This window comes from Callorhinchus milii, unplaced genomic scaffold, assembly GCF_018977255.1.
Source record: "Callorhinchus milii isolate IMCB2004 unplaced genomic scaffold, IMCB_Cmil_1.0 Scaffold2, whole genome shotgun sequence".
Classification (NCBI taxonomy): Eukaryota; Metazoa; Chordata; class Chondrichthyes; order Chimaeriformes; family Callorhinchidae; genus Callorhinchus; species Callorhinchus milii.
In genome coordinates, this window is record NW_024704743.1 from 48,782,411 (window position 1) to 48,926,589 (window position 144,179).

General features: G+C 39.8%; 1 non-coding gene across 1 annotated transcript; it reads right to left on the minus strand.

Annotated features, from left to right (window-relative positions):
• Positions 1–25,028: 25,028 nt before the first annotated feature.
• trnav-uac lies at positions 25,029–25,101 on the minus strand. The gene has a single exon. It is a non-coding gene; the product is annotated as a tRNA-Val (tRNA).
• Between the last annotated feature and the right edge of the window lie 119,078 nt (positions 25,102–144,179).

Below are 144,179 nucleotides of genomic sequence, written 5' to 3' on the forward strand. Positions count from 1 at the left end.
ATAATTCTTATTATTCTTATAGTATTATTATTATTATTATTATTATTATTATTGCTATTATGATGAGAGGTGCACAGAACTTCAGGAAAACGAAAAAAAAAAAACCAGCCAGTTTGAAGATTGCCAGAAAATAAAGAAGTGGTTTTAAACTTCTTTAATTGGCAAAGAAAGTAATTGCAACTCCCACAGTGTCGCTTCACCAGCTGCTGACCGGGTGGATCCAAGTGGCTTTGGAAACGTGTTAAAAACGTTGAGAACAGTTGAGAATTTTTTAGTGGTTTTTTTGTTTGGGGGGGGGGGGGGGGGGGTAAAACGTGCGAGATTTGGGAGTCGTGAACGTGGCATTTTTTTTTCTCTCTGGCAAGTTAAATCAGTGATCCAATTCTTTATTTTGCAGCAGAAAATCACACACGTTTTTCGGGCTCTGCAAAAAAAGAAAGCATTGCCCCACTCGTTACATTTAACGCAGGAGTTTTCTGAGGATGTCGATTTCTGCAGCAATCGTCCACTCCGCATCACATTTGCTGCAGTTTTGTAACACGAGTTGAAATAAATGAATCGAACTGAATTTGATGTTATTTTTCCACCTCCCCTTCTAATCCCATTTCCTTTTCTAATCCACAACGGATTTATTATTATTTTAAAAAAAGAAACCCCAACAAAACAGCGCACACACGTCTGTTTCGACTCTCTACGGTTTTCAGAAGATGCTCTTTTTTTTGCAAAGTTACAGCTTTTATTGTAGTGTCATTTTCTCGACAGCCGACACGCAGCTGATCGTTTCTTCTGCAATACAGTGCTGGAAAATCATGCCAGGGATTACGTCCTCTTAAATAAAATATCATATGCGTCAGGGATTTGTCACGACCGAGCTATGCAAAGCCCCTCCAAATCTGCGAGTGAAATTTCACTCAGTTTAGTCTGAATTTGAACGTCAGCCTTTGCTGTTTTTATTGGGGGGAAAAAAATGACCGACTTCCAAATAACCATTCTCCCGTTTGGATAGTTGCTCACAGTTAATGATAGCAATGTCTACGATGCTGTGGGGCTCTTACATTTCAGATAAACTGATCTGAGCAGCTCAAAGGCTAAATGGACTTTGTGGTCCCTTATTCTGATGTGTCAGAGTTTGCAAAGTCGCAGTTTGCAGTCAGGGGCTGTGCTCCCCGAGTGCTCCCCGGACCTGTTGTTGTTTTTTTTTCTGCAATTTTCAAACTCTCCAATTAATATATCTGTTCATCTCCTTCTGTGTTGTGGGACCGGTTTCGTGCTGCGTTGTGGCATTTCAATCGTCGCGGGGCCCGTCGCCAGACCCACCCCGGAGAGCCTACGTCCAGGGTTCGGTTCAGGCGCCCCGGGATTCAAGCCATACTATACTGTGCCCAAGAGTTTTAAGTATTTTGAATTAAACGCGGCCCCGTCGGCTGCATCGTTGGCAAAGATCAAAAAGGGACATCACGATGTGTGACGCTCCTCTGTGTTTTGAGTTGGGTTCTGCCCCGGTCCTGCGACATTACATTTCCATTTGCAAATAGACAAGAATTAAATCGCGATCGAACTCCTATCTGACAGCTCTCATTGCAAACGTTTTCGTATGTGGTGCATTTGATTGCTTCCCCCTCTTTGAGTGACCGGGTGACAGAATGCAAACAGGCGCTTTTTTTTGTGTGTGTGGCACCTGCTTTAACTTAGATGTGGCAGTCATTAGCAGAAAAGAGAAGCGAAGGGACCCCCACGTGCAACTTTTTAGTGTAAATTCGCTCAGAAATATCTTTGAAGTTTTTTGTTGCCAGACTGCAACTCGGTGCTGCAGCAGCATCAGGTTGAGTGGGTTTTGCTCAGTAGCTGCCGAGAGATGGAGAGCAGGTCTCCCAGTGACTGCTGATTGACACAGGGAGGGCAGGAAGGACAGTCTTTACCTACAGCACTGCAGGCTGAGAGCTTAGCGAACTCGAAATAATAACATGGGCTACTTACTGTACGTGGAAAATGACCACGAACGCAGCCCGAAACCCCCAGTCACAAGGCAATCACATTGCCAATATAACTGCTGCAAACAATTCTTGCCGAACGGTTCAAATCATTCAATCCCAGCCCTTCGTCAAGTGGCTTTGCAGAAACATTGAATAATAATACAACCAGAAATTAAACAAATAAACCGTGAAACGTGGCGGCTCACTCAATAAGCCTAAAAGTATCTTTCAAAGCCTAGACAGATGTTGAGATGAAGTTACAGACGCGTTACTAATATTCGTTTCTTTTATATACAATATATAATAAAACTAGTTTTATTCTCAGAAAACTCGTGTCCAATTGTACTTTTTTATTAGCTGAATGAAAGCTTTTGATGTGAGAACATTGTTCTGTGTGTATAAAGCTTGAATCTACAATCATACAACATTGCTGTATCATAAGCCTTGCATTTGCTTTCTACAATCATAAGCTTTGCATTTGCATTTGATGGTCCGATTCACAGGAGATAAAACACAACTCTCTTTTTTTATTCGGCCGACCAGTTCCATCAGGATCAGTTTCTCACATTAAAAAAAATGTAACCAAGGTTATTTTCTTCACTTCGCACGTATTTTTTTTTTTGCAGGTTTCTTTTGAAAAGGAAACAGAAATGAATTAAAATGACTCAACCACGTTCGAGTATAAGCTCAGCAAATGTGAAATGTGGAACTTTGCAAACATTTAATTCACAGATTTTCGTATTATTAAAAAAGTATGGTATTTCACACACACATACACACACACACACACACACACAGACATGACATGGTTGCATTAACTATTATCTCCACCAGAGGACGCCAGACACCAGGGTCTCAGCTTGGGATTTGAACTCAGAAGTATGAACACAGCAGCTAAAAAGTAACATGCACTTTTTACATTTTACTGTCGATTAAAGACATTTTAGAAGCAAAGATGCCGGCTGCAAATATAAAATGGCATGTGCAAAAAAAAAATCTAGAAAAGTACTTTTTAATAGCCTTTAATCTAAAATAGGAGGTGATAAGCATTGCAGACCCAACTCAAAACTTGTCATCGGTTGGGTTTGTGCCCCAATCTGCCTGAATTGTTTGCAATTCCTGTTTGAGGACTGAGCTCCACCTGACGCTTCCCAACTCGGAATAAACTGAGGAATAAGATACATCAGCGAGTGACCCTTTCTTTTGCAGCTGTGCCAATCCCTTAATAAACAACACATCCTCAGTCTTTAAACTGGTATTTGGAGCTTGGTCGTAAGAGACCAAGTAAAACACACAAAAACAGTAAAACTTGCAGTAAAACACACTGGTGCACAGGCTCCCGCAGTCTATCAGATAGATCAGCAATGTGATTCCTCACCTCCACGAGGTGAGAAGGGAAGAGATCAACTGCGAAGCCTTGACCCACAATTGATATTTTTGTGTGTGTGTGTGTGTGTGTGTGTGTGTGCGAATCTGTCACAATTACAGCTGTTTCACACAGTAACGAGAGCTGCAATCTGCAGACTCGGAAAGGGCTGCAGTTTCTGGGACGATTCGTCACGCAAGTTCTGTTTTTGCTTTTACCCCTTTAAATAATGTCAGCGAAGATATTCCAAAGCAAAACTGAAACTGGCTGGAGATCAAGGCTTGGAGAGAATTGCTGCACTTGTGAGAATCGCAGCTATAGATTAAACCCCCCCCCCCCCCCCCCCCCAAGAAATTCCAGCTTAAATGCCACAGAGCACAGCACTGTTTGCACTCCAGTGGGTGCCCAGTGATGTAACTCAACCATCGCAGTGGGTTGCATTTAAAACCAAACACACAGTATATTAAATAACACTGAATCAACAGGAACAAAAAAAAAGACGGCAGATCAACAAAATCAAGAAGTTTTCGGAGGCTGTAAATCTGTCCTTGAGGATTGCTTGGGTATCAGGAAACACACGACTCAAATGTACTGCAAAGAGTGAGAGTGATGTGCCTCTGGATGTGATTAATTACTGATCACTAAGCAATGACAGTCTGTGTCTGTGAGCAGCCTTTTACAACTGTCTCCTGCTGAACAACTATACTGTAGTTGTTAAGATGTGAGCAGTTGTGCCTGCAACTGCCCAAACTAACAGCATGGTCAGAAAGCCTGCTCACAGCATTGTGCTCCTGTTATACTTTACATTTCATCATAATAAATCGCAGTCTCGTGTGTTTTTTTTTAATGTGTAAAGTGAGAGGGAGAGAAAGCGAAGGTATTGAAAGCAATTAATTTTCTAAGACTGGCAATCCATGAATTTATTGCCTGTCGTAGAACCCCATTGTTCTCCTCATTAGGGGACACATCGTGACAGTGTGATATATTCACGGTGACGGGCCAAGTATTTCTGCAAAGGGAAAAAGTGCTCTTTCCATAAATGCCGAAAATATGAGGCCTTTTTTGGCAGGTGATTGATTTGTGGGTTAGATGCTAATACTCCATATGAGATGCCAAGGATGGAAAAGGTATCTTAGGCCAACGCTCGACTTTCTCTAAGCCTGTAGCGTTTGGCGTAAGATCAATTTTTCTCTCATTCCTGTCTACACACTTAGAATAGTCTGACTGCTTCTTGGCCAGCAGTCATCATGTGCTCTTAAAGGTGTCGACAGAATGTTTTTCAGCTGTGAGAAAAGCTACAGATTTTATGTCAGGCTTAAAAGATACATGTCTCGATAAACACGTCTGCCTCCAATAATTGGCAAGATTCTTTGTGGAAAAGCAAAAGCAAAAAAAAGTTATATAAGCAAGGAAAGTGGCATGAATGGCGTGAAATAGCATGGCTTTGAAGGTGTGCCTCTGAAAGTTCTATTTGGGGTGGAGATTTTTCAATTATGTTTAAAATTTCTTACAAATCTTTGTTTACTAAGAATCGTAGAGGCTATCCCGCCTCCTCCTTTCTTGTTGAAACTTGTGCCTTTTTGCCCTGTTGTCCTTGACTGACATTTCCGAGCCACAACTACAGCCGGTTCCTGCAACAGAGCAAGCATTACAATGATTGTTTTTGTGGCTCCAGTTATCCAAAAGGGAGCCAATCCAATTGGAACACAATTTACCACAAGTCCAACAGAAATTTGATTGCATTTGAAAACTGAGAGGTCAATACAAGGGCACTAAACCAATGTGTCCAATCCTTATTTTTAATGCATTTTATTTATATACTGTATATTGATAAACAAATGCAAATTCATATTAAGACAAAATCCACTTCTGAATACCAGTCTCCTGACTCTTTCAAGTGACTGGAAGAGAAATACAGATTACAAATTATACTATAATAGGAATAGAAATTTGGAGTCTGTAATGTGATATCATATTCAATACTGCAGATTTCTTCCCAATAAATGACTAGCTCTGAATTAGTAGCAGTTTGGTGTGGGAGCCCTTTAGATTAACCTACGGAATGCAGAGGCCCAAGTTCTTTCCTTTCTCCCTTCAGAAGTTTTCAGTTCACCAACTAACTATGTTGCTGAAATAGAGACTAAAATCAGTGTAATGAAGTTATTTGAACATCACGGGTAGCTTCATTGCAGGAGTGGTATCCCAAATAACTAACGGGCACAAAACACAATTTCTGTTAAAAGTAAAGACAAATCTATAATATTCTATTCATCCAATTGTCTTTTCCCCCATCATGTTACTTTCTCCTTTCCCATTCACTCTGCATCTTATTTTGTTGATTCCTCTATCTAATCAAATTCAGCCACTTTCTGTTCCAGTAATCAAACAGCCGAACAATAATGATTGACATCCTGCATTTATGTGACCAGGTCAATGTCTGTTACATTTTTACATGTCAGGATGAGAAAGAGATGTTGAATAATTGCTAATTGGTGGCCCACAGAGTACAAGTTAACCTATAAACAGTGTGTGAACACTTTATCTGAACAATTGTTGGCCAGGACACAAGTCTGTTTTCAATCAGAACTATGAGATCCACTGAAAAACAGGTAAAATAGGACCTCAGTTTAATGACTTGTCTGAAGATCGTCACCTCAGGCAATGGAGTGCTCCCCCCAATACTGCACTGGAGTATCAGCCTAGAATATAAACTATGAGTAGCAGCTTGTTTGGTTAATCTGAAAACCACTGGCAAGTGTGGTCTGGACCTCACTTTCCAAATCACCATCTTACAGCATGAGTGATTCTTTTCCCTTCCATCTGGAGCATATAGATGTTCCCAGCTACACCTTTTAGAATGTCATATCATTTATTCCGTGTAGATAACATGTACAATAAAGGGTATTGTTACAAGGCTGCAGATCAGGTAGAAGTTGAGGTGAAATCACAAATTGCTCGAGTGTTACCTCTCTTGACTTATGAAGATCAGATGAATCTCCAGACTGGATCCATCGGACCTCCGCAGTCTGTGTTATTTTATATAATTCAGAGATATACGACAAAGAGGCAGAGTTTATGAGGCAATTAATGGCTCCGGCACATTGACTAAACGTTGAGGTCACAGGCCTCATCATTTTATGAGCAGCTCAGCAGATATTGCATTACACAATCTAATCTTGTATCTGTCAGGCTTACAGTACGCTTTGGAACTTACTAAGAAGACAATATTTGCCTGACTGCTTTGACAATGTTTGTCATGTGGAGTTTTAATAGTGACAAACACAGTGACTGGTAAGTTAGTGAAGGGTGATGGGAAGAGTGACGAATAAATAATCATAAAGTGAAGTCACATAATAATGGGGGATAATGATTTCTGTTTAAAAGATTTTTTCAGAAAACAGCTGCAGAAATTCAGATCTTTGTGGCTTTGTGGAGTCCTGCAGTTCAGTGAGTTAGAGCACTCGCCTCGCAAGCGAGAGACCTGGGTTCGATTACCACCAGGGTGAAATGTTGGGCAAGTTTCTTTACCCCACACACCTCTGTTTACCTAGCAGTAAGTAGGAACCCGGTTTTAGTCGATTGGCGGATTGCTTTTCCGGGGATAATAATCCTTAAAAAAAAACAATAATAATTTGGTCACTCAATCCACGGCTGTTTGTGGGCATTGCTGTTTGCAATTGGCTGCTGCATTTTGCCCACAAATATACAGTTAATTCACTTTATAGTATATTCTGTGAAGTGCTTTGGGATGTCTCGAATACGTGAAAAGACCTATATCAAATGCAAGGATTATTATTATTTATTATGAGTTCTGCTGAAGCATTATATAAGAAACATTAACCTGTCTTTCAGTTTCCATTTCCAGCATTTTTTATACTTTTTGCAAATTGACAGCCAGTTGCAGTTTTTCCTTTTGTCTCTTGTAGGTGATATTGTCATGCCAGGTTGTCCTTTTGAGAGTTATCAGAGTGACACTAAAACTTTTGAGGTGGGCTGTGTTGTTGGACTGGTGAGTAGGTGTCAAGTCATGGATTTGCTTGGTTAGGTGTTCATTGTGTTCTGTTACCCTTAATAAAACTAAGAGAAAATGATTTATCGGTAAATTCAATTGGAGAACTGCATCAATACTGCCTACACTGGGTTACTCCGCACTGTAAGTGTGCTCAGTGAAAGAGTTTTTATTCAGATTGTTTAATTGTTTGATTCACATTCTTTTGGCCTGAGCTGGTGCAACTAACCGCCATTAAAAGCAACATGAAAGGCACTAAACAAATGTCATTTTGTATTGTATTGTATTATAAATTTGGTTTCTAAATCAAAAAGGTAGGATCTGGAATTAATTTATTGTCAAATTAAATGCTTTTATTGCATTATTTGTTTGCTATGTGAGTATCTACATGGATATTTTATTTCTGGTTCTCTACATACGAACCTATGTCCCACAGCAGAGTGGCCTAAAAGCAGAACAGATTGGAAGTTAATGTATTGTGTGCTGTTAATCCATACCCGGGATTGTTTTACCATTGTGGATCACCTTGTGTGTAACAATTATTGGTGTAATAACTAGTATGTTCTGTCCAGTTGGCTCCTGTTGGATTTACTATTTACAATAACTGATTGTGCACAATACAATAATAATAATCCTTGCATTTGATATATCACTGTGAACTTCAGACCCTCTCTCTTCGAATGCACATATGACCACTATGCCCGCCCCTCTCGGCTTGGCATCAGGGCGTCCAAACTCATCCCTGTAAAGCGCTCTGAGATGTTATTCTACATGAAGGATAACATCTCAGAGCACTTTACAGCTCTCTGAGATGCTATCCTATATAATATATCCTATATCCTACTATATAAATGTGTAGTTGTTGAGTCTGTAACCTATAGGTTTCTAGATATGCATCTCTTTTATTCTTTCTTTATTTTATCAATACTGTACTTTTATGTTCAATGTTCCTCTGATTTTTCCTCTTTGGTTCTGCCACATTCCAAATATGTCACCCAACACATGCTTCCTCCTCCTTGCACCCTCGCCTGTTTAGCTCGAACCTTATCAAATCATCTTCTGCTCTGACTAGTAACCTCTTCCCAATTCAAGCCATTCTCTCTCTCCTATTCTTTTCAGATTTGTTGATGTCCTGTGTTACAAACTGGTGATTTGAAAGGTGAGGCCCAGACGACACTAGTTCATATCCTGGGCAGCTACTCCAGTGCAGTACTGGTGGGAGCACTGTATGGCCAAAGGTGATGATCTTCAAGATATGACATTAAATAGCCTGTCATTAATTAAAAATAATAGTAAACCTTTCATTTGATATAGGGTCCTTCATGTCAGGAGGACGTCTCAAAGTGGATTTACTATGAAGTGCAGTGATGGTGTATTCTGCAGTCGATTGTCTTGAAATACTTGAATTGTCCAAGAAAGTTTAAGGGACATTAAGGAATGGAGTCTGCATTGAATCACTCCTGATGCGTTTCCACTGCAGTGGTGCAAATTGCTTTGCCGTCAAAACTGTCTTCTCAAGGGGGCCATAGCATTGGGGCTCCAGCACATTTTACTTCCAAATTTAACTGCTCAATCCTGATTTATACTGTACTTTTCACACCGAAAAGTGCAGTATAAACGCAGCATAAAAGAAGCAGATGATGTGATTGACAGGAGGCTGTGCTTTTTTAACAGCAGTTTACTGAGTAATTGTGTTAAAATATACTGTACAGAGGATGATGGATAGCTCTAAAGAAGCTAGTCTACCTAACTGGGGGTGGGGAGGTAGGGAGTTGTTGCCTGATAAAACTGTAAATTCTGTGTCATCTGAGCTCAGGGCCTGGATTACGTTTTACATTTGACTAGTTTCACCTGTTAACATTTACAGTATAAAAATGTGAATTTTACCTTTACATTTTTAAAACATGATTTTACACAGTCCAATAAACTGCTTGTTTGACATACAGTTTATCACAGCTATTTGGGGAAGTGCAGAATGGCGTGAAGCTATGTGATGATTTTGGCTTGGGGTGAGATCAGGAAACAGAGACTGATATTACCTGGTTGGTTATGGAGGTAGATTGCAGGAACATTCACCATCTTGTGACTTTTATGGTGTTTTTGTTTCTTCAACCTGATGTCATCATATGTAAATTATAATACACCTGATCATTTCTGATACCTGTACAAAACTGCCAACTGTTGTTCCTGTAATTGGTGATAGAGTATTGCATGGTTGTTGAATATGGTTATTTAGAATGTTTTGTAGGTATGTGGTTATTCAGTATATTGTGTATACTGTTCCTGTGGGATGGGGACAATGTTATTCAGTGTATTTTGTATACAGTGATCATACCACAGTTACGAATGTTATGTTTTTTGGAGCTCAGCAACCTTGATCATTCAGATATGCATAAAACGGACAACACAGCTAACATGAGTGTCCCAGTTACAATGCATGTTTGGCAGCAAAAGTGGCACAATATTTTATTTTTTACATAGCAAACAGTTTTAAAAATAATGGGCGGATTAATGAGCTGCCTTTAAATATCTTGGTGCAGTGTGCTGGGCGAGTGACACTTGGAAGGTAGTTATGCATGCAGCCATGCACTGATAGATTTTATACTGTTATGGTTCTGATTAGAAACTGACAACTAGAACAAACAAAAGAAACACTGAGTACCTTTGATGACAACATTTTGAAAGAAAAGTCCTTCACAAGATGTGGAGTCCTGTAGCTCAGTGGTTAGAGCACTCGCTTTGCAAGTGAGAGACCTGGGTTCAATTCCAGGCAGAGGGCGAAACCTTGGGCAAGTTTCCTTACTCCACACGCCTAATAATAATCCCTCCAAAAACCAAAAAAAATAATAAATTGGTCATTTTCAATCTACGACTGTTTGTGGGACATTGCTGTGCGCAATTGGCTGCCGCGTTCGCCCACAAATATACAGTCAATTCACTTTACAGTGTGTTCTGTGAAGCGCTTTGGGACGTCCTCCCGAAGTGAGAAGCGCTATATGAAATGCAAGGATATTATTATTATTATGTTGGAGCTTGAAGAAATGTTGAAACTGTCCCCATAAATCCTACTGCAAGTTAATTAACAATACAACTCAGAGCATTAAGGATGCTGAAAGATTATATTTTGTTGCAATTATTTATATATTCTCATAACTAAAACTTTCTTCTCTTTTTCTCTTTCTTTCTGTCTCTGTCTGTCTCTCGCTCTCGCTGTCTCTTTCTCTCTCTCTTTCTTTCTCTCGTTTTCTCTCTCTCTCTCTCCCTTTCTTTCTCCCTCTCTCTCTCTTTCTCTCTATCCCTCTCTCTGTTAAGTAGCAGCTCAGAATGATGGACGGGGATGTACTGTACATAGACTGGGATGTTATTGTGAGCACAGGCTGGAGTGCGACATGGACCTGTCACTTTGTCATCTGCGTGATGAGTGAATTACAGTGCTCAGCTGCTTGTTTGATGGGGAGGGACCCTAGTGTTAAACTAACAAAGATCACTTGGCAGCCAAAGAAAAGGGAATCCTCTCACTTCTGTCTGCCGAGCAGGCTGGAAGTATTCCCTGATGGCTGAGAGGCTGAATGCTCAAGGTGCTACTGCAGGCTGTGCTGCTCGCTGCATCTCCATCTGGAGGGCCACTGATCTGAAAGGTTGGATATCTTTAGTAATTCAGTCATCTGAGAGAGATCACTCCTGGAAGCAGGCTGGAGTGGCCCCCAGTCACAAACATATTCTCAACCAGAGATCAGTCTGGAATAAAGAACCTTTAAATTACAGTGCCCCACCATGAAATTGGATACTTTTAAAATTTAATATTAGACCACATTGGAGATTATTTACTTTTTTTGTGTGAATGTGATTGAGGCCCTGTAATGCAGTAATATGCACAGATGGTATTGAATCTCACACTGTGGTGCTCGCTTCTCACAAGATGTGATGGAGCTCCTTTTGGAAGCGTTACAGCATTTAGATTATCTTGAACAACAATTTAGAAATCTTCCAAAGATTGTGTTTAATGATAATAATAATAGTAATACTTGCATTTGATGTAGCTCCGTATCATGCCTTTGAGATGTTTTAAAGTGCTTCACGCAATATACTGTAAAGTCAATTGACTGTATATTTTGTGCATGAAACTCAACAGCAAATTATGTCCAGTTGTGACCCACAAACAGTCGTGGATTGTAATTTTTTTTATCAGTAACACAACATTTTTATGAAACACTTGTGTATCTTTGAAATAGTACTCAATAGTAAATACTGTAGCATAAAACACATACATTATGACTCATCGCGAAAATGGTCTTGAAATTGTGCACACTATTTATTTCAGTCTTTTGACTGACCATTTCAGTGCAGAGCAGTCAGTGGTTTCCTGGGAATCTTGTAGAATAAATAAAAGTTGTTTTCAAATGAGCCTGCTTTAGATAATTGGGCAAAAATCATAAAAGTTGTCCCCTTCCTCAACATTGGGTTCCCTTAAGCTTAATGATCACAATTTAAAACAAAATAAACAATATATGAATATTGTTGAATATCGCAAGCATATTGCAAGTCTGTCACCAAACTAACTGTATTACCATGAACAGAACATGTAAATTCACTCAGTTAGATGTAGGACAATGTGGCTTTGAGTATTTTTGAAATTCCACTTTTTTCTGAGGTTTTTAGATAGATCCGAAATGATTTTATTAAAATCCAATTTGAGCAAAAACTCATCAGAGGGTATCCTACACAACTCCAACTATTTCTCATGTCAACGAATCAACTTCATTGTCAAATATCTATGAGCTGTATTTCCATTTTTCTCTAGAATTTGCTGATACAATCTGCCTCCATTTTCTCCCTTATCATCTTCCCCACATGTCCAGACCAGCTTGCGACTGATCTCAAAACAAACTGCAAACGGTGATGTTGGAAAGTGTCCAAGTTCCAAGGGGGTCCTGTCACTAAATCACAGTTTCACTCAGCAAAGAGATTACTTGCAGGGATCTATGGAGGAGTTTATTGCTTCAAGACTGAATTTTTAAATATGCAGTAATCCGCAAAATATATTGGGGTTTCAGGCCAAACAATGGCAATGCATCCCAGAGTTGGGGAAAGGGAAGACATAGAAGCAGTTCTAATTTAACTGTTTTACACGGGGACTGGTGAATATGTGGAATGGACTATCCAGGCAGATGGCAAGGCCACCAAATTCCACAGAGAAATGGAAATAGATAGCAATTTGGTAAATAAATTGATTGAGGGGTATGAGAGATAGAGTTAGAATAGTGTAGGAGATATGTTTCCCTGCAGGACCAGCTTGATGGACTACAATGATCCCATGCAAGCTTATGTTCCCATGAACTTTCCTCTTCAAAAAAGTTAATGTGAATATAAAGCTTACCACTAGGAAGAGAGGATTATATTCTATAATATTCTATATTCATACAAAATAACAGCCAATTAAGGATGACATTTTAACTTGTTTTCCATCTTTGTCACAGATTTTTTTAGCCTCCAATGTAAAAAAAAGTGTTAATAATAATCCTTGCAATTGATATAGAACCTTACCACATTGATGAGATGCCTCAAAGCGTTCACAGAATACATTGTAAAGTAGATTGACCGCTTATTTTGTAGTCCAAACAACAACAACAACAACAACTTGCACTTATATAGTGCCCTCCACGCAGGGCAGCATCTCAGAGCGCTTAACAGCGGTGGAGCCTGACTCCGAGCCAGGGGGAGGTGGCCGTAAGCATGGTCGAACAGGAAAGTTTTCAGGTGAGATTTGAAAGAGGGGAGAGAGCGGGCAAGGTGGAGGGATTGAGAGTGAAGTTCCAGAATTTTGAGGCATAGTGGCTGAAAGCACGACCTCCGACGGTGGGGCGGAGGGTGCAAGGGATGGGCAAGAAGCCGGTGCCAGTCGAGAAGAGACGTCAGATGGTGGAGAGGGGAGTAAGGAGGTCAAAGAGGTAGGGAGGTTCCAGGGAGTGAATAGATTTGAACCCAAGAGTGAGGATCTTGAAGTCGAGCCAATTGCGCAGCCAATTGTGCACAGTAGAATTATTCTGTATCAAATGCAAGGATTATTATTACTAGGTGTGCCCATTGCAGCCCTGCTTGCAACCAAAGGAACCAATATGAAATGTAGATATAATAATAATAATCCTTGCATTTGATATAGCTTTTTTCATGTCTTCTAGACGTCTCAAGGTGCTTCACAGAATATACTGTAAAGTGAATTAACTGTATATTTGTGGGCAAAATGATATATGTCTATGTATATGCATAGAAAAAGATATAGTGATAGCACTCACAAACCATTTAACATGCGATAAACACTGTGTGTACACCTTAAGCAAAACTGCCATACATGTACAATGAGCTTGTTTGGGTCACAGCTCATGAACGATAGAAGATGTTATCAAAGCTATGCTAACCAAGGGGTTTATTGTGTGATCCAGCAGGTCTTCAAGTTATTGCAAGGCTTCTGTGGAGTAAGGAGGTCGGAGAGGTAGCTTTTCCTCCTTCGGCCATGATGTACAGGTTTTGAGATGAACCTACATGTGAGCATCCAACATAGAATTGTCCCTGGGAAAAGCAGGGTGTACTCAAGAAAAGGCCAGCAACCTTTAAGTTCTGCCCCTGGGCCTTGTTAATTGACACAGCAAAGCAAAGCACATTCAAACAGGGTATTGGAACCTTTTGAACTCAAACCGGCAGTCACTTGGGAGCAGTGGGATGCGAGGACTGAATACATCTTCCCCTTTGAACTGATCAGTTAGAATAGTTGCTTCTATAACATGTGGCATCAACTGCTTTACCACCAACCTTGTGCCATTGCATAGCTTCAGTGTATGTAACTTCCTCAGTAGCATGATTATGCATCCAACCTTTAGTATGAGTTTGTGTGGAGGCATAACGATCGGATGGTTCCAAAGAGTTTAAACACTCAGTTGGATAGTTGACAGCATTTTTGATGTCAGGAACAATATCTTTGGACGTGTACACAGTTTATTGTCCTTCTCTCTTTTGTCTGACATTTTTATTTGTCCTTGAAAGGCTTGACCTTCACTTCTTAGGCATCTTTATCCCTTAAGATTAAGAAAATGTGCTATTGCGAGGACTCCTGTTGGTAGGATCCTGTGGAAGGACTCTTGGTTGGGAGGACTCCTGTGGGAGGACTCTAGCTCCCATGACAACCCAAAACAATTGCCATACATTTGTTGCAGAATATATTGGTATAGATGTATCTTTCCAGAAGGAAGTGCGCTTTCCTCTGTCACTACTTTGTTGTAGAGTACCATGCATACCTCATATTTGGGGGCTTAATTAAAGCATTTTTTAAATATAGCTCATCAACGATAGGATATCCACAAATAAAAACATATATAGGGTCTTAAATTTAAATAAAGTCAACTTCGCAGGTATGAGAGAAGATTTGGCTAAAATAGAATGGGAAATTAGATTTAAAAATATGACGGTAGACCAGCAATGGCAAACGTTTAAAGATATAATACATAATTCCCAGCAATCACATATTTTCTTGAAAAATAAAAATACCATGGGAAAAATGGTTCAACTTTGGCTAACCAGAGAAGTTAGGGAAAGTATAAAATTAAAAGAAGAGGCCTATAATACTGTCGAAAAGAGCAGTAAACCTGAGTATAGGGAGGGCTTTAGAGATCAGCAAAAGGAAAACCAAGAAACTGTTTAAGAGGGAGAAAATGGAATATGAGGGTAAACTAGCTAGGAACATAAAGACAGATTGTAAGAGTATTTACAAGTACATAAAGAGGAAGAGACTATCAAAAGTGAATGTGGGTCCAGTGCAGGCAGAGACAGGAGAAATTATAATGGGGAATAAAGAAATGGCAGAGTCATTAAACAAATATTTCGCTTCTGTCTTTACGTTAGAGGTCACTGAAAACCTACTGAATATAGAGGGGAACCTGGAGGCTAATGTTAGTGAGGAACTTAAAGAAATGATACATCAGTAAAGCAACAGTACTAGAGAAATTCATGGATGATACGAAGCTAGGTGGAGTGTAAGCAGTGAGGATGACACAAGAAGAATGCAAAGGGAAATAGACAGGCTAGGTGAGTGGGCAAGAAGGTGGCAGATGGAGTATAACATGGGGAAGTGTGAAGTTATTCACCTAGATAATAAAAATAGAAAAGTGGATTATTTTCTAGAGGGGGAGAGACTAGGTAGTGTTAGTGTTCAGAGGCCTTTGGGTATCCTTGTACACCAGTCACAAAAAGTTAGCATGCAGGTACAGCAAGCAACTAGGAAGACTAATGCCATGTTGGCGTTCGTTGCAAAAGGGTTAGAGTACAAGAGTAGGGAAATCTTGCTGCAGTTGTATAAAGCCTTGGTGAGATCGCACCTGGAATATTGTGTGCAGTTTTGATCTCCTTATTTAAGAAAGGACATACTCGCCTTAGAGAGGGTGCACTGTAGATTCACTAGGTTGGTTCCTGGGATGAGGGGATTGACCTGTGAGGATAGGTTGAGCAAACTAGGCCTATATTCTCTAGAATATAGAAGAATTAGAGATGATCTTATAGAAACCTATACGATTCTTAAGGGTCTTGACAGGATAGATGCCGTGAGACTGTTTCCCCTGGTTGGAGAGTCTAAAACTAGGGGTCATAATCTCCAGATTAAGGATCAGCCTTTTTGAACTGAGTTGAGGAAACATTTCTTCACTCAGAAGGTAGTGAATTTGTGGAATTCTCTACCCCAGAAAGCTGTGGATGCTCAGTCCTTGAACATATTCAAGACTGAGGTTGATAGATTTCTAAAGGATAGAGGGATTAAGGGATATGGGGATAGGGTGGGTAAATGGAATTAGGTTAGAAGATCAGCCATGATCTTATTAAATGGCGGCACAGCCTCGAGGGGCTGAATTGCCTACTCCTGCTCCTACGTCTTATGGTCTTATGGTCTAGTGTAAGACCCAGATTTTTGATCAGAATGCGCTCTGTGTTCAAAAACTTGCATTTATATAGTACTCTTCACTTAGGGTAAATGTTTCAGAGGACTGTACAGAGATGGGGTCAGATTCCAAGCAAGGGAGAGTGGGGGAGGGGGAGTGGCCATAGGCACAGTCAAACAGGTTCGTTTTAGGTGGGGCTTAAAGCCAGGTGATGTCAGGCTGACTTGATAATCTGGAAGTTAGACAATTATTTACGCTTTGCTAGTTACATGGTGCTGAGATATTGGACCTGGACAACCACGTTATAACAAGCATTGTCCTGTTCTTGCTCTCTCTCTGGCAACTCATGTTTTTCTGCTGTGGTATTATTCCGAGTGTGCAGGTACTTTACTCAACTGGCCAGTATTGATGTGTGTGCCTTGACAGGCTATTTGACCACCTTCAGAGCCTTGCTTAATACAAAAACTTGCATTTATGTAGCACCCTTCACGTGAGGTAGCATCCCGGAGCGCTTGACAGTGGTGAAGTCTGACCCTGATACTCTCCTTAATCCTACTCCACACACTTTCTAGCAGGACATTGATTAGGAGCAGAGACCATGACTGATTTTTCCTGTTCCGAACCCAGCAACATTGATATTGTTGCTCCTAACCAATGCCCCTCTGAGATCAGTTAGCTCAAAAGAGAGAATGTGAATCTGTGTGCTCATGCCCTGTGTGCCTCAGTCACTTTTCTCACTTGACTTTGAGGGAGCTTCTGATAGTAATAGGATAAAGAAATGTGTCACAGGCTTTGGGCAGTTTTGTTGGAACCAGTTCTAGTAACTGCTCTGAAAGTTTCCATGTCGGTTGCAGTGCTGAAGTTATACATCAGAAGGCGTTATACCCGCACCTGCATTGTGCAGACTCTTCCTGGTATTGATGCACAGATTTGACCAGTAAAAAAGCCACAAAATGAGGCCACTAATGCTCCCATCAGTTGTACTTCTCTTTGCAAACCTAACAAGATATCTCCTCAGACAGCAACATACCTGAGAGCTGCAGCAAAGTCTGGCATAGATTGCACAGATGTTTATGAAGGAGTTTTGATAGTACAGTATAATCCTTAATAGGTCAAAATACTAAAAAAAAGTGAAGTACTTTTCTGTTGGAAATAAATCTCTCAGTTTGAAGTAGATGCTGCTAAGATCACGCTTCTCTCTCCTGTCGTCCAGCTTTGCTTCCCCTGAGGATCCTTACTGAACAGGAGTGCTCCAGATAATGGCGCTGTAGTGTGGCTTTTCACTGGCGTTTGATGCTTTTGCAAACTCAATAAATCCCCCCGAGAGCTGATTAAAATGTTTTGTTCCTGAGGCATTACCAGTGGTTTTCAGGAAGATTAATGTGGTGTTGATCTTCCCTACAGTAACCCTGTATAGAATCCAAACAGCAGGCTCACTTGCAAGCCTCGAAGTGGCTGCTGTTTCCCAATCAATGCAAGTTCACAGAGGCTAGCAGCTGATTAAGCACTATCACTATTCATGTTGTCTTTAGGTAGTGTAGTAGTGACAGCCAGTGAGTCTCGAACACTTGTTAATGTGTCTGCTATCGACAGCAAGCTTTTTTCACTGGATGATGCAGTATGAATGTACTATTGCCTGGATGCTGGTTGAGGAACCAGTGAAGTGTTGCAAAGTGAAGCAAGGTCATTGTAATTAACCTATTACTTAACTCAAGCAATACACAGTGCGGAATTTTCTTTCTCTTTAAAGGTTTTTGTATTATAGGAAATTATTGCAATCAGTACTTTTTCTAAACATTTTAAGATGCAAGAAAAATACTGTGCTAAGCATTTGCCTGTTTGTCTGTGTCTGTCAGGGGCCATTTGACAGTTGATATCACCATCATTGTAAGTGTGTTGGATCAAGAATTGGGGTGCATGGCTCATTCACTCATTCTGAGCCCATTTTAGTTATTCATCTGGCTTAGCTGTGCTTAGTTGAACAGGAGAGTTCTGAGACACTACAGTATTTCAAAAGCATTTCTTTGGCTTTCCCTTTCCTGGTGCACAAATAATCATCTGAATAGCACAGCATGGGCGAGAACTCTCAAAGCATTACAATATCTTTAACTTAATTTTAAAATTCCCCACTTGCTATTATTCTTCTTTTCTCATATCACAGGCCATTTGTTGGCTGAGACTGAGCCTATCCAGATCTCTGCCTTCCCCCTCTGTAACTACCTAATAATAATGCTTGCATTTGAGATTGCATTGTAACATTGAGAACACTTTTCACAGATTTGTCTGCAAAGTATGGTGTCTATGTTTTTTGTAGGTAAATGCGGCAGCTAATTTGAGAGATCAGTTGCCCTCCACCCTGTGGAAAATGCAGGAAATTTTCCATTCTCCAAAACTTAAAGATAATACAATATCTTCTTGTTTTAAATGGAAATGATCTACATTAGTAGTAATTGTGACCTTTTTGGTTTTGATCCTTTACTCTCCTCTTCTTCTATCTTAAAAGCTTTGGCTCATCCTGGTTATAGTACTATGTGACTAGGGATGGAAAATTGTTAGAGGGGTCAATCCAGTTGACCCTGAGCCGATTCTCACCCAAAATCCACCATTGCTCACTTTCTTGTATGGCTCATTTCATGAGCTGAGATCAGGTGTGTTCAATAATACATGTGATGTGAACTCTCTCTCAGGAGTTTGGAGAAGTGGGAATCTCACTACAAATAAGTAGTATTAAGATTACTGTTTAAGATTAATAATAATAAGATTACTGTTTTCAGTGATAGGTGCATAATAATAATATTATTATTAATATTATTATTAATTAATATTAATAATAATAAGATTACTGTTTTCAGTGATAGGTGCATGGAGACTCTTTTTATGCTATCAGCTCGATTCAAACACAGCTGTCTCTGCAACCTTGCTACCACCCCAAAAAGAAATATTTTAGTATGATATAAAAATATCTTAAAATCTATAGCATATGATTTAAATATATATATAGTGTTCAGTATTTCTAAATATGTTCCATTGCCATATTATCACCTGGCATAATTATGGAGTAAAATACAGTTAGAAATACCTATATATATTTTTATAGAATATAAGTAGCTGATCACACTATGGACTATAAACAAGGTTTGGCATTTGGGTGATGGTATAAACTGCTTGATCTTTACATGGTTTATAACTTCATTTGAACTCAAGTTGGGTTGTTCATTCTTATTCTGTGTGCAATCTGCTGATTTGGACATACACTTTAATTAGCCTGTGTTTTTAGTGCTTCTCAGTACTGTATGCTGAGTTCAAGTTTGAAAGCTCATTTATATGACCAGGGATTGTGAAGCTCAGAGTGACAAAGTTCCCACCAGAGTCTAACTTTAGCAGCATCTGCCAGCACGAGGGCTAAGGGACAGCAGATACCATGTTTCCACACTACCTGTGTAACTTCCCTTCCAGGTAGACAGGAGAATTAACATTTAACTCAGATTTCCTCCTTTACATATTTTTTTTTTCGACGTGATGTGAAATCTTTCCACCTTGGAGAACAGAATCACATTTCAGGAATCAGATTTGAAAAATCGAGACTCTGAACAGCTGTACTTTTGGGAATCCACGAGCCATGTGTGTATATATAGATATATACACACTGACAGCTCTGCACCATCAGATGATGGACCACAGAGGATCAGAAGATGTGGAGAAGCAGATACACACCACCAGGACTGCAGGGTTCACAGTGCTCAATGCCTTTCAGCCTCCATCTGTGGCAAAGGATGAGAGATTTGTGGCATTGGGATCCCGTTACTATGGCAACAACAGCTTATAATATTTTTTTCCGTTTGGCAGGCATATAAAAATTCAGCATTTAGAGCTTTGCATAGTGGATGATTTAAAATTCACATGCATTTAGCATAATGCCATGATTCAATTAATGGAATGGCATCAGATAAAATAGTTTTGCATTCCTTTCCTGTTACCTGTCGCCTTGCAGTTAATAACCCAGCGCTAGAAAGGTTATGCGCCCCATTGCTATGTCGTGTTAATGTTTGCACTGGGCCCACTTGTGACCTCCCTTTTGCTTTGGCATGTTTCAAAGCTGAACATCATAATGCCTGCTGCCAGTTAGACTGGGATAATTAATGAGATGAGTGCAGTCCAATGCTGAGGGCAGTGCTCCACTTCAGCCTTAGACTGAGCCACGGGACAGCTTGTTTCCTGAGTCAATACTGATACCCCAATGCTAACAACAGGCTTCTATTGATCAATGTCCTGTGCTAATTACTGGTGGTGCCTGTGTGAGATTGGCCCTCCAAGATTATAACTCTTAGCCTTGCGGGCAAACTCTGATAATCACACAACATTTTAAACAGGATAGAGGGGGCGGAGGGTAGAATGTACTTTAAACAGGCTACAAGCCTTATTTCAGGGGAGTTGGTGATTGTGGTGTCTGTGTGTATGGGGGGAACACACACAGATCACTATTCAGAAAGGAAAGGCAGACACTCCCGCGGTTCTCACTCACCACTTCTGCAGTCACAACAGTTTGCATTTATGTAGCGTCTTACCTCAGGAGAACATCTCAAAGTGTTTCACACAGCTGACTAGGAGCACGTGGGGTGAGGGTGTTGGTAAAGTGGCCGAAAGCGTGGTCACAAAGATCGGTTTTAAGATGACGAGAGGAGGGGCAAGGCGAAGGGATTCTGAGATGGAGTTCCAGGGATTGGGGGGAGGAGGGTTAGATGGCTGAAAGCTTGCCCATTGATGGTGTGTGGAATGGGCGGGCGACATGAAGCAGGCCTATCAAGGTCAATATAATTAGTAGGATGTCTATAAATACCCTCCAGGGTGGGGGACTCAAATCCCATTTTTGATGGTTGACCATTACGTCTGGCTCATCAGTAGGATTTAGAGGTGTAAACCTCGCCAGATTACGGCACTACCTCACCCCTCACGCCGCTGAAACCCTGGTTCACGCCTTTGTCACCTCAAGGCTGGACTATGGGAACTCTCTCCTCGCCGGCCTTCCCGCCACCTCCCTCCACAAGCTGCAGGTCATTCAGAACTCTGCAGCTCGTGTACTGTCCCGCACCAGGCTTCGGGACCACATCACTCCTACCCTCGCTCACCTCCACTGGCTCCCCATCCCCCAGAGGATTGATTTCAAGATCCTCATCCTCACCTATAAGGCCATTCACGGCCTTGCTCCCTCCTACCTCTCCAACCTACTATCCCCCTACCTACCTGCCCGTACCCTCCGTTCCTCTGGCTCCGGTCTGCTCCACGTCCCCCGCCCCAACCGCCCTACTATCGGTGGTCGGGCCTTCAGCCTCTCAGCCCCCAGGCTCTGGAACTCCATCCCCCAGTGCCTTGGCCTTGCTTCCTCCCTTTCCTCCTTCAAGGCCGGTCTCAAAACCTTTCTCTTTGACCGTGCCTTCAGCTCCCCTCTCGACTCTCTTCCTCCTCCTCGCTCCCTCCCTTCCCTCCCCTCACCCTGACCATTTCCCCCCTCCTCTCTCCCTCCCTTCCCTCCCCTCACCCTGACCATTTCCCCCCTGCTCGGGTCATGACCCAACTGTGCAGCGCCTTGGGACGTCCTCCTGACGTGAAAGGCGCTTTATAAATGGAATCTTGTTGTTGTTGTTGTTGTTGTAAACGTATGAATGACCTTGACAGTCAAAACAGCATAAGACTTTGGTTACCAGTAAACTGTGTACCTTGGCCTTTTGGTTAAGATCAAGTGTAGTATCTGTTTGTATCAATTACTCCTTGGGATATGCACCTGCCGGAAAGATTTCCTGTTGAAATTCACTTGTGTTTACATTGCCATGACTGATTCTCCCCATAATGTATTATGGGAGGATTGAGCTCCTGGCAGATAAAGTAACTATGCCTTTGGCCTGCTGTTGGCTGGATCGGTATTGCAGTATTTCTGATCTGAGGAGTTTGATCTGCCCTCACACAGTGGAAGTGGAGACACTAGCTTGAGTACTTGGGCCACTTAGGCTCAGGCTGGAGAGGCAATCGGGTTACCTGATTTGCTCAGGTGGTTATGAAGATGGTTATCAGGTCCACATTGTCCCTTGACAATTTGGGACATGGAGAGTTTGGGAGGTAAAAGGGTTGTCTGCGGGGATAATCCTCATTCCCCTGAGGAACACATTTTGGTCTAATTCAGCTTAAAGTGGGGTAAATGGGGCCTAATCTTGCTCACCAACAAAATTAGTATTGCCAAAGCAGTGACGGCAGAACCATTTGTGCAGCATCAGAGAGAGGTACAAATAATGTAGGGAGAGCAGAAAAGTCAATGTCCTGTTTACACTTTGGTGCCTTTCAAAAATAACACAATTGGCCATTTTGAGAAGATGACAAATTAAGCAGTGTGCGACATTTGCAATTAGCTCATCAAATACGGTTTGCAAATGTCACAAATTAGACATGATATTTCTTTAAATTAGTATCACAGATTAGGTTTCAAAACATTAATTCAAATTTCCATCTTCCAAATTTTCTGGCCAAGTTGCTGTTCCACCCGTTTTAAACAAAACATGCAATAGTTCAAATAACTGACATAAACCTTTTCCAAGAGGCTGAGTAAAAATAAACTTGTTCTCTAAATGTGTTGGACCATGGCCATTTTGATAATCATCGTCTTGGCCTTTAGTGCTGTAGAACTGGAACAGATTGTAAGCTGTAGTGCGTGTATATATGTGTGCGTGCGTGTATATGGGACATTCTCCTGACATAAAGGCACTTTACAAATGCAATTTTGTATTGTATATGTATTTTTGTATATACACTTCTCTACCTCTCTTTCTGTCTTTAAGTCCCGCTTTAAAACCTACGTCTTGAACCACAACCATAGTCATCTCCCCATCTGCTTTCCTCCCACCCCCCAACCCTATTCTATGTGAAGGGTGCTATATAAATGCAAGTTGATGTACTTGTGTGTGTCTATGTATGTGTATGCACAAGTCTAGGTTATGTATATGTGTATATTGTGTGGAAGTTAATAGGGTGAAAAATTTAATTTTCATAACAAATTCTATGTGATTGTTTGATTCAATTTGAATCTGTTTCGAACATTTTTCTATCTATTCATATTATTATATATTATTCATATAGACTGGTCACAAGTATGAAGCTCACTCCCTGCATCATTGTTTCATTGTATCTGTTATGAAACGTTGCATTTTTCACCTCATGGTTTCTTATTTAATAATAATAATTCTTTCATTTGGTATAGCGCCTTTCACATCGGGAGGACGTCCTAAGCTTCACGGGATATACTGTGAAGTGGATTGACTGTGTGCTTGTGGGTGAACGTGGCAGCCAATTAGTTTATGGCAATTTCAATCCCTGCCTGTTTTTTGTCTTGATTCCATTCACCACCAGTCAATGCTCAGTCATGCCCTCAAGTTAGAATTCCTGATGTTTGGATTTTTCATTGGAAACATGAAACAAACGATGGTGAGTGTGTGTGTGTATGGGCTGGGGTGGTGGGGAGAGGGGGGGTGTTGGAGAAGTGCCACCAAATTGACTGCCAGAAAGATCCAACACATTAATCTTTCCTCCCCCCACCCTCCACCAGACAACCATCACAAAAGAAGGACAAAACATTTCAAGAAAATTGGATACAAAGTGCACACTCCAGTGAGCCACAAGGGATAGAGCATATTTCTTCCCAAACCACCAGTAAGCTAAGGCTGCCACTTTGCAGATGCAGTTTTATATTTGCCCTTTCCCTCTCTTCTCCCTCCCCTACACTTCACCCTGCCCTGGACCTGTCTCTCAGTTCAGGTCAATGCAAGCTCAGTGCATTATAACTTTAGATATTGCTATCTAGACAGGAAAACATTTTCACTACATTTTATACACTAGCCTAGCTGATCAGAAATGCTTAATGATGCAGCAATTAAAACTTATGTGAGGTTTATAAGGAAGAAAAAGGAAGCTGCAGAATTGAATCTATTATTAGTAAGGAGTGGGTACCATCAGTAGCTGTGAATATTGATATTGGGTCTGATTTGCTGTAAATATCACAAGCAATGCATTAGGAAATGTTGCAAATGTCATCCCTCTATGGATCTATAACCTTCCATTTCTGAAATTCATAACAGTATTAGTGAACTGTCTGGCCAGCTGCTTGGTCTGCCTTGGTATCTGTGAATTTGATCTGTCTCCAAACATTCTTTCCTACATAACTTGGTATAATCTACAAATCTAGATATTCTCCCCTCACCTCAAACTTGGATCATTTGTAAGTACAGTATTCAATTGGCAAAAATTTCACTTAGTTTTAACCCTTAAGACATTTTGCTCTCAAATTTTAAAATTGTGCAAAATTGTGGTAGATTCTTAAATGCAGTCCTAATCTGGAAGTTGTTTTTTGCAGTTCTTTTCAAAAGAACCGGCTGGTTTACGAATTAGGATAGAGTTGTACAAACAGATTACAAAAATGATTCATCTGGGATTCTGCTAGTTAGGGGGCGTCCTATAACAATTACTACAGTTAATCATTATCCTTTACTGATCTAATAATAATAATCCGTGCATTTGATATAGCGCTTTTCACGTCTTCTAGACATCTCAAAGAGCTTCACAGATAGACTGTAAAGTGAATTGACTGTATATTTTGTGGGCAAAACGGGGCAGCCAATTGCACACAGCAGTGTTCCACAAACAGTTGTGGATGAATGACCAAATTATTATTGTTTTTTGAGGGATTATTATTAGGCATGTAGAGTAAGGAAACTTGTCCAAGGTTTCACCCTGCTAGGAATCGAACCCAGGTCTCTCGCTTGTAAGGCGAGTGCTCTAACCACTGAACTACAGGAATCCACCTAAAGGTCCACAACTGTAAAGATCTACCGTTTATTATTTAGCCAATTTTTTATTCAACTTGTAACATCCTCCTTCATTCTCAAGGGCATTAGCTTTAAGCTGGAAGCACCTTATTAAATAGATTCTCAAAGTCGAGAGACATAACATCCACCACATGAGTCTTGCCCACTAATTCTGTTACATCTTCAAAGAATTGCAATACATTTTATTAGCCACAACTTGCCTTTCATAAACCTGTTTTTGGTTTTCAATGATAATTAAAGTATACTTCAGCTATTTTATTCCCCTATCACAGACTCCAGTGTTCCTGCTGTGGATGTTAGGTTAACAGCATCATGTTTCTGATCATTTTAAAAGCTGCAGTAATAACGCAGTTACAGTGTGGTAGAATGCTTCAGTTTGAACTCTCAGCTCCTGATCTCAGTAGCTTTGCCGGTGAAGACAGTATTGGATGAAAGAGCATCCTCAATTTCCTATTCTTGCCCACTGTTGGGGGATGATATTGTTAGTAACCTTTTGGTGGGATACCTAACACTGGGGTAAAGGTAAGTTTGGAATTATTTGAATAGATTGATTTTGTTTTTGGTCCATCGGGTGTCTGACATATGCACAAGCCCAAATTCATGCTTAAGAGTCTCCAAACCAATTACTGAGAGCCATTTATGTATGGAAATTTCCCTTTTTAGTGCGCACTTTCTTCCAGGCAGGATGCACTCTACTCATCTAATACTAGAAAATATCGGGTGCAACTGGCAAGAGCGCAGGCTTGGGAGCCCAGAATGTGCATTGGGGGTACTGCTAGAGAATAACCAGCTAAAACAGTTTGTGAGTGCCAAGGCAATATTGGGTGGGAGCGATCCCTTGCGAGTCAGAGTGAGGGTGATGGGATGCCAATTATTTGACCTTCTTAAACAGATTTGTTTCAAAAATGTATTCAGCATCTTCATGATTATTGAAGTATTTTTTAAAAAAACTAAATCTAAGTTAAAGGCAGCCTTTGGTTTCATAAAGCGCTGATAAAATCAGTTATAAAATTGTGTTAAATGAGTTAACTAACATAAGACAATCAACAACATCAACTTGCATTCATATGGTGCCCTTCATGTGGGTAGCAACAACAACAACAATTTGCACTATATAGCGCCCTCTATGCAGGGTAGCGTCTCAGAGCTCCTAACAGTGGAGGAGCCTGACTCCAAACCGGGAAATGGGGGAAGTGGCCGTAAGCATGGTCGAAGAAGAAGGTTTTCAGGCGGGAATTGAAAAAGGAGAGAAAGCAGGCAAGGCAGAGGGATTGAGGGAAAATGTTTCAGAGTTTCGGGGAGTAGTGGCTGGAAGCGTGACTTCCGATGGTGGGGCGGAGGGTTCAAGGGACAAGCAGGAGGCCGGTGCCAGTCGAGCGGATGCACCAGGTGGTGGATTGGGGAGTGAGGAGGTCGGAGAGGTAGGGAGGTGCCAGAGAGTGAAGGGATTTGAACATGAATGTGAGGATCTTGAAGTCGATCCGTTCAGTGATGTGGAGCCAGTGGAGCCTGGCCAGAACTGGTGAGATGTGGGTACTGAGTTGGGTCCGGGTCAATATGTGGGTGGCAGCGTTCTGAATGAGCTGGATCTTTTGAATAGTGGAGCTGGGGAGACCAGCGAGGAGTGCGTTGACGTAATCCAGGCCGGAGATAACCAATGCATGCATAAGGTTTTCGGCTGCATTTAGGATAAGGTACGGTCGGAGGTAGGCATTGTGGTGGAGGTGGAAGAAGGCAGTCCTGGTCAGGGACTGGATGTTGGGAAGGAAGGACAGCTGGAGGTCAAACTGGATGCCTAAATTGGAGGGCTAGAGGGAGAGGAGGTCCGAGGAAGAGAAGGCATTTGTGAGGAACTCGGGGAAAGCTTTTTCCGGGGGTGGAAAAAAATGGTGGAGGGCTTAGAAGAGTGGAAGGGAATGTGGGAGGAGAGGGAGATGAGGAAGTGGTCCGAGATGGCCTTGTCCATGATAGACAGGTCGAAAATGTCAAGGCTGTGTGTGATGATGAGGTCAAGGGAGTGGCCATGGTTGTGGGTTAACTAGTTGATGTGGAGCGTGAGGTTTAGGGAGGAGAGCAGAATGTTTGGATTGCATAACAGCCGTGTGGTTTCATGCCAATCTAGAAAGTGAGAAAAGGTGACCGAAGACATAGTCAAAGAGGAAAGTCTTTAGTTATGATTTAAAGAGGCTTAAAGAGGGGACAACACAGAGGGATTGAGGCAAGGAATTCCAGAGATTTGAGGAAGTTGAAACCCATTTTATTGGTCTGGGAACTATTTGTTGGGAATGCTCCCTTTATTAAAGAGACATTCATGGATGTGCAGCTTGAAATTATTATATTTTGAGGAAGTAGGGGTGCGGCAGGCAGACTGTGTGTGTGTTTCCTCATGTCTGGTCTCGCTCACAGTGCAAGTCCTTCTGGAAGGCAGATGATAATTTGCGTGGTCAGAATGCTTTGGTGGAGGTTGTTTAGCTTTATTGTTTCACAAAGAAAGCCTGGGGAGGTACAGGTGCGAACGATTATATCTGAATCAGCAGTGTTACTTTGGGGTGGTCACACCAAGAAATGTCCAAACATTGAGACAGATGTAAGCAGCATAAATAAATCAATAAATAATCCCTTGAGGCAGAGGTAAAGTGGTTCAGCTTTTTGTAGCGGAGGCAGGAGGCAGCAGAGGAGAAATTAAATAAAGAGTATTTTGCTGCGTAATTGTTGAATTTCTCTTTTAAAGGCAGCATCTTCAAATTATATAATACAGCATGGAAACAGACCATTTAGCCCAATTAATCTGTGCCAGTGTTTGCACTCCACACAAGCTCTCTTATTCCCCTCTCCTATACCCCTCTATTTCCTTCTCTCTTGTGTTTGAATCCTACTATACTATAAAGTGCACAGTCACTACACTTTACAGTATATCCTATGAAGCACTTTGAGATATCCTCCCAACATGAGATGTTGTATCAAATGTAAGGATTATTATTATTACTTTTATTATTATTTATGCTTTTTGCTTGAACCATAGCTTCCATATTCCCGTCAGGGTGAAACCTTGGGCAAGTTTCCTTACTCCACACGACTGATAATAATCCCTCAAGAAAAAAATAAAAAAAATAATAATTTGGTCATTCAATCCACGACTGTTTGTGGGACACTGCTGTGTGCAATTGGCTGCTGTGTTTCGCCCACAAATATACAGTCAATTCACTTTACAGTATAGTCTGTGAAGCGCTTTGAGATGTCAAGAAGACGTGAAAAGCGCTATATCAAATGTAAGGATTATTATTATCTTCTCACCACTCTCTGTAGAAAGAGGTTCCTCCTAGACTTCCTTTTAGATCTGTTAATTGCTGCCTTATATTTAAGGCCCCTCAGTTTATTGCCCATATTTTTTCCTGATGAATTGATTTTAGTCTCTGGTTTATTTACAAACATGCAGCCAAGACACCACCAGGAGAAACTCCTTTCTTTTATTGAATAGTGCGATGAGATCTTTAACGTCCACCTATCAGACAGATGAGATTTCAGTTCATACAATTTTATCTGTTTCAGGACAGAACCTACAACATAGCAGTGCTCTTTCCTAAGCACTGGAACTCTTTCCCTCTATCCCTCCATCTCACCCCGTCTCTATCTGTCTTTAAATTCTGCCTAAAACCTACCTCTTTGACCACGTACGGTAAGAGTAAGCACGAACCCCATCTACGTCACGCCAACTCACAAGCAATGTGCAGTGTCCTGAGGTTTCCGTTATGTAATGTAATAGTCTTGCACTTCACCCTCATTCCCCGCTTCCCTGCCTTTCTCAGCATCCTTGAGAAACCGTGTGAAATGTTATCATATGTGAAGGGCACTACAGAAATGCAAGTTCTTGTTGCTTTGTTTTTTGTTTCAGCGCTTTGGGGGCGTCCTCCCGATGTGAAAGGCACTCTATAAATGTAATTTTGTTGTTGTTGTTGTTGCACTGCCAGCCTAGTCTAGGTGAGAAGACACCTTGTACTACAATGATATCAGCTGGCGTGTTTCTGCTGACTCTTTGATGACAGTAATTTACCTGTTCATCTCAGTGCTCAAGGCATTGAGCAGTCATTCACAGCTTTATATACAAAGTCAGCTAGCTTGGTATGCTTGACATCTGTGCGAGATGATCACGCTGATAAGGTTTGAGTTTTAATCAGCAAACAAAACCCAAAACCAGCTGGCAGACCTTTCCCCTACCTCCCCCACACCCCCGCCATCTCCCACTTTCCTCAGTCTTTCATTGTGAAAGCGTTCCAAATCAGCATTAGAAAAAAGACACAAAAAAGAAACAAAAATCTGCAAAGTTCAGTGCGCAAAACCTCCAGCAACAAAAGAGCTGTCACAGAATTGTGTCCTTTTCAGTTTGTCTCCAGCCTCCTCACTTCTCTCATGTTACTTTCTTAGCTGAGTTTAGCCCATAGCTTGAGGTGCAAGGCTTCTGTTGACGGACAGACCCCGGGGTGCTCGACAAGCAGAGCAGGAGGTGCAAACACCTGAGAGAAAGCGATGATGAAAGGAAAGGCTCAGGGCAATTCTGCAGGAAGGTAGAATCAGATTCAGGATTGTGTCTTTGACAGGTCTGAAATATGGAGTTGCTGAAAATAAACATTGGAATCTCTTTTGGCATTGAGTCAGGGGAAAAACAAAAGACACAGCTTCTCTGAAATGTGCCGCCGGTATCTGTCCACCAGACAAGGACCTTGGCTTGTAAACTGTGTCTCCAGCAAGGGACCCCAGGGTACAAATTCCACCTGGGTTAGATTTATTCGACTGATGTAGCGTTTCTGAGTGTCCAGAATTTTTCAAATGCTTAAATGTGCTCCTTAATTTTGAAACTGGTGCTTTCTCTAAGTTTCTTTTCAGAGCTACAGAAAACGGGCTTCAGAGCTGAAGCTGAATTCAACCATTTGCCAAATTCTGGACACTCTGAATCAAGTAACAAAGTGGCATTACAGAACCCCACCAATGCGCGTCTGGCCCACTTGTAGAGCCTCACTCAGCTCCGACCTGGGATCACCTCACCGTCAAGCCTCGCCAGTGGATGTGACACCCATGGGCTTCTTTGCACCACAAGACGCTTTTTTCCAGTGGTGAGGTCCCACATACAAGCACACTTCCTGAGGAGTGCTTCTTAAACAATACAAAACAGTTTACATCTATATAGAGGTTCGGCTGACCAAAACAAGATCCAGCCCTACGCATCAGGAGGACATCTCAAAGATTGTTACGATACTGGATCGGTACCTGAGATGGAAGTGGGAGCTGGGGGTGGGGGACGGTGGGGAGGGGTAAGATGACCAAAAGTGAGGTCAAAGAGGTATGTTTTGAGAGGTGCTTTGAACGAGAGGAGGGAAAGAGTGAGTCAGAGGAACTCTGAAATTGAGTTCTGGGGGCAGAATGGTTGAAACCCCGTTCCCAATATCCACAACTCACAGCATGATACGCACAAGTTGATAGATTCGATTGAAGAGACAAGAATGGGCTCTGCCAACCTTGTGGGTAAAGGCACCGGGTGATGGAACACAAGGCCATACACAGCAGGAGGTTCTAGGTTTGATTCCTAGTGTTAGCTAATCCCAGCTGGAGCCACAGTGAAAGAGCTACCAGTGGCCTCAGTGTTCCTCCTCGGCTAGAGAGAGGGAAAAATAAGCCAGGGTCCATGATTGCTGTCTAGAAGTCCCTGATAGAAAGTGCCTGTGTGTGAATGTCGGGGACAAGATCAGGCTTGGCTGTGGCTTCTCCTCATAGTGACCTAGTCGGCTGACTCTCACTGTCCAGGTCTTCATACTTGAAGATCGACCAACCACTTGCTGGCATTCAAGTAGATGTCCCGTCCAGCAAAAGGATGTATATTCAGGAGAGGAAGAGGGAAAAAGAGAAGGAAATTGGTAAAGATATTCACTGGGATTTAAATTGGGAGATTCGCAAAAGGACTTGTAGATCCTTCAATGTGTTTCTCGGGAACTCTGCTCAGGTGTCAATGATGTTAGCATTGTGACCTTAGATTGTGAGGACTCAGACCTCAGCAGGAGATCAGTGTCTGAGCAGAGGTCCAGAAAAACATAGACGTAGAGGGACACGATTCAATATTTTATTAATCCTTTGGTGAATCCTGTAATGGAGAATGCAGTATTGACATAACCCAGATAAATCAAGTAACTAAATCTCTTTCATTCACTGTCTTCATTCATTGCTGTAAAGATCTTGAAAAATGTCATACCATATATTTGTATTCCTCCCTTTCAAAAACTCTTCCGGCCAAATAACACTCCCTGTCTAGGCTCAGTCACAAAGATAATTCCAAGTGCAAAATATATCTTACAGAGCCTTTCAAGATTATTTATAAATGTACGATTATTCTGCTTTGCTTGCTCTGGGTTGCTGTGTAGTGACTCATTGAACATTTGAGAAGAGGGTTTTATTTAGATTTTTTATGGGAAATTTAGATTCAAATTGACAACTGTTTTCCCATTAATATGTCATCACCTACAAACATACAATCATTGCACATTTCAGAAAACCCTGTGAAGTGCTTTGAGAAATTTCAACATTCTAAGGCAACAACAACAATAAAATTACATTTGTAAAGCGCCTTTCACTTTGGGAGGACGTCCCACGGCACTGAGCAGTCAGAGATCAGGACTTGAGCGTAGGGGGCAGGGTTGGGATGAAGGAGGGCAGAATGGGTGGGAGGGCGGCTGAATAACAAATACAAGCAAACTTATTATCAGAGAGCGGTGCATTATGGCCAGAAATTAATGGCAGTTTTCAATAGGAATAGCAGGCTCAGAAAATCAGCAACAACAATTTATATTTATACACTGTCACATCTTTCAAGTCAAGAGGACATGTAAAAGCGATTCACGCAACTGACTGGGAACATGTGCTGGGAGGGACCTGAAGGGGGGGATGTGGAGGGTGGGGGGTGCGTCGTAGACATGATGAAGGCATGAATGAGGGTCTTGGCAGCCTAGGGAAGAGATAGCGGAGGATGCAGGCAATGTTGTTGAGGTAAGCGACAGCTAAGGGAAATCCTCCAGGTAAAATTAATCATTCACTGCTAATTGACTAATTGTTTGTGGGACATTGCTGTGTGCAAATTGGCTGCTGCATTCGCCTACAAATACAATCACTACATGTCACAGAAATTTCTGTGAAGAGCTTTGAAACATTTTGATATAATAAGGTGTTATATCAAATGCCAGAATTATTTTATTTTAGCCATGGTGAGAAGCTTGTCTAAAATGTTCCAGGTTCTAGCAGGAATAATAAAGTGTCTGAGTGGACACTCCTTTCGTTAACTCAGTATCAACCCATGAGAACTTCGCTCTGTAGATTGAATCCCTCCCCAACCCTTTCAACTCCTAGTGCCCAGCTTAGGTGCTCATCCAGCAGAGTCCATCCTCCCAATGTGAAAGGTGCTATATAATGGTATATTATTATTATTATAATATTGAATCAGAGTAGAGTTCTCACGAGTCTGTGCAACACATTTCCAGATTCCTTATTTACAATATTTCAACCCTCTAACACTATGAATCAATGAATCCTTGACAAAATAATCAGTACTGACAACTGTAATGAAATATTAAAAAAATCTCAGAACACTCAACAATTTTGAAGTTTACTATTTAATTATTTTTCAAGAGCTAGAACTATAACGAGTGTGGGATGACTTTGACTTTGATATATGGTGCCACAGAATGTTTTTCATTGTAAATAGAGGGTTTCCATTGGTGATATTGTCGTTATTTCATGACTGAACAAATGACAACTTCGTTTTTGCAAGTGATTGAACACCTAGAGCTTTCCACCCAGAGGCGAGACTTTTTATTTAATGCACCTCATTATCCACCACTTTAGGTCAATGACATATGGTGAATCCGTCTTTATAAAGTGAAATGTTTGCTCAAAATCTGCAAGTAGCAAAGCAAAGAAACTGCAAGATAATGGGAGCCAGGAAACAAAAACACATGCTTAAATGGACCTCCTCACCATCATGACACATACACCGCACAAATCAGGCATCAGCAGAGATGGGAACACCCTGTGGAATAAGAAGCAGCTCCAGAGAAATAAAGAAGGGAATAATTCCGCTGATACTAGGGCCCCTTTGCTCTTACTTCAAAGAACCCACTGATTGCAGCTGGGGGAGGGAATGATTTCATGTCCTCAGGGAGTACTATTCGGCAGGAAGGGTCCCTTAGATCAATGTTCTGAGCCCAGCATGCAGCTGCTGATAGTGGAATTGTGAGCTTGTTTCTGTAGCCCTTTTCTACTGGGGGCACCAGCAAAACTCAGGTGCATTAAACAATTAAGTTAACATTGGCAGTGGCCATGCAAGTGCACTGGTGTGAGGTGAGGAGGAAACAGGTGTTCTCAGTCTGTGCAGTGTTTCTGTTGGACTGGCTTTGGTGAAGCAGATTTGCCAGCACATATCAGGTAGCCAAGTCATGCATTGGTTCCTGGGTTCCTTGGCTGCTGTTGGCTGTTAATTGGAGCTTGCCCAGTGTTAACTCCAGCACTGAGATATCCAGTTGGTAGTCTCGCTGGGAGCAGAAGCACCAAACTGGTGTGATTTGGACGCTGGAATTTTGTGACAAATTCACAGCTTACTTTTGAACCTAATTTCATAATGTAGCAAAGGTGTTATTTACTACTTGAATCATTCACCCAATGGGCAGCCAAATTAGTGCCAGAATAAACGAAACAAGGAAACTGTAGTTCATTTCACTGCCTTTATTATTGAATGGTTTGGGCATGTACATCATCACCCCCCTACTGACTTTGGCACAATGATTTGGTCTGATGCTGGCAAAAGAAATACAGTCAGTCATGTCACTTTACAGTATATCAAGAGAAATGCTTTCAGAGGTCTCAACAATGTGTTAAGGCATTATATCAAACACAAAGATTATTATTATTATTACTTGTGGCAGCCACTGATCTTTCCACCCACGTGGAATGTGGTGTTTCAGTGACATTTCATGGGATACGGCCCAGCTTTAACTGATTTAAGCTCAGATCCCGTGGAGAAGCAATCAGCGAATTAGAAAATTCAGCGCTATGCTGCGTGAAAAAAATCTGAGAAAGAAGGCAGGCCTCAATACCAACGTTGTTGAAGATGTGGTATTTGCTACTAAGATTCACAAAGAGTGATTCCTGCTGGAAACTGGAAATGCTTTATGTCAACCCTCTGGAACCCTTCTGTGGAACTCAACTCCTGCGGGTCAGCATTACACACGTCCTGTTAACAGCAGCAGTCCCTATTTGGGTATCCAGGCCACAAACATTTATCTCTAAATCTAATTGCATTCGTGGCATTGTTATTTTGCCTGATGAATATTGCTGCAATAAGAAGCTGAGTGAAAAGTATTAGTTACGTTAAGTTCCTGGTAGCTTTATATTCCCAATGAGTGAATAAGCAGTTTGCAGAAGCCACATGTTGGTGCTGCAACCGAAGCATGCTGGATGTATTGAAGCTAATGCACGCTGGGCAGATTGGACATTCGCTGCTGAGAGTCAAAGGTGCTCATTCAGGGAAGTTACTGAAGATGACTTTTTTTTGTGGAAAAAGAAAACTGCAGCTTCTTTGAATTTCAGACAACAAAGATAAAAGTGTGTATGCGTGTGCTTTGGGGCTGGGGGGATGGGGGGGGGATGAGCACTTAAAGCAAACAGGTGGTTAAACAATTCTGTTAGTTCACGGTCTTAAAGGTTCAAGATCTGGAAACCTACAACAATCTTCTTATGGCCGGTTGTTTTTCTTGTAAAGAAAGCAATTGTTTTATTCCTGCATTTATTTTCTGTAGAACTGCAACAAAATTAAACTGTGTGGTAACTCTGCTATATCAAAGAAAGTAATTCTGGACCTTGAATAGATTTGCTGACGTTGGGCACAGCAGTACAGTAATGTTCAGGATGTGTCTGTTAAAGTCTATTATTGCCTTTGTTTAATTGGGCAGATTTTAAAGTGAAATAGTTTCTCCATGTAAAGTTTTTTTTAATGAAAATAGTATAGTTAACAAGGCTTTCTCAAATCTTTGTGTCATACAGAATATAATGTACACAGTATTTGCTCATACCAAATGATCATGCTCTGTTTGCTAACAATAACAATCTTTTTGTTATATTTTATAATGTAAAAATCCTACTACTGAGAAAGTGACAAAAATATTGTTGTTTTAGTGATTGGCATACAGTTGGCCCCTATTGAGGCTGTATATGGAAGGATGATGAATGATGTCTTTAAGTTTTTGCATACACGGTCTCACTGGGTGATGTGAATTGAACAGATAATGTGAAAAGCCTGGCTGAGATCCAGCCCCACAAGTAAACAGTAGGATACAGTGGTTCATTGAGAACAGAAGGAAGGTTACATATTTGACAATAAAAGTTAATGTTCGGGATTTTAAACCTCTGAGCATTGTAACTTTGTGAGGCATTCAATACTTGTCATAATCGAAAACATTAGCTGTTAGCGTTTGGGTTGGAGATTTATCTCTGTGCTCTGTGCTGAGATGACGTAAGTCTCAGGGAGTGGTGGCTAATATCAAAGCAAACCATGAGTAATACTGGGAAATATGCAGTCTACAAGTAGTTTTTGTGCTATGAACTAGTTTATTTTGGCATAAAACACCTATCACCAAGTATTTATTTGATTTACACTACATATTATGCTATGGGAAAGATCATTATAAGCGAATATTTATGAAAGACTATTACATTAATGTCCAGGTTGTGTAGCAAGCTCCAGAGATGAATAACTGGGAGGTGAGAAGTACATTAAAGGGACAACACATTATTGCCTTTATTTAATTAGGGCTGATTTTGAAGTGAAATGCATTTGAGCTCTGTGACAAAGCCTGGCACTTTTAGGCTTTTTGTCCAGCAAACCTTTTCCGTTAAGTTACTGCAGTTGCTTGTGAGAGAAGATGAAACTTCAAAAACATAACCAAAAAGATAATAAGGGGAAAAATGTTCTTTATGATTATTATTACTAGTAATAATTGTCACATCACATATAGTATTCTGCATCCCCATAAGAGTCTGGAGATTATTATGATAGAGATTGATAAAGGCATGATTTGCTATTTTTTCCTACATTACATTTGCAGCAGAAAGCGTTATTTATTCTTGCAAAAATTATACAAACATGTATGCATGCCTGTATACATACACATGTTCACATGCTCAAATACATGGAATCCTTGTGCATACAATCTTTCGTGGGAATCTACACAGATACACGCAGATGGCCGTTTACACAGACGTGTACATGTACACACGTAGAAAGACACAATGCATGCACTTATGCAGGCAGAAAGCACAAATTCACAATTAAAAATTAAGCACAAAAGCAAGAGGGATGATCATCTGTGGCTTCCTAGAAGGTGGGTGAGAGTCAATATTCAGATATTGTTATTTCGAGTTGCTGAACCAGGGTCACAGAATTTCCTTCTGGGTGAAAAAATCGTGACTATAAGAAGTCCACTGTTGCATAGATCACAGAGGTGCGATATAATTAATGCAGTATATATACTAAAAACGTGAGCCATTTGATCATCACCACTAATGCAATCAGGTTGCAGCCTTAAGGGATGTGCATTACAATATAATGTCAGCACTCATTCGGCTAATTTGAGTTTAAAATGCAATGAACTAGACTTCTGATTAAAATGCTCTTTTTCATTGCTGCTTTCTTAAATGTCAGTACAATTTATGTCATGCAGTACTTGCTCTTGCTACCATCAATATACCAGCATACCTTTTGCCTTTTTGATAACGTTTGTATAAAAGGAGCTGAGCAAGGGCAGCCCATCATGTTAGCATGCTCAGGTGCTGTGTCGTATTGTGGGATGATGTGACTTTCACCGAAACACTTGGGTCGTCCTCCCGACGGGAAAGGCGCTATACGCATGTAATTTTATTGTTGTTCTTGTTGATACACACCTAGTGAGTTCCAAACCTCATCCAGCCCTATCATGGTGAGGTGCTAGATGAAAATAATAATATTAATAATCCTTGCATTTGATATAGCGTCTTATCACGTCATTGCAATGTTTCAAAGCGCTTCACAGAATATACTGTAAACTGAATCGACCACATATTTTGTGAGTGATATGCGGCAGCCAATTGCACACAGCAATGTTCCACAAAGATTAAATCATATATAACTATATAACTACCCAGATAAAAAAAAATTAACTTCACAGTATATCCTATAAAGTGCTTTGAGATATCCTCCCATCGTGAAAAGCACTCTAGCAAATGTTAGAATTATTATTTATGTTCTACACTATGCACTTTAGTCATACTGGTTTAGGAGCAGCCCAGAGATAGAGGCCTTAAAACACAGACTTTTGTGGCACAGGCATTGTTGAAGGCAGAGGAAAATGCAGCTCAACACCAGCTAACTCATTTTTATTTGAAACTGGAGACAAAATATGATGCTTTAACAATAACAATAACCTGCACTTACATAGCATCACTCAAATAGGATGTTTTGAAGTGCTTTACAGAGGTGGAGTGCAAACCTGAGCATGGTGGGCGAGGGATTGGGGTAGATTAGGAGAGAGATCACCGAAGGCAAAACTGATTGGTTTACGAAGGGGCAACATTTTCGCTCCTCCTTCTTCCCCCACCTCGACTTCAACTTTACTTTATTAATTGCATCTCATTCTGAAAATTAAACAACTACCATGTTTGTAGATTTGTCAGTGGACCTTTATTCTTCTATGCTTTTCCTCCAGCCCCCGCACTGTCTCATGTGGTGTCCCTCAGGGCGCTGTCCTCGGTCCCCTCCTCTTCACCCTCTATATGCTCTCCCTTGGTGACATCATCCGCAGACACGAGGTTAATTTCCAACTCTACCTTTCCTCCTCTACCCTCAACTCCACGACCACCGATGTCCTGACAGCCTGCCTGTCTGACATTGAGTCCTGGACGAGAGACAACTTTCTTCAGCTCAACGTGCGAAAAACCGAGGCCCTCCTGATTGGCTCACGTCAGTGCCTCCGCACCTCAGGCGCTAACAGCACCAGCATCCAAGGCTGCACTCTCCACCTCTCAAAGCCAGTCAGGAACCTCGGTGTTCTGTTCGACCCTGAGCTGTCCTTTCTCCCTCATATCCGCACCACAACTGGCACCGCCTTCCATCACCTCTGGAATATCGCCAGACTACGGCACTACCTCACCCCTCACGCTGCTGAAACTCTGGTCCACGCCTTTATCACCTCAAGGCTGGACTGTGGGAACTCTCTCCTCACTGGCCTTCCCGGCACCTCCCTCCACAATTCAGAACTCTGCAGCTCGTGTACTGTCCCGCACCAGGCTTCGCGACCACATCACTCCCACCCTCGCTCGCCTCCACTGGCTCCCAATCCCCCAGAGGATCGATTTCAAGATCCTCATTGTCACCTACAAGGCCATTCACGGCCTTGCTCCCTCCTACCTCTCCGACCTACTATCCCCCTACCTACCTGCCCGTACCCTCCGTTCCTCTGGCTCCGGTCTGCTCCACATCCCCCGCCCCAACCGCCCTACTATCGGTGGCCGGGCCTTCAGCCTCTCAGCCCCCAGGCTCTGGAACTCTATCCCCCAGTGCCTTCGCCCCCTCCTCCCTTTCCTCCTTCAAGGCCGGTCTCAAGACCTTTCTCTTTGACCGTGCCTTCAGCTCCCCTCTCAACTCTCTACCCCCTCCTCACTCCCTCCCTCCCTTCCTTCCCTTCACCCTGACCATTTCCCCCCTGCTCGGGTCCTGACCCAACTGTATAGCGCCTTAGGACGTCCTCCCGACGTGAAAGACGCTCTATAAATGGGTTGTTGTTCAGTTATAGATAATAATTTTTGCATTTGATATAGCGCCTCACGTCGTCGAGAACTCTCAAGCGCTTCACATGATATATTGTAAAAATGTAATGACTGTGTGTTTTGTCGGTAAATTTTAGCGTGTAAGATATTTTGTAGATCTCGGTTTTAACGTTTTCTTTGATGCTGACAGATATGCAAAAAACAGCTTGAAGAGGGGAAGAGACACATCTGCACCATTCTCCACTCTGCATTATTTTACAGTGAGAGAACGAGACAGAGACAGGTGCTCTCAGTAAGTTGCCACATTTGGTGGGCTGATGTGAAGAATTCTCCCAGAGCCTGTGCTGTCACTGAATGTCTTGAGCCTTGAGCAGTCGTTGCTCTGAAACCTCTTAAAATCCATATAATATAATGCATAAGATGGAGCTCAGGCTCTTAAACCAGGTATTCAGTGTTTATCAAATGTGCCGAATCCTTGTCCAAGCACGTCCTTATGTTGTAGTCTGAGCACAGTTTACAGCTGGCTGGAGTGGACGAGCATGGTGAATTGAAATAGCAAACAAATGGGTACTTTGTACAGACTCTGACAAGAAGTAAGGAGAAAAACAACAACCGCCTTTTCCCCTCCCTTCCCATATGTGATCAATTTTCATGGTCAGGTGATTGGAGCAAGTTAACGTATCATAGAAACCAAAACCTCATGTTCCTATGAAAATTATCACTTCTCCAGTCCAAGCCAGGTGCTGGTTTTCGTATGATCTTGTATTATTTTCAGATGATCATGCTTGATCTCTGGTAATGGGAATGTGCTCAAGTGCCTGTTTTTTAATGAGTGCTGCCATGTACTTCAAACAATGATATGTGATAGGGCTAGAGGTGAAACTATTTTTTTCCAATTCAAGTGTAGCACACTGCCAAACTCCCTGAAACTTATTCTAAATGTAGAATTACTGTGTGAGTTAATTTATAGCAATGCAAATAGCAGCAGGCCAGGAACTGTTACAACTACAAAGCCCTGGGCAATGCATTTAGGGGACCATGCATAATGCATTTAACGAAAAGTTAACCCATTTCCCATCTGTCTTTGTAGGTTTCTAAATATTGTCAAAATCTTTTGCTGGAAGGATTATAAATGGGAACTACTCCTTTTCTTCTTGAACTTTTATCATAAAATTTGCAGATCCCATTTCACTCTTAAGTCATTTCTGTAACCACAATAAATCAATTTGGGACTAACAGATTCAAAGTGCTACAGGGGACATCTCTACATCTAAAGCTTGGTCAGATGGGTTATTGCATCTTCCACAGCGCCTGGATAGGCTTACAGCTTATGGGGACAAGACTGTAAATGTTTATGCGGATACATATGCAAATGATTCCTCATCAAAGGCTGGGGTGTCAGATTCTGTTTCATGATTTAGATCATTAAAATATTTCCAATCATATTTCCAATCAATATTTCTTATTGCTGTGAATTCTATGGTTTGGATGCAATATAAAAATCAGCTTGTTCCATACATTTAGGTAATTGAGCCCCTGAATGTTTGTGGTGGAAACATTTTAGCGCTATGGGTTGAAAAATGGTAATGTTTAATGTGATAATGATCACAGTGATAATTTACTATGAAGTACAATGATGTGCACAGGAGCATATTGGCTATATGAGAAATTGGGAAATTTACCAAGTAACATTGTGAATGGCTCCTGATATTTACCACCTCACCCAGTCTAGTTTAGAAGTTCTATTTCAGCCATGACAATGTTTTTAAACCCGTAGAAGTTTTATGCTGAATTGGTACCCCCAGAATCGACTTGGTGCCCTCATTTTACTTGGCAATCCCGAGCCCTTTCAAGGAGCCAGTCCGCCACTGTAAGTGCAGAACAATGTATAAACTGAATAACCCAATCTATCACTGAATAAATTCCATAGCACTATTTGTGTGAAATGTTTGAACTGTATAGCACTATCTGTATAAAATGCATAGTATTATCTGTATTTATAAACTGTATGGCTATCTGTATAAAGATATATAAAGATACAGCACTATTCAGTTTATATAAACTTAATTTAGATGGCACTATATGGTTTATAGTCAGGTATTTTAATACAAACAGCACTACTGTATAAAGTTTAGATATTTTTATACAGAAATTGTTACAAGTTTATATATCTTCATACAGATAAAGCTCTCCAATTTAGGGGTCTAGCTGTGTTTCCGCATTCAATGATTCACCCACTGATTGCTCAAATCAGCAATTGTTTCATTGTGTTTCCCACAAAAAATCCCATTAAAAATAAGTAACAAATAAGGTGGCAGTTTTTGCGATGAGATCAGTCAAAGTGGCTTCTTGTTTTAAGACCGATCTACGCTAAAACCAAAACCTTTAAAGTTAAAAGGTGTAATTTTGGTTAAAGGAAATCAACTAACTGGAGGAAAAGAACAGTTTTTGTGGACTCTGAGTAACCCAGCATTTGTAAACTACATTCCAGCACAATTGAAAGCAATGCCTTGTATTAGGGAACCTTTGAGAGTAGTGAGCTCATGCAGATGATACTCTTGCCCTGTAAATATTTTGGAGGTCAGAAGCAAATTTAATTTCAGTGACAATGATCTTCATTAAGTACACATAATACTTTTATCCCTGGAGATAGACCACATTATCTGTTCCAGCATTAGTGGCATTTTCAGATGTTGGATAGATACTGTGCCTTAATACAGTGGATACATTAAAACATTTTTCACATCACTTGAGTCCATGGAAATAGTGGGCTCTAATTACTCTTCGAAAGTTGTTTTTCCACCTGTTGGAGGCTAGTATGAAATTATCCAGTGACATCTCTAGTTGTATGCAAACTTTCAACACTTCAGATACTGGTCCTGAACTTTACAAGTGGCTTGGGAACTATGTAATGCTGGCATGTGAAAAAGATGTTTCATCAAACAGCATTCTTTCCCCTGTGCATTGCTTTCATGCAGGGTTTATATTGTAGGAAGTGAAGGTACTTGATTCATACGAACATTGAGGAGTGAGTGACCTGACATATACTCCCCATTCCACATCATTTTGAGGTCTGTTAATAAAATGCAATAATTCTTGTGCATTTAAACCCCTGCTAGTTGGACTAATAGAGGAAATATCCGGTCTGGCGAGCCAGAATTTCTGGATAAGTGTAATTACAATACCGGTATCAGCTTTTTTTCAGTGCTGAGAAATGTCAGTAATGCGAGCAGAAGATAGCAAATAAGCTCTCTTCTAGATAGCAAATAAGCTCTCTTGGTGCAAACTAGGAGAGTTAGGGGCCGATCCACTAGATTCAAATTCCGGTTACCTGGAGTCAAGTAAATCAGGGGTTTACTGTATTTGAAATCGTACCTAGAACATCAAACCTTTTCACCTGAGCAGGCAAATACTTTGGTTTATCTTCTTCTCTGAAGAATGATACCTCTGACAATCCAGTGATCTGTCAGCACTGCACTGCAGTGTCAGCCTAGAATATGAGCTCAAAGTTCTGACATGAGATTTGAACCCACCACCCAGAAGGCGAGAGTGTTACCAACTGAGCCACACTGACACAGAACATTGAATTTCACAGTGCTGGGGTTGTGCAACTGACAACATGCACAGAACTCATCATTAGTGTTTATTTAATGTTATTAATGCGCTGGACAAAGGACCAATGAATGATTTGAGAACTTCCAAAGGATTACAGCATTAGAGAGCAGAGCTGGTATCCAATAGCATCACTGGGATTATGGGCCCAGCTTCACACTGGGCAGTGAGCTTTTCAACTGATTCATCAGGGGAGCGTGAATTATATTTAAATGAGGAAGCTCAAATCAGAGCCATTCAAAGCCACTCATTCTTACTGAATACAGGGATTTCTCCTCTTGTTTTAAATTTAAAGCTTGTTACAATGCGCCCTGGATTGCTTAGTGTGCTGTGGCTGTTTGACACAGTATTCCCAATCGCCACTGCTGACGAGGTGGCTTCTCTCACTGACAAAAATGGCTGGCTTTGGGGTCAGATGGCTGCTGATGTCATGGCCTGCAAGCATGTGTGCAATGTGCAGGAAGCGTTGTTGATGTCAATTCACGAAGGAACTGATGTCAGCAGTGCTTGTACATAATGCATATGCACAGTGCATGGGAATTGATATCAACGAGGGACCCAACAACCTGAAAGTCTGATTTTTTTTTCCTTTAATTGTTCTCTGAGATATTGGACCAAAATACCCACAGTCACACCACTTTACAATATATCCTGTGAAATCCTTTGGGACGTCTTGACAAGGTGATAAAACACTATATGAAATGCAAGGATTATTATTATAATGAGGTTGCCTTGAACATTTATTCCCTATGTTGATGTTTTGCATCTTCCTTTGGCCAGAAGAGCGCAAGAATGGATCATAGACTCCTTCGTGGCTGGCAGTGCCAGGGCTACTGTGTCCTCAGTCAATGGGAGGTGTACTTAATGAGTAAGGAAATTTGTAATAAGGACAGTCTATTTCAATAAATGTCAATTTGGGTAATTGTGAAACACAGGCCTGCAGTATATTGCTCTCTTAGGAAATGGCATTGGACCGGCAATGATTGTAAACTGCATCAGGCTGTTGGACAGCTTGAGAGGTAACATTTCTATCATTGCCTCCACCAGCCTTTTAAGTACATTTCAGATCTGTGTGAATGCACTTCTTCTTGCAGGATATAATAGGGATCCAAGAGTGCTTTGGCATTTCCCTGACCTTTCGCGACCTCTGCTTTATCCATCCTGTCAGCTGAAAATAACCAAACCGAGGAGTTTGCATTTTTGTTTTGGGCAAAGCTCTCATGAATGAACTAAAATATGTTGATGTCACAGAGGTTCATTGAAAGGCGGCAAAAGAATTGGAGCATTGCTATGGAAAATATCAAATAGGGAGTAGACCCTTAGCTGGGTGAATGTAGTTAAAAATAAAGCACAACAGTAGGGTCACATTGAGTCCCTGTCAAGCATTCAGTCTCTCCTGAAGCTTTTTGTCAGTGACCCAATTTCACATTTACTTGAATTATTGCGTGTATAAACCATGTGGCTATAAAAATTACTCAGCGTATCCTTTAGCAGTAGATCAATATTTTTTAGTGTGGTTGTGGGTACTGTTTGTATTTACATAGCCCATGGGATACTAATTTTCTATTCAGAAATCTTATTGGATTATTTCTTATTGTTTTTTTAAAATAAAAAAAATCTTGCAGCTTCATGTGCAAAATACTAAGTCTGCTGAAATGGTCTCATTATCAGTGAAGAGAAGTTTTGGTTGAACTGGATTTTTTTTTAAAATAGCCCAAAATGTTAAATAGCAAGTGCAGCTCCTATTTTCAATATAACTATTTTTCTGGTTATTAGTGGCACTCTTCAAGACATTTTTTTAATTCCTTGTCTTACAAAAGAATCACAAATCTGCTAAAATTGTAGCACAGTAGAATTTGAGATTTTTATCCCTCAGTATTGATGTCAATGTTGAAAGAGTGCTAGAGTTGCATTGAGTTTGAAAATGTGGCATTCGTAAACCAGACGTCACAGCTGGAGAAGTATATTTGGGTGTCGTCCGCCTACATGTGGAAGTTGACCTCATGGCTGCGGATCATATTGCATGTAGATAAGGAAAAGAAGAGGGTCAAGGATGGAGCCTTGGGGTACTGCGCAGCTGACTGAGCGGGAGAAACACTCATTTGCCGAGGTGTATTTTTGGCGGTTTGTTAACTTGGACTCGAATCACGCAAGTGCTGTCCCATTAAGGTAGATGAGGGATGAGAAGTGGTGGAGTAGGATGGCGTGATCAACTGTGTTGAATGCGGTGCAAAGGTCCAGGAGAATGAGGAGGCAGAAGGAACCCTGGTCACACAGAGAGAGGGGACATCATTTATTACTTTGACAAGCGCTGTCTCTGTGATGTGGGCAGGTTGAAAACCAGACTGGAGGGGTTTGAGTTGGCAGTGGAGGGAGAGGTGTGAGTGAAGTTGATTTGCAATGCATTTGTCCAAGAAGGGCAGGTTTGAGATGGGTCTGAAGTTTGTGAGGTTGGAGGGATTGAGGGTAGGTTTTTTGAGGAGGGGAGTGATGACAGTGGTTTTGAGGGGGAGTGGGACAGAGCCTGAGGAGAGGGACTGGTTGATTTTGTCAGCACTTGGCATCCGAAGTAAATGGTTGAGAGTCGGCATTGAGTAGGTAGTGAGTAGTGGGGAACACGATTTTGGATTTGTTTTTGGCCTTGAGAATGACCTGTGAGTAGACAGCAGTTTTGGTTTGAGAGAGGGAGAAGCGGTAGGTATGAAGATGCCATACCTACCGCCACTCCCTCTCTCAAGCCATAGAATAAAGAACATTTCACCACTCCCTATATTATACACTACATGTGAGAATTTTTTTATTACCAAAAACTTGTTTATTGGGGTGGATTTTTGCAATGAAGAGAAGTGCAATATCCTCAATGCTTCATATAACTCTCACCCCTTCCTCAGAGTCCTCCTCATCAGAAATCTCAGAGGCTTCCTCGCCATTGGCAGCTGTGCTCCTAGATAAATCTGTGAAAAGAGTAATATTGCAATAAATGCTTTTGAAAGATCATCATGGGTGTGTAGGAAGGAATTCAACATTAGTGCCAGCAAATGTTTTTCACTCCAATGAATGGATGCAGATTCAAAGAGAACAGATGTGACAAATATTACAACAAAAAGTAAGGTAATCCTATCTGTTGCATCCTAAGATTAAATGCCTTGTCAAATGTGGTGTGTCGTGATAAATTCATTTCCCAGACACAGAGTGACAAATTATTTGGATCTCCTGTTTTCAGCACCAATAAGGATATTTACGCTTACAATCTAAGATAGCATTCCAATGTAGTGTTGAGAGTGTGCTGCATTGTTGGAGATGCAGTCCTTCAGGTGAGACATTAATTAAGGCCCCATCAGCCTATTCAGGTAAATGTTAAAAATCCCCTGGCACTATTTGAAAATAATCCTTGCATTTGATAAGAGAAGGGAGTTTGTCCTGGAAAAGAGAAGGGAGTTTGTCTCTGTACTGGGTAACAACTCCCCCAAAATAGAAAAAAAAGTTCACTCACTTAATGGCTGCTTGTGGTATACCTCTGTGCACAAATTAGCTGCCACGTTTGCTCAAAAATACACATAATTACTACACTTTGCAGTATATCCTGTGAAACATTTTGAGATGTTCTCCTCACATGTAAGGTGCTATACCAAATGTAAAGATATTATTATTATTATGATTATTATCTTCAGTCAAGCAACATGACAAGCTGGACTCCCATAACAATAATAAAAACAAATTTACATTTATATAGCGACTTTCTCGTCGGGAGGACATCCCAAGGTGCAGAAACACTGTCATTGAGTGGTCCACAATATGGGGTCATGGTCTCAAGCTCAGAAGTGGAGAATGAATAGACAGTTTAGATTCATCTACTTTACAGAGGATCGTTAACATGGGGAACAATTTACCCAGAGAAGCAGTGGATTTAAATACTGGGTGCAGTTTAAAGAGGGAATTGGATATTTTTTTATCTGAAAATGATTGGGGATATGTGAGAAGGGAAGAGATGTTATTTAAAAATGGACCAGGCAGATGGGCTCTTGCGTTCTTCTCTGATCCTGCACATTCCTGCGTTCTATATCCCTAATGCCTTTTCGGGTCAATTAAGATGTTTCTCACATTTTTCTCTAACCTGGTTATACAGGATATTTTGTTGACCTATTTTGTCTCTTATGCCCAAGACTTTTCAACAACTTGAAGAAGGAGAAATCATTGTAGGACACCCAGTAATCTATGTTCCATTCAGTCTTAGCCCATAAGATTATTTTGTCTTGAAATTTAAGGTTGCACAAAAATTTGAGGCATGGCGATGTTTTAAAGCACAAAGCTTCAAGCTGTGATTCATGTTACATCATTTGGATTAGATACCAATTATACAGCAGAACACTAAATGCAATAGTAATAATACTAATCCTTGCATTTGATATTATGCCTTATCATGTCATTGAGACATTTCAAAGCGTTTCGCAGAATATACTGTAAAGTCCATTGACCGTGTATTTGTGGGCGAAACGCAACAACCAATTGCATACAGTAATGTCCCACAAACACTTGTGGAGTGAGTGACCAATTTTTTTTCAAGGATTATTATCCCCAGAAAACCATCTGCCAAATCGATTAACAACAGGATTCCTACTTACTGCTTAGAGGTGTATGGAGTAAGGAAACTTGCCTAACGTTTCATCCCGCCCGGGAAATACGATATTCATCATTTGCTTTATAATTAACTCCTTTATGTGTTTTCAGTCGTACTACTAACTTATCACTGACCGTTCATTCACCTAATTTCTGGCAGAGCTTTAAGAACATAGGAGAAGTGAGGACTATAGGAATGCTATTGACCACATCAGCACCTCTGTTTTGAACATTGAACTCTTCCATCATGGCACTTAGTTGTACAATGAATAATATTTTTACCTTATGACTTGCTGGAATATTCAAGATATTCATCACTCATTGACTGAAGATTTTTTTTGTGATACCTGCTTTAAATTGAATTTGTTCCAATTTCCACTTATTTCATCTGTTCCTTCTTTCTAGGCTCACTTTCTAGAGCGAGGCTGGCATAACAGCACATTCCATGCAATACTGATATTTCTCATATGTGGAAAACCAAATCATGTTTAAAATATGACAGAGATTGAATTTATTGCACAATGCTTTTAGTTTTCCATGTTATATGGAAAATGTTGAATTGTGCCTAACATTCATGTTTGCCCACAAAACACACAGTCACTGCACTTTACAGTATATCGGGTGAAGCACTTTGGGTTGCCCTCCCCTAAAAGGCACTATACCAAACGTGAGGATTATTATTATAACATATGAGAAATGCAATGGTGTGAGATGCTATCTGTGTGAAGGGTGCTAGATAAATGCAAGTTGTTGGTTGTGACTTTCAGTGCAGACAAGTGGGTGGCATAAAATTGACAGCTTTATTTTTGTGTATGGAAGCCATCATTTGTGGGTTTCAATCCTCCCACTCTGACAGCAAGACCAGGAATGGGAACTCCCTAGTGATTATTGTTCACATCCTACTCCTGAAATAGTAATCTATGGATAGATTCACTTTCCTTAATCCGTATAAATAAGTCAAAGTGCAGTGCTGTGTCAAGAGTGGATAAAACGTTAAATGGAGGTCCCATCTGCCTGTTCAGGTGGACATTAAAAATCCTGTGACACTATTTGAAAAGAGAATGGAATTTCTCCCAGTGTCCTGTTCAACATTCTTCATTAAATTGGTCATTCACCTCTTGGTTGTTTGTGGCACATTTCTGCATGAAAAACTTCTGGTGCATTCACTTACATATGCACACTTAACAACCATTAAGACATTTCAATTCTATGTGCACAATATGAATTACAAAGGGTTATTATTGTAAAGTTCTGAATTACTGAAAGCAGATGGATTTCAAATATCCTGAACAAGTAAAGAGCATAGGAAAATACATTAAAAGGACATGGAGCATGCTCCCAGATATAGAGTGGAGTGAAAAATGCATACCTTCTGTTATTTTTGGAGTTGGTGCAGAATGCTACTGTTGTTCTTAAAAGGATAGCGCTCTGAGACGCCGTCTGGTGTGGAGGGCGCTATATAAATCCAAGTTGTTGTTGTTGGATAATAATAATTAGCAACTCTATCTTTCAAGCAGGGAAAGGAGAAAATCGTAAAAATCAATTGAATGTTTCAAGGACATTGGTGAAGCACTGTTTTAATAATAATAATAATAATCCTTGCATTTGATATAGCGCTTTTCACGTCGGGAGGACGTCCCAAAGCGCTTCACAGAACACTGTAAAGTGAATTGACTGTATATTTGTGGGCGAACGCGGCAACCATTTGCGCACAGCAATGTCCCACAAACAGTCGTAGATTGAAAATGACCAATTTATTATTGTTTTTGTTTTTTGCAGGGATTATTATTAGGCGTGTGGAGTAAGGAAACTTTATTAGGCGTGTGGAGTAAGGAAACTTGCCCAAGGTTTCGCCCTGCCTGGAATTGGACTCAGGTCTCTCACTTGCAAAGCGAGTGCTCTAACCACTGAGCTACAGGACTCCACCTTTTCTTTGGTGCCTTCTTTGGTGTTTTCTTTGTTTGTGCCTTCTCCTGGTGCCTCTGATTCCTGTGACTGTAAGAGATTTCTGTCATTTTGCTTTATAGAATGACCACTCCAAATTAAATATGACTCCAAATGATAATCTGGCATATTTGGTGCTTTCTTGCAGTTAAAAGACTCTTTCTGATATTGAATTATTTTATTTATTCTCTTCCTCCTCAGTTTTAAAATATTTTCCTCCACCTTTTTAATCCCCTCGTCCTTTGCAATAGCTACCTGTTTGAGTGCAAGAGCAGAACACTGCTGTTATTGAAAGCTTGACGGATATTGAGGTTATAAGCACAGATCACCGTGATTGTATGCTGTGTGAATCATGGAGCTCATGGGATCATGGTGCTCTTGGGATCACAGTCATGTCATGTCAACAACAACAACAACAACAAGATTCCATTTATAAAGCGCCTTTCACGTCAGGAGGACGTCCCAAGGCGCTGCACAGTTGGGTCATGACCCGAGCAGGGGGGAAATGGTCAGGGTGAGGGGAGGGAAGGGAGGGAGACAGGCAGGCAAATGTCAAGACAGGCAAATGGTTAAAGCTGAATAACGGAGGATATATATAACATTTGTTTGCCTACAAATAGTAGTTACAAATTAAGACACTGCTTTTTATGGGTGTCACATCAAACGCAAACATTATTACTTTCTTATGTAAGGTTAGATAGGTACTCTAGATTTTTACTGAAACTTAAAATAGCAAACTTAAGTGATCTTCCCAGATAGAGTCCATTATAGGCCTGACAGCACAGTGCATAGTCTATGGAAGGAATAGATTTGATGGATTGTCTTTTTCACTCTGTACTTTGTACATATGTTGTAAATTCAGTATGAATTGGACCAACACTATAATGGCCTAGACAATAAAGGCCAAGAGTGGAATTGAGTTATTCAGACTAGAAGCTAGATGCAGAAGCCTGGATGCCTAGTGTGATCCCTGTCTGTTTAGATACTGGTTGACCATAGAGGACTGAAATTCCAACCTAGTCTTAGCCTTTAAAAACATTTAAAATTTAAGATTGCTCAGAATTGTAGAATATTCCCAAATTCAGTTTTAATTTGGTAGCTTGTTTTCTGCATCTCGCTTCACCCAGCTCCCTAGTATAGGATTCCCAATAAGTTGTTAATGTTGACCTCTGTCTCTTTTCCATTGGGAGTGGTCTGATAAGTGAGAAGTAAAAATTAACATACTATACGTCATAATATTCCTGTAAAATGAAATATAGATTGTCCTTTCATTACATAGGAGAAACAAGCATGGACCAAAGTGTATGTGTATATGTGTATGCGTTGGGTCGAGTTGAGCGTGAGTTGGGGAGGGTGAGGGGCAATCGTAGAGGCCAAGGACAACCCCAGGCTACTCTCCTCCATCACCAACCAGCTCCTCCGCCCACCCTTTCATGTCTCACCCATCCTCACTTCCAATGCCAACTGTGAGGCGATGCTGGACTTCCTCGAAACCAAAGTCGAGGGGATCCGCTCAGCTGCCTCTGCCCTTCTGTCTACTATCCCCTCCCCATCTTCACCTCACATCCCAGCCCTTACCCATCCCTCCCTCCACACCTTCAAACCTGCCTCCAACTCCTTTCTCACCACCACTATAACCCACCTGCTCCTTCGACCCCATCCCTAACCCTCTCCTTATCTCCCAGCTCCACCTTTTGTCCCTTTACTCACAGATATCATAAACCTCTCCCTGTCCACTGGCTCCATTTCCACACCTTTAAAAACATCCATCATTACTCCTATCCTTAAAAAATCCTCCCTGGACCCATTCCTGCTCTCAAACTACCACCCCATCTCCAACCTCCCTTTACTCTCCAAGGCCATGGAATGAGTCATTCCTTTCCAACTTTGCTCCTTCCTCTCCTGCCACTCCCTCCACGAACCCCTCCAATCGGTTTCCATGCTGCCCACAATACAGAAGCAGCTCTGGTCAAAATGACAAATTACATTCTGTCCATCTGCGACCAAGGCTCCCTCTGCCTCCTCGACCTCTCTCCTGCCTTTGATACTATTGACCATTCTATCCTTCTCCATCGCCTCTCCTCAACTTCCACATGTATGTGGATGACACCCAACTCTACCTCTCTGCATCCACCCTTGACTCCAGGAACACTGCTATCCTGACAGAATGTCTGTAAGACATCAAGTCCTGGATGAGAGCTAAGTTTCTTCTGTTGAACGTCAACAAGCCCGACGCCCTCCTGATTGGCTCCCGTCAGCGCCTCCTCACCTCAGGCGCTGACAGCATCACCATCCATGGTTGCGCACTCCACCTTATTAAGCCAATCCGGAACCTTGGCATCTTGTTTGACCCTCAACTATCCTTTCTACCTCACATCCGTGCCATGACCCGCTCTGCCTTCTCCCATCTCTGCAACATCGCCCGGCTCCATTACTGTTTCATACCACAGACCACCGAAACCCTCATACATGCTTTCATTATATTGAGGCTCGACTGCTTGTTCCTTTGCCTCACTCACTCCCTAGTCTCACTCAAGGCACATCTCAAAATCCTCCTCTTCAACCGCACCTTTGGTCACCCTCCTACTCCTATCCTCCCTGCCCCACTGCTGATCCCTAAATTAGGCTTGGGTCCAAATCCTTAACTGTCGAGCGCCTTGGGACGTACTCCTGAAGGAGTTGGTTTAGTAGAGCCTTGATGAAGAGGGTTTCAGCAGCTTGAGGGGCAGAACTGGGTGATGTTGTGGAGGTGGGGATAGCAGAGTGAGTCATAGCAAAGCACATGGGAACAGATCCTCAAAGCAACTTTAAATGTTATTTAATGATTATCTTTCCGATTTACTCTCTAAAGTATATCTTAAGCGATCTGGTACCTTATAGAATTGAATTTCTACCCGGTTGTCTTTTCAGATAAAATTTATGCTAAACATTAGAAAATTAGGAAAATAGGAGCTTTCACCACCCAACACCTATCCACACACCAGCTTTGTCAAATTTGACATCATTTTGACTTATTTCAACTTCAAACTCCTTCAATCTGTCTAGGTTCATTTTTAGCAATCTTCATTTGCGTTTCTGAATCACTGGAACAGTTTGTATATTTATTGCAACATTCATTGCACTGTTCTGCTCCCTTTTTATGCCTTGTGGTTTGAAGATATTGCTGGGATTTGTTCCCACTCTAATCATGGTTGCACTTTCCGCTCAAACTATTTTCAACCCAAAAGCGAATGGTGAGAAACAAATTATTCTTCATTAGAGGTCGAAATTCATGTGTGGTTCCAGGGGAAAAATTATTTTACCCTGAATATGAAATTAGCGTGGGTGACTGCCCACACAATACAATCACAACACTTTACAGTATATCCTGTGACTTACTCCCAATGGCCCTGTATCAAAAGTAAGGAATATTATTATTACTATTATTATTATATTTTACAAGAGGAGATTTAGAAGTGAGAAGAATTTCAAAGATTTATACCAGCAACAACAAAATTACATTTGTAGAGTGTCTTTCACGTCAGGAGGACGTCCCAAGGTGATGGACAGTCAGTCTTTCGGACGCGAGCTGGGGGTCAAGATTGGGGAGGGTGGAGGGCAGTGGGGGAAGGAGGATGATCAAAAGCACGGTCAAAGAGGAGGGTCTTGAAATGGGTCTTGAAGGAGGCAAGCGGGGGGGGGGGGGGGGGCGAGGCTGAGGGTCTGTGGGATGGAGTTCCAAAGAGTGGGGGCAAAGTGGCAGAAAGCCCGCCCGCCAATGGTGGGATGGGCGAGGCAGGGGCGTGAAGCAGGCCGGAGCTGCTGAGCAGAAGACCAGGATCTTGAACTGTGTCCTCTGTGTGATGGAAAGCCAGTGGACTCGGGTGAGGATGAGGGTGATAGGGTCACAGAGCCTGGCGCAGGAGAGGACATGGTCTGCAGAGTTCTGGATGATCTGCAGCCTATGGAGGAAGGAGTTAGGGAGGCCGCCAAGCAAGGAGTTTGCATAGTCGAGCCTGGACATTATGAATGCATGTATGAGGGTTTCAGCGGCCTGCGGTGTGAGACAGTGATGGAGCCGGGGTGAACATGGCAGCCAAATTGCACAGAGCAATGTCCCACAAACAGTCATGAAGTGAATGATCAATTTTATTTGAGGGGGATTGTTGGCCACGATACTGGGAGAAACTTCCTCCTCTTTTCGAATTAAGCATGAGTAAGAGCAGTTAAGTTATAATTCTGACATCAAATGATTTGTCTTTTAACTAATAAAAACAAATCAACTTTGTGGAGTCTTTGTGGAGTCCTGTAGCTCAGTGGTTGTAGCACTCGCCTCGCAAGCGAGAGACCTGGGTTTGATTCCCGGGCTGGGCGAAATGTTGGGCAAGTTTCCTTACTCCACACGCCTCTGTGTACCATGCAATAAATAGGAACCCGGTCACCAGTTGATTGGCGGATCACGTTTCTGGGGGTATCAATTCCTTCAAACCATGACTGTTTGTGGGACATTGATGTGTCCAATTGGCTGCTGCTCTTTGCCCAGAAAATATAGTCAATTCACTTTCTGTGAAGCGCTTTGAGAAGCCTCGAAGACATGATAAGGAGCTATATCAAATGCAAGGATTATTACTATTATTATTCTATAATAAAATAAATTACAACACAGAGACAATTCGAGCCTATGCTGGTGCTAGCTCTTCCACTAGAGCTAACTCCCTTCATTGTTCTTTCCCTGTACTCTTGTATTGCTTTCCTATGCTTTTCTTTTTATGAAGTGTCCCAAGGGATATTTTAATCCCATAAAATCCTCCTTACAAAGTGTTAGTTTTGTGAGCTGTGACAGGAATAAACGGACAATTCCCAATGTGTTTTTTTTAGTATGTGTATTTATGCCCTTCTTGCACTGTTTGTATGTGGTAATCCTGTGAAATGGTGTTATTATGTGGTGAAAATTGCAATATTTCTTAACAGATTCAAACATCACAATTTTCACCCCCATTGTTTATGTGGACAGATGTTAAAATAGACACTTGTTTTACATCTGCTCGTGTTTGTGTGAATCCTCTCGGGAATGGAACACAGCTTTCCAAAGCCCTGTGCATTGAATTACCATCAAATGCTAATGATCTGCAGAGTTTAGTTTAGGGAATCTGTGAGTTCCATTTATTTCTCTTTATCCAGCTACAGGCAACTGTGTTAGAACCAATCCCACCCACCAGCCTAACTGGCAGAGTTCATGCTGGGCTTTTCACAAGATCACAAGGTGGGTTTGGATAAGAAGGCCCTTCAGCCCATCTGATCTCAACCCTTGAGAACACCCACCCTACATCCTCCCACCACAGCATCATCGTTTTTTAAAAATGAATTCCATGTCCTGGCCTCAACCAGTTTTCCTGGCCACCTGTTCCAGTCGATAATCACCTATTATTCTTCCAACCGTCTTCCATGTCAAGACTGATCATCAGATATATACTAGCCTGTTTCTGTGGAGTCATGTAGCTCAGTGGTTAGAGCATCCGCCTTGCAAGTGAGACACCGGGTTCAATTCCAGGCAGGGCAAACTTCCTTGGGCAAGTTTCCTTACTCCACACGCCTAATAATAATCCCTCCAAAACAAAAANCAATAATAAATTGGTCATTTTCAATCTACGACTGTTTGTGGGACACTGTTGTGCGGAATTGGCTGTCACGTTTCGCCCACAAATATACGGTCAGTTCACTTTACGGTCTATTCTGTGAAGCGCTTTGAGACATCGAGAAGACGTGAAAAGCGCTATATCAAATGCAAGGATTATTATTATATTATTATATTATTCTGCTGTCCCACTGCCCTGTTAATTTGCTGTCCTGTTCTTCTTGTACCCTATTACTCTGTTGCTGTTATTCTATTACTTTGCTATCCTTTACTGTGCTGCCAGGTTTTACTATTGCACTGTTACTCTGATATCATGTTGCTCGTCTGCCCTGGTTGAGAATGGTTTTGCTTGTTAGCTCAGGCCTACTGTACACCTGACATCTGGTGCTGACCAGCCAGCTTCCCACCATAACAGATACTATCCTGTGTCACTCTGTCTCAGTTGAGAGCACTCTCTCTTCTGCTTGTTCTGGTGGATGTTAAAGATCCCCTGGTACTGCTTCAAAAGAGAAGAGAGTTTCTCAAAAACACATACATTTCAGTGAGATTTTTATGTGTGCGTGTGTGTATACACGCATGTGTTTTGCTCCTTCCAGTCACTATAACTCTTTGTAACCTGAGAGTGAGGAGGGTTGCATCCTCCACTTTGCTCAGATTACCACTCTGTCGCTGAGAAGCGCTTTGAGACAGTGAAAATTACTGGACTATATGAGCTGTTGCTGTTGTTGTTGAGATGATTCAGGAGGACGTTTTCTGTGCTTTATACTTAGGCCCAGGAAAGGGGATACATTCTGAGAATAAAAGAGGCAGCAAATGTTAATGAGATGGATGGCTCAGCACAATGTTAAAAGCAGATCGAGTAATCTGCCCGATGCTCACTGCTGACAGGTTGTGTCTGTGCTCAGCCTAAAATTGCTTACTTTTGCAATGATTTACTGCAGGCAGTCAGACATTCTCCTGACAGGGAAAATGTTTATCTTCACTATGCAGACAGTTTGGAACGAGCTTTCTGTATGAAGAGTTTGGGTCAGCCTACGAGGAAAATCTTAACATGGACTTGACTGGAGTTCTGGGATTTGGCAAAATATCTTTTTTAAAAAAAGCTAAAGTATTCTCAGAAAAAGCACAGAAGATGATGTCATAGCAGCTGCCGATTGCCTGACAGACAGTTTCCGTAGCGCAACATGAGGTCCTTTGGTCTTCATGTCAACCTGATTGACACATGAATGATACCAATGAGAACCGATCTATGTAGCCTCTGGGAACGCCAGCGTCACTGATGGACAGAAAGCAAAGAGAAATAGTGTCTTTGAACCTGAAAAGAATTACTTTCCCCCCCACCCCCCCACCAAGCTCACGCCCCCACTCTGCAGCTTTTTTTCACTCTCTTTTTACGTGTTTTGTTCTGTGGGATTTATTGAGCTTAATGGAACTGAATGACTTTTTTTTCCACAATCTGTCAGTCAAGAGCACAACTTCGGGGCTTGTAAATGAAGTCCTTTCAGAGGCTGACAGAGGAGGAATGTGTCACTCATCCAACAGAGCCTGTTGTGTTTCAATATGCCACAGGGGTGATAGGGGATTGCAATTGGGCCTGGCTGGGGCACATTCCCAGTGGTGGTTAAAGAGGCCCTGACACATCCAGGTGGCAATATCAACATTAGGTCCATCACAAAGATTTTAAAGGTGCATGCTTCTGTGTCTGACAGGCCTCTGCATCTGACTGGCCTCTGTATCTGATGCACTCATAGTTGCACCAGTTTCAGTTGCTGAGCTTCCCCTTTCTGAGTATTTAGAGAATTTAGGATTGAAACAATTATAAAATGTGTTAAACACACACACACACATACCACAACAACAACAAAATTACATTTGTTAGCGCCTTCCACATCGGGAGGATGTCCCAAGGTGCTAAATAGTCAGGGATCAGAACCCGAGTGTGGGAGGTCAGGGTTGGGATAGAGGAGAGCAGAGAGGTAGGAGGGCAGCTGAAGGCACTGTCGAAAAGGCACACACACATAACATGAATACTGAACTGAAAGGTTATTTTCTCCTTTCCTCTTCTGAAGCAATACTTGCATGAAATCTTACACGAAATCAACTTGAATCTTTTTATTGTACAGAATACTGGTGGAAAGTTCCTAACTGGATGGGATGAAGCCTGAGCACAGTTATTGCAGTTTAGGATGACAATAATTGCATTTATAAAACGAACCTTGTGTAGAATAATGCCTTGAAGCACAGGATCAAATGCCGAGCAAGGTAGAAGGGAGAGGGGGAGGGGGGAAGGGAGAGTTGAGCACAGGCACAGCCAAAAAGGTTGGTCTTAAGATAAGATTTAAGCAGTGGATGAGGTGGAGGGGTGGAGGGAAGGAGTTCCAGAAGTTAGGAACTCCTTTCCGGACACTGATCTGGAATTCCCAAAGGTTCTTTTGCTTACAAGATGATCTATATTTGAGCAACATCAGTACATCAACAAAAACAACATCAAATTGCATTTAGATAGCGCCCTTCACGCAGGATAATGTCTTGGAGCGCTGCATATTGTCATGGTTGGACCTCAAGCAAGAGAGAAGGGGGAGGGGAGGTGATCATATATGCAGTCGAAGAGATAGGTCTTAAGGTAATCCCATGAACATGAGAGGTGCTACACAACAACAACTTGCATTTATATAGCACCCTTCGCATGGGGTAGCGTCTTGGAGTCTACCAAATGTAAGGATTGTTTTATCTTTAACGTTTATCTACTACGCTTTACAGTACAATTTATATTTATACAGGACCTTTCATTTCGGGAGGATGTCCTAAGATACTTGACAGTCCTGGATTGGCTCCTGAGCTGAGGAGATAGCCAAGGAGGGTAGGGAGGGAAAGATGACCGAAGGTATGGTCAAAGGGGAACATGGTAGGTGGGCAGGGGAGGCGACGTAATTTTAAGCAATATTTATGAGCTGGCTATCATTCTAAATTTACTAAAACATTTCTAAGCAACTCTCAGCGACCTTTCTTAATTGTTTTAGTTAGCGTGATAACAGCTTTGACCTCGTTTTTACAGCACACTTAAACTGATGGGTTTTTACCTATTTATTAAATTGAGCTTCTAAGATTGTAATTTTGCATTGCAGGATCAATTCATTTATTTCATTCAAATGTTTGTCAGTCCTTTTTTAAAAACAATTGTGAGTAATAATAGTAGAATATATTTATTTTATAATGGAACAAAACATCTGGGGTTTGTTGGTGGCCTTTGACTGCCAACTCGGCAACTTGTGGAAACCCCACTGTGCTGCTGGTAACTGCAACATGAAAGAAAACAAACACTTTTTGCACTCTGCACGTTTTGAAATAAATTGGTTGCTCGGAGTATTGTACGCATCATTTGGAACATGATCTGTGAGAAACAAAGCAAACTGTACTGTTTTCTTCAGTAACTTTTAAGTGAATTGTCAGCACTGAAGCTGAGCTTTTGCTCAGCGTATCTGACCATTTTAGACAATGGCACCTCTTGGAGACAAATGCAGATTCAGCCTAAGTGCAATGTTTCTGCTTTTACCGAATTTTATTTTCTACAAAGTCAGTGACATTTTTTTTCCTCATTCAATTTCATCAGGAGTTTATACGTGCATATTTTAGAATAACTTCAGTTTTGTAACATTGGAGTCTATCATACAATATTCACTAAAATTAGGTATCTTTTTCATTGCATCTTTCTAATAGGAAATTATATTGATGTAATGCAAAAAAGTCACTATTTTTAGCAATTGGAATATACTGTAATAGATTCCTCCCTCAGTCCCATGGTAAGATTAACTTTCAGATGACCTTATATGAGAGATATATTTCCTGGTGAGCTAGATCATAAAATTGGGTGCCTGCAACAAAAGAAGTCAGAGCTTGTGAATGATGTCTTCTCTGCATGCAAACTATCTCCTTTATTAAATCCCTGGGACGAGAAATTCCTGAGACTCTTCTTCGATTGATGTGGTGTTTAAGACTTGCTCACCACATGGTGGCACTGCATTACATTAGAGTGGAACCTAAATTCTGTTTTTTTGGCTCATGTTATTAATCTTTGCAGCTCTTACAGTGTGGGCCACCGTTCCAATGATGCTTGTTAACCCCCTCCTCTCACTCCCATATTGATAATTCGTTGGGGCTGAATAAACTACACTGAAGACTTCAAGTATCCATGTGTTCTTGTGCAGCCTCCTTTACTCCTTTCTTGTCAGTTCTTGGATCAAGTACCCTTTGCAAAGTCTGGCAATCATAGCCTGTTAGCATGTGAACAGTTGTTCCAGTTAGTCAAGCTTTTTATTTTTGATTCAAGAAATGACAGACTGAGAGCAAATGAAAAATACCTCAAAAGCATCAACATGGAAGCCTGATCTTTCAATTTATTCTCAGTGAATCACATGGATGTTTATCTCTCCAATAAACACAAATAAACCAATCCTCACCATCTAACTTGAAGTATGCAGGAAATCTCTGCTTTGCCCTATTGTTAAACTGCTCTGTTTATATCTATACCCTTTGAAACGTTCTTTTCTGTAAACACACTCAGGATCATTTCCTGTGAGTTTGTGTTTGATTGGCAGGCATTTAACCATAATGCTGCCGAGAGCCATGTGCTTGCTTGTTTAAATGGAGACAGCTTCCCTATATAGAGTGTATTTTACAGTGATTAATGATACATCACAGGAAATACTCAGCAACATATTCCAGACGTTGCAGAGATCTGATTTCTTAAAATATGAAATTTGCCATTTCCAGACCAGGTCAATTTTCCCCCTCTCTCAGGAAAAGGGACTGGCAATCACTGTTGATTCCTGCTTGTGCATTCTCCAAAAAGCTCTGTGAATGACACCCTTGTGATATGATATTTAGATACCAGTGAAGAACCTGAGATGGCTACTCTTGTTTCAATGCAATTTACAGTTCTTAACTACACTCTGATATATGCAAAGTGGGCCAAGTTCTATCATTGCTCTTTACGGTGCATGTGGCTGGACATGCTGGAAATGATTTCACATGCGAATCACCAAGTATACCACACAGTGTGACATTAGTGCAGGAGACGCACATCCTCTAGGAATAACACAAAGCGAAAACAGGATCCTAGTCATGACATGTGCCAGTTTTCCACTGAGTCCCAGCAATTGAAATGCAATCTCAATATATCAATCCACCAGGGCAGGTTTGTGGAGTTGGCCCAGTTATGTTGGATTAAGTGTAATTGGATCTTTTCAGTGGGACGGCTTTTCATTTGAAGCCTTTTACAGATGGTTTTGACAGTAAGCAGAATGGTGTGCATGCTTCGTGTGGTGCTAGACAATGGGGTGAAATTTAAGGTGCTTTATAATTATTACAAGGGATTCATTATGAAACACTGCAAATTTCACCCAACACACAGCAGGAGGGAACTGATGTTACCAAATGCAAAATCTGCCTTACATGATCTTTCACAATGACATTTCACAATCCCGACAAGGCCTTTTACAATGATGTTCACAATCAACAATTTACACTGATTTGGTACCGCTCATGTAAGGAGAACGTCTCAAAGTACTTTACAAAGATGGATTGGGAGCTGGGATAGGAGGGAGATAGGGGACAGGGAATAGCGACCAAAGGCACAGACAAAGAGATAGATCTTAAAATGGATTTTGAAAGAGGAGAGGGGAAGAGGTGTGTGAGGTGGAAGGACTTTGGAAGAGAGCTTTAGAGCGAAAGGGTAAAGTGGCTGAAAGTGCCAATGATCAGATGGAAATAGCAGTGGCATGAAGCAGGCCAGAATTGGAGGAGTGCAGGGAATGTCCAGGGAAGGAGGGTCAGAGGAGATCACAGAGGTAGAGTAGAGCATGGTCATAGATTCATTTGAAAATAAGGAGGAGGATCTTAAAGTTGATCATTGTGGAAAAGAGAACCACTGGAATTGGGCAAGGATGGAATTGATGGAGCCATGGAGCCTAGTGTGGGCTGCAGAGTTCTTGCAGATCTGGAGCTTGTGGAGAGTGGAGCTGGGGAAACCGATAAGCAGGGCATTGAAGAAATGAGGCTCAAGGTGAGAAACGCTCAGATGAGGGATTCACTTGTTAACCGTAACTATGCACACAGGTTATTACTTCAATGCAAGTGCAAAGTCCACTTGACTTGTCGGGTTAGCCATTAACAAACGGGAATACGGTCCTCAGATATTAATGGGCCATGGCTCACGCAGTGGACACATTTTTTCAGGGCATTGCAGGGCAGGGAGTAAAGTAACACTACGTACCCACTCTAGCAGGAGAAAATGGTGCTCAATAGTTACTATTAAAAGGTGCTTATGAGAGCTCATTATTATGCTTTGAATGGTGATACAGCACAAGCATCCCCCCTGATTGTCATGATAATTGTGATTCCATCTATATTTGAAGACCATCGGAATAAGTGGCACATTACTTATGTGATTTTAGCTGGTTAGACTCCAGCAGTACCTCAACGCACACTCTGGGGTCCCCGAGCCTTTGCTCTTGCCAACCTGCGCCTAATACTTTCTGGAATTAGGTAAGAGGAATACATTCCCCCAGGGAGAGTGCGCATACCATTCCAACAATCTATCTCTGGGATTTTCATGTATAGGTGGGATTTATGGAAATCTCAACTTGGTTTGGATACTCTCAAGCATGTGTCAGACACCCGCCTGACCAAAAAAAATTTGCTGTGCAAAATGGCTGCTGTGTTTGTTTACATAAACAATCAGTACACTGGACCGTAATTACCGTAAATCGCTTTGAGACATTCCCATATGAGGCACCATAAAAACGCAAGTTTTTTCATTTTTCTATGTTTATGTAAAGAAAACCAAAATGTTTGAAAAACAAAAAGTTAAAAATGTTAAATCCTTTGATAGGGTGTTCAATGGACAACTGGATTATCTGGTTGCTGCCTTTTTAAATCAAGGAGAGTTTGAATGAATTACCGACAGATGACACCAAAGGTTGACAAAGTTGTCCTCATTCTGAGAGAACAATGCACACAGGAATACTGTAATGGAAAAGATAGGGCCCCCTCCTTCTGCTGAGACAAATGTGTAACATCATATATCGCCCCTGGCTCAACAGTACTGATCTCAGAGCAAGTTACTCATGAGAACCTCATAGTCACAGTCTGTTATTTTTTATATAAAATGTCCTGTTTATTATTTTTCTAAACACCGACTACAACATTTTATATGAAAACATTGCAACAGCGAAAAAAAAACATTCAGGATGTTATGAAAATATTATTACCTTCTATGGAGTTTTTAGCACTTCGGTCTTCTGTGGGAGGACCTCACTGCTCCCTTGTTCCACCCTCTGAGTATTGCCATGTATGGCATTTTAAGACTATTCAGATTGTTGCTTAACAGTTTCCAGGACCATGCAAGGTTAGACATGCTTTTTCAGTGGTGGGGGCTTGCAATCCTAACCCCAGCTGAATTGAACCATAGTATAGGCTCCTATGGGACTTATGCTGGCCAATTTTCCAGAAACTGCTTGAATTAGCTTACAATATTTACACTGGGCAAAGGGTTCGAGCAGAGAGCTCAATTACCAAAAGGTCACATCGCCAGATCTATGCAATCTAGATGTCACCCACAGTCAGGAAAATAATAAAACAATCAGTTTTCTCCTTTAACATTTGCTGCTTGTAAAATGATGAAGACATTACTTAACATCAATTTGAGAACAAAAGAAGCATTTTATTTCCAAATATGGATAGGAAGCCCAGGCTTGATACTGTTCACCCAGATGAATTCTGCAGTATAAAGTGCTGCACGGGGAAGAATTCTCAGCTTTTAGCTTGCGTTACATCCAGCAAACAGACAGGTTACCCACAACATGTTTTACAATTGTAACTTCATAACATTTACCTCTCTAAATATAAAGTAAGCTCTCTCTTGTAAGACATTCACTGAGTAGTATAAAGATCACAAATGTAAATCCTTTCAACTATTATTATATTGTCATTGTCAAGATTTCAGAAGCCCACTCAAGTTTGGGGAGAATTTCCACCTGGGTCTAGATTTACTCTATTAATATAGCATTTTAGAGTGCCCAGAACTTGCCAAATTCATAAATCTTGCCTTAATTTTGAAGCCGGTTTTCTGTAAGTTATTATAAGCACTATTGAAAAACGGCTTCAAATTTAAGACTGAATTCAATAACAGTAATCCTTACATTTGATATAGCGGCTTATCACGTTGTCAAAACGTCTCAAATCATATCACAGGATCTTACTGTAAGCTGTCGTGTGTGTATTTGTCATTGAACAAAGCAGTTATTTTTCACAAGCAATGTATGAAGCACAAACAACTGTGAAATGAATCATCAATTTTATCAGGGCATTGTTGGCAAGGACACCGGGTGAACCCTGCTTTTCATTCGAATAGTCCTATGGGGATCTTTAACATCCATCTGAGCAGCTAGGCAGGACCTTGATTTTAATCATCTGATCTGAAGATTGGCACCACGAACAATGCAGCATTCCCTTAGCACTACATCAGATTGTTAGTTTAGACTTTGAGCTTGAAATCCTGACATAGAACTTGAACCTCGACCTTCTGACTCAGAGAGTGCTGCCAATTGAGCCAGGCTGAAAATCCAGGTGGAATTCTCCCGGGTGGGAGGGGAACCTGACGGAAATATTACAGCCCCTTTGTTATTTACTCTGGTGATCAACTTCACTTGATTTAAAGGTAAAGTCATTATGTCAGGATCATGACTTCAGTGAACATGTCATTACGGGCAGTGCTTGGGATTGTCTTAGCCCCTGATCACCATGTGGGAAAAATAGTGGAAAGAACACACAAAGAAAACATTTCCACCAAGCTTGCAATTTCTTACAAGGAAATGATTGAAATGATGGAGATCCGAGACCAAGATGCTCCAAGCCCAACAATGTGCAATGACATGCTCACTGAGCTACAGATTCTGATGTAATCGCTTTATGTTTCAAGTGACAATCTTGCAGTTGATCACCAGGAGTTAGCACTGTCACTGCAGCATTTACTTGATGCAATGATTCCCCTCTCCTCTGTTTCTTTATAAGACTAAGACAGAGGGAGTTTCCCTCTGCAAGCAAGTATAATGTCTAAACTCTCTCCTGTGCATTATAGATCAAATGGCAAAAGTAGGCACAACTCAGGGTTCCGACATTGGTTAGAAAGCTTCACTCCTGTCCTCAATAGCGTCATTGGAACCCTTCAAGGGATTACTGCGTGGGTATCTGTGATTCTTTATGCTTAAGTTGTTTTATAGGCAATATGCACCACCTGGCAATCAGCTACACTTTTTCTTTAAAGACGCCCTCTAAAAGTGAAGTGTTTTAGTTGATAGCTCATTGCTGGGTGTGTAAGTTTGGGGCAATCTTCACTTTATCTAACTTTATATTAGTGTATTTTCCCTCAATCAATCACTAGGAAGGAAGTTCTGCTTTAACACAGCTCGGTTTAGCTTTTTTTTGAAATCTTAATCAAAGACCTTAGTCCTTGCTGAAATCTTTAGTAGAATGAACAATACTGAACAACTTTCTCACATGGACACCTTGCTCACATCTAGGCTATACCAACCAAAACAATAAACACAACACACAATTTTAAAAAAGCATTAACTTGATTTAGATGTCAGCCTGGCTCATTTGGTAGCACTTTCACCTCTTGAGTAACAAGGTTGTTAGATTAAGTTCAGCAAAAGGGACCTTGGAGCTCATGGTCTAGGCTGATCAAAGGTGCTGTTCTTCAGATGAAAAGTTAAAGAATCTATGACACTTTTTGAAAAGCAAAAGGAGTTTCTCCCAATGTCCTGGGCAAAATCCTCTGATTAAATTGGTCATACACCACCTCGCTGTTTGCAGGGCATTGTATTTGACTTCAAATAGACAGTCACAACTCTTTACAGACAACTCTTTGACACACTTTGAGACGTTTAGACATGATAAGACGCTATTTCAAATATATTTCAGACAGTGCTTAAACAGCATTCACTGGTTGATTGAGAAATAAACTGACAACTTTCCAGAACTTAAAAGGAAATTGAAAGAGAGAAAAAAAGACATAAAGTATGAGAAATAAATGTAAGGGAGAAAAATGTAGTTTCATAGCAGATTCAATAACACATTTATAATTATGAGGATTAGGGTGAAAAATGTAATGCCTATTAGGAAGAAATAAATGTTTTCACCCTAAAGAAAAATTAAGTTATAGCAGTTCAGATATTGTGCACAACTGTAACACACTGACATCTTATAAATTGAGCCATCCACTCCGCAAATCTGAGACGAGTCAGTATCCATTTTAGGCTTATTTTTATAGTCACAGTCATTCTTTTTTAAAAACCCAAATTGCCTAAGAGCTATAGTAGTCACATTTCACTCCAGACAGGCCCCTCTGCTGAGGCCTCTAATCATGGAGATGCTTTCAGCAAAGTGGTTGGTTCGAGTGAACTCTGACATCAGAATAATCACAGAGTACAAAGTGTGCTCCTCCACCGCTTATGTGTGGTCCCAGCAGACCCTATCCTGTTGATGTCTGGCTCTGACAAGTTCAAAGTTCAAGGCAAAGGGGCCTATCGCTAGATAGATTGAGAAGCATACTTCCAAGGCAGTGAATAGATTTGAAAGCACACAATTTTTTAAGTTCTAATCCCCTTTTACCAGAAAGTATCCAAATGCATTGTACAGAAAACTGTCATTGAACCAATAGATGTTGTTTAAACTATGCTCCAGATCAGTGATTTGAAATAAAAAGAGGAAAAAAAGTTCCCTATTAAAAATACTTTATTGTGGCGTGTGAACATATCACTCGAAATAGGACACAGAAGTAAGCAGACTCAGAATCCAGTGCATTGCATGAACTGCCCACGCTTTTACAACAAGAAGGGTTAGAGTGAAACCCCTCAATCAACCTATTTTCACTGAGCCCTCCTGAACTCCATATGGAGGCAATTATACAAAAAAATAAACCCTCTTAGAATCAGTACATTCATTCACCAAAAGGCATGTCACTCTGTTTAACAATTTACTGACTCAGTTGGTCTCACTAATTACACCCCCAGAATACTAACAATTTGACATGCAGAGAGACAACTCGGGGGAAAAAAATACAACATTATATATTTATTTTGGTAAATCAATGGGAAAAACATGGTTCACAACATCTAGGTATTAAAAAATGAACTATTGCCTGAAACTGGGTGCTTTGGGGGAAACTTGGTTTAAAGGCAGGCTTGATAAAAAGTGGCTTTACTCTGTTACAATTGTGTGTCTACCAGGCAGATGGTACAATTGTGATAAAACATACATAGCCACCAGGGGTTATCAGTTTTTAGATCTTGGTTAAAGTAGGTGCTGTGAAACACCTTTGTTTTCGAATGCTTTTCTTGAAAAAGAGAAATTTCTTCTAGCATAAGATGGAATAACTGAAGTGAGAGAGAAATTGGGTTGTTGGTTGTACTCTTGTTCTCTTCCTTGTTCACAGACAGAGTAAATAGAAAAAAATGTGCTCTGATGTCCTAACAAAGGAATTATTAGAGAGAAGTTACACCTAGATTTAAATTTACTTTATTTGCTCGGCATTTCAGAGCGTCTAAAATTGTGAAATTCAGTTTTAATTATGAAGTCGATTTTCTACTGCTTAAAAGAATTTGCTGAATTCTGGATGCTTTAAAATGGTACATAAATAGGGTTAATGTAGACATAAGTGGAATTTCTCCCCCAATGTTTCTACAAATCTTTACTTTAATTGCTAGACCTTGCCATTCATTTATTGGAATATTACGGTTCTGTTTAAGGTGCATTCCCTAATTCATTCATTCATTCAGGTTTTCTAATCTTTCTTCTGGCAATGCAGTTGAGGTTAGCTTTCTTTATGATAACACACAATTCTGCTCATCGTAAACTATACAATGAAGGGCCTGCAATTTTACCTTGTCTTAGCCTCTAAGACTATTTTGTCTTAACATTTAAGATTGTGAAAAATTATAAAAAATTCATAAATTCAGTCTCAGTTTGGAAGCTGCTTTTCTGCAGTTCTTGTAAAGAACCATCTTCTAAATTAAGTCTATATTTAAGAATGTTCCACAATTTGGGCTGTCTGAATTTTTAACATTTAAACTGGGTTATAGGCTAAGTCTAGGTCAAATGAGTGTTATTTTGTACTAAATGGAAAGTACTCCTTTGATTCATCTGCTACTTGGAATGCTGTTGAATACAACATTAGAAACTTACACTTATATAACACCCTTCATGTCATGAGAATGTCACAGCGTTTCACAGAGCAGAGGTGAGGTGATCGGGGCAACCGGGTGAAGATGACAAAAAACTCTATCGAAATGAAAGGACTTAAAGTGGGCTTTAAAGGGCAGAGGGTGGGGGCGAAGTGGAGGGATTCTGGGATGGAGTTCCAGAGAATGGGAGTAGAATGGCTGAAAGCTCACCCACTGATGTTGGCGGGGACATGAATCAGGCCGTGTTTGCTGAGCGGATGGAGCGGCCGGGAAGATTTTATCAACTAGTTGTTTGCAAAAAGGATACCATTGCAAAGTGGCAGTTACATTTCTAGTATCCTCAGGGAAAAGGGGATTTTTTAAAAAATTAGTCAAATTTTTGTCTAACTGATTGTTAGGAAGTTTGCAGTATTGATTGAACAAAATGATTAGCAAATAACCCTTGCCTCACAGTGTAAGAGCACACAAGATGATTCAGGTTTAGCACTTCATTTGCACTCTCTCAACCTCCGGCTCGGGTGCCCAGATAGCAGTGTGAAGCGTCCTCCCGACTTTGAGATGTCCTCCCGACGTGAAAGGCACTATATTAAATGTACTGTATCTTGCATGACAAACTCCACGGCACTGGAGAACAGACTAGGGAAGCAAACAGCCGAAGGACTCACAATTACTCCTTTTGCAACATAGCAAAGTCGAATGCAATTAGAAAAGAATGTTCCCAAAAGGGCCTGAGCACGCGTCAAATTGCTTAAAATAGTCCTGCTATACAAAGATACGCATCGCTGAGGTTTGGAACAGCTAACATTTTGAAGGAAAAAAAATCTAGTTTGTGATGAGGTGTGATATGTGGTCTATTAATGAACAGCCCTGCAGCCAGTCATGTTTCCGGAAATCACAGATGGCATTATATATAACGCAGTCTCTGTTTCTATACAGGAAACTGTTTAGTTCATCCACATACATAATCAAACCTGACACGTGAAATAAAACGGTACCCTGTTCAGAATGCTGCAAACTGGTATCATTTATAAGCTTGAGAGCTACACATGTTAAGAGCAAATCCAAAGGGACCCTTATATTTAAACATAAATTTTAATTAGCTACATCTCCTCTCCTCACTGGAAAATGAGTCGAGAGATTTTGTTTGCGTCTTCCAAAAGTTAAAACTGTGAAGTAGGAAAGATTTCTCTTTTGGAATCCTATGCTGCCTTTGTGCCAAAGTTCACGGTATCTGGCTGGAGCAATCTTTTTAATTTGGAATTTTTGGAAAAAAAGACATATCTTCGAGAAGACTAAAAGTCAGTGTTTGGCAATGGGACTTGGTTGCTGTATTGTCCTGTCAGGCAGCACCAATACCTTCTAGTTTCAGAGTCAATGCAGTGAAAAGCAACTGCTGCAAACAGCTATTTTATAATCCCCTTGATGTAAATTTTGTAAATTAGACTAAACTAAAATAAATAGGAAGCACATATTTCTGTGTGATTTTCAGCAAACTGACTGGCTCTTTCACCAAAATATAACCCTCCATCTCGAGATGAATGGAACAACACTTAGAGCTTGTGATATTAAAGGCGTTTTAAAGTTACATTTTAGTCTAAAACATAATGGAAACAAACATGCGCGTCAGAGTGAACAACACACCAACAATAACTTTTATTTATATAGAATCTCTCATGTGGGATAGCACCTCAGAGTGTTTTAAGTATATGATGTGCTAAGTATCACTGGTGACAATTAGTACACCACTCATTTTACACTCCATATTCCAGCAAATTGCCCTATCAGGCAGCACGGTAGGTCTTCACCTACAAAGCACTGAATCACTGCACATTACAGTAAATCCTGAGAACCCCTTTGAGATGCCCTCTTGAGGTGAAAGCTATCTCTATATCAAATGCAAGGATTATTATTATAAAATGATCATTACAGGTGAAAGAAGCAGCCATTAGAGTAACTTTCATTTCATGAAGGAGGCATATTTTCTTATCAACAGTGCCCCCAGTAATTTAAGAATAAGGATAGAGCAGTATGACTACAGACTGAGCACGAGCTAGTATAAACACTTGTCAGCAATTTTGTGCACAGTAATTCCTTTGAGATTTCCTTCAGAAGTGAGATATTCCTTAAGAGTGACATCATTATTTATACTTCGGCTGAAGGAGTCTGTTCATTTTAATTTAGACTTTTTCACTTAAAGTTAAACATTCTGTGTTTTCACGAAAACTTAGCTCTGCTCCCCTCCTCCCTTGATGGCTGTTTGTAAGTGGCTGCCACAGAGCAGCAGTCAAATGCAAAAGTAGTGTTATTTCAACAGACCAGGAGACTTGCACAAGTCCATAAATATTAGTACATCCTGCAGCCCAGCTGAGAGCAGCCAGCCGGCCTGTCACAGGAACCAAATTAGGACTACCTGACTCCAAGTTTCTGTCAAGATCTCAACAAATTAACTCAGATGGCATAATATGAAAATCTATCTGCATTTGCTCCACAAAAAGATTTTCTTTAAATGGTCAAAATAATGGATGATGGATTCTTATAAAATTTCCCCACCCAAGTCCCAAAAGTACAATTGTTCAAAGAATACAGTGTTTGTGGAGTGAGTTAGAAAGAAAGTTGCACATAAGAAAACCTATTTGGAAAACAACTGTTTGGAGGCGGGAAACAAAACTCTACTTGTTAAGTAATGCTGTCACTCATCAGTGCTGGTGTAGCCAAATCCTTGAAAATCCTTTACAGACGCCTGGAATACCTGATGGTATTGTGCTCTTGGCAGCAAGGCGCCAGTCTTACATTTAATAAATGGAACTTCTGAGTGCAGTTAGGGAGGAGAGGGAATTGCGCTTCTGTGCCACACCAGTGAATTAAAACTGTCCATGTACTGTCCTCCCAACATAAAAGGCGCTATATAAATGCAAATTGTTGTTGTTGTTGTCATGGTTCAATGCTCCTATTTACTGCTGCTTGTGTTGCTTTCTTCCAGACTGTGCTCTTGGATGGACATTTTGTACAACTTCTGCATTGGTTTAGATATTAGAGTATGAAAAGACCTCTGTCACTTGACTAAAGAGCTATTGGCACAGTTTCTGGAACAGTGTGCTCCGAAGACTCGACACAAATCCCATAATGCTGCGTTCCAGCTAATCTGAACAGGCCATCCTATGTTTACTGCAAAATAATAATCATCTATTAAGAGCTAGTAGCAACAGCAGGTGACGCAATAATCATACAAATTACAGTACGGGACGAAGCCATCTAGCCTATCAAATTCATGCTGTTGCCAGAACGAAGATCGAACTACTCTAATCCCATTTTCCTGAAATTGTAGCTTTTTCTATTTACTTTTTCACATAATTTTGTCAGACGCTGCCATACAGAACAGCTCTCTTCATACAAGCATGGCACTGTGCCATGTCAGTGTCCTTTAACCTGCTAACAAAGTTGTGACGTGTTTGAGTGAGGGCTAGCGTGCATCACCCAATGTCCCCAGTTATATGCTAAATATCTGTAAATTGTTTTTGTCATCGTGTAAATACAATAAGTATAATATTAATAAAAATATCAAAGTCACATGTGAAAAAATGTTTGTTTCAAGAACAAGTGAGATAGATTTCTCCAAGAAAATAATAGCTCGAGATACAGTATATAGTTTGGGATATGGAAGGTGAACTGGATGGACCTTGGTCTTTCACCTACAGCACGGAAAAAGGGACAATAAAATTTGACAGAACGTGAAGTATCTTACCACAAACGGACGTCAAAACCAAATCCATAACATCTGAAGGGCAAATAGATAAATATTGGGGGAAAAATGATATCAAAGGTATTGATATTGAGGAAAGAGCAAGGGTGTGGGACTGGAGTAGATTGCTGTAGAGGGTGAATTTGTATGAGCATAGACACAGCAGGCTAAATAGTCTTCTTCTGTGCTGTAAACGTGTAATTCTATGTGGTCAATACATTACCTCTCTGTAACTAATACATTATTTGTATAAATTTGTATTACATTATATAAGTGGAACATGCAATTCATTCTACCTGTCAGCTGTATATCCAAAGTAATATACTCAGCATCATTATTTATGTGTGAGACACTAGCAGAGGTTAAAAAGAATCTCAATCAGCAGTACACTTCTCACTCTCTGCAACACAACAGTTGTCAACCTTACAAAGAGCTGCATGTGGGAGCACAGTGCCTGAAATATGAGGGTGTTAATTTCCTACAAGCGCCATTTAAATAAATATCTGCCACATATAAAATCAAGCACTGAAGCCAAAGTTTACACTTTGGAACACAACTGTGATCAAACCAAAATAGCATAGTCTTTAAAGTAGATATAATGCGATTCACTATAGAGTGAATTCACTTTTGCACCGTGGATCCTGTTAATTGTACATGCTCACTCTCCATGCGCTGGTTGGCCTTTGTGCTAAAAATGGCCAACTTGCGGGTCATTAGGTCGCTGTTGACGTCACTTCTGGCTCTGCTGTAAATGTACAAATGTGATGTTGGTGATATTTTACCTTTCCACGCTAACAAGGCCAACTTCCAGGTCATCAAGTTACCACTAACATCACTTCCTATACGTATCATACAGGAAGTGATGTTGCACTTATCTGGTGACCTGGAAGTTGATGTTTTTATTCTTTTAGCACAGTATCAGGGCAACAACAATAACTCTCATTTATACAGTGCTCTGACACACGAAAACCTGCCAAGTGTGGACCAGAAACAATTGGCAATAAGCACACCTGCTGCTCTAAATAACACACATTATTTGACATTAGAATGAAGAATAGATTTGAACAGGTTGGATCAACACTAGTTTAAAAGGTTAAGAGGACCTATTTTCTGTCAGTACTATGCATCTGTGAATTTGTACTCCGCTTTTAATCCTTCATCTATCAATAGTGCTCCACTTTGGTAATATGCATCTGCATGTCAACTTTGGTACTATACCTCTAATCTTACTGGTGAGTGTTTAGTCTTCTGTTGTTCAGGGGAGTTTTTGTAAGCGAAAATCAGAAACTAGTGCAACTTGTAACCCAGATTTTCTGAGTAGATAATATTGCAAACGAGGCCGTATTAATAAGCCCTCTTCTAAAATTTGAATTCAATGCTATCTGTTGAAAATTGCTTTTGGTTCTCTTAACCTGCGATATCTTCTTTTCAATCTACATGTACACAAACTCTCTCCTCTCTCTCTCTTTCTCTAGGATTAACAATTCTGTTAATGCAAGCATCTGCTGCTAACGTACCTCCTGCTGGACATGCTTTTCAGTGGCCACCCATCAACTAGTGACATTGCCTACTATATATTCTCAGGCACACTTCTGTGATAGTATGAATACTAATTTGCAATCTGGCAACAAAGTACTCTTCAAAAGCAACTTTGTATTTCAGAACCTGGGTGAAATGCCAAGGCCTATAGTGCAGCACAGCCCCAAGGCTGAAAGTACATTAGAGAAAACAAGACAAAACAAAAAGTGGTGAGACAATATCAAACAGAGGTTTTGAAAGACTATAGATTGTATGAAGAAAGTAAAACCGAGAAGAGGCGAGATATCCCACTATCTTGAGATTCTGGGAAAATGAGTTAAGAGTAGGAGACTATGTTAACATTTTGATTGCAACACAGTGGAGATTTAGGGAGGAGGAAAAGCCTGGCCCTAGAGGATGATGTGTTTGAAGTTTGGGAGGAACAAAAGAGGGAAAGTTTAGAGGAGGAGTACTGATAGCATAAGAGACAGAGAGAAGGGAAATAGAGAGAGAATAGAGGTCAGGGTGAGAGAAATATCACTTATCAGATTATATGCCTTTTCTTGGATTCTATCCAGGGCTGTGAGTAGGTACTAAAATAACCTCTGCAGATTTGGGAGAAACATTCATGTCTTGCATGAATGGCTTTAGAAAAGTTTTATGGAGAGTTGGGAGTGGTTGAGCAGAAACTAAATATTTGGCATGAAAAAGGAAACCAAGCATTCTGCAGACTGTTTCAGCAATGTAGAAAATGTGAGAATTCCACTTGAGATCAGAGGAGATAGTGAGGCCCAGAATATTGATGGATGAAGAAGGATTAAAAGTGGAGCCATCAACATCATTGAGAAGTGTTGGCACCTCTCATTGACTTTGTGCAAAACAATAAGTGGAGGATCCTGTCTACAGGAGGAAGTTCTTTCTACAGTAGTATTTGTTCATTAACAACAACAACTTGCATTTATATAGCGCCTTTCATGCAGGGCAGCATCTCAGAGCACTTAAATCATACATGTGAAAAGGTGAGCTGTGTGGTTGAGAACAATTTTCATTTATACAGCACATTTCATGGAAGTGATTTCAAGAGGAATCACCAGCAAAAGCATGGCTAAGGATGGAAAACGAGTGGAAGATGTAATTGACACAGGAGCAAGGTTTTAAACCATCAAAAAGTAACACAAGTAATGCTTTAAACATCGCAATCTTCACCTCAAAGTGGGTGAGAGAAGACAACCCTGAGAACCATTGAGTTGATAGTGAAACAGTCAGATGATACACTTTCAAACACACCACTGATAGAATGGTGTGAGAGAAAGCCAGGTAGCTATGGGCACAACTGCGGAGGGCTACACAATTGTGGAAGGCATTAGAAATGAGAAAGGTGATGACAATTGAGTCATCAAACTAATTGTTCAAGAGTAGAGTTCCGGAGGAAAGTAACAAAGATTACTAGTGGAGACCATGACGAAAATGGGTGACTATGGATTAGGTCAGAACACACCTAATGATGGATAATTTGAGAGATGATGGCAATTCCAATGGAAAATGGAACAGTAGTTCGAAGGGTAAAAGGAATTACCTTCTGGGGGATAGAGTGAAGGGTGAACGTGATCACATTTTCAAGAAGAAGGAAAAGTAGACCGGAAAAAGGAGAGGCAGAGGATAAGGCACAAAACATGGGGCCACAATAGGAGGGATGCATTGAGACCAGCAGGTTTATTTAAGTCAAGGGAGCACACAATCTGGCAGATATAGTGTGCTTATTACCCACTGTCACTCATGGCTGCTTGTGGGACATTGCTGTGTACAAATTGGCTGCCATATTCGCCAACACAATACACAAATCAGTACAATTTACAGTAAATCCTCTAAAGTGTTTTTGAGACATAGTTCCAATGTGAAAGACACTATATCAAATGCGAGGATTATTATTATTTATTTATTAGCAGTAAAACAGGATGGAGCAATAATGGAGGATCTTTGCCAGAATCATCAGGACTAGATTTAAAGGAGAAAAGTGAGCCAAAGAGGTTAGGATTAACATTAAATGTAGAAGCAATTTAAAAATAAAATACATTTCTGATGTTGGTCAGACACATTATATATTATTCGACTTGTAAAACTGGTTTGTATAAGTCACATGCGAGTTGTAAGATCAGATTCAAAGATACACTACTCATCATAGTCAACATTTTACTGTTTGCATCTACTACACAATGGCACTGATGTTTCATTAGTGGGATAATTTCCCATCTTGCTAGTAAACATCCTTGTGCTGCAATATCCTTGACCCAGTTATTCCCTCACTGTAATTAATGGGCTTCAAGGACACATTGTGTTCCTCAACGTGTCATTGCAGAGAACACCGAGAAGTGAGGACATCCAAATGTTCTTCAATTTTCTATCCAAAATATATCAAAATACATTTAATATTTGTTGTGAATTCAACAAAGTATTGCTATTTCAAAAGAATACTGTAGTATGAAATGCAGCATTTTTCTACCAAATGTAGAAGGCTAAATAATTCACTTGTGACTCATTTATTTTTGAGTTGTGAAATGATGTGAACTCCAGATGTTAGATATTCACAGATCCTGTAGGTTTCAATGGCCTAGAGGCGAACAATACTACCGACTGCAGTAATAGACCATAAAGACCAGAAGGTCAAAGGCTCAAATCTTAGGGGGAAGTGATCATACAGCAATGGAAGGGGTGGGCTTTAAGGTGGGATTTACAACAACAATTAGCAGTTTTAGAGTGCCCTTCATTGAATAACTTCTCACAGTGCTTCACAATGACGGAGCCGGCCCTAAGCAAGGGACAAGGGAGAGGGGGAGATGACCACGGATACAGATGAAGACGTAGTTTTTAAGGCAAGATTTAAGATAGAGGAGAGATAAGGAGGAGGGGTAGAGGGAGGCAGTTTCGTATATTAGAGAGGTAGTAACTGAATGTTAGCCACTGACGGATGGGGGTGCGGGGGAACGTGCAGCAGGTAGAGAACCCAAATAGAGGAATGGGATAAGAGAATATCAGAGAGATACAGAGGTGCTGGGGGTGAAGGGATTTATAGGTAAGAATCTTGAAGTTGATCTGTTGGGACGCAGGGAGCCAGTGGAGCCTTGCGATGACTGGGACGATGGGTGTGAAGTGTTTGACGTGGATGAGGATTCAGGTGCCAGAGTTTGGGATTTGCTGCAGCTTATGAATGGTGGAACTATCCGGCGAGGAGTGCAGAACATTGGGAGGTAACAACAGTGTGAATGAGGGTTGGCGTATTGCAAGGGGATGAGGATGGAAGCAGGCAAAGTGATGAAGATGAAGAAAAGCAGTCTTGGTCAGGATTGAATGTGAGGGAGGGAGGAGAATTGAGGATTGAACCAGTTGTCGAGGTTTGGTGAGTTTGAGAGAGAGGCCAGGGAGGTTGAGGAACTCAGAAGCAGAAGTGAAGACATTGGCAGGACCTAACGAGGATGGCGTCCATATTGAGCTGCAGAAAATTGAGGATCATCCAGTCTTTCATGTCTGACAGGCAATCAGACAGAACATCAGGGGACTTAGAAACAGGTGCAGAAGTGGAAAAGTAGATTTGGGTGTCATTTGTATACATGTGGAAGTTAACCAGATGATGACATCAAGTGGGAACATGTAGATGAGGATAGGTGGGGACCGAAAATGAAGCCGTGAGGTGGGACTAGTCGGATTGGAACCAGGAGAGTGTGGTTCCATGGAGGTGAATGAGACAGGATAATGAGAGGAGGATGGGGATGATCAACAGTGTTAAAAGCATCAGAGCTATTGAACATGAAGGCAGAGGGTTATAGAGAGAGAGTACTATATAGGACATGTTATAGTGGTAAAAANGGTATGATCAAGCTTGGCTGTGATGCTGAATAATGTCCTAACACTTGGCTCACACATCAATACCGGTCACCAAGTTGATTGTGGTGCCAGATAGGGCCTGTAGAACTGTAACCGGGTAAGCAAGAATCAATCACTATCAGGAGAGAAAAGTCCTGAGGGGAGGGATTGAACCCACAAAACCTTATGACTCAGAGGTGAGAGAGCTACCAAATGATCCAGACTGATATTGGGATTAAAGAACACTTCCAGTCAATAAAATAAAACCAAAATGAAGTAATAACATTCTAACAGATGTAAAATATATAACTTTCAACAGGGGAAAAAAGAGCTAATGTGACTAATCTTAAACAGGTGCATAAATGTTTCATCCAGACTTACTGAAGCAATAAGCATAGAAATTGCAAGCTGTACAAGGCAATAAACAACTCAGGTATTTACAGCGCACAGGAAATGGGTTTGATTCGCCCCGCAGTACACACTGGGATTCCCACATTGATCATTGTTACATTATATAAGAAATTGTTAAAACAGAAATGAGGTGATTTGCATGAGTGCTGAACCTCTTATAATGTCCTGAGGGAGTCATTGTGATGTGGAACAGCATTTTAACGAATCACAGTGATCAGAGTTCCCTTGCAATATCCCAGTGTAATGCGGTCAGTCTGATAATAAAAAAAATCCTCACATTTGGTAATAGGGTTGGATGTTGAACAATGTTAAATTGCCAGCAAGTTTATGTTCACTTCTTGAGCTTGTTCCTATGTTTTGGAATTTGCATCTTAAGGCCCCACTCAGAAGGGAACATATAATTTTGATTGCCATCTTCGATTACAAGATGCTAAATGGGATCAACAAAGTAAGTCCAAAACAAACTTTCACCTGTGTTAAGATAGCAGGGTAAGTGGCATGGGTTCAGAGCTGTGAAGGAGTGGAGACCAGGAAATATATTTTTATACAGAGAATAATCAACAACTGGAGTGTGTTACCAAGATCCATGGTAGAGGCCAGGAAACTGGATGCATTTAAGAAACAGTGTCCTGGACAACAATCCCCCAGATAAAATATTGATCATTCACTTCATGGCTGATTGTGGGACACTACTGTGTGCAAATTGGCAGTTGCCTACAAATACAAAGTCCACTGCAATTCACAGTAAAATCCTAAAAAGCATTTTGTGATGTCTTGATGACACGATAATGTGCTGTATCAAATGCAAGGATTATTATTATTATGGGAAGGTAGTAGACCTTGTATTCTGGAAAATAGAATGGATCAAATCACCCAAAGATGATATTTTATCCTAATGTCTCTTGTGATATTGAGACTATCTGTGACATTAAATATGGTATGATGAAAGTACATGAAATTAATTATTTTTCTGCTTAGGTTCCAACATAAAGCATATAACTCACATGGAACAGTTGGACTGAATGGTCTGTGTCCTCACATACTATCTAAATCTATGTAACCTAGCTGACCTCAGCTGAAGTAATGGTGAAACACTATCATTGGGCAGAGTTACTGAAGCTGCAGAAGGAAATTCAGTATGTGTTCCTGTTCTTGTTTGGGATCAGTGACTGTTGCTGGAAAGTATTTGTACATGGACCTCATGAGTAGGGGTTGCAATCTTGAGTGCTCCCGAAATCCTGGGATTACAATCCCTACGCATGGATCTTAAACTCATAATAATGGCAACTTGCAATCATATAGCGCCCATTAGATGAGTAGCATCTCGGAGCAACTTAATAGTGAGAGTGCTCCCAGCTGAGCCAGGCGGACACACAATAAGTATACATTTAATTGTATGGAAATCTCAGGCTTGTTCAGATGCTCTTAAGCATGGTGAAATTTTCCACATGTATCAGACACCCAGCTGACCAAAACTAAATTAATTCTAAGCATACTCCTCCTTGCAAAATGTGACAGCATTCAGCAAAATATAAATACATATAATCTAATATTTCTTCTTTGCTTACTGAAGAAATGTGGGTGTAGGACAAATATTATGCTGACATTCATAAAACTCTGATAGAGTCTCAAACTTGTATTAAGACAATTTGTATTGGAGGGCCTGTTGATCTTTGATTGCCAACTCCAGGAGTTGAATGGATTCCATGGAATAAAACATTTTTTCATAACTTTTCAATAGCAGTCTAACAAGTTAATACAAATGGAGGTATATTACAAAGAAATGTCAGATATGATTTATAGTGGAATAATTCCAATTGACTTGCTAGAACTGCACTTTTCGTTTAAGCAAAGTCTCTATATTTTCAGAAAATGTTAAAGCCACAGAAGAGCATATTACTGTCCTTTCATTTGAGATCCATAATAATAATAATCCTTGCATTTGGTACAGTGCCTTATTACATCGTTGAGACATCTCAAAGCCTCCATAGAATATACTGTAAAGTCAATTGACTATATATTTGTGGGCGAAACGTGGCAGCCAATTGCCCACCACAGTGTCCCACAAACAGTCATGGAGTGAATACTCTTGCACCAGTGGTGTTACATGGCCAGTGTTCTCTATGAGGGACCAGTGCAGTTATTTCAGCCAAATCCCAAATAGATGGAGACCAAACATTAGCTGGATTACGGAGTACAACTGCCCATTAAAGATTAATTTTAAACATAGTACTCAGCAGAAAAACATTAAAATAAGTTACAATCAGCAGCTCGCATAAATAAAACTCACATAATTAAATGTTAGATCACAGTTGATCTTTGAAAGTTGGCCAACTGAAGATGTAAGGATGAATCATGAAATCAGAGGTGGATTACAAACGTGAATGAAATCTTTTGTTGGACTCACGTGGCTCAGCCAATGTGTATGATTTGTCCCAACTTAGTACCGAACCAAGTGGGTAATTTATCTCTAACCATTAATTATTCTCTATATATTGCTATGATCTGTCAGGGATTTTGTCATATTGGTAGATTAATGAGGCAGTGATGGAATCTGTCCTGCAGATCTGTCACTCATCCTCCATTTAGAGCAAGTGAGAACTGGTCTCAAGCTGGAGACCAGCATTGTCTTCCTGACTATCAAAGCAATGTGAAACCTAACCAGATTCTGCCTATTCTAATGAGCTTTGTGTTCTGGGAAACATGTCCAGACATGGTTAAGAATAAATATGGAACTTTATTGCAAACAGATTCAGGCATTCCATTAAGTATAGCCCAGTTCACCTGCCGTGTATCTCACCCCCTTTCCTGTGTCACAACACAGCCATTTCTGTACAGCTGACTTTTCATTCCCCTCAATGTCCCCACTGTCAACTAAACAGTCTGCCCAATGAGAAGGAGGAGGAATGATATGGAGCATATGGAGGACTCTGTAGTGGCTGGTAATTTGCACCTCGCCCAGCTCCATCAGACTGACTTCACCAGTGTACTGCTTGCACTTCTCATGGCTTTAAAGGCTACCTGAAGCGTGTCCAGCCATGAGCTGACCATTACTCTGTTCCTCTCAGAACCATTCACCTTGCACGTTCAGGAGCTGTTTCCTGACGGTTATTTTGTCCAGGCAGTGGTCCCCTATCTGTTTTGGTGACTTTGTATGGATTGCCATGTTCCATTGGTGTGTCAGCTGTTCTGGTACTTGCCATATGGTCCCTCATGTCCTTTGGGCAAACTGGCCAGTCCTGTTCTGATGTCTCTGCTGTCACCCACCCACCGACCCTGGTTGGCCTTACTTCTCACTCTCCCTCCCCTATTGCTGAAGTGGTCTATCCCTACCTTATGGAACCCCATCTCACATTCCCTTTGCCTCGCTTCCTCCCTTACCTCCTTCAAGGCGCATCTCAAAACCCTCCTACCCTCCCTGCTCCCTCCCCGATCCCAACCCCCAGCTTGGGTCCAAATCCCTGATTGTACCAGTGCCTGACGTGAAAGGCGCTACACAGATGTAATTTGTATTGTATGGTGTAAGCCATTCTTGGTAGCAGGACAACGTCACAATGTCTATGCTTCAAGTCTACCCGTCAGACAGACATTTTCCAGCATAGTGCAGAGGCACATCCAGTTGACACCATGCTATTGCCAACTATATAGCCAAGTAGCATGAGAAACACAACCTATCTGCATTGCACTGGGGCTATGATAAACAAACATGGATTTTGTCATTTAACACATGACAACTTGTTTTTAAAATATCATTAAAGAGCTGCTCATGTATTCATTTGTATATAGAATTGCACTGAAAGAAAAATGTACACAACTCTTGAATTAATTGGGTTCAAAATCTACCTCTCCCCGGCGGCTTGTAACGTTTTCCTATGGAGAGCGCTAGGCCTGAGGTCTTCAGAATTTTCAATAAAAACTTAATTTTTCATCGATCAGTATCTATGATAATACCAGTGACTGACTACAGTGTAATTCAGTCTAGTATATTTGTTGAGCATGATTTGGATATTTACACTACAAAATGTGCGGCAATGCTTTTATCTGCTTTTGCATGTTCCATCTAATGCTCCACCTCAAGTCTACAGAAAATATTATTGAAGCAATTTGTGAGCACAGCTAAATGGGATCCTTTCAGGTTGTCGGCATTGCTGGTATGTAGATATGTCAAAGTGTTGCTCCACCGAACAGGCTGGTTTTCACTTTGAGCAGTTCACCTCAGGAGAAGTAATAACTATGTGCACTTTAACCAAATTATATTCAAGCTAAAATAAGTTGCTAATCTTTTGTCTCACGCTAAATAAAGGTTCCAATAACTAGTATATTTTCAAATTAATAAAACAAACTTGCATTTGGTACAGTGCCTATAACATCTCAAAGCACTTCACAATGTTTCTGCAAAGTGAACTGTCTGTATTTCACTAACTTATTGAGCTAGGTTGTGATGCTGCAAAATTACAAAGATAAAAGGAACCCATTGCTTTCACAACTATGTTTTATTTGCAATCTGTGAAGTTGAACTATTTGGGTTAGACTTGTCTCGTTAAAAGTGTTTGATCTGCAACAAAGTGGCTTCTCTTATATCCTCTTGCTTGTTTTCATGAAAGATAATGTAGTGACATTTAATTAAAGCAGTGCTACAGAGAGTCTGGGTGGAACTGTAGGTGAGGACATTGTCCTTTCACCTTGAGAGTCTGGGTTTGAATTCAGCTCTGACTGATGGGATGAAAGCCTCCTCTCTCTGACAGTTGTACTGAGACCAAGTGAAAATGAGGTTGGTTCATCTCAATCCCATTCCTAGTGGGAAAGAATCCTAGGCACAAAAATTTACCCATAAATCAGAACTAATTAGCTCCAAATTGGTATTCTTCCTCAGAAAGGCCAAAGAGATGTCTGGTGTGGGGAGTGGAAATGTCATTTTGATGCAGTGGAGGGTGTTTTCCTGTGGCTTTAGGTGTAATATATAGTTGGAACAATGAGATACCCAATTCTGTCCCATACCTGGCAGCGGAATATGCATTACTGACAAAAATGTATGAAAAAGGAAAATCTTTTAATTTCTCACCACTGATATCTACCCCTCTTCTTGAGTAGCAAACAAGTATTTTGGAGTATTTTTGCTAATTTGCATTCTTTTTCTAGGAAAATTGTAAGAATATAGAAGATCCAGGTAACAGTATTCCTGATGATACAAAAGTACGGCAAGAGTATATTGAAAAATGACAGCAATAAAAGGTTTAATTCTGAACAGTGTAGATATTTTTTACTTTTAACTTTTAATGAAAGAGTCAGCTCATAATATAAGCTTATGTGTCATGCAAACCTGCATTTAATGCTATCCTTCTTACTTATGCTCACAATGCCAATCTTTGTCTCAGATCAATACATAACACAATATGTTAACTCTGTCTAAACCATGGCTAATCCACACACGCACCTTACTACCTGACAACCAACATACTTCATCTGTATTACACTCAGACTAAGCACAACGATGTCTCCTTCATTTATTATATCTAAGTCTGTGTAGTGTTATAGCTGATATTTTGAAAGCCTCTTTCTCGTGGCATATAGCCACAATACAGTTTCTGAAGTTTCTGCAGATTTTGCTAGTTCCAGCTGTGATACATTAGTTAACAACTCACCCATAGGATCTCAGCATAATGCACCATTCCCAATGGGGCAAGACAGAAATATGTGCAAAAACAAACTTTGTTGTTCTATGTCAGTAGTAAATCCCATGACCTATCCACTTAGTGCTGACAGGAATTATTTTTTGTAGTGCACCTTTCAGCCTTGAACAGCCATCAGCCATATGTGGAAGTAGTCCTGTGGGTAAGTTTATCATTAACAAGCCACAGCTGGAGGTGCAGCAAGCCCATGGACTGGAATGACACTGCATTAATTGACAGAGATGTGGAATAATAGGCTATTGTACAATATGTGTTTTGCTGACCAATGTCACAATAACTGAATAAATAGCAAGAAAGTGGTGGGAACTTTCTAACTTTTTGACAGGTCCGGACATTCAAATATTGCATCTGGCCAATTTAAATTCGTATAGCAGCTTCCAAACTAAAAATAATCGAGAGGAAAGAAGACATTTTTGATTAGAACCTCACTTATAATTGCTCAAAAAGCTCCAGACTTCAACTAAGTATGAGTTCCCATTAATCTATGAAAACTTCTTCCTGAAATATGCAACAATGACATTAAATATCCTTGTGTTCAAGTTAATTCCCTTCTCTTTTTGTCTAAGATGAATGGATAGCAAAGCCTATCTATTGGTTAGTTATAACCCTTTGTAATGTATGTAGAAGAGCACATGTACATTAATTACAGGATTCACAGCTCTTTGTCCTGAATGACTAGATGTATTTCAGCGCATATGAACTGACAAGATTTGCAAATGTTTCGTCCAGGTGCTATGCTTAAAAAAGCCTTGGCATAAGAAATGCCATCCTGGCTATGGGAATCAGGGCACACAATACTTTGGTACAAAGCAAAACAATTGGCATTTGATTTCAGTAAGTACCATAATCTACATTTAAAACAAATTTTGTTTTGCCTACAAAATATACAGTCAATTCACTTTACAGTATATTTTGTGAAGCATTTTGAGATGTCTCGAAGACTTGATAACGTGCTATATCAAGTGCAAGGATTATTATTTATTATAAATTAAATCAAGAACAAGATAGTTTCAGAGAAACTCCCAGTAAAACAACCAGTGCTGTCCAATAAACACTGCTATGTTTACCCTATTACAAAATTGCATGCAAACATCCAGGTTCATGCACAGAAAACACAAGATAACAGAGAACTCAGGAAGAGTCCAAGGCAACAATCCCTTTTATAGTTTAATGACAATTATTCAATTCTTCAAGTTTCAAATGAAATTCTTCAAGAGTTTTCTTTCAGCCAAATGATTAGTAATATATATCATCTAGTCATAATAGAACATAAGATAGGAATGAAGAAGGAACATTTAGCCCACAAATTTACCCCACCACCTGGGCACTTATTTAGGACAGTCAGAAACCATTTTATCTTCCATCGTACTTGCTACCACCATCTATTTATTCTGTGGCCACATCTTTATTCAATGCTTCAAATGCAGACTCACTGCAGGAAGTAGAGTTTCCGTTAATTATTAGCTAGACGTAAAAAGTAGTTGTTTCTTAAGATAGATAATGCTTGTCTGATTTTCCTGGTTCAGCACAATTAATGTTTTAGTAATATACAGTACACCTAGTAATGTTTACACCCCAACTATAATCCTTGCATTTGATATAGCGCTTTTCACGTTGGGAGGACATCCCAAAGCGCTTCACAGAACACACTATAACGTGAATTGGCTGTATATTTGTGGGCAAACGCGGCAGCCAATTGCGCACAGCAATGTCCCACAAACAGTCGTAGATTGAAAATGATCTTGTCTGACATCAACCAATGCACAGATTGGAATTGAAACCTGCAATATGAATATATTATAATGCTTTTGTAGATGTGGCAGTTTACTCACTAAGCCATCATATAAACCATTTTATGTTACCTCAGATTCCCAATATTCCGTAACAATTTATATACCTCCTCACGGTTGCTGAAATTGAAAAAATAAGGAATATCTTAAAAATTATTCCTCAAACAATGTACATATCTTTTATTTACAAAGTTTACAGTGTCTGATTACTGGACTTTGGGATGATCCCTCAGTCAGATGATTCTTGACTCGGTCACTCTCTGGATGAGAGACTTCAGTGACACTGTAACTAGATGCTGCCTCTGATGTCCTCATGAACTATAATAATAATATTAATAATAATATGTTATTCAGCACCAGAAACAGTGTTGTCATCATGTCCAGCCCGTGCACAATCAGAGTATCTGATTCAAAATAACAATGTAGCTAAATATAGTCTCTGGATAATTTGTAAACACTGATATTTCTGTGAAGACCAACATTGCCAGCAAAAATGACATTGAAAAATAGCACCACAATAATATGGGACTCGCAAGTATATATAGAGAGAACAGTAATCTTCTTTGAAATAAGACCTCAGGTTCTTTAACTGTAAGATATTTAGTATTCACCTAAACCACTGGAACAGATAGACAAGAGATTAGATTTAATCCTATGCCGTTATAGTGGGGACTTGAGTGTGGCAATCTTACATTATGATTTGTAATTTATGTCATGTGAGATCTTATCAGAAAATTAATATTAACTGAACCAAAATGGATAGAATAACAAAGTTCTTTCGAATGTATAGAAACACTCTTTAATGCTGAAGATAACAATTTCTTGTTTGAATTCAGCATAAATAAACAATACGTGTATGCTCTTTAATACTTGGGTACACGCAGAAGTCACTGAAAGGATTGAAACCTACTATTGGCTCAATATTCTGTGAGTCAAATGTTGAAAGAAATAATGTTAGTTTACAATTTTTATTTTGTACTGGTTCAGTGTCCTGGCCTCAACCACACTTCCTGACAACCTAATCCAGCCATTAATTAACCTCTGGGTAAACAAAATCTTCCTGATGTCTGCTGTGTCATTGACCTTTGGTACCTAAACCTGCGTCTTCTTGTCTTGGTGCATCCTAAAGTATTGTTCTGAGATTTCTACTTCAATACTATTTAAAAGGTTCTACACCTTTATAAGGTCCCCTCTGAGAAGTCTTTTCTTCAGTAAAAAAAGCCAAAGAGTAAATATACCCACCATCCCAGAATATCTAGCAAATTCTGAACTGGTATCCTGTATATACATAATAAAACGTGTGCTGTGAAATACTGTTCGCATTAGCAGCTTGGTTCTAAGCTTGTGTTTCTTATATTGCAAAGATATTCAACGCCACTTTACTCAGTGTAAAAAGTCTCTTCTTTGTTAGACTGAAAAAACAAGCTCTGATAAGAGGAGTTGCTGCTATCTACACAGACACTGCAAGAAAAATAACACTGCTCTGAACCACACCTGCTAATGAGGAACAATTAAAGAATGTTTCCAATAAAATAGAAATTTTTGCACCACAGAAAAAGTCCTCAGAATTTGGCATGTATTTTTAAAAAGTCTTATAGTTTTCCCCCCAAATCCCATCACTTTTGAATTAATTTGCTACCAGAGAATCGAATGGAATTTAGACCTATGATCTCTAAAGTATCTCAACACTAAACCCAATGACTGAAGAACAGTTAGTAAAGTTTCATTGGGAAAGACACGTGACCCTCACTCAACCTCCCCACCCAGAAGTAAAACAAATCCTTAAATGAATCCTCATGCTAATGGTGGTAGAGAGAAGGGAAAGGGAAATTACAAAAGTGGATAAATGGAGCAGAAACAGAGAAGTGATCTTCCTCATAAAAAAGTGAGAGTGACAGGTGAATATGATAAGACGTTTAGTAACAAATTGGCTGCTTAAATTCTAATTAAAATGGCGAATATCCAGTGAAGCCGAGATTAATCTCAAGGTGCTTTACCCATCAATTAATACACATCCCGGAGTTCATTATTGATAATTATAGAAACGTTCAGATTAAAAACCATGGATCCCTTCCGCCTATTATATTTCAGGAATTTATCTTGATCTAGGCTTCTCGTAAAACTGTATTTAATTTCCCTGCTGAGAATGCTCCTAAGAGTATTCGAGTTAAAATTCTTTTTTTTAACCTACCCAAGGAAAATGCTAACCTTCAGATTATAGTTTGTGCATGAGGTATTTTGCAGGACAATAACATCCCGATAGATAATTTCAAAGCACTAACAGAAGCAAGGATTGTGAAAGGGCATTCATTACATGAAGCTCCACAGATCACCTGCAAAGTACACAGTCACTACACTTTACAGTAAATCCTGTGAAGCACTTTGAGCCAAAATGAAAGGCGCTATATCAAATGCAAGGATTATTATTATTATTATATTTTTACACGCTGGTGGAAGGACATTTCCTCGAGTTAAAACTTCATGTGTGGATTTACAGACTGATTCTGATTTACAGCAGTTTTGTTTTATTTGCAAGCAACCAATTTGACCAGGATAAGCCAGCACCAGGGAGTCAGATGCTGGTCAACAAAGAAAAGTGGTTAAGATTGTCAATATTTAAGGAATTAATGAACATGAGGCTATTCCGTAAAGGTTCCTTATTTAAATTAGCACAAGGAAAGGTAAAGAAACAATACAAATTTTGCTTCATATGTTCATCTCAGTTTATGCCTACCCCAATAACCTCCAATACTATTTTCAATGAGGTACGCGTCCACTTGTAATTTTAAAGAACTTGACAATGCTGGACCACCTGCTTTTGTTGGGATTCTGTGTCACAGATTAACTGCTCAATGAAAAAAGCTTCTGATCTCCAGCTGTACTTTAAGCTTTTTAATTTTAAACTTACGTTTTCTAATTCTCTCAAATGAATGCTTTGCAATGGCTGTTTCTTTAGGAAACACCACAACTCCAGTCCTGTTCATTGTCATACTTCATCAATTCTGTTCTTCAGTTACATAGATTAAAATGACAAAAAATCTTCTGGACTAAAACATATGGTTAGTGAATATTTTGGGACTGGCTGCTGTACATCATGTAATCAAAGCCTCATATATTTGAGCTATTTTTAACCAAGGCATTATTATCATACCAGATCATAGTTCCCAGTAAAATACAATTGTTATGCTTCTTAATTCCAGCAAAAAGTGTGATTTTATATTTTAGTGATAACATATTGTATCCAAATTGGGGACTAACAGCTTGAAGCTGTCTACAATGTGTTCTTGATATTCCCTCCTACATTCCAAGTAATTTGAGTACTGTACGATACTGAGTGACAGTGGTGCATTGGCTCTTTGTGTATCATACAGATAATACAGTTTGTTCACAATTAATATGCATGTTCGCAACTTTTGTGTGGTTTTACAGAAGAATATTAAAAGATATGAGGAGAGAGCATGAAAGTGGGATTAGATAGAGTGGCTCACGAGGAGAAAGACACCAGCACAAACTTGATGGGACAAATGGCCTGTTTTTGTTCTGTTCAATTTTTTAATTCTCTACACGTTGCTGTGAAATCCTTTTAGATAGTGAATCTAATTAATCCTTTGAATATGTGTAATAAAGGTACGTGACCTCCTACTCTCCTAATCCCACTCTCCCATCTCCTTCCCCATATCCTTCAGTACAAAATGTGTAGTATAGTGTAAAATCATATAAAAGTTGTGTACATGTCCATGTAACTGTGCACAAAAAGGATTGATAAACACCTCAAGTGCAGACACATTCTAAACTGTATAACTGAAGATTAAAAAGCATTAAGGCTCATGTTTGAAAAAAAGCAAGGAGAAGAAACATGTATAAAGAGCACGATAATATGATGGGAATATTTACATCATTGATTTTCTTCTTCCTGACCACCCATTCTCTGCTCTTCCAAATGGACACAATCATAAATTCCCCAACAACTCTGGCACAAGATCAGTCCAAGAGGATGATTCCTTGGTCCTTATCTCCTCCTCATCTTTTCATTTTCTGCATTCTTCTAAAGCACTACATCTTCTCAATTTTGCTTTTGAAGTTGTTTTGTTGTGGGATGGATAGTCTCAATTTCCCTCTTGCTCTCCCCATGACTGATTTTGGAGTTGGGTAATGATGCTGGTGAGACCTTGCTCTGCCAGCTGCTCTCCATCTTTGGGAGGTACATTCTGCAGAGTAGATTCTACAGTAGAATAACTGAGCCTTGCAACGTGCATATCCTTGCTGTGTGTTGCCCCTATTTTTTATAGAACCTGTATAGACGCAGTATATTCACATATAATTTTAGGCGCCTTGGAGAAGTTTTCAAAGCAATAATGTATTGGAAGTATATTGACATGGCTTTGCATTTTGGGTTATTTATATTACTATGGACTACTTGAGACATATTTGAATAGAATGATCCCTCAGGGGATTAAATGGATGGGGTACAATTCAATAATAGGTACATGATTGGAGCAGCGTTGATGTGCCAAACTAGCATTTGTTCCCTTCTATTCTTTCTTATGCTCTTTAGTTCTTATTACCAGTTGCATTGGGAACCTCACTTTTATTGGACAGTTTGTTCTTTCAATTGTTACTGAAGATCTTCACCTGCAGTCTCATATTTTAAAGTTCACAGCTTTCTGTCGTGTTCTCAACGCCTTTGATTGAATGGGGTCCTGAAAATGTGCTCTTTGTTCTTAAAGAATTTATATAGAAGCTCAGCTATAAATGTTTTCTTTATAACTCTGTGTGTGATTGTATTTGTGCATGCAAATGTATGTGTGTATATTTGTGTGAAATTCTGATCGAGTACATATGAATGTAAGTGTGAGTGAAATTGCACGAATATCTGAATGAATGTGTGTATATATATATGTGAATGTATAAGTGTGAGTTTCTGTATGTTGGAGGCATACAATTACAATTCCATGAGTTCTCCTGGGACACTGCTCATTGACTCAGCTGGGAGCAGTCATACAATGCTTGTGAACCTGTTGATCAAAGTATTGAAATGAAAAGAAACGTCCTTCAGTGTTGCTCTGTACCAAACTATTTCCACAGAAATATTCTCAAATTCCACTGAGGCTTCATTTTTAACAGATGTCTTGAGGGACAGTCAAGCCCGTGAACATCTTCAGCTGCACAGGAAGTGTTCAGTGTCACCTTAAAAAGACATAGGGGCAGAGGCACAGGAACACTGCTGGTTGTATTTAGTGAGTTGAAAATAAAAGCCACCTTAAATCTAGGTTGACGTATTTCATGCTCTTAGCTAGATTGAATGACCACTACTCTTCAGCAATTTAAAAAGTGACTCATGACATGCAGTGTGACAGGAATGATGGTTACATTATGCTTTTTAATCGTTACAGTGGCAAAAAGGCAGCAATTGCGTGTGTGCTGAGTGAGTGCGTGATGGATGTTGTCACAATTGGAATATTTATTATCACTTTTGTCTGCCAAGGACTGAATGAGGACATTAATAGATGCTGTGCTATTCATTCTACTCATTAAAGCTGCAGTATCCCTTGGCAAGTAGTCTTGCTTGTCATTTTAATTGCTTCTACCATACTCTGTGAGCTTGAGCAGGTGGGTCCACCGTGGCTGGATGTCAAAAGGAGAATGGATTGCAAGAATTTTCATGGGTGTCAATGCACTATTCAACATTTGCTAGTTTTTAGCACTAGCTTTTTATAATGTCTAAAAATGCACATACATCTGAAAGGATAATACAGCTTTCATCTTCAGCTACTATTCCCCAATCCTCTGGAAAGCTGTCTGTTTTGTCCCCTCTCTTTCTATCTTCAAAAGCTGCCTAAAAACTGCCTTTTCGACCAAGCCTACAGTGACTTCCAACTTCCCCATCCTTGCTCAGTGTTCTGTACCATCTCCATAAATCACTCCCTGACATTACCCTAAATGAAAAGCACTATATAAATGCGAGTTGCTCTAATCCAAAATATTATTTGTGCACACAAGATAGCAGCAACCCCCACCCCTATTATACTGTAAGATATTCAATAAACCCATAAACTGGTTTAATTTCCGATAATTTTTTAATGGGATTCCTTAATAAGAATTTGTATAGAAATAGACCTCATTGAGGCAGAGTTCCTGCAGGCTGGCATGGCATATTTCGATTAGCGGAAGCAATCTCCATTTGTGTCTTGTAATTTCTTATGAAGAAAGCGATTAACCTACAAAAATACACAGTTGCTACATTTTGCAGTGAATTCTGCGAAGCACTTGAGGATTGTCCTTTTGACGTGAGAGGCACTATATCAAATCCAAGGATTATTATGTATTCCCATAAAAGAAATCCCATTAATACCCTAAATTAAATCCAATTTATTCCAATTATTCTGGTATTTTCTACAATCACAATTTCACCTATTGAAAAATACTATTAGTTCAAGAGGTCACAGGGTACTTGCTGCATGCCAATATGTTAGATGGACAATTTCTCTTAATAGCAACAATTCAAAGTTGTGCCTACATCAAACTTCACTTTATTAACCTAATTAGTGAATGACTCTTTAAATGCTACAGATGCTAAACTTTCATATGGAGGTGGCATACATTTTCTGTTGGTATATTGGACATATTATTCAGCAAGAATTAAAACAAATCCTTGCATTTGATTTAGCACTGTATCATGTCGTCGAAAATTCTCAAAGCGAAAGCAAGATTCATGATAATGAGAATACTCCTTAATTTGCTATAGCACCTTATCATGAATGGAGAATGTCTCAAATAGCTTCATAGTTTTTACTGTAAAGTATAGTGACTATGTATTTTGTAGGCAAACATGACAGTCAATTTGTGCACAGCAGCGTCCCACAAACACCTGTGAGTGAATGACAATTTTATTCGGGAGATTGTTGGTCAGGATACTGGGAGAAACTCCCTACGTATCAAGTCTAGTGAAGGTGTAGCTGTAGGTGAAAAATCCTCCAGTACCCTTGGACTATCATGAACAAACAACAATTCTGAGAAGAATAAGTACAGTGAAATGGCACATCTGCTTTGTAGCATTCAGCCATTATACATTAAGTGGGAATGCACATCAGGGTTTTTGGCAGAGGGTGTATACCTGGTTCTGATCTAGCTGCAAACTTTCAAGTCATGGATGGTGGAGCAGATTTTTCAGTGGCACGAAACTTTAAGCAAAAGTTTCTTGAGCCCTATTTAAATTTGTCTGTGATGGAGAATTGTTCTGAGAAACAACATTTGTAGAGAAAAAGAGAATTCATTTAAAGAGGAACATCAGCCAATGTACACAACTCGAATGGCCAAATTTCCGTCAACATTCGAGTTGTGTGCACAAGCAAAGCAGGACTGAAATCAATATACTCGGTTCCACACTAGTTGCCTCAAAGAACTACTGGGTAAGTCTGTCTGGTCTCAAATTCTAAATATTCTGTTTACCACAACCCGACATAACTTGCAAATCTGCAATCCAGATGGGACAGGTTCAGCTCAGTTTCTACAGATACAAGCTTTGATTTTGCCTTGGGCTCAAGGTTAAAACCATTCCTCACCCATTGACAAATAGCAACTGGGCCCAGTTCTGCTGTTAATGTTAGTTCCACAGGTATTCCGATTAGAAATGCTCCCCCAACCCTTGAAACTGTTTGAGGACTAGCTCCATATCTGGAAGCAGGGGTAGCCAGGTCACCAACAGGGCAGCTTGCTGAATTTTGCATTTTCTTTGTTTTGCATTTTCTCCATTTTCTTGCCGACAAACTTTAATAATTCGGAAATAAATTTGAAAAAAAAGTGATCTTAACTTTGTGCAAAGCCCAATAATAGCCACAATATATAGTTATATTGTGCTTAAAAAAACTGTAGTGGCAACTTATCTTTTATTGATACATTTCCTGACCTTGGATGAAAGTGATTTTATTCAGTACTTGTCTCGCAATTTGCTGGCCTTTGGTGGTGTGGGTTTCTAATGGGTTCTCACTCCATCGCCGCTCAATGAGTCTCTCAACAACTGAGCCATTCTGTGGCGAGCACAAAGGTTCTGAGGGCATTATTTGCTCTGATTAAAATTGCTCTCCTAAAAAAAATTGCTCTCCTTCCACATTAATAAAATGTTGCAGAGCAAGTACCAGCATTATCACGTTTCACTTGCTGTAACAGAATCCATTCAAATCTGACCAACACTTCTGCACCTCAACCTCTCTGTAGAAGCAGGAAAATGTTGGCTGCAAGCAGAGCCAGCTGGCATATCATAGCACAATATTTTAAGCATAAATTTTGAATTTTAGGTCACAGATAAGGACGCTTTAAGATAAGGTTATTTTGAGCCTAATCCGGCAGGATTCCTGTTAACCTGATACAACTTCAGTTTTAAATGTCTAAGCCTTTCACTAGATATTGTACATGAAATCTGTGTCCTCTGTTTTAAACATCTTCTAAAATTGTCTGTTCTGTCAGGATGCTTGCTTTCTTAGCAAAAGACTTCACAAATGACTTTTCCTTTGTGTAAAAATTACCTTATCCGATTTTCCAAACGTTTAACCCGTTATTGCATCTGTATGCAATTGAAGCTTACAAATTACATAGCCAATACACTATGCAGTAAATCCTGTGAAGCTCTTTGAGACATCCTCCCAATGTAAAAGGTGCTATATCAAATGTAAGGATTCTTATTATATATTATAAGCCAAACTGTTGAATTTACCTGTCCTGACCACTGACAAATTAAATGCACCGCATTTAATAATCTGATATCTTGTCTTCTCAGCATGACTTCTTTAGTCAGGTAAATTACTCGAGATTACATTTCAAAATTCAAGCATTAATGTCTCACTTTGAGACTGAGAAGCAGGTGTCTGAAAATGTTCATGACCTTTTGCTATTAATACTGACTTCTCTGAATCCATAGTTTCCTTTCTTCCATCAAAGAGAATATTGTTTGACTGCTCCAATTAAACACGCATGACAATTTTTTTGATTTTTCACATCTAATACGGAGCACTTCTCTGTGCCAAATAGTATATTCTTTATTTCATCTGGAGGTTTCTTTCGTCTCCGTAAACGAAGCACGTTTTCATTGTACATACTCTAAAACTGTCCCTTTTAATTAAAGCTACATCAAGCCGCAATCTGGAAGCCATTACTCAGTAACTCTTCATCGTAATTACTTGCAGCTGAGAATCCAGGTCTCAGTAACATAAGAATAAAAGGGAAACTTAGTTAGTAACAAGTGCAATTGATTCCATTCAAAATTCCCCTGGTGTGCTGCCATGTTTGAGAGGAAACAAGCTTTTTTTCAAGCCAGGAAATGAATTGGCAGACTTGAGATGGACGATGTGCTGTTAGACTCACATTTTCAGATGGTCCTTGTTAAATCTGAGACTTTGGGGCTCCTGCTGTTGCCAGGATATTTTTTTCTTGTAGCTATGTATGCTTACCACTTCTAGGAAGACTAACACGTTGACAAGCCACAGAAACCTGCCTCAGTGCTGCACTCCCGTGATAATTACCTCTTACCCTATTAAAACAAGACATCATCCCAGTTAGCAGACAGTCCTGGATTTTAAAAATCCTCCCAATCAAATGCGCATAATTTCTGATAATGGAACCAGTTTTGACAGAAACTTTGAGGACGTTTTTGAAATATTCCCTTTTAAATATTATAGGGCCGAGAGGTCGCAAGGCTCACTTTTATGCACATGTAAGGATACCTTCATTGATGGCTGCTGTGTATATACTGTTTGATGTAAGCACAAACTATTGTTAACAGAAGACTATCTTACATGTTACTTATACTGCAGGGTTATTCACTTTGTGGCTATTTGAGGGACAATACTGGCATAGATGACTGCCAGGTTTACCTGCAAAAACAATAACTATGCTTGACATCAATTACCTGTGAAGTGTTTTGAGACATCTTGACATGAGAAGGTGTTGTAAAAATTGCAAACTCTTTCCTTTCGCTGACAAAAGGCCAATAGTGTTCTCTGTCGATGGATCTGCGAAGTTTTAATAAATAATAACATAATTAATATGTTAAAAAATCAGATTTGTCAGCAAAAAAGAAATCAAAATGGTGACAACTACATTAACAGCGAAAGCATTGCCATTGTCGATGAAGTTCTAAGTAAGGGGATTGCGAAAGCTGCAGAAGACGAGACTATTCTTATTTATGAAAATGCATGCTCTTTAGCAGAGAAAGTGAGAGCAGAATGAGGAACAATTGAAATAGTTCACCTGAAAACTAAAGGCGAAATATAGTCAAGTCAGGTTAACACAAGACAACGGGAAAATTCAGAGTCCGAATCTCTGACTGTCCAGTGCCTTGGATCATCCTCCCGATGTGAAAGTCACTATACAAATTTAATTTTGTATTGTATTGTATTTTAATACAACAACTTGCATTTGCATAGTGCTCTTCATGCAGGATAGCGTTCAGGAGCGATTTTAATAAGTTTAGATGTCACGGCAAATAGCAGGTTTGGGATCCTTTATTTATTGCCTGGGAATGACAAATTCAGCAACTTTGGATGTCACACTGACTTCCCAGCAGCAGTTACAGCGACTGTGGAAAAAAAAGCAAGAGTGCACTTTTAATTTAAAAAGTGTTTCAGCAAGATAAATCACAGCCTTATGTTGTAGATTTATTACAAATAACATTAAAAGATTTTATTAAAAAACATTCTTGTTCCAAATAAATCTTAGCGACTGATTGAACGAAACACTTCATCTTGAATCCAAAAGATCTTATCTGAGTCTGAAGTAGTAAAAGTTTGAGATCTGAGAGCTGAAACTAGCAGACCTTGGCCGTAATAAAAAAGTTTTTCCATCAACACTTGGTACAAGAAAGGCGCTTGTATTTCTTTATTCTAATGAAATGGGCTAATCTCACAGTTTGGGTGAACCCTCATTTCAGGATCAGTAACCACGTCTTGTTAAGAAATAAAGGAACTGTGGAGTCTCTTGTAAGGCAAGAAGCTAAAATATCCTCAATGCTGCGGGTCCCAGCGAGAGGCCCAGTGTAAATGATAAACAAACATCAGTCGTGTGGCTCCTAAAAAGGCAAGATATGGTGAAAGAAGCCACTTGCTCTGCTGCATTTGCCCACACGCTAGATGTGGCCCATGTGTCTGTCTCTAACCAAAAAATCCAATCATTAGACTAGATATACTGGACAGTCGTCAGTAAGCCATGTGAAGAGCTGGATTTGTTGCATGTTTAAACTTTAGTTGTAGTTTGTACATTCTGTTAAGAAGACTCAACACATTATTTTCCAGACCTCGGGCTAGGGTCAAGTTTCAAAAGAGGAGACCCAGTGAACTATGATTCAGTTGAAAGGAGATTCCAATTTAACCATTTTCAAGTTTAATCTGTTATTTTATGGCTTTGCATTGTTATCAGATGAGTGTTTTTAAAAATAAAGAATGGGACTTTTTCTAGAAACTTATTCAATGATACATTGCATTATTCCTAGAAAAAACTAAACAAACCTCAGAAAGGTCGTATGCATCAACAGGAATTGTGCAAGCTATCTATAGCTTCAATAGCTAAGTACACCCAAGCCACAGCTGAGGAGAAAACTTGATCTTAAACTGAATTAAACAGCAAACTGCTTTAAAACTGCAGATCATCACCTTATCTTACTTCATGAGTCAACAACTTCAAAACTAACAACAACAATACCTGGATCACAGAAAACCCTATCACTAATTCATTTCGGATTCCCATGGTTGTACATAGAATGCTCAGTGAAATGAGATGGCACCTTATTTATATTGTATAAGACCATTAACTTTTTTCACACAGCTTGAGATGGATTTAAAATCAAAATAACTCCTGAAACAACTTTAGTGACTGGGTTTGGCTGATAACAATAAGATATCTTCTTAATGCTTTTCGAGGGGATGAGTGGGAAGGACAGCCTTGTCCGGATGTCTCATCTCATCAGGTTATAGAAACAATGTAACGAGTTGGTGTATTAAATACTCTCACCCAAGAAAAGACGCGAATGATAGAAACACCCTTGATAGAAAGAAAAGACTTTGTCCATATTTATTCTACGTTCTCTGGCTTTTGGTGTTCACTGTAGTAAAATAGGCACTTGTCCAGAGATAACAAATATTTCCTGCTCTCTGCTGGGATCCATTTTTGGATTCTTAATAATGATTCCTATTCTCTGATGGTGAATCCTTCGGAAATCCAAAAGACATCTTGCTGAGCCCCAGGAATTTTGTTCCTTGCCCCGTCTCCATCTGTCTTTAAGTCCCGCCTTAAAACTTTTCTCTTCGACCATGCCTAAGATCACCTCCCTCTTCCTTCCTCCCCTTCTCCCTTCTTAGTCACTCGACATTGTGGGTTCCTGTAGCTCAGTGGTTAGAGCACTCGCCTCGCAAGCGAGAGACCTGGGTTCGATTTCCAGCAGTGCGAAACCTTGGCCAAGTTTCCTTACTCCACACGCCTGATAATAATCCCTCAAGAAAAAAAAATAAGAAAAATTGGTCACTTCAGTCCACGACTGTTTGTGGGACACTGCTGTGTGCAATTGGCTGCGAGTTGTGCTCACAAATATACAGTCAATTCACTTTACAGTCTATTCTGTGAAGCGCTTTCAGACGTCTAGAAGACGTGAAAAGCACTATATCAAATGCAGGGATTATTATTATTATTATTATCCAACCCTGGGATTGTGAAACACCCTTCCAGTTTCAGAGTGACACACTTCCCATTTCACAGTGACACATTTCAAGTTTCCCAAAGGATTCCCCATTTAGGCTGCAGAGCTCTGGATTGCCTGCAGCCTGTGTAGGGTAGAGCTGGGAAATTGGCAAGAGGCAGAACCAGGTCCAGCAGTTCTGCCTCTGGCATATCCATCTCACATCAGGAAAGGTGTTATATTAAATGCAAGGATTATTATTACAAACACTGTGTGTTTTGTGGGTGAATGTGGCAGCCAATTTGTGCACCATGTCTACAAACAGCCATGACGTGAATGGCCAGTTTTATTAATGGAGAAGTACATGGAATATCTGGAGCATGGTGCTATAAAAGTGCAATACTGATCATCATTTCAATAGGTTTGTGTAAAAACAAAGAAAATTGCAATTTTCACAATCCACATTGGGATTATTGGGCACTGATTGCTCTACCAGCACACCAGCCCAATAACCTGAATTGCCATGACAAGAATCGCTGTTGGATCATAGAAACATAGGAACAGGAGCAGGCCATTCAGTCCCTCAAGCCTTTTCCGCCATTCTATGAGAGCATGGTGATCTGTATCTCGAATCCAATTACCCACTCTTGCCCCAAATTCCTTGATACTCTGATCTAATAAATATGTATCCACCTCAGTTCTTGAAAATGTGAATGAATCCAGCATCCACAGCCTTTTTGGGGATAGAGTTCCAGAATTCCACTACTCTTTAGGTGAAAAACTGCCTCCTAATATCACTCCTAAATGGCCTAGCTCTATTTTTAAGATTTTAAACCCTTGTTTTGGATTCCCCACCAGAGGAAATAGTTTCTCTGTATCTACCCTATCGATTCCCTTTATTATTTTAAAAACTTCAATCAAATCACCCCTCAACCTTCTAAACTCAAGGGAATAGAGACCAAGTTTATGCAACCTGTCCTCATAATTTAACCCTCTAAGCCCCAGTATCATTCTAGTGAATCTGCTCTGCACCCCCTCCAGAGCAAATATATCCTTCCTGAGGTGCGGTGCCCAAACCTGAACGCAGTACTCCAGATGGGGTCTGACCAAGATTCTATATAGTTGAAGCATCATTTCTTCTCCTTTATATTCCATCCCCCTTGAGAGAGAAAGCCAACAGCCTATTAGCCTTTTGATAACTTTTTGAAAGTGTGAGTTTGTTTTTAATGATTTGTGTACATGGACACACAAATCCCTTTGCTCTGCCACAGTTTTTAGTTTCTCACCATTTAGAATCATTTAGATCGCTGGACTTTCTTCTGCTATTGCAGTTTACTTCAATTACTTCATAATTTTCTTGTTTTTGCAATGCTTTTACATTGCAAATTGCCATTGACTTACACCCCAGACACTTTCCCTAGGCTAACAATGTTGTATATAACACTGCATTTTAAATGGGATTGAAAAAGTATAAACCCAGAACAATATTTTAGGGTGCACCAAGACAATAGAACAAGGTGATATAGGTTTGGAGTTGGAAAAGCAATTTCAGGATAGACACCAGGAAGTACTTCTTTATCTAGATGGTAATTAACATTTGGAACAGGTTGCCAGGAAGCGTGATTGACTGCAGGACTCTGGACTCATTTAAAACAATAGCTTGATGCTGTGATATGAAGACGGTAGGTTCTGGAGGTATGAGATCAAATGGCCTTCTTCATTAGAACCAATCTTGTGATCTTGAAACGATCTTGTTGTTGTGACTGATGGCCGTGTTGTGTGCCCTTCTGGATCTTCATTCTAAGTCGCTGCTTTTTTTAAATTAAAGCTATCAATTCTTTCAATTCTGACCCTTCCAGAGGTGATCATTCACACACCGGAAATAATCAGCATTAACATTCCCACATAAAAATGCTCATTTCTTAATTCCAAAACCTTTACTTCTTTCAGGGTAAATGCACCGGAATTTTGAACCTATCACATTTCAAAGAACTCGACTAGTAATTACTGTTGGATGCAGTCACGTTTATTTTTGTACGTAAACATATCAGTTACACTCAGCAAAGTCCTACAAACAGCCATGAGGTGAATGACCAATTGATTTGGAACACAGTTGGCCAGGACATCAGGAGAAACTTTTCTATTTATGGGCAGTGTAGAACCATCAACTTGAATAATCTGACAGGGCCTCAATTTAACATCTCAATAGAAAGGTGGCATTAATATCCCCCTGTAAAAATGTTCATTCTTTAATTCCAAAACCTGACAGTGGAACTTCAGTCCTGACGATGCACCTTAGCATTATAAATGTGAAAAGTCCGGCAATCCAACTGAAGAAAATACAGAAAACCCAGTTGGACAAATACAAGTGACACCTGGCAGAGAGCTCAGTAAAACTACAATCTCTTTCCAATGAAAACGTCTTATTTGTAGGAAACATTTGTAAAAGAGATATTTTTAATTAATTTCCTTCAGCTCAAAGCCAAAAGGAATATTTAGGACTCATTTATCACATTTCCCTCCGTCCGGTGTGTTTGGTAATTTTGCCGCAAATATTTTCAAAACTATTTTCTAACGGGAACCTTAGGATCAGAGGAATGTACAGGACCGGAACAGGCTGTTGCGGTTCCTCCCCATTCCGTGCCTTTCACCCTTGTGTACCAATCTCCTGAGTGGCGTTGTGTCAAAAACGTTGTTAAAATCTAAATGTAGCTCAAGCAGTACTGCCTCTTTCCCTCTCTGGACAAATCATTCTCTTATTCCAGAATCGTTCGGGAGTGCAGGGAGAATTATTATTTATTTTATTTAATTTTTTTTGAAGGGATTATTACCCCCGGAAAAGCGATGTGCCAATCAACTTACAACTGGATTCCTGCTTACTGCTAGGTAAACAGAGCCATGTGGAGTAAGGAAACTTGCCTAAGGTTTTGCCCTGCCCAGGAATCGAACCCGGTCCTTTCACTTTACAAGACAAGCGTGCTAACCAAAATGCTTCGGGACACCACTCTTTTCCACCATCAACAACTAAACAACTATCTTCATGCTTGTTCCCATGTATAGGGTTTGAACCCTCATCCTGCTAACTCAGAAGTGAAAGTGCGAGCAACTGAGCCAGGTTGACAACTACAAAACATAGGTAAAAGGAGCAAGGAGTCTATTGGATAGTATAAAATTCAATAGAAGTTGTTTGTACAAAACATAATAAATATCTACATTGTATCATCAATGGTAAGGATATTTCCCTCAATGCTAGTGTGTGAATTCTCAGATTACGGTTAATATATACAGGTGACTGGAACGATATAATGGTGATCACGCTAAAGAAGGGAACTCTGCATTTGTAAGAAAACAAAATCAGCAACACGCTTCATTGCTCCTCTGAGGAGGGAGAAACTCCACCTGGGTGTAGTCTTAGTCTTTTTTCTTAGCACTTTAGGATGTGCAAATTTATGATAATTCTTAAATTCTTAATTTGGAAGCTGGTTTAGACACAGATAAAGGAGGTTTTTTTTGTCAACTGGTGTCTGATACATGCGGAAACTCACCACCATGCTTAAGACTATCCAAACCAAATTGATAGTTCCATGCAACTCACCTACACATGGAAATTCACAAGATATTTAAATTGGAATGGAATGTGCATTCTCATCCTGGAGGGATGCATCCTGCTTACCTAATATTCCAGAGAATATTAGATGCAGGTTGGCAAGAGCTATTAGAGCTTTTAAGTGCTCCAAGACATTGTCCTTCGGGTAGGGTGCTATATAAATGCAAGTTGTTATTCTTGTTGTTGCAGAATTAACAGGAGCTGAGTGGGAAGAGTCCTTGTCCTCAGTGATTGTCTGCCATTCGAAGTCCTGCCGATGAGCCAGCCTGCTGGGCTGTCATCAGCAGTCCTTGGAGTACTGTAAACCTGCCTGGTTTAGGAATTGGACAACTGAGAGAACCACAGAGGGTTGGCCTGATTCTGATATTCCATTGCCAAACATGTCACCTTGGAACTAGTTCAGCTCCAAGGAGATCCTACTTATGAATACGGGGTATTGAGTTGATATTTGCAGTTGACACCATACTGAGGAGTATGGTAAATAATGAAGACATTGCAAAAGATACAGGATGACAGAAAGGCTTCCAGAATAGGCCTATAGGTGGCAGATGAATTTCAATATGGATAAATAATAATAATCTTTGAATTTAATATAGTGCCTTACCAATTTGTCAAGACACTCAAAACCCTTCACAGAATATATTGTAAAGTGATATGACTGTGTGTATCTTGTGTGTTGAAGTGATTCACTTGGATAGGAGGAATAAAGAAATCCCTCGTAAATTATATGGTAAGAACCTAAGAGGAGTAGTGAAGAGATCTGGGGATTCAGATGAATAATTATCTAAAAGTAGCAACCCAGGTGGATAAGGCAATAAAGAATGCAACATTGTCCTGGACTTTATGCCCAGAGGAATAGAATAAAATAGCAAAGAAGTAATCTTAAATTTGTACAAAACCTTGCTTAGACCATGTTTGAAATATTGTGTACAGCTCTGGTCACCATTCTACAAGAAAGAAATTGTGGCAATGGAGAGAGTGCAGTGTTGATTTAACTAGGATGTTACCATGGATGAGAGGATACGGCTATCAGGAAAGACAGAAATGGTTAGGACTTTTTATCCTGGAGATGGAAAGATTGAGAGGAGATCTGGTAGAGGTATTTAAAATTATGAAGAGGTTCTTTATTGTTGGCAAGTCCATAGTAAGGGGGCATAAATATAAGATAGACATGAACAGATCAAAAAGAGAGTTTAAGAAAGTGGTGAGAATTTGGAACTCGCTACCAGATAAACTGGTTGCAGCAGAAAGTATAAATGCATTTGAAAGGAAAATTGATGCATAACTGAAATAAGGGATTGGAGGTGTAAGGGGGAGACTAGGGAGGTGGATTAGGATGGGTAGTCACTCCCATGAGTATGCACACCTGCAAGGACGAATTGGGTTAAAGAGCCTATTTCTTTTTTTCTCTAATTTAAAATTATGGGGAACGAACCCCTGCATAAGTTTAAGCACCTCTATCAGATCTCCTCTCAGTCATTCTATACAAAACAAATTAATACATTATTTTTTTATAAACTCTTTTCCCCAAAATTATTTTTTAATAAATGTTTATCATACTTCTCCTTTGCCTCCTGATTTAACTCCATGATCAGGGGTAGTAATAAATAATAATAATCCTTGCATTTGATATAGTGCTTTATCACATCTTTGAGACGTCTCAAAGCGCTTCACAGAATATACTATAAGGTGAATTGACTGTATATTTTGTGGACAAAACGTGGTAGCCAATGTAGCACAGCAGTGTCCCACAAACAATCGTGGGTTGAGTGACCAAATTATTATTTTTTTAATTTTTTTTGTATGGAATTAGTAAGAACGTAACACAGTGTTAAACACATCTAATCCCTGAGTTCGCTAATAATACTATGAAAAGGGGTCTCACTATCGTCATCTATTTGCTCTGTCGGAATTGGGTGGTGATATCATTGAGAGTATGAATACTCCTACATGGCTGAATAGGTCTATGAAGTACACGGCTAATCATTTGGTGAAGTTCACTGCCATTATGCTAAGCAGACAGTTAACAGTCATACACGCTCGGGGAATCATGTCTGCACTGAAACAGGGTAAATTATAATTTCTGATGTAGATATTTGCTGTCCCCAAGCTCATAGCTTTGTGGGTTGTATGATTCATTGTGTTCCAGGCATGTGCCTGAATGGGGAGTGAACGCATTGACATGGGACTGAAGAAGTTCAGGACTGTGTGTTTGATATATTCAGGATTAATCATGGCATCAGCAAATAAGTCAAAAGTGGGGAACCGAAAACAGGCAGTGAGGCAGCTAAGTAAGAGTGCAAGAGTTCAATTTAAAAAAAATCACAACCCTTATATCTGAAAATTAGATCTGTTTACATACATAAAGTTGTCACTGCATTTTAAAGAAGGATAAAGAAGTTGTTTATTCCCTGTCTACTCATGAATCAGATCTTATTCTCCTCCTTTGCCTCCTGATTTAACTTCATGATCTTGATATGATATAACATAACAACATAAAAACAATCTAACTAGACAACCAATAACTACAGCGCGTTTTATGATTTTTGGACTGAACTGATCTGTTATTTATGAAAATAACATTCTGCCAGATCTAAATACTGTTTGTACTTACAGGACAAAGCTATAGCATGTGAGCAATGGAAAGTCTATTCCAGGGGATTCTGAAAACATTGACAATTTACAGACTCTCAGTACTTTCAGATGTGCCGCATACTACACCCTACATGTAAGTGCAAGTCATACAATTTCACAAGAGAAGCTCGGATGAAGAAGCTCCTTCAGGACTTTTGGATCGAACCTCCTAGGAACCTAATCTGACATATTTCCATGACAGCATTTAGCTATTTCTTACATTTCTTGATGCTGTGATGAGGTGGGTGTTTTGGAAGGATGAGATCAGATGGGCTGGAGGGTCTTCTTCATCCAAATCAATTTTGTGATATGAATCTGAGGTCCTGGTCTCAACCACCGATCCTAGAAACTTGATCCAGTTGTTCGTTACCTAATGATGAAGGGATACCCAGGATTTTGAAAGCCCCTTGAAAAAGCAATTAGGTCCTAGATGGTTATGGAATGTGATCAGAAGAGTCTGAGTGGGGAATATATGACAGAAGAGACATCAAGTGAGCAGGAGTCAAAACTGAGTCTGAGCAGGAGGGAATTGAATTTATTTATTTTAGGAGAATTCAAACAGCTGTTGATTTAAAAAATAATGGTTGTGGAAAAGATATGTCAAACATTGCAACAAAGAAATCAATGTCACAAACTGGGGACATCTGTGGAAAACTGCACAGATCATCTCACTTGCGAAAGAAAAGTTCATAATTTGTAAACTCTGCAAAAAATACATTAAATTCAGTTTGGTTTCTAAGTAATTAAAAAAGGGGCATTAAAAAGTAAGTTGCACCATAACATGTGAAAGGACGAGACATTTGGCGTCTGCTTTACTCTCCAATTCTTAACATTGAGGATGACTTGGTGAAGGGTAATCTGAGTAAAAGCTTCACTTCTGCTTATGTACATGAAGAGAATTTCTCTCTGTGTCCTGGCCAACAATCCCTCAGTTAAACTTGATGGTGGAACGGTGGAGTGTTATCAGTGAAGGTGCTTTGGGTTAAAGAGATGAAAGTCAGGCTGAATTCCCGTTCACTATACTATGGCTCATAGCCTCAATCAATTTCTTTGCCAAATTTCTATCTAATTCTTCATTGAAAAATTGCCTACACCAACCTTTAGGGTTGGCCAACAAAATAAATTTACTTGATTGAATATTTTTTGATTGATGCTATAAATCAAGAAATATTCAATCAATAAAGAACTGAAAACACACTAATGATTGAATACGCCATTGGCCTACACAATATGCCTTCACTGGCTCCCTAGGAGGTCTATCCTACTTATTCACCACTCTTTGTGTAAAGTAATTAAATCTCATTGTCCTCGCAATTGGCTGCCACGTTTCGCCCACAAAATATACAGTCAATTCACTTTACACTATATTCTGTGAAGTGCTTTGAGATGTCTCGAAGACCTGATAAGGCGCTATATCAAATGCAAGGATTATTATTATTATTATTTTGGGTTTACCTTTGTGTCCCCTTGTTTTGGATATTTTTGACTTTTCTAGCCTAGAATGCATTGCTGTCAAGGTTCGCATGATGCATAATAACCACTTGGATGGAACCTGGCACTGTGGAAACGTATGAAAGGGGAGCTAAATGTGCATTTAGGAGCTGGGAGAAGGAAAAGGAATAAAAATAGAGAAAAAAAACAATCAGAAGTGAAAAAATAAGTGCTTTATTAACCAGAGAGTTGCACGTGAACTCTGAAATCCCACCTACCTCAGGTGAAATCAAGGAAATGGACCTAGATTGAACTCTAGTAACGTTTTGGTGTTTTAAGACAAAATAAATTGTGGAATTTAGCATGTATTTTTACAACATATATCTTATTTAATTCCACACCAATTCCATTACTTTGAATTATTTCATTAGTGGAGAAATGCACGGAATTTCTAGCCGCAGATCGTATATGCTGGCCTGTTAGAGTTAGGCTAAAATGGATGTGCAGAAATGTGAACTCATGTCAATAACTGTTGGTGTATTTTCTGAACTGAAAACATATTGCCATAAGCTCAGGTTAATATTACCACACGCAGCATGCTTCTGGCAGAAATTCTTATTTGCACTCCCTGATAAAAAAGCAGTGATAAGGGAGACTGTAACCTTGTTGTAAGTCAGCACCCCAGAGGGAACTAAACCTGTCATGGAAAATGTTGCTTTTGTTTATTAAGCTGCAGGTACAGTGCACTGACTGGCTGCAACACTTGCTCTTAATTGTGCCCAGGAATTCGTCACGTTGCATTCGCTCCTGTATGAATAACATTTCTCCCCAGGATGCCACGTGTGCTGGCATTGAATCAGTTGGCACATCATAGTCATGCTACTATGGCATTATATAAGGAGAATAGACATTTGTATGCTATTACCCCAGCATTAAGATTCCAATTATCATTGAGACACAGGAGACACACCTGGCAAAAGCCTGCAGTAATCCAGGGTAAATTTAGGAGATGCATTCAAGACCTCAAATCTGGAAACCCAAGGCTTCCCCCCTCCTTCTCCCCCCTCAGCATCCAACCCTGTCCCTGAAAGTGCTCTGAGACATTACCCTATGTGCATCAGTGCTGGAAAGTGAGGCAGCATCAGAAAAGAAGTACATAATAAATGGCTATGTTACTCATAACATACTAAGTAGTTAATAAGCCCCAGCATATTAACTACTAACTCATTCATTGCTAGCACATCAGGGCACCTAATGGGTATGCTAGTGTGCTGACAATGAATGCATTATTAACTGTGATGTGCTGACTCATTGATTGTCAGGTGTGTTGACAATGAATCAGTTAGCATATGACAGTTATTAATGCAGTGTAGTGTAAGGGTCTCTAAATCAAGCTCAAAAGGGACAGAAAGCTCCCATGGAGCAGAAGGGAAAAGCTGCCTTAATCTTAATTTTCAGTATCAATACAGACCGTGAAAGTAGGGTCTCATGATCCTTTAGGGACTTGGGGCTGTAAGCAAGAGATGTCAGAGATAACTGGCTTGTGGCAGCCAAATGTTCATAGCATTGTCACGTATTGATCCTTCCAATCATGGCAGAGCTGAGGGAGGATTGTTTCACCCACTGATAGGAAACATGAGCTGGGTTTGGACCATCACGAGTCAGGTTGGTCTTACCTTTCTGATGATGTCTTGTTACATTTGTAATTCTGAACTAGAGAAACCTATGTCCTATGTTATGTTTACACTGTGAATGGGCTGAATGTCTTTGTGCCCATTAAACCTTCTTCTCATTTGAGGTAAAGGGCAAGATATTCCACTTGCCTCTGAAGTGCAGTGGCAGCCATGTGTGCTAGGTATAGGAGAGTTCCATTTTCACTCCACCAACATCAAATCATTGCCCTTAGCAGCAAGAGGGATATAATTTTTGATGCTGTTGTAATATTTTCTTCTATTCCCCTCTTTGGATAATCACAAAAAGATTTAAAAGGGAGGATAGAAAAAAATCTTTACACAGAGGACTGGTATCCTCAAACCAATTGGTGGATTGTAGAACTCTCTGCCACAAAGCATTGATGAAACATTCAAGGCTGTAATCTCATTATTGCAGTTCCCCACATCACCTCTTGAATCTGCAATTGTCATTGGTGTACCATGGGAGGTGTCCAGTAAATATACCTGCAGGATAAGTGGACAGAATATTACACCAACTTGTTCTCTCACACCTCCTGGCTAGTGCACATTAATAATAACAAAGACCTGAACTTGTAAAAATGGACAGAATTAATAAAAACCTGGCAGGGGGAGGGTGAATTTGGTATGTGATGTGGTAATTATCACTGGTGATAAGTATCACAGCACATAGCCCATTGTACTGCCCCATGATTGTACAAAGTTGTCTAAGCCTAAATTATAGCCTGAAAATCATTCTTAATTGCTGTATCCTTTATTTTATTGCTGTATGTGTGCGTGGTTTAAAATAGGTGCTTTGAAATCTGTATTTTACCAATGAACAGAGCTAGAGGGTAATTACAATAATCAAAGCAGACCTGATTCCTTGCAATGTTGGTAAAAATATACGTTGATGATGTTAAATCTTCGGACATTGTATTTCTAGCTGGAGGCTTTATAATTTCTGAAGGATTGCAGATTAATAATGTTAATTTGTCTCAGTCCTAGTAACACATGCTTTCCTTCACTGTTAGCCATCCTATTGACCAAATCAGCATTGATTGCATGAACTAACATATGTCTCCCTACAGCTAAAAGGAGAGACTGTCTTAGGTTACAGGCCTCAGAATTCTGTATATATGTAGAGAGCATTGTAGCTCGTATTATGAAACCAATCTGGACTCTACTTTGAGCACGCAACAGGAAGCTAATCTGTGTTTGGGATGACATTTGGGACAACACTGAACTGGTTCTCTGATTGCTTCCAGCAAAGCTTGTTTGTTCATGGTCATCCAAAGTCTCCTTAAAAATAACCTGAAAACACAGAGCTGACAGCTGTGTGCATGAGAAGTGAAGCGTCTCCAAGTAAACAAGGAGAATTTCAGAAGGTGTCTCTTGAATCCATGCCAGAGACTGAGTGCTGCGTGGCTCCAAGCAGACTACATTAATCCAGCAATCTTGAATTCTAGCATTACAAAGTGCTGAGGCAAATATAACCAAAGAGGTTTAGTTAATATTTTTTGTGGATTATGAAGCATCCTTAGCAAACACTTTGTAAAATTGGATTTAAGGATATAAATTAGAAATTAGGGATGATTTAAAAAAAAACAATACATAGTAATATTTTTTCATGGAGATACTTTAAATTTCTGTTTTGATGACCCACATTGTTATTGAAAATGTTAGAAAGAAACATAATTGAACAATTATGAGCATGTGCCCTCAGTCAGTCGTAGATTAATGAGTTGAACCCTGGAATTGGGATCATTAAGTTTGCTCAACCCTTTCAAGGTCAATAAAATGATTAAATAACTTGCAATATCTTTTCCCTGATTTCCTTGGATTGAAGGGAAAGAGTTCAGCAGGATTTTACTTAAATGAACAGACTCCGTGGATAGACTCTGGAAATCATTGCAAGGCTGAGGTAATCAAAGCTTGTGGAGAACTTTTACAGCCGTTTATTTACCAGACAAATTTGCAGCTGGAGACATATCCTCAAGCCAATGCCCTAACAGGTAGGGTGGTCTTAGATGGACAATTACCCTGCTGCAAGGTTACCATGAGAGCCAAAGAAAGTGTCGGTTGGCTTGGGGCTGTGCTGGAAAAGCCTTTCTTGGATCATGTGAACTGAGGAAATACCAGATGCGTGTTTCCTCCACCCTTGGCAAGAAAGGTTAGCTTGATCAGCAGTGGGGCAGCTCGGCATTCCACCTCATTGTTTCCGCTTGGGTACAGGGGTAACACAATTTAGGCAGGGCTTTCTGATCCTGATAAATTGGGGACGTTGATCCCCTAGTCTAAACTGACACTTCAGTGCAGTGCTGTGGAGTGCTACATTGCACGAGGTGCCATCTTTCAGATGAGAGTCTGCCTGTTTAGGTGAACATTCACGATCCTGTGGCATTACCTAATAAGAAAAGAGATTTTCTTCCAATCATCCGACAGCAAACAGTCCCTCACTTACAAGATTGTTCATGTTTGTGGGAAACTATTTATGGAAATGGGTGCTGTGTTCACTTACAAATTCGGCACTACATTTTCCCGAAAATTCTGTGAAATGCTTTGAAGTATTTTGATATTACAAAGCAAGAATTATTATGTTATGGAACCTTAGTGCTAAAAACTTCAGGGGAGATTCTACAGAGATTGATGCATTTATTGATCTTGGTAGCATGAGTTTAAATGTTTTTTTTGTCACATTGTAATGATAAGGAATTATCAGATTTGGATTCAAATATGAATCCACATGTGTACATTGATCAGAGTTAGGTATGTGTCATTTTGCATTAGGTAATGCACTTCAAATGCCATGAAATGTATACCATATGTACACTGCATACTGGTCATTCACTTCATGGCTGTTTGTAAGACATTGGTATGTGCAAATGGGCTGCTGCATTTGCCTACAAATAGTCACTGCGCTTTACAATATATCCTGTGAAATACTTTGAATGGCCTTTTGGCAGCTAGACCAAATATAAGCATTATTATTATTACTTTGTAAATTACTTTATTTAAAAAAACATCAAGTTTAGCTTTGGTTCTATCAACATCAAAAACCTTCAATGATCATCAAACATTACATTGAAAAAGAGAGATGAAGTTGGCTACTGAGAGTTCTCTGAGAATAGATAATCCTCCTCTTTCTACATCTTTCTTACCTCAAAGACCAATTTCAACCTCTTTACTAGCTGACATTGCTGAAGAATGGAAGCCAAAATGGCTCATCTCCTTTTCAATATCTCATCTACAATTAGACCCACTTCCTTTCAGATATGGAAAGAAAGACAATGAAATAGGATTCAAAGATTTCCCATGTTCTACAAAAGATGGAACAGACTCAATCTCCTACACCAGCTTGACGTCTGTCCAACTCCCACACCAGCCATCCTGTGGTCCCTTTGAATGAGACGTCCAGTGACAGCTTTGTGCATTCATCTAAAGAGCCAGTGCTGGATTTAAATGAAGGAAAACCTCTGAGGGGAAAGGCCAATGTGCTAAATAAAGCTGTGAGACTTACTTCCTCCCTCTATTTCATTATTTATCTCCTTTTTTCTGATCCAATGCCTTATGCCAGACTATTGTTTCTACAGGTATTGACAGTCCTTCAATATCTGAGCTAAGTGACCTGTAGCTTTCTATCTTGTTTTCTGAAGGTTATACATTTTATCACAAGTATTAGTGTTACTGTGCAGTGACTTGTAAGGATGTGAGGATTGGATTCCAGCCTCTTAAACTAGCAAAACTAGTTATTGAAACTGTTTTCCAACTGTCATCTTAATAATTTACAGTCAGTAGTAAATTATTGCCCAGGAATGCAGAGAATTTACTAAGTGATAAATATTCTATATTTGCAAACATTTACTACCATAAATGAATGAGCATCTTTACGTATCTTTACTCTGCAATTGTGGGATGGAATTGCTTAGAACCTCAATGAATCTCTGGCTGTACGTCTATGATGCTGGTGGTGGGGGTGTGTGGAGTGTCTAGCACTGTACAGTATTGAGTTATAATTGCAATCAGATGCATCCCATAAACACTTCTGCATGATTCACTTAATAGGCCACAGGGGAATACAGAACAGAGGGATGCAATTAACTGGAACATTTTGTAACTAAAGTAAATAACTAACCAGTTCTTAGAAAAAAAAACAGATGTTCAGATTTCCGGTCAACACAGTAAACATTACACACATAAAAAATACATCAGGTAAATTGTGACTATACCTGGTACTCCGTTGTTGATTGAGGGCCAGGGTGTATTTTGCAACTTCACAACTTGTGCAAATGCAGTCGGATCCCGTTATGACACAACCATATGGGTCCATATATCAGATTCCTTGTAAAGTGGGTTATGTTATAGAGTAACTGCCGGCCAGGATATTGATGGGGCTTTTGCTGATGTCACTGAACCTCTCTTCGTGCACGTGTGCAGGAAGCCGGCAACCACTCTCACCAGCATTTCCAGCAGTTGCTCGGACACTGGGAGGTCTTCTTCCTCTGCTGATTATGTGCTAGAACATGTTACTCCATTTCCAGGGCTACAACAACTTACACTTATTATAGCGGCCCTTCACGTAGGGTAACTAGATAATCAAGTACAAAACCCTCGTTCTCACCTTCAAAGCCCTCCACGGTCTTGCTCCCCGCTACCTCTCCAACCTCCTAACCTCATATCAGTGTGTCTGCTCTCTCCGCTTGGCAGACACTGACCTGCTTCAGGTCCCCCGCACTTCCCGCCCCACCATTGGTGGTTGGGCATTCAGCATCTCTGCCCCCACACTCTGGAACTCTATCCCGCAATCCCTCCGCCTCACCCCCTCTCTTGCCTCCTTCAAGTCTCATCTAAAGACCTTCCTCTTCGACTGTATGTTCGGCCACCCTCCCACCCTTCCTGACTCCAACTCCCAGCCTGGTCCAAAAACACCTGGCTGTCCAGCAACCTGGGATGCCTTACAGGTGTAATTTGTTGTTGTTGTTACTTGTGTGCTTTACAAGGACTGGATTGGAAACAGAGCAAGTGAGCCAGGGGAAGTGGAAAGTCACAATAAATGCATTTGAAAAGGTGCGACTTAAACCCAGAAAGAGAGGGAGTTCCAGAGATTAGGAGAATGTTATAGTGCTACAGTACACTATGAAGCAAAAATATAACATGGCAAATCTATTAATGAAAAATTGCCTTTTTTACATACTCGTGGATGAGATGTCTCCATGGATCTAACCCCTATTCTTTGCTGAGGGAAGTTTTAAAATGGGGATTTGGGATGGTTCCATGATTTTCCAGTCCAACTGTTAGATTTAAGAACAGTAATCACTCCTGCCTGCAGTAAGGGAGGCCAAAAAATCCTGAGTAATGTCCCCAAAGGGGTTAGGTTTTCTGCGCCAGAGCCAATAGAAATAAAGTAAATGCAATAAACTAGACTGTTTCTATTGACTATGGCAATGGAATCCTAATCCCTTTTTAGTCTAGCTTTTACTACTGTCTTTCTCTCTCTTTCTCTCCCTCACTCTCCATCTCTTGTAGATTTACTCTCTTTCTTTCTATGACTCTCTCTAAGTCTATGTGTGTTTCTATCTCTTTGACTAACCTTATACTGTTCAACAATGGTAATACCCTTGCAGTAGTTGGCGGGGGGGGGTGGTGGTGGCACTTGTGCTCATGTGCAAGGTTATTTTCTGGATCCTAGGAACGAGATGTTGAATTTGACGGTCTGAGAATGCTTTGTGTGTGAACAAGTGTTTCACACTGGTACTTGCTGACATTTGGATAACACTAGAGAGATGCTGTTTCTTGCTGAAGTCACAAAATGCAGCCTGCCTCAAACAGGTGGAAATGTGCTTCATCTTAAAAAAAATCAGGTGGTCTGCAGGCACAATAAAGCAAACATAATTGTCTGAAATTTGAAGAGATTAGCAACAAGTTATTACCCACTTGGGTCAGAATAAGCAGCAAAACCAGAGTCTTGAAGGGGTCCAATTTGATTCACAAAGGGCAGATATATCAGTGCTGAGAAATGGATCATATTCTTGGCATTTCAACACCAAGCATTCACAGGTCATGAGAAGTACAGCCCAGATGCAGAGCAAAGGTCTCTTTACACTGTTCCAGTAATTTGGTTTTCCCCAACCTTAGCCGAGCACCCATATTGTAGCATTGTCAGTTTTCATTTCCACCACACATTATCCTTATGGTCTATCTGAAACAAACTGCCAATTTAGTGGCAATTAGTTGAATTATAGGCAATTATATTATCCTCTTATTCTGACAAATACCGCTTGAAACTGCCTCATTTCACTTGTGATTGTTACAGTGTTATAAGAGAGGAGACTTCCATACTGTCAGTCCAGGCTGGATTCACCAGTGGTGAAAGGATAATCCCAACTAATTATATTACTGTCCCATACACTACCTTTACAAAATAACCACAACCAGAACTATTTATTTTCCTGCATCTGGAGCAGGAGCGATCAGTCTTCATTATATGAGTCATATTTTGCAGCTGTTTGGTTATTGCAAAGTTAAGATAATTATTTTAAAATATTTTGTTCTGAGGTGATGAAACAGGAAGTTAATCTTCTGAATGCATGGTTTCTGCGATGGCATTTTGAACATATTCAACAAAGCCAGTTTGCTTAAACATGAATGAAAAAACAGCTCAATGACACAGGATTGACAGCATTTTATGGGACATAGATTTACTTATAACATATACATAATGATGTATTAAGAATAAAAAGCATATGATATGTATTTAAAGCATGTTAGTTAGGTCCATTGAAATCTTTCATATTAGTTTAATCTTTTTCACCTTTCAGAGGGAACTGGCAATCAGTTGCATTTTCTTTGAAGACTCCAACAGATTCATTACAGTACTCGTGCAAACAGATAAGGTGTATAACACAGTGGTTTGTAATGTCACAGCATCACTGCCAACTCTATTGTGGTGCAAGAGCCTTTCAAATATCTTAACCTGAAGGAGCAAAGGGGCAACAATGCTCTTAAAGCAACAAGCTGACCTTACATCCAGGGCACAATGTGCCACGACTTTCCTTCAGAGAATAATTAAAGGTCCTAGCAATAAGTTTTAATAAACCACTTGCTTGTACCTATGATTAAAACACTTAAATTGTCATGTAGAATGCTGACAAATAAATGCAGCTCACAATGAGTTGTGGGGCAGTAATTCAAGAGAGCAGTTTCTGTCAAGTCACGCTGGAGCAGGTCACAATATCCACAGAACCACAAGATGGAAGTTACTGCCTAAAATCCACTGTCAGACATTCCATGTTCTTTCTTGCATCTAATCTGTACATTATTTTCAAGAACGTTAACTTTTGTATAAAAACATTTTAAACCCCATGAGACAGTGGATATGCTGAGGGCACCAGAAGTGAGGTAGCATGACATAGCTGAAGGAGGGAATAGTGAAAATGGATGAATTAATTAAAGAGATAAAGATTAAATCTTTTGATGACTTTAAGATTCAGCATCCATACCACAACATAGTGTTAACAGGAAATAATACAAGGCAACCTCATAATAGCATGGTTACCCAGAGTGAATATATTAGACAGTGTCTTAAAAGGAGCATGAAAAAAATAATTGCATTTGATATAGTGCCTTATCATGTCTTCGAGATGTCTCAAACGCTTCACAGGATTTACTGGATTGTGGGCGAAACTTGACGGCTCACTGTTGAAGTTACGTCCTGTGTTTTGCACACGTTCATACTATGTGCAGGAAACAATGCTGACCACATTTCCTGTGCACTGCACATGCATGCTGAAATTGGTCTTTACAACTCTCTAAGTAGATTGTTCTACTATCTGGTCAATTCTAAAGTTTTGTCCTTGGATTAGTTTTTCAATCCCATTTAAAATGTTAGTCACCTGTATAAGGTCCCCTCTGAGGCACTGACATAAAATATAAGAATGTAAGGTTAATTTGCAGGATGTGTTAATGGATTTCTCAATTAAGAAGTGGATTTTTTTGCCTTTTTATTCATTTAGTATTTCCCAATATTTTCTCCACTGGTGCATGCCTCTCTGCTCCTGTCCTGGTGTGGCTGGGATGTGGTTCCACAGATGGTGGTTGTCTTCAGTAGAGTACCCCCTCAAGTGGCTATTGTTCATGTTGGCAGTGAGTATTGGCAGGGAGTATTGGCAGGGCATTCAGCTTTAGAGGACATCACAACTGAGCCTGACCTCTCTCCCCACACCTGCCCCCAAAATAGAGGGTGCGGAATTAGACTAGTCACAGAAATCCTGACTGGTTTCCCCTCTGCTAACTCTGGTAAAGCTTATCTAGCCATCCCATAATAACTCTTTGGACAGCATACCTAGCATGGACCGGGATTCAAACCAGCAAGCCTGGTACATATGGCACAGCTGTATCAACTATACCAACAGAGCTGCCTGGATTTCTTAATCTTAATATCTCTCAATTAAGAAATCCAAGCGGGGACTCATTCCAGTAACTGGAATTGCACCACATATGTCACTCTGGGAATCCCTCTCGAAAAATAAAGCTGGAGCAGTGTTCATGCAAGTTGGCATCAAGGGCTTCCAGATTTCTTAATTAACAAATACCATCAAATTGACTCCATTGCTATAACATTGCCATTGCACAGGAAGTGTCAAAGTGTAACATGATAGTTGGCTACAATTTTCTATTTAAGTGTATTCTAGATATCAGCTCAATTAGCAATGTGAAAGAATTTGAAAGAAGAGGAAGTCTTTGGCAAATATCTTCTTTTAGATTGACTGCACAGAAAGGTTCAAAAATACATGATGGAGGAAACTTTAATTGTAACGTCAAAACTGACATAAAATCAGCAAATCTATGGGGGAACTGATGTTTGAAACCAGCATGAAAGACTCTAGAGGGGGGAAAAAATCATTGCAAGACATTAGGATGGTAAATGGACCTGTTCCAATAAAGTTACTTCAAAGGAAATACTAAAAAGGATGAAGATTTGGTCTGTGATAACATGTCTAGTCTGGGAGACTCTCTACTTCATAAAATGTTCACTGTAGTCTCAGATAAAACGGTTTTAAATGCACTCATGACTCAACCATATTCATTACCAGTTACATCCTCCAAATCTTCTCTTGATTTTCCCATGGACTTTTCAAAACTGGCCACTGAAATATATAAATATACACATTTATGAAACAAAACCCTGTGTACTGCAGGCTTGTATCCAATAAACATCTGTTTTTATTTAGTTTCAAAATAACACAATCCCCTTATGTATAATCACAAAGCTGACCTCCAATTTGGAAGAGTACTATCATATCCATTTGTTACTCCATAAAATAAATGCAAAATATGTCTGGGATTTTCACATGACATTGATGTTCAGAAAATGTCACCTGAATCTAGAATAGGAGGAGGCCATTCAGCCCATCGAGCCATTTGCGTTGGTTTATTAGATTAGGGCTGATCTTTCAGCAATTTAATATTTGCTGGTGCACAGCGATGGGGGATGGGGGGTTGAGGGAGTGGCTAAAAGTCTACAAACTCAATTGACAGATTCAGGTGACGTCACAAGCTGTGAGGGCAAAGGTTCACAATAGGAGAGGAATGAGAAATGGTCTTTCAACTCCTTGCAACAGACCATGTGCAGATTACACGGTCACGTGCAGTGTTCACCCCTAGCTTAATCTCAAGAGGGAGGTGAATAATCTTTGTAGAGATCCTAAAAAGTTTAAACAGTGAAATTTCTCCCTTAGTCCCCAAGGTAATCAGCTCCAAACTGTAGGATATCCATCTAATACCATTATTTACTTTATTCAACTCTGACTTGTTACATTCCACAGAAGACATTCCCATGGTTAAGACTGAAACCCACGGGGTTCTTACATTAACTCTCTCTGTCTATCTTCATCTTTATTATTACTTTCTGTCTTGTTCTTAACCAAATATTCATTCAGTTTCATTTAAAAGGATCAATTAAAACTGCTTTGGCTGCTTTAACAGAAGCCCGTTCCACATACCTAAGATCTTTAATCTCCCTTGAGGCTTGCCAATTTTATCCTTGTATCCTTCATTTTTGAGTTTGCGTTCATTTAATATTTAATATTGTTGTTTCCCATAGCATAGTGGTTAATGCACTTCCCTCGCAAACAAGAGGACCCGGGTTTGATTCCTGGGCAGAGGGAAATCTTGGATAAGTGTTTTCACACCACACGCTTTTTTCGGTTGTTATTGCATTGGCGGATCACTTTCTGGGGGTAATAATCCCTCTGGAAAAAATGTTGGTCACTTAATCCATGACTGTTTGGGGACATTATTGGCTGCTGCATTTCGCCCGTAAAACACACAATCACTACACTTTACAATATAGTCTGTGAAGTGCTTTGAGATGTCACGACAATGTGATAAGGGGCTAAATCAAATGCAAGGATTATTATTATTTATGATGTGACCAAAAAGAGTGTGAGACAAAATGAACAGTAGTCGAAGCTCAGCATCACAGGCCAGAGATCAAAAGATTTTAAGGATACTTAAAACATACAATACAAATTTACATTTTCACATTTGGAGGACTTCCCAAAATTGCATTTCACCAGAAGATTCAATCTTCCTATCCATTTCAAATCTTTATGGTTTATTCCTTCTTCATTTAAAATTAATTGTGCTTTTACAGATTCAACAGCCTTCAGGATTAAGAATACTAGTTGCATTGAATCGAGCAGATAGTTTCCCTGATCGTAACATTAACAGCACAGATGGAGGCCATTCTATGCCAGTGCTTCTCACGAGTGTAAGGTTATGGATTTTAGCATAAATGAGTTTAGAGACTATTGTTTGCTACAATACTATGGATTCTTCCTGGAGGTGAATAGTTTTTTCCTAGTGAATATAAGTATACAGCCAATTAAGGTCGTTAAACCATCAGCAAATGTGATGTTGTGAGCCGTAAAGCTTGTATGATGCATTGCCAGATTCTGAAAACAAACACTGAGCGGGGTGTTGGTGGGGGAGGGAAAGTATCCAACACAACACATCCAAGGAACAATCAATGTGCTTAATTATCATAAGGTCATTTTTTTTGTTAATCAGCATAATTGGCATTTTACAAACCTCACGTCGCAATCACATTCACCCTTGAGCAATATTTCCTACGGTTGAATTTATTGTTATATCTTTAGAAATTAGCACATCTTGAGAGAGGTAACAAAGACAATGTGCATCTATTGACTAGGATAGAATACTGACTAACATTTAAAATGTAACTTTTTTAAGTGTTAAAGATTTAGTTTTAGACCACAAACTGTTGAAAAAGTGTGAATTCCTCACTCTCCTCCTCTTGGATTTACATGTTTTTCAGCGAGGCCAGATCTCGAATCAGTAGACGTAGTGATGCTAATCCGGTAAGATTATAACATCAACATCATAACTGAATGGGCTGGCAAGAGACAGCACCATCCAGAAACCAGAGGGTATTCAACCCCAACTCCCACTGGACAAAAATGATTGCAATTTCTATGTGATTATCACCGGTGAAAATTCTAGTGCCTCTAGCGTCTCACGGCAGCCCTGACTTGGCATTGTCTGTCCACTGCTGGTGATATCAGGCTTCAGTGAAATGGATAAAATAGACTTAACACCCTCTTTCCCCACCACCCTTTCCTCCTCCCGTCACCTCCCATCCCATCCCCATCCCCCTTCACATTGCTCATCCCATCCCTTCTTCCCCTCCCCATCTCTGCTCTTCATGCACCCCCACCCCATTATACCATTCTCTGCTCCCACCTCCATCTGCTCCCCACCTTCGGCCAGGCAAGAAAAAATCCTCAGATGTCCTAATGGACACCAGTCTAGAATAATAGACAAAATCAGTTCCGAACATGTGTCTTTAATTTAGAACTAATTCAGCAATCAGGTTACACTGGAACCTGATTATACAGGTGGAGTTTTAAACATCTGTATACAAATCGTGCACTGCGTGGCTTCCATAACATATCCCACGTAATTCTGTATGTCTGAGCGCTGGGTGTGCACATTAGCTTTCATCTTCTCTTAATTCAATGTGATTTGAGAATGATGCCAGTAAATCTCCATTGCCGCTTACCCCAGCGGTGGTGCAGAGACTGTATGATTACTAACATCTGTCCATGTATCTTTTAAAGAATGTGTAATTATACAGTTTATAGTAAGTAACAAATGTCAGTTATGAATAGCTACCACAAGGATTAGTTGGCTATAATCCTAAGAATTGAAGATGTCTTTCATACATCTAAGCATTTATTTATATCGTTGTCATCTTTAAAGCTGCAGTGTCCCTATTCATGGGCCTAGCCAGGTTATAATTCAAGATATTGAATGACCTGATTGTGTTAATGGAGTCCTGTAGTTTAGTGGTTAGTGCACTTGCCTTGCAAGCAAGAGGACATGGGTTCAATTCCTGGGCAAGGCGGAGCGTTAGGCAAGTTTCCCTCCTCCACATGCCTCCATTTACCTAGCAGGAAGTAGGAACCCGGTTGTTAGTCGATTGGCAGATGGCTTTTCCGGGGTAATATTTCCTTAAAAAAAATTAAATAAAACAAATAATAATAATTTGGTCACTCAATCCATGACTGTTTGTGGGACACTGCTGTACCCAATTGACTGCCATGTTTTGCTCACAAAATATACAATCAATTCACTTTACGGTATGTTCAGTGAAGCGCTTTGAGACGTCTCGAAGACATGATGAAGCGCTATATCAAATGCAAGGATTATTATTTATTAAATCTATACTAACTAATTGTTCAACTGCAGTGTAATCGAATAGATCCTGGTTGTTTACAATTTTGTTTCCAAAGATTTTTTTTGCATAAAATATTTTAGACATTTCAATTCTGTGACGTGAGAGAAAAATAATATTCACACTTTAAGGAAGGTTTTATTATGATGCTATTTGAGAGAAATTGCATTCCCAATTTACAAGCTCAGAAAACAATCAACCGATAACAGATAAGTTTTACAGAATTACATCAAAATATCTTCACCTTCGCTGAAGAAGATGTAAATACTAAAATTTCCTCTTATGGAATCTATATAAAAGGAAAACAATACCTGTAGTTTGATTCTTATGTGATAATTACTGGATTAGAACCATAGAAAAACTCAGAAATAGAAATTTAAAACACAGTAAGCAATTTGGCCTATCTTGTCCGTGGTGACTCTTTCAAAGTGCAATCCTTCCAGTCTCATTTATCCGCCCTTTCCCCATAGCCTGTAGTTTAATCATCTTTAAATATCTATTCAACTGCAAATCCTGGCAGGGCATTCCATATCCTAACCATTCTGTGTGAAATAAGAATTCTCCCAACCTTACCATTTGCTAGCTATCTTAAATTGCTATCTAGTCACTGACTCACATTTGAAAGCTGCTTTTGGTTAACTCAACCTGGCCACATTTACACAATTTCTTTAACCAACCTGGACTTTCTTGGTCAGCTGAGTATCTGGCGCATAAAGAAACTCACCGGTCTGCATAAGAGTATCCAAACTCAATTCCTGAGAGTTTGACATATGTATGGAAATTTCTGTTTGTGTGGGTTGGAATGTTCCCTCTTTCTCCAGAGGGACACTCTTTGCCTACCCAATTTTGGACAGTTCAGGCACAGGTTGGAACGTGCCAAGATATGGAGACTGCTCGAGTGTACTGTTGGAGTCCAACTAAAACTGCACAACTTGCCATTTCATACACTGACTGCCAAGCTTCCTCCTGCTTTTCCAGCTAGCACCAGCTTATTAAGGCTTTGACGCACAGGGTTAACAGAGCCAAGTGAGAAGAATACCTGATCCCAATGACTGGTGTCCTCTTCCAAGCCTTACTAATGAACCAGATCTGTCATCAGCAGTGCCATGAAGTACTGTGGATCAGCCTGTCAGGAACTACCGAAACCATCATAGAGGGTTGACTTTATTCTGATCTACCATTGCTATGAATGTCACTATGAAACTAACTTATCTCCAAATGCCAAATTACCGCAGCTGCCTGCCCGCTCCCCCACCCTCCCCCACAATGCACAGAGGATTATCAAGCTGAACAGTTGTGAACATTTCCTCAGTCTTAGTGTCACTGTTCAGTAGTATATGGTGTTCTGTTCAGTGTGAGAGAAGGTTAGCAAGGTCATTTTAATTAAGTTTTAAATGAGATACAAGAAGCAGAATTACTGTCCAGTTAATCCACTGAGTTTCCCTTGATATTGAGCAAACCCAAGCTCATTAAATCCTAGAATTGCAATCACCTGTTAACCCTCCTCTTGTCTCCAACTTCTACCCACAATATATGCCTGGCTCCCGGTCTCTGAACAGTGAGGCAGGTAGGCCCAGAGTTTGAGTTCCATCAAGGATAAGCCCTCAATGACCTGTCCCAATCTCTGAGCCCTATATGAGAGCAAAAACAGCCTGCACTGTTTGCTACTAATGGAATCAGCGTGGTTTCACTCTTCAAAGCTTTGCATTGTTAATGTGTAGGTCTGCTTCAGTAGGCAACTGCTGGTACAGTGCTGACATCAGAGGCTGTAAGATAATTTACAGTGCTCTAGCACTAACATGGGGATGATTTTCACAAGCTGCCAGACTGCAGAATGTTACGGCATAAACCAGATGTGAATGCAGACCCTGCAAATGGAGATTTGTGGAGGGTAATTTGCAGAATATGATGTGATAATTCTACCTGTGTTTAGCCCCAAGCCAGCGGTTAAACACAAGACAAAAATGGACAAAGCTTCTGTCCTTGTGAGAATTATTGCTGGGGTTATTATGACATTACATTAAATTCTCAAATATTGCAAATTCATATTGATGGTCATACCGTTGATGGAGATGGTGTGCATGCATGTGAGAGCATGAGTGACAGGACGTGTGAGAAACAGCAGAGCCGATCATTGCACACAGAATCCTGCAGATACTTGTCCAGCACAGAGGATGCGCTTACCTTGACATGTCAGAGGGACATTGCCTCATTTACTCAGGCTAACAATGGAGCAACTACAGGATTGAGCAAAAATCCTTCAGACTAGGTTTCATCACTCGTCCATCACCATCTGTGGCTGTCATTGTAACTTTAGCTTTCAACTTTTACCCATCTGGAAGCTTTCAGGCCTCCGTGGGAGATACCTTTGGGGTCTGCCAGGTCTGCGTTTTGAACATTACCAGTAAAGTGACAGAATCTATTTTCCCGAAAGGCTTCACGTTTTACAGTGTTTGACAACAGTAGGGAGTAGCAGCTGCTCAGATGGTTGCACTTCTCACCAATCTCAGAGCTTCTGGCAGTGCAGTATATCACTGACCATATTCATGTGGCTAGGAGGGGTCTATGAGAAAGCCACTGTTACATTACCACCTGTGAATGTTGAAAAATGCAGTCAGTGGATATTTTAGTTTATCCACAGGTGTGACCCCCTCCTCCCCCAACATCGCCACAATGGATGGAGCAACGCTGGCTTGTGGAGTGTGGCGTTTGAGCAAACTAACTGCAAAACATCAATCAAGCTGGCATCCCACAAACCAGCACTACAATACTCCAGGAGTTGCCTTGTCTGTCCAATGTGTGTTGTGACCAGCTTAGGACTCAATAATTGTGACACGGGGAAGAGGGGAGGAGGAGGAGCAAAACAGTTAATAAAGTAAGATATTTGTTAACCATATGTAAATACTTTACAGGTCATAACTTTAACTGTATTATTTCACTCCATCAGTGCAAAAGTAAATTGTGATCCAGAACACTGCTGTAGATGTAGTTGCTGGTGCCACACTCTCACTGGCCCTCTGCAAGGCAGATGCCTCACTCTGCTGACCATCCTTATGATGGAGATGGTAACGGTACCCTCTATGAGAAAGCATTGTTACATTATGACCTGTGACTGTTGAAAAACACAGCCAGTAGATATCTTAATTAATGTGTGAGATAAAACCCTTTTTCCCTGGAGCTATCTCAGCAGCTTTCACTGGTTGGTGAGTCAGTGATTAGACAGCAACAATTTAAGATAGTTACCAAAGAAGCAAAGGGGGAGATTGGGAGTTGGACTGATTTTCTGTGTTGTAAAGTTCTATGGTTTTCTGCAGCCCCTCCGTAGCTTAACCCCATCCCTAACATCTCCTCACTCCATGTATGTTCTGAACCATAAATATTGTAATCATTTGATTTTATTAGGTTATCTGTATTTTTAATCAGAAAAACATGTTTTGTTTAATTGTTATTTGCCATTCGCTCTCATTCACAGGACACATACAATGCCATTATATAGAGATGCTTGTATCTAGAGTTTGTTTACTCAAAATAAAGGCTCATTTCATTCTAAAACTATAATATTGTAAGAACAGGGACATACAGAGGTGAGAGCAGACCTCAGTGCAGCACAGACATTAAAGCTGGGGCCAGATACCAACATTGTACTGCAGTAGTAGAGATGTTCTGGTCTGCACAATCTGTTTTGCTGACTGGACCTGAAAGGAAGGAGGTATCAAAGAGACGATGCAAGAACGTAAAACCAGACAAAAAAATTTAAATGAACCGTATAATTTATTTAAAAATCTTATAAACTGTGTTTAGAATTTAAGAAAATCTTCCTCTCAGTCTTTTACATTATTATTTTGTGAATAAAAGGAAATATACTAGCTGACTCCATGGTATGATCTCTATCCAGATCTATATCCAGAGTGGATTTGTTTGAACAGTTTCCAATTGATGCCATCACTTTTGTACCCAGATATTAGCTTGTCCTGTTGGACAAATATATGAAGCACATGACCAACCCGTTTTCTATTTATGTCATGGATATAAGCATAACATATCTTTTGAAAATCAAATAAGATGATAAGAATCAACGAGCAGATAATAACAATATTTAATACTTAAACTCACAGCTGGAAAAGCATGGTTTCTTTTGTATCATCACGGGTTTGCTTTGGAAACGAGGGTTGTAGTTGAAACAAGTAGCACAAACTTGCCTGCCCATAAATAGAGTGAAACTAATGCACTGGTTGTGCTGTATGATGTGTGCTGTCGGATGGCTGCACAATGCAACTCATGTATTAGTTAGACCACTCGCCTCGCAAGCGAGAGAACTTGGGTTCCATTCCCAGGCAGGGTAAAACCTTAGGCAAGTTTTCTTACTCCACACGTCTTTGTTTATCTAGCAGTAATTAGGAACCCGGTTGTTACTCGATTGGCTGGGGTAATAATCCCTTCAAAAAAAATAAATTAAGAAAAAAATAATTATAATTTGGTCACTCAATCCACGAGTGTTTGTGAGTCACTGCTGTGTGCAATTGACTGCTGTGTTTTGCCCACAAAACATACAGTCAATTCACTTTACAGTATATTCTATGAAGTGCTTTGAGACGTCTTGACGATGTGATAAGGCGCTATATCAAATGCAAGGATTATTATTGTAATGGTATCAACCTATAAACATCAGTTGTATAATAAAACATACTGGCTGCTGAATTGGACCTTTTGGTCCTACAGAAGGGACACGGGTTGAAAAAGCTCTCCTCAGGATTTTTATAATGTAATTGGTGCTTCATTGCCAGAAAAAGTGCTTCACATTATGAACTGTATTTTCACAGTGCCTCACAGTGTAAACTGCAAGGTGGGAGGGAGCCAAGATTTTGCAAGACACCATCACATACTGGGTGTTTCCTCTAGTGGGGGTTACATCCCAAGGTGCTATTTTCAGCAGAGGCACCAGTTACACTGCATCTTTCTTGGGGTAGAGCTTTTTCAACTTCTATATCCCTTCTGTAGGAGTCAATAGGATAGATTTAGCAGTTACTCCTTTTTACTATATACCTAGAATTTCTAACAGCTGGATTTCAGTAATGCTACTGATTTCCCGAGGAGAGTTTCTTCAACCCCAATTTGGTGACATGTACATAGCTCAGGCACCAGTTCTTTCACCATATGGCTTATGTTTATTCAATGGGATCAATTGCATAAAGGGATCATATTTACCTGCTACAAGGACATTCCTATTAAGAGGCTTTTACTCTACTCTTATTGCATATCTTGTGTCCACCAGCTCTATTTAGCTTTTACTTCAACCCATTTGTTACAGCTGCCTTTCCATCGAGGAAGCATTTTGTACTCTTTATTAAACATAATCTCATGCAATTATCAGGAGATAAGTGGACTGCTTGCTAGATTTGGTCATGCTCCTACATTCTTCATAAAATGGTTTGCCTGATCTTAATCCTATAATGCTTGATTTTTATCAGTCATTCATATTTTCCTGGCACCGGTTCCATTTCTGTGGATTCTGTGCAACATCTGGAACATCTGTGTCACCTGGTACCAATTATGGCTGGAGGAAGTTGTGGCAGACAAGAAGATTTTTGACGCTTATGTTGGTCACACAGTCAGTTCCCAGTAAAAATGTTTTACATGTAATGACCTGTGACAGGATCCATAGGGTTTCCTTTGGCGATGAAAAAATTGCTCTCACAGGTGATTGAAAGAGTGTTATTACAATAAACACAATGGGTCATAGGAAAGAGGTTTAAACCAGACAGTTGCAGCATGGAGAATTGCTTTCAACTGCATTTGGGGCTCTTATTTAATGCAGTGCTTGGTCTGGGTCTTGGGTCATGGTGAATGTCATCTGTGGAGGTTAGTTGGACTAAGTTGAACAGATTGGGATGAATAGATACTTGTGCGATTTTTCTTAATTGTCTTTGCTGATCACAGACTAACTGCAGAAACATTTGCTGAGCTCAGTGGTATAAGTGAAACAGTTGAACTTGTTCCGCATTGCTCCAGTATCAATGTTGGTTCTTGAATACACTTGGTCACCAAAGTGACCAAAGTTTCTAGAGTTTCTAGAGTTGCTCTAAGCTTCTAGAGCAAAAACATTTGTAGTGAGTGAAACAATAGTATGAGTGAACGAGATGGAATGTATGACAGGCTAGTTTTATGTGGTGAGTTTTAAGACAGTAGTTTGACAGGCTCTATGGCCTTTTCAAGTTCCATGTTTTATTATTTTTTTGAATAAAAAAAGTGTGAAAAAAGAATTAATAAACTAAACAGAGCCTGAGTAAACTGAGGTGGGAATGCTTCAGGGAATATTTTAAGCTGTCCTTTTGGCTGACGGCTCTTGATCCCTGCTCCTCAATACTGGGGATGTGCTGGAGTATTTTCCCTTTGTAAGTGTGGTAGGTGTCTTATTAAATCATAGTGTTTGATAGAAATAAATTTGCTACAATAAAACTTTATATACTTGCTTTACCACAACTGCTTCCACATGTCTTTCAGTATTGCATCTCCATTATAGAAGCACAGCTACACACTTCATTATAACTACTGAGGTGTTCAAATATTTCCCCAAAATTTATGACTGTAGAAATAAATAGAAATTACTTCATTGTTTGAAGCCACACAAATGCAGTACAATTTTAAAAAAAGTATAAAATATATTTTTCATATGTTAATTTGGATCTCATGTATTTAAAATGTTTTGGCAATAATAAAATTCCTCGCAATTTGTTACAGTGCCTTTTTCATCAGAAGGACGTCTCAAAATGCTTCACAGGATAATTTAATTTAATGGTAATTTGATGATTGCAATATCCTATCAAGCCGTGCAGGTATAATCAAAGAGATTGACAGACCCCATCTCTGTGATTTCTCCGTAAGAGTTCTCTGTTTATTTCCACGCCCCTGCTTTTTTCACATGCCCTAATTTCTCCTATTGTAATCCAATTTTTTCTTCCAAATAAAGAGGAGTCGCATGCCGCAACACATCCTTCTTATGTCAAGAAGACAGTAAAGTCCGATGTGTCAATTTTTCCAAAATGTGAGGAATCCACAAAATAAAGTGATGTAATTTTTTCCCCTCCTTGCCACAGTGATTGCTGTGCAAAAATTTGGCTGTTGCGTTTGCTCACAAAGTACACACAATCACACCACCTTCTAGTATATTCTGTTAAGCGATTCAACGACATGATAATGCGCAATATCAAATGCCAGGATTATTATTTATGGAGTTTCTCATTCCATTCTCGCTCGCCATCTACTGGGCTAGGTGAGTACTGCGAAAATTCACACAAAGGAAGACATTTTAGGCTGCTGTTTCTCTTCAGCAAGGTGATGGGTTTCTGCGTGTGACTGATCAAAAAATAAAATGCTGCTGATGCACTGTAAGAATTATAGCACATGTCGAAATTCGTTTGGAATTTGTGGTGACTCTCAGGGTACTCAGGGGCAGGGCATACATGATTGGGATGCACAGGGTCAGGATGCACAGGGTCAGGGTGCACAAGGTAAGAAAGCGCAGGGATGCAGTGCCTTAAGTGCCCTGGATCAGAGCACATTAGCTTAATGTGTATTAGATCAGGATGCACTAGGTTAAGATGCACAGGGTCAAGGAGCATTAGCTCAGGCTGATAGGATCAGGGTACACAGGGCCAATTCTGGCTTTTAGATGAATCCATAGTGCTCACTATCAAAACCCCAAATGCTAGCATATTTGTCTGAGTCTACTATATAACCCCAATCTGGCTCTCCCTCTCCTCCTCCCGGTCTGAAGCAGTGTTTGGCACTAATTCCAGAGAAATCAATACCTCCTGATATTGCCCTCCCAGGGTGGTGCTGAATTCACACTCAATTCGTTGCGAGCCTGGGCTCAAATTGCTGGTATAATGCCCACAGCACTAGTGTGATGGACATCCCCAGTTGTCCAATACAAACCAGATTGGCTGTCAAACAGTCAAGTGCTTCAGTTGCTGTGCCCCAGGCAGCTCAAACCTTGTTTAATAACTGAATTTGCTGTCAGTGACTTTCATTTTCCTGAACTGCTGGATTTTCAGAGAAGTTTTGATATCCTTTGAACAAGTGTGTGTTTCAATAATGCAACATTTTCTTATCAGAACTCCTGTTGCCAAAACAACAAAATACAACAACAAAATAACATTGTATAGTGCCTTTCACGTCAGGAGGACGTAACAGCCCTGTTGAGCTCGAGTGAGGTGAGCATTGCAATGCTTAGTCAGTCCTGAGGAACATAGTCTTCAAACACATGCCATCTGAATACCTAAATTAATAATAATAATAATGATCCTTGCATTTGATATAGTACCTTATCACGTCTTTGAGACATTTCAAAGTGCTTTAGAGTATACTGTAAAGGGAATGGATTGTACACTTTCTGGGTGAAACATTTGCCTTGTCAGAACTTATTATGGAAAGGAATGTGAGTATATTTTGCTTTTATTCTTGCCTACTTGGTCTTCCAGTTTTCTCCACCTCCCTTGATTTGATTCTTTCTAGTTTTTTTTGGTCAGTCGGGTGTCTGACACATACAGAAACCAGTCACCATGCTTAAGAGTATCCAAACTAAACTGAAATTCCATGCATCCTGCATGGAAATTTCAGAGATAGATTGTTGGAATGGCATGTGAACTCTCTCCCTGGAGGGAGGGATCCTGCTTACCTAATTCCGGAAAATATTAGATGCAAGTGGGCAGGAGCCAAGATTTGGGGACCCAACTGTGTCTGTCAGGACAGCACTAACAAGTATTACACAAACAGCCCACAGATGAATGACTAATCCTCTGTTTTCTTCGTAAATTTAGCTGAGGGCTGAAAATGGCCATGGCAGGTCTTTTCTTATAAGTAGGGTTATGACAAAAACTTAGTTTAACATCCCATCTGAAGGATGACACTTCCAACAGTGTAACACTACTGAACTGCAGTGTTAGCCTAGATATGGAGCTCAAATCTCAATATGGGCCCGGCTAGTCTCTGACCAGGAGGCAAGAGCCAGACTAACACATACTTTTGAGGTTGCTTTTAGCTGTCTCTTGTGTGCATTTTTCAAAGTAAGTTTATTGGTAGATAACTTTGCTAAATACTATAGCTAGTTAGTGCTAAAGATCCTGGTGTTGATTTGTCATTTAATCTTGGCCTGCTGCCTAACTCTGAAATTTCCCATTGCTGTGAATGCAGGAAGCATAGGAGTTACAGAGTCTATCTCAGTGTTCACAAGGTGACATGATGTTATCGCTGTTATATGTCCCCAAATGACATCTATTGTGGTTCCCATGAATATCTGTGCCTTGTCAACAGAAAGAAAACATCATGTTTTTAACACCTAGCTTCAGTGCCTGAAGCTATAAATTACTGTAATTTCAAGATGGCATTGCTTTGTAAATTGGGCCAATAGGTCAAGTTATTTATTATCTTTGTATTATTCCAGAAAAAGATGTGATGATGGGTAAATGCACAGGAGAGAAGTAAATCTTAAATGAATTGTGTTGGATTAATTATGCTTATTTGTGTGAATCTTAGTTGACAGCCTGAAAACTGTAGTGTTCGTTTACTCTGAATACATTGCATTATTCCTAGTATCTCTGTGCACTTCACTGAACAATAATTTGCTGCTCTTGTTGCATTGTTACTTGCAGGGATTCCACTGCAAACAGACTAAATTAAATGACAAATTCCACAAAGTGAGAAATTAATGCAGTGAACTATGCCATACTGAAAAATACAAGTTCGGTAATAACCCTTTCATTGAAATAACCTCATCAGCAAATTTGGAAACCAATGGAAATAATAAAGGTCAACAAATGTTTGATGAAACAAAGCAAAATAAGATCAATGTCAGCTTCCTGTTTAACTTTGATAATAGTTTGGAATAGTACTCTTCTCAGTTAAAATAAATCTCTTGTGCTATTTTTATGTTAGTGCACATCTAATTATTTGCAACAAAAACAACAATGTTTGATTTTAATGCACTATCATGCTTCTAGTGGGGTCTGTATCAGGTTGAAATTAGTTCAGGGCAGTTTTCCATGGAAGGGCAATTTGCAGCAGTTTATGGATTCTTGACATTCATCTTCACTATGAAACGTGCACAGGAAGGCATCTAGAAAGTGTACGAGATATCTGCAGATTTTCTAGTTGGATGTTTAGAAACTTCATCTATTGCATAAAAAATATCCAGTCTCTGCAATAACATCACGAGCAACTTGCACTTATTCAGCACCTTCAAACACAGTATTAACAAATAACTAATGTATAAATACAAACTAATTGTTTGTGGTTTTTAAATCAGATCTTAAAGCCCATGATTGCCCCTGTATTTAATCAGTAGTAGTATAATCATACTAATTCATAATTTTTAAATCCTAAAGCGCTCTCATTGTTATGGTTCCGTGATTCTGTGTAAATATTATCCTCGTGGATAGGATGTGGTCAGGACTGAAATAGTATAAGCAAAGAAAGTAGGTTGGATCACATTCCCCCTTTTGAACAAAACTGTGCCAGTTTTTCACAGTGCAACATGTTGAATCAAGTCTTTAACAGAAATGACTGAGTCTCACTCAAAGCAAGTGAACCTTTGCAAGTCTGGTTTACTGAAACTTCAGCAAATGCAATATCCAGAAAAGTGGTGCTTGAAACCGACAGAGTATGAAATGTAGAGATCCTTGCACTGCACCCACTCCAGTGGAATGCAGAATGCAAACTGTGTTTAACAAACAAATCCTTTGTTCCATTTAATTCTCTGTGAATGCTTTAAGCTGTGCATGAAAACTGATGTGACACAAATCCCAGACACACGTTTGTAACACTGATATTTTCACAGTGTAAATAGTGTATCAGTGGATTGACATTGCAGTCAACATCTGCCTAATGCCAATGTGCTGCTAAAACAGCTAAAGCCAACAACAGTTTTTATTTTAAAAACGGTGCAGTTTCATTTGTTTACTTTTCCTCTGTGTTCACACCGTTAACCAAACACACTTGCAGCGTGCCAGGGTTTGAAATTCGGATTTTATTTCACTCATATTTCTGCAGTCTCTCTTGCTCAGGAAGTTAAACACGGCTTCTGCTGACTGATGTATAATATTCTTGAAGGATATAAATCACCGTACCTGGCTAGGAAATGAAACATGTTCTATAATGGTTTCATTGGCAAGATGTGATCTTAAGTTGCCTGTGCAAGTCTTGTACATTGTATAAGTCATCTACTGTTTCAGGGCCTTGTTACAAGATGTCAAATTCTGTTTATTATTTTTAAATGGTTTCTAACACTCGTGTCCAGCAGTATTTGAAGAAGAATTTTCACTTGCTTTACAAGGAGTTATTTTCAGGCTACTTCAGTTAAGAAAAAGAACCCCCTTCCCCCACCCCCCACAAAAAAATTAATCCAATTCTTGATGATCTTCTGAAATTTTTTATGCAAAGAAAAATCACCTGTAGAAAAGCAGAAATGAATTTGAAACAATTTTACATTGGAAACAGAGCTAAATGTTATTCTATTCTGAAATCCTTTTGATCCACAGGATCATATTAGAAACAAAGGAAAACAGGAACAGGAGGAAGCCATTCAATCCATTGAGCCTTTTCCAGTCGTTCCACCAAATCTTATCAGATCTTTTAATCCTAATCCCTTGCCCTTTTACCATACCCCTTAATGCATCTACTAATATCTGTCTAACTCTCTTTCAAATATCCTAAATGATTCTGGAGCAGCTTTCTGGAGTACAGTATTCCACATCTTCAAAACCCTCCGTGTGAACAAAAGGTTTCTGACCTCAGTTCTACAACAACAACTTGGCTTTACTTAGTACCCTTCACTCAGAGCGCTTAACAGTGACGCCGAGCTGGGGGGAGCACAGTCGAAAAGAAAAGTCTTAGACGTGATCTGAAAATGGGGAAGGAGGGGCAAGGCAGAAGGATTGAGGGAGAGAATTCCAAAGTTTTGGGGTGTAGTGGCTGAAAGCACAGCCATCGATGGTGGAGCGGAGATGACAAGGAACAAGCAAGGGGCTGGAGCCAGCCAGGCAGAGGCGTTGGGTGGTGAGTTGGGGAGTAAGCAGGTCGGAGAGGTGAGGAGGTGCCAGGGCACAAAGGGATGTATAGATGAGAATCTTGAAGCCGATCCGTGCTGTGATAGGGAGCCAGTGTAGCTGGCGAGTACTGGTGTGATGGAGATATGGAGTTCAGAGCTGGTGAGTATACTAGCAGCAGAGTTTTGAATTAGTTATGTTAGTTCTAATTTTAACCTATACATCTTTGTAGTGGATCCCCTGCCAGATGAAAGAATCATGCACCATATTATGGAGTGGAAACAGTATAGTAAGTACAACAGAGGTTAAAGTTTGTTTTATTTCATCAATACATAAATACATTGGTATGTGACTGAAACACACTAATTCGCATAATTCCTCAGGAGTGGGACTGTGGTCTATGAGGTTATGTGATGACAGGTAATCAATCGTTTGCTTTTTTTTAATGTTTTCCTCTTTTAATTTTAACCCCTCATCTCCTCTCCAGCTGAGCCATGATTCATACAGGAGAAAGGTTTCAACAATTGCAGTGTATTCTCCACCGCCTCTCCCGAGTGGCCATTATTTGAATGTAAGCCTGGACCGAGGGTTCAGAAATACTGCAGTCTCAATAGAATTCATGAAAGAGTTCATAAATATTGAATCCTGCCAGTAACTGGATGTGCAACATGCTGATACTGCTTCACTCTGATACAACCAGAAGGAAATTGGGTTAGATTCCAGCTCCTGTGGATTAGAAGTGGTACCAGCAGGATTCAATATTTACTAATCCTCTGCAAATCCTACTGTGAATACTGCAATTTAGACTTCATTCATGCATCACTGCACCAACAGGAACTAGATAGCCTCCAAGTTAGCCACATTGAGCACTAAATTTACCCACAGAATCTCTGGGGCAATAAACACCACAATTTGTTAATTGGTTAGATGAAATGTTATTGTGACCGGAATTTTTTTCACCTGAAGTGCAATCTCTACCAAAATTTCTCAGTTTTAAACTAAAAAAACATAGAAAAACCATCCCAACTTTTATCACCAGTAAAGACGAAAATCCGATGACTTTTCCACAGTGAATGCAAGAAAGAAAGACTTACATTTTGATACCAGTTTATACATTGTGAACTAAGTTTACAGTCTAAGTTGACTCTCAGTGCTGGGAAAGCAGTGAGGTTTTGGAGATGCCATCCTGCAGATGTGGCTTTGAGCCGAGAATCCATCTGCCTGGATAGGTGGATGCTGAGCATCCAGTTACACTATTTAAAAAGAGAAGGGTGTTTTTCCTGGTGTCCTGATCAACGATCCTCCAGATAAATTAGTCATTCACTTCACAGCTTCTTGATTAACCTGCAGTTCGCAAATGGGCTGATAAGTTTGCCTAAACATATATAGTCACTACATATGGCAACAACTACCTGTGAAGTGTTTTGATAGATTTCAATGTTCTAGGTACTGTAATACAAGCATCATTAGGTACTATAATACAAGCAATATTATTAGGTACTATAATACAAACATTATTATTAGATACTATAATACAAGCATTATTATTAGGTACTGTAATACAGACATTATTATTAGGTACTATAATACAAGCATTATTATTAGGTACTACAATACACGCATTATTATTAGGTACTATAATACAAGCAGTATTATTAGGTACTATCATACAAGCATTATTAGGTACTATAATACAAGCATTATTATTAGCTGCAATGGTTCAATGCAGACTGTGAATTGGCAAAGTCGTTTCACAATTCCACATAACAGAAATACAGTCTCTGTGCTCAGTTAAAGTTGTTAAATAGCAAAAGTAAAAAAGTAAATTAAATTCCAGTTAAAGTTATTTTTAAAAATGCAAAGACCTAATGCCATGTTTTATAGCACCACAAGAGGGCGTATGTTGGCCAACACAACCAATGCTTTGCTGCAGTTTTCCATCTGTGGCACCAGGTGGCAGAGATACCTCATTTTATTTGAGCAATCCAGGTTAAAGTCCACAGCTTTAATTTGTCCATTAAAGTTTTAAGAACCATTTTTTTCTCTGTAAGATTATTTATGACTGTTTGTCGCATTTTGCATTTTTAACATCACACAGAACCTCACATAAGTTATACCTAGCATGCTCAGACACTTCTAATTGGGTTGAGTTTTTCAGACTTGTTTGCATTACTGTATTCCATTTGCATGAAGAGCCATGTCTTGGGGAGATTTACGTGTCAAGGTCTTCTCATAACAGATTGCTGTGGTTATGCAGTCGCAATTGAAGCTGCTTTGATAATAAGAATGTGGAGCAGGAAACAAGGTTTACACCGCATACTCCAAATCAGGCTGTGTGAAAGTACAATAATAATAATCCTTACATTTGATAATAATAATAATCCTTGAATTTGATAATAATAATAATCCTTGCATTTGATATAGCGCCTTATCAAATCTTCAAGATGTCTCAAAGTGATTCACAAGATATGCTGTAAAAGTAGATTAACTCTATACTGTGGACGAAATGCGGCAGCCAATTAATAAAACATCTGATTTGTGAGTTTTCCACATTTATGGAACACCAAAACATCAGTCTTGAGATTGGCCTTTTAACGACAACAAATGCAATTGTTTTGAGAGTTTTCAAAGAAGCACTCGTGCATTTACACTTTGATTCACATTGCGTCCGAAACAACCTACTCCACAGGCCCTAAATTCCACCTAGTCTTAGTCTGCAAGAACATTTTTTGTCATAAACTTTAAGATAATGCAGAATTGTGGAAAATTCTTAAGATCAACCTTAATTTGAAAGCCGGGCCTTTTAAGAACTACAGAAGACTGGTTTCCAAATTGAGAATGAATTTTAAGAATTTTCTGTAGTTTGGTGCGATTGAAATTTGAAGGCAAAATGATTTTACAGCCTAAGACAGTGCCATTTTAGGCCACAAGTGCACCAGTAAAAATATGAAGGTAGAGTCCTTAAAATCACACCTTATCAACAGAAAACATCCTTCAAACAGAAGTCCAAAATAATCAAAACAGTTTTAATAGCTAGCTGTAATTTTTTTGTGTTTTTGATATTTCTAAAAGGGTTAGAGGTACAAATTGTGAGGGTTTCTTTAACAGGAGTCTTGTAGTTGAGTGGTTAGAGTGCACACCTCGCAAGCGAGAGGACCTGGGTTCGATTCCTGGCAGGGTGAAACGTTGGGCAAATTTCCTTACTCCACATGCCCATGTTTCCCTAGCAGTAAATAGGTACCTGGTTGTAAGTCAATTAGCAGATTGCTTTTCCGGGGATAATAATCCGTTCAAAATATGTCAATAAATAATAATAATTTGGTCACTCAATCCACGACTGTTTGTGGGACACTGCTGTGTGTAATTAGCTGCTGCGTTTTGCACACAAAACTATACAGACAATTCACTTTACAGTATATTCTGCGAAGCGCTTTGAGACATCTTGAAAACATGAAAAGGCGCTATTTGAAATCCAAGTATTATGTTATCATTATTCCAAGGTTTCCCATAAAAAATAAACACTGTTGAATAGAACAATGAGGAGGAGAATGGCCTGCTTTGACTTGTTTGTTGTTGTATCAAAATACTCTTGAAACCACATTATACATTAATTCCAATGGATAGTATAAGTGCAGCATTAGAGCAATTTCATAAAGTATCACAGTACATTTGTACATAATGTACAGAGTTTGTGCATCAGAGAACAGTGGCTTTGTGCTAAAGTAAACGTGAATTGTTCTAGATGTGCCCTGAAATTAAATTGCAATCATATGAAGGGAAATTCTGCTCCCACTTTGGGTGATGCTATTATGTTATTATTCTCCCATTATGTGGAAGGCAGGCAGCCTGTTGCCAATATCGACCTGTCGTTCAGGGAGAAAAAAANTCACTGATCTCCACTGAGTTGTCAAGCACAACACTGAGCATTCCATAGTGCGCAAGTGGCTGACACAGAGTGATACTGATGGTGACCATATTAAAGGCAATGGTCACTCACCTTTACTCTCAGCCTTAATTTAAGTGCAGGCGCTGTTTGTTCCTTGGAATTACATTTGTTCCTTGAAAAAAAAGGAACATGGACGAGAGAAAGGGCAAACCCGCACGTTTATACTGTGAATAAACTGCTCCTAAATCTATGTTTGCCAAAGGCCAGTACTCCCTGTTCCTAGCCTAATAGACAGTTTTATCTTAAAACTAGTCTAGTTAATTTGTGAAACATTTTGTAGTTACTCTACTTGTACTGGTCATCTGTTCTGCATGCCTATCACACTTTTATTAACAAAATTCTCAGGCACTTCATGTTCGCTTTTGTTTTCAATATATTAAGAATATGAATATGCTCTGTTAATAAGTTAGTCAATATTTATTTTAGACATAAAAGTGCATCACTTATTTTTCTTTAACTAAAAACTAAAGTTAAATAAGGATAAGAGTTCAATATAAAACATTCTTTTTCAAACACAATATTCAGAGTTTAACGGTACCTGGACAAAATAAAATGGGAACTTGTACAATATAAGCTGTGGAAGTATAGGCAAACAATTATTCATGTCTGAAGTTGAATATTGATTGATTAATTCATTATGTATTTATTTCACCTCCCAGTGTTCTATGGAAAGACCCCTCCAATTGTGGATGTTATAGATTTTTTAAATAAAAATTCCCATTAAAATTTAAAATTACATTTTAAAAATGATACTCATTTGAAAAGTGCCTGTTCAGTCATTCGGGTTTATTCCTTCCCTGGTTCATGCTGCATTCCTCCATAAATTTAAATTTTAATAAACATAAAATTCAATAGTGCTCACGATAATACTTTAACTCTGAAGACAATTGTGATTTCACTTGTTTCATTTTGGAGGTATTAATATCTAAAGTCTGATAAACTGTAATTGTCAAGTCTCTTTGCTGAAGACTTGAGATATTCATATAATGAAACCAAATCAAATCCACTGTCAACCCTTTACTTTACTTTCAGAGGCACTGAAGACCATTGCATCTTTCAACCTCTGGTCATGTTTTCTTTACAATCACAGCTGCAGGAATGAATTTCTGTCAATGTCCACGGAATGATATGAAACAGAATTGGAAAAAAAAGACCAAATCTAAAACATTATGTCTTAAAATTCAATTCATTCTCAAAATTAACTTAAGTCTTGCAATCTTCTTCCATATTTTGTTGTTGATTTTAACAGTGATGTTGTAAACATTGTGAAGCAGGAGCGGACCATCGATCCTTGTAACCTACCGATTCCATTTCCCACAAGACTAAACATCTCTGAATCGAATAAGTATGAATCCTTTTACTTGACGTGCACTTGTCTAGTTCATTTTTAAAACCTTTTGTAGTTTTGTGGTTCCACCACCTGTGCTTGTAGTCTGTTCCTCATGCCAATCACCCTTTTACTAAAAACATATTTTCGACACTTCATGTTCTCGTTTGTAGTCCATATTCTGAGGATGTAACTCCCTTAATCTGGAATTTTGCATGCAGCCAAAAAGCCTATCTGAATCCAAATTTCCAAACCCTTCATAATTCTTTGGCATAGAAATCCTTCTGCGGCCTTCCAGAGGTTAAGGGGACATGATGACATTTAAAATAAAACTATTTATTTGCAATGTAAAAGATGATATATTTATATATATATATCTTGATATATTAATATATATTGCTGCATAATTTTTTTGTAGTGCTTAGTGGTTAGAGCACTCACCTTACAAGTGAGAGACCTGGGTTCGATTCCTGGCAGGGTGAAATGTTGGGCAAGTTTCCTTACTCCACACTCGTCTGCTTACCTAGTAGTAAGTAGGAACCTGGTTGTTAGTCAATTGGCGGATTGCTTTTCTGGGGATAATAATTCCTTAAAAAAATAATTTGGTCACTCAATCAATGACTGTCTGTGGGACACTGCTGTGCGCAATTGGCTGATGCGTTTCGCCCACAAGTATACAGTCAATTCACTTTACAGTATATTCTGTGAAGGGCTTTGAGAAGTCTGGAAGATGTGAAAAGCGCTATGTCAAATGTGAGGATTATTATTATTAATATGATTACTTGGAAACAATAAAAATTCCAGTGTAACTATTAATAGGGAAATGAGAGTTGAGGAAAACACAAGTTTCAGCCAAATGCCTCAGTGTGTCTGAAGTCTCTTTTTCCAGCATAACATAAGCTATTGCAGAATGTCAATTATTAACAACACTAGATGGATTTGAAACCATAATGGAAGAAAGTGGTTTCAATTTAAATGCATGATGATCTCCAAAAGGAAATAGAGTCAAAAGCTGTGAATCTGACTCGCTGTTATGACTAGCAAACCAGGCACTGGATTCATTTGATTCTGGGTGGATACGAACATAAATAAAATGATAACAGAAATTATTACCCAATATTCTATTGGCCGCATAATATACTCTCAGTCAGTCATACTCAGTGTGATTGCATCAAGTCACAGAGAAGATGAAGCCACAAGCATGGAGCTGGGCAATGCAAACACAAGGTTTCCTGTACTAAACAACACAAGTTTCCCCAGCAAGTACACTCCAGTCAACATTTGGCACTCCATTCAAATAGATCCTGTAGTCCAAACCATACCAGCAGCGTAATATTTTTTCGCTGTCTTTCTATGGTATCTTGAAATGATGATGTACTGCATCACCTTAATCTACAGCAACCCATTTGTACCACTGTTGTTTAGCCTATTATTCGCATGCCTTTCTGTTTCTATTTGATGGCACAAACAAAAAGCATACCAGGGAGATTATAATTATAATATTTAACCAAAGGGCTTGTATGCTCATACAGCCTTATTTTCGAACTTTGTGAAGTAAATAATGCGAAGCTATATTTAGCTCTCAGCTGGTTCAGATCGGGCTGATCGGATCTCATCTAAGACACTGAAGCCAAGATTAATATGTTCATTATCATCATATTAAGGGATTGTCGTTAGCAATTAAATTGACCTTTAAGAGCTGTTTAAATCCACCTATCTTTCTGATTACTGTAACATTTTAGACCTGATTCAATAAAAGTATTTGCTTTCTCCTGCTCATTTGCCTCATGAGTATGTTGTTATAAGTCTGTTTTCTCACTGAGATTTTTTAATTATCTATCCAACTACCCTGGCCAATTTGGGTGGGGTGGAGGAGGTGTGGAGGAGGGACTTGATTTCATTTTGAAATTCTCCTTTACCATTGTAAGTAGTAGGTTAAATAATCCTTGCATTTTTGGATAGGGAACCTTTCACATCAGAATGATGTCCCAAAGCGCTTCCCAGGATTTACCTTAACTGTAGAGACTGTGTGTTTTTTAGGTTAGTACATTTGGAATAATATTGTTTTTCTCTTTGTCTTAGTTTCATAAAACATAGTTCCTGGAATACTGTTCTGAAGGTGCTGACTTGCAGCTACACGGATGCACATAGTATTCCCATTTTACGTTATGGTCAATTATTAGAGAACAAAGAGCTTTTATTATATCCTGATATATCCTTATCCTCATGTTATATTTTAATCCTCAACTACTCTACCAAAAAACGCTTGTGTCTCCTCTCTTTCTCTGCCTGCCTCAGTTCATTAGCTGAGTAGCGTGAAAGCACTTCGGGCATCTCAGTGTGTGCTCTTAGAAGGCATATGCAGTTATTCCGTTTATATCATAATGTTTCTTTGCATTTGATATGCAGCCTACAACATTGACAAAGCACTTCACAAACATTCTGTAAAGTGTAGTGATTGTATTTGTAGGCAAATTATGTGGCTGGTTTATGGGATGGCAATGTCCCACAAACAGCAATGAAGTGAAACTATGACCATTTTTGATCTGAAGGTTTAGCTGTATTATTCCTGCATTGTTTTTTCTTGAAGCCTTACTATAATAAAATGAAATATACTTGAATACGTGGCTGCCAAAGAGCCCTCACAAGGCTATGCAATTCAGGTCCTATGTTAAATCACCACTTATATCCCTGGGCCTATGCCAAATTGCTTCAACCTCCTAACCACCTGTGCTGTATGCTCAACAGAAAACAATCAAGTCTACATTCCCCAGCTCCCAAAAGCAGCTGCCATTGTATTATGTAAAGTAACAAATATCTATGAGTTAGTCTGTAATGTAATGCAGCGTTAGCATGTAGATGAGCTCGCAAACAGCTTGAGCTTCACGCTCATGATTTGTAGAACCATCTAAACCTCTTGATCAACTACCTCTCAGGGTATCTATTATTCTATATGTAAGGAAAGCACAACCTCATTACTGTGCTGACACTTATTATGCCTGGCAATGTTACATTTGCAATGGATTTTGATGCTGCATTTTCTAACACTGTCAGTCCTTATCTTACTGAATATCTTTTGCTGTATTCAAATAATGTCCTTATTTGTATTTTACAATGGAGCACCCATGTGAAGGATAGCTGGTAAAATAAACATGTCAGGCCTGAAATTTTTCAGTCTCTCAGTCTCACTGCCGTTGTCTTAAAGTGCATAATTTGAAAAGATTCTTGAAATCAATCTTGATTTAGATGAAAGTTTTCTGCAATTCTTTTTGGGAACTGCAGTAAAATGACTTCCAAATTAAGATGTTTCCAAACATCTGCAAAAGTTTAAAATGGTCTTAAGGCTAAGACTATTGAAATTTTCAGGGTTCACATTTCCCTCAATATAACTTCTTATGCAGTTCATAAATTATACTCTGCTTATTTCAAGAAGGTATTCCTAGTGCTGAACTTTGTGAGGTAGACTGAATGTTAATTCACTGAACCATTTCTTCATTTGGACTGTTCTGTGAATATAGTGAAAAGTGATTGTTCTACTTGAATGTGTCTTAGTGACTGAAACAGGCAAAGTTAACTGACATCAGACAGAAGGTGGATATAGAGTATTGTATTATATTGTGTGCACATTTGAGCATTAATTTAACATAGGGTTTTTTGCAGTTTTCGGATCCACTTTTTCTAACAATGATAATAACCATAATCACACTCACAGTCATAATTGTAATCATAATAATAATAATAATCCTTGCATTTGATATAGCGCTTTTCACATCTTCGAGCCGTCTCAAAGCGCTTCACAGAATATACTGTTAAGTGAATTGACTCCATATTTTGTGGGCAAAACTTAATCATCATAATAGAATTATCAATTTTTATTTGGGAGTCTGTTGGCCAGGACACCGGGAAAAACAACTTTCTCTTTTCAAATAGAGCCTTGGGATCTTTAACGTCCACCTGAACAGGCAGATGGGACCTCAGTTTAATGTCTCATCTGAAGGACATATCTAAGTATGTTATCTTTGATGTTGAGTAACGCTATTATGGATCCATCAACAGTGAGACAGAGAACATGATCAAATAAGACCGGATGATGTACAATACATGTATTTCAGAGGTCGGTGTATCTTTCTCATCTAAAACTGTGTGACAATTCAATATTGCATTGATGTAGTGGAAAATCTGTGTTTAAAAGATGAATATCAAGAGTGTATAATTAATTTAAAATAAAAATTAAAGAATATTATGATCTCTAACATTGAAATGGTTAAAAGTGCAGATAGGTACTCAGTGGATACCTGTAGTTGCCAAGTAAAAAGTGGATTTTGCTTGACAAGGTTCCTGATTTGTTTTTATCTTCTGGTGTGGAAATGGTTCCTGACTCCATCTTATTCAACACTTAGTCTCACCTTTCATTTTCTGATTAGTGCCTCCGTCTTGGCAGTGACTTCAGAGCAAAAAGCAACAAAGCCAAGAGCTTTCAATGTGTCTGCATTGCTATGTGTCAATCAGTGTCATTCACCATTCACCAACATGAACTGACACCATCCATTGATCTCAATCCAACGGGAATGTGTGCATCAACTGTGGCCATTAACTTTAGTAGCAGATAACAAAAGGTATAGAAAGTCTATACAAAAAAACACCATCTCGCATGTTTGCAATAAACTATATGCACGTTGATGCATAAAACATACCAGGCAGATACAAAAGCATTATAAACATCTTGTACATTATTTTCTTCACTTGAGATGCAATTGCTATTGTTAATATCAACCCTTTTCATTACAAATAAACACTAGTTAGAAAGGATAAGTAAACATTACATTGGATAGGTACAAAGGCCTCTGATTAGGAAAATGCATCCCTTTTATTGCAGTGAATATTTGAATGAGAACCCCTGTGCAGCTTTCACAGCAAGCATAGCCAGGGAACATCTCAAATTCCTATCACCTTCCCTCAAGATTTATTGTTTGTTGTTTTAGTATTGCTTTTGACAATCCTCTAAAATATAAGGATAAGGAGAGAGTGAATGAAGCATACGGATGAGAAATGAGAGGTGCAATCTGGTGCAATCTAAATGTCTTTGATTATAAACTACAGGTTTGGGTGAGAATCCACCTCTCCCTCTTCCCTCTATCCCTCCCTCCCTCTCTTCCTCTCTTTCTCACCTCCCTCCCTCCCTCCCTTGCCTTCCCATTCCTGATCTCCTCCAGTAGTTGTTCCTGAAGCCAGTCTGTGAAGATCATTGAACTTCAATGCAACATTCCAGTGCTGGTTCCTGGGATCATGAGCTTAACTGAACTTTTTAAAGTTGAGTTAAACCAGTGGCCCAAAACTGAAATGGTGGGATTTGTGTGGTGACGAACCCAATTACAGACTCAGATTAACCTTGAGCTCAATTATTCTCACAAAGTCAGGTGGCGGGTGGAATTTTCAATGGTGTGATAATATCACTGGTGATGATTAACACATCACAACACATTTTTCACACACATAATTTTATCAGAATAGCGCCATATTGAGGTTGTAAAGGTGTCTTCTGAAGACTTGCTCCTTTCAACATTTTTGAAAATGATTCAATAGTAATAAGGTGACTTTTCAAGAACTACCTGGTTGAACTATGGTCTGAAGTATTACAGGCCTATAACATCTACTAGTAGATTATTCCGGCAGTAGGTATCCCAGAAAGAGTAGTTTCCAAGTGCTGGCAGCTACCAGAAATTGTCAATCATTCAGCAGCACCTCCTCCTCGGACTGACAAACAGCGCTCCTGAATTGGCCATGATGATTTACAGGGTGCCTAGAATGGACATCCATCATCCAACTTCTATAAATTTAGCAGTAGGAGGAAACTGAGAGCTACATTTCCCTATAGGAACATAGCTCATGTTTGTACGGTATCCATAAGGTTTGTTCCTCTCTAGCTAGACCAAGACCAAGCAGTGTTTTATGGAAAATGTACTGAGAGTGACAGCAGAGAGCTGAGCCCATGAGTCTGCTGTCAGCAGGTGCTTGATATTTCAGTAAACCACAGTTTGCACCTTATTCCTGCACTTTCTATCACCTTGCTTCCTCAATGTAATCTGTAAATAGTTCCAGCAGTTGCTCGTGGGAGAAATAAATAGTCCTGTAGTGTGTGTGGAGTCCTGTAGCTCAGTGGTCAGAGCACTCGCCTTGCAAGCGAGAGGACCTGGCTTTGTTTTCTGGGCAGGGCGAAATGTTGAGCAAGTTTCCTTACTCCACATGTCTCTGTTTACCTATAATAATAATAATCCTTGCATTTGATATAGCACTTTTCACACCTTCTAGACATCTCAAAGCGTTTCACAGTATATGCTGTAAAGTGAATTGACTGTATATTTGTGGGCGAAACCCGGCAGCCAATTGCGCACAGCAGTGACCCACAAACAGTCGTGGATTGAAAATGAACAATTTATTATTGTTTTGTTTTGGAGGGATTATTATTAGGCGTGTGGAATAAGGAAACTTGCCCAAGGTTTGGCCCTGCCTGGAATTGAACACAGGTGTGTCGCTTGCAAGGCAAATGCTCTAACCATTGAGCTACAGGACTCCTACTCAGTGAGTAGGAACCCAGTTGTTAGTCAATTGGTGGATTGCTATTCCGGGAATAATAATCTCTTAAAAAAAAATTGTTTACTCAATTCACATTACAGTATATTCTGTGAAGCGCTTTGAGATGTTTTGAAGATGTGATAAGGCGCTAAAACAAATGCAAGGATTATTATTATAAATAATTGTTCAAAGTGTGTGGTGCTAACTTGTCAAACAGTTACTGTTTGAGGATTGAATGGAAACACACTCTGTCACGCTCATTTGTCCCTGCTCCACAAAAGCAGCACACCTCCCACTTTGCTCAGCTCCTGGGAATGGCAGCTCCTGCGTCCAGTTGTTTCTGATTTCTTCCTTTTGCTTTGGGGAGTTTTATTCAGTTTTCTTTCTGAACACACACTTTCCAAAGTAAGAGTAGCTTTTCTTTCACTCAGCGTTTGCTCGATAATAACAATAATAATAATCCTTACATTTGATATAGCATCTTTCATGCTGGGAGGACGTATCAAAGCGCTTTATAGGTGCAGGAAATGTGTGTTTTGTAGGCATAGAAATTAAATTCTATTCAGTGTTATCAGCCACAAATGGGCTATCCTTCACCAAAGTTGCTAATGTGCAATGCAATGCCAAATGGAATTTCAGCCCAATTGTGTTTTGTTTAGGAAGTCTCCTTCTCAGGCAGATTACTGAGGCTACAGTGCTTTCAAGCTATTTTTCCCGTCCATTCCTTGAAACAATATCACTCCAATCAAAGGAACTTGCCTTTTGTCAGCTTTTCAGTACTTCCGTGTCTTCTGCATTATTGTTAGCCTCTACGAGAACTTTTACTCAACTGCACTTTGTTTCTGTCTCCTGATCCATGCAACAATATAACAACTGTTTGAAAAATCTTTATGCATAAGCAAATGAGATCCTCATTTTGAGATCTTAGGTTTCTAGCTGTTTTGCTTATTATTTTTTTTACACTGCATTTGACTTGAAGAACACCTTAATCTATTTTCTGATGGCTGTGCATTAATTTATCATTTTCACTTCTTTTACAAATTATCTCAAGATCAACGAATTCTTTCCTGCTGTTTCATAAGCCATCTGATTGTTTCACACTGGCTCTTTTAGTGTGACATGTTTTATCATCCGTTACCCCCTTATATCTCTATGGTGGTCTCCTTGATGTCTATATTTCTTCAGTTGCCTCATTTAGCACTGTTATTCCAAATATATTTATCAGATATCCTGTACCATGGGGATTGAACATTTGCTCCTTAGGGAGCACATGGTGGGCGGGTGGGGGGGGGGGGGTAGAAAAAATAGATTTATTTTTTGATCTTAGAATTTCAGAGCGTGCCGAATTTGGAAAATGTATGAGTCTTTGAAGCCAATGCTCTGTAGTTCTTAAAATAATGTATACACACTCTTATCCTTGACCACTGCTCACCACACAGATCACATTCCACAGACTCTGACAATCTTGGCCAACGTTCCCCCCAGATAAAACTGGTCATTCATTTCATGGCTATTTGTGGGATATTTTGAGACATTCCGA